Source organism: Chiloscyllium plagiosum, unplaced genomic scaffold, assembly GCF_037043375.1.
Source record: "Chiloscyllium plagiosum isolate Xiang-an unplaced genomic scaffold, Cpla_swu_hap1 HiC_scaffold_13, whole genome shotgun sequence".
Taxonomy (NCBI): domain Eukaryota; kingdom Metazoa; phylum Chordata; class Chondrichthyes; order Orectolobiformes; family Hemiscylliidae; genus Chiloscyllium; species Chiloscyllium plagiosum.
In genome coordinates, this window is record NW_028270151.1 from 9,933,745 (window position 1) to 10,077,923 (window position 144,179).

Sequence of the window (144,179 nt, forward strand, 5' to 3'; positions counted from 1 at the left end):
ATAGTCCAACAGGTTTAATTGGAAGCACACTAGCTTTCGGAGCGACGCTCCTTAATCACCTGATGAAGGAGCATCGCTCCGAAAGCTAGTGTGCTTCCAATTAAACCTGTTGGACTATAACCTGGTGTTGTGTGATTTTTAACTTTGTACACCCCAGTCCAACACCGGCATCTCCGAATCATGACTAACTAGCCAAAGTCATTACAATGGAGAAACATCATGTTTAGCATAATTCAGAAGTGCAAGACTTGAACTTATACCTTTTGTTTGCACAGAATAGCTTCCAATGGATGAATATACATCATTTCTCATAAGCATAAATAAGCAATATTGTGAGCTTGACTGATTATGAAGATGAAAGAAATTTGCATATCCCTAGGCCACATGCAGTGCAGAACATGAAATAGATTAGTAATACTGCAACTAATTTGCTTAATCTAATTCTGTATGAATGCTAACTCTTTCCTGTCTAACCTTAACCTAAGGTCAGAACCTGAGAATAAGAGGTGGAACGTTTAAGACAGAGCTGAGGAGAATTTCTTGGGGACTGAATTTATGGAATTCTTTACAACAGAAGGCTGCTGAGGTTGGGTTGTTAAGTACATTCAAGTCGCAGGTAGACAGATTTTTAATCAATGAAGGAATCAAGGGTTATAGGGTTTCCTTGGAAACACAGACAATAGGTGCAGGAGTAGGCCATTCGGCCCTTCAACCCCGCACTACCATTCAATACGATCATGGCTGATCATGCAATCTCAGTATCCTACTTCCACTTTCTCTCCATACCCCTTGATCCCTTTAGTTGTAATTGTAATGTCCAGCTCCCTCTGGAATCTATCTAATGAACTGGCCCCATCAACTTCCTGTGGGAGAGAATTCCACAGGTTCGTGAGGCTGAGTGAAGGAATGCTTCCTCATCTCAGTCCTGAATGGCTTACCGCTCATTCCTAGACTGTGACCCCCTAGTTCTCGACTTCCCCAACATCAGGAATATTCTTCCTGTATTTAGCCTGTCCAGTCTCATCTGGATTTTATATATTTCTATGGGATTGCCCTCTCATTCTTCCAAGTTCCGATGAGTATAAGCCCAGTCGATCCAGTATTTCCTCATATGTCAGTCCTGCCATCCCGGGAATCAGTCTGTTGAACCTTCCCTGGACTCCCTCAGTAGCAAAAATGTCCTTCTTCAGACTAGGAGACTAAAACTGCACACAGTACTCAAGGTGTGGCTGCACCAAGGCCCTGTATAACTGCAACAAGATGTCCTCACTCTGATACACAATTCCTCTCGCTATGAAGGCCAGCATGCCATTAGCTTTCCTCACTGCCTGCTGCACTTACAAACCAACCTTCAGTGTCCGTTCCACCATCACACCCAGGTGTCACCTTTTCCTAAGCTGCCACCATTCAGATATGGCCGACTCCTGCACCTATTGTCTGTGTTTCCAAGGAAACCCTGTAACCCTTGATTCTTTCATTGATTAAAAATCTGTCTACCTGCGACTTGAATGTACTTAACAACCCAACCTCAGCAGCCTTCTGTTGTAAAGAATTCCGTAGGTTCAGTCCCCAAGAAATTCTCCTCAGCTCTGTCTTAAACGTGCAGCCCCTTATTCTCAGGTTCTGACCTGAGGTTAAGGTTAGACAGGAGAGAGTTGGCATTTGTAAAGAATTAGATACTACATATGAAAGAACTGAAACTGACATGTTCATTCCAAAAGATGAGAGACTTAACAAACAATCCAGGTCATTTTCAATATATAATTTCAGTTACTCACCCTGTAAACTTTTGCGATAAATTCTGTGTCTTACAATCTTATTCTCCACAATCACCTGATGAAGGAGCAGTGCTCCGAAAGCTAGTGCTTCCAATTAAACCTGTTGGATGAAAACCTGGTGTTGTGTGATTTTTATCTTTGTACACCCCAGTCCAACACCGACATCTCCAATTCATGGCTACCTTTCAGATCATAATCTACCTTCCTGTTTTGGCAACTGAAGTGAATTACCCCACATTTATCCACATTATACTGCCAAGTACTTGCCCACTCAGCCAGTTTGCCCAAGTCACCCTGCAGCCTCTTACCATCCTCCTCACAGCACGCACAGCCACCCCAGCTTGGTGTCATCTGCAAATTTGGACATATTGCATTCAATTCCTTCGTCCAAACCGTTAATGTATATTGGAAAGGTAGCAAAGATCTCATTGAAATGCAGAGCTGACTCAAATGGCTTTATGGCCTCCTTCTGCTCTTGCATGTTATTGTCTTAACTTCCAGGAATTAAAATTAAAGACTTTTCAGTTTGATATAATATGATTTTTAAAGTTTAGTTCATTTAGCGTTAATGGTAGAACTTGGAAAAACAACGTATCCAAATTACCTGAAAGTAATTAGGATGTGATAGTCTTCTTGTGCACTAATGAAGCTGATGAGTGGCATTAGTGAATCAGCTGATCAGAATTGACTTTGAGATACAATACACTATCATTGAGCTTGAGCACTCAGGGAAAGGTCAATTCCCTTATCCGAAAGCATTACATATATCCGGTGCATTAAATAGCTCACTCGCATTGACTGGGATGAAAAAATGAATCAGTTGCTTCATCAACATTACAAATATCACTTACTCATAACTGCTTATGAGCTGGTGGTTAAATGAGTGACTTTACACAGATGGTGTTTCCAATGGCCAGCCCTGTGGTGAATGCAGGTTAATGAAGATGAGTATGAGGTATTGTATGATGTATGAAACAGTGAGGAGAGAAAGCAGCAATTTGTACTAATGAGAGATTTTCTTATAGAGAATAGTATGAACTGGAATAGTGTAAAAAAACACAAGTTTATAGAAAACTTCCACAGTTGGACAGCGGTCATTCCTAAGGAAGGGCATACTATAACAAAAGACATACGGCCAAGAGGAGATGGGATAAAGGTCTGTCCAACTGCTTCAAAAGCTTGCGATTTAAAATAGACCTGTTGGACTATAACCTGGTGTTGTGTGACTCTGACTTTATCCACCCCAGTCCCACACTGGCACCTCCACGTCGTATCCAATGTCCAGAATAGAACTTTGAGCTACGGATCTCGTGACAATGCAAATCCGTGATTGCCTCCTTTTCTACCTCTTTCTCCTATCATCTGTCATCTGTAAATGGAACACATTCATCGTTAGCTACATTTTACCTTTCTCAGCCACTTTTTGGATTCGTTACCAGATGAATCTCCTCTCTGATTTCACATGTCGACAATTAATTACGACAGAATGATGTGCAAATGCTTTGAAACTGAATTTTGAAATGACTTTAAATGCCAGCATGCAATAGCACGATATTGCTACCATGGAATCACAATGTGGGTTGGAGTTCCTCAATACAGTCAACTCTACATTTTATTTTTATTCACTCATGGGATGTGTAGGATTAGTGGACTCTCTGTTTATAGGTAACTTCCAATAATGTGATAGTGTTTATTTAAATTCACTTGTGGGATGTGGATGCTGACCAGCATTGATTCCCTGTCCCTCGTTGCCCTGGAGAAGGTGGTAGTGGGCTGCTTTCTTGAATCCCTGCAGTGAAGGAGTGAGAATATCTTGGAGGTAATTATCATTCCTCAACCCGCACTGACCCCGTTGTTTCTCCATTGGAATACAGAGACAAGTCAAGCTCAAGCCTATTCCTGAAATAAAACACTAAGGCTTTTGCAATAGTTAAAGATTGATGCTGAATTTGAGTGTAATACTCACTGAGAAGGATAAAAGCATGGCTCATCTGAGAGAAAATCATAATGCTAAAGTTCTGGTTTAAAAGCAGTCGTAACAAGTTAATTGTGGGGGTGACGTCAATACCTAAGGTGGGACATCCAATTCCCATTGGCACTGGGATCTGGAGCTGCCAATAAGCCTGTCTTGGAGATTTCCGAGCGCCAATGGCTACCCTATAACTTCTATCATCCTCTGTCTGTGAGCTCCTCAGGAGTGTAACCTCACCCCGAGGTTATCTTGTCAACTTTTGGGACAACAAAGACATCATGCAATACTTCAACCACTTACTACTAGTGGTTCCTCTCAGGTCATTCATAGGATGGAGGCTTTGCTCGCTGGGTCAGCATTTATTGCCAATCCCTAATTGCCCAGAGGGCAGTTAAGAGTCAACCACATTGCTGTGAGTCTGGAGTCACATGTAGGCCAGACCAGGTAAGGATGGCAGATTCATTCCCCAAAGAACATTGGTGAACCGCGTGAGTGTTTCCCCCAACGATCAACAATGATTTCATAGTCACCATGAGACTCTTAATTCAAATTTGGGATTCAAATCTAGGTGCCCAGAACATTGCCCAGGACTCTGGATTCACAGTCCAGACGCAACACCACCAGGTCATTGCCAACTTTTGTAGGTGGGCCATCGAGAGCATTCCGTCTGGATGTATCACTACCTGGTACGGTAACTGTACCATTCAAGATCGGAGACGGTTACAGAGAGTGGTGAACTCAGCCTGGACAATCACAAAGACCACCCTCCCGTCTACCAGGCCCCCTGTCAAGGAAAGGCCGCCAGTATTCTCAAAGATCCATCCCACCTGGCAATGCTTTTTTACAACCTCTACCGTCGGGGAGAAGGTACAGAAACCTGAGCACACGCATTAGGCGGTTTCGAAACAGTTTCTACCCAACTCTTGTTAGAATACTGAATGGACTCACAAACTCTTAACATTTGCCTGTACCTGCGTTTTTTGTTTTTGCCGCTGGCACCTCGCTTATCTGAATATCAATTAACCGAATATTGGATTATCAGGAGTTCTCGAGGTCCCGGTAGAAACATTACATCAATGAGGTGTTTCCAACACTGATCGCGTCTTTTGTTTACGGTGATTAAAAATGAACTCGGCTTATTGAACTGCTGCCGAGAACAGTCCTGGACATCGATGGGAGCCCAGGCACCGTCTCCAAATGACTGACCTCCAGCCCTCTCTCTCTCCCCACACTTCCCCTGGAGTTCTACACAGGGGAAACCCACCCCTTCCCCAGATAATCTCTCCAACATTGTCCTGTACAGGGTGAAGTTGGAACGTGAGAATAAGTTGCAGTAAAAAGGTATGTCCGTGTGTGTGTGTATGTGTATGTGCAAGCGAGTGTGCGTATGTGTGTATGTGTGTGTGTCTGTGTCTCTGTATGTGTGTCTGTGTTTGTGTGTGTCTGTGTCTGTGTGTGTGTGTCTGTGTCTGTTTGTGTGTGTGTTGTGTGTGTGTCTGTGTTCGTGCGTAACTGTGTGTCTGTGTCTGTGTGTCTGTGTCTGAGTGTTTGTGTCTGTGTGTGTGTCTGTGTCTGTATGTCTGTGTCTGAGCGTGTGTGTCTGTGTGTGTGCCTGTGTCTGTGTGTGTGTGTCTGTGTGTGTGCCTGTGCCTGTGTGTGTGTCTGTGTGCGTGTGTCTGTGTGTGTGCCTGTGTCTGTGTGTGTGTGTGTGTGTCTGTGTGTGTGTGTTGTGTGTGTGTCTGTGTGCGTGCGTAACTGTGTGTCTGTGTCTGTGTGTCTGTGTCTGAGTGTTTGTGTCTGTGTGTTTGTGTCTGCGTATGTGTGTGTGTCTGTGTGCGTGTGTCTGTGTGCATGTCTGTGTGTGTGTATGTGTGTGTCTGTGTGTGTGTCTGTGTGCGTGTGTCTGTGTGCATGTCTGTGTGTGTGTATGTGTGTGTCTGTGTGTGTGTCTGTGTGTGTCTGTGTGCGTCTGTGTGTCTGTGCGTGTGTGTGTGCGTGCTTCTGTGCCTGTGTGTGTGTCTGTGTGTGTATCTGTGTCTGTGTGTGTGTGTGTGTGTCTGTATGTGTGTGTGTGTGTGTCTGTATGTGTGTGTGTGTGTCTGTGTGTGTGTCGGTGTGTGTCTGTGTGTGCCTGTGCCTGTGTGTGTCTGTGTCTGTGTGTGTGTGCCTGTGTGTGTGTCTGTGTCTGTGTGTGTGTGCCTGTGTGTGTGTGACTGTGTGTGTGTCTGTGTGTGTGTCTGCGTCTGTGTGTGTGTATGTCTGTGTGTGTGTCTGTGTCTGTGTGTGTGTATGTCTGTGTGTGTGTGTCTGTGTGTATGTCTGTGTGTGTGTGTGACTGTGTGTGTGTCTGTGTGCGTGTCTGTGCCTGTGTGTCTGTGTCAGTGTCTGTGTGTGTGTGCCTGTGTGTGTGTGACTGTGTGTGTGTCTGTGTGCGTGTCTGTGTGTGTGTATCTGCGTCTGTGTGTGTGTGACTGTGTGTATGTCTGTGTGTGTGTGACTGTGTGTGTGTCTGTGTGCGTGTCTGTGTCTGTGTGTGTGTATCTGCGTCTGTGTGTGTGTGTATGTCTGTGTGTGTGTGACTGTGTGTGTGTCTGTGTGCGTGTCTGTGCCTGTGTGTCTCTGTCTGTGTGTGTGTGCCTGTGTGTGTGTCTGTGTGCGTGTCTGTGTCTGTGTGTGTGTATCTGCGTCTGTGTGTGTGTGTATGTCTGTGTGTGTCAGTGTCTGTGTGTGTGTCTGCATCTGTGTGTGTGTGTCTGTGACTGTCTGTGTGTGTGTATGTGTCTGTGTGTGTGTCTGTGTGTATGTCTGTGTCTGTGTGTGCCTGTGTCTGTCTGTGTGTCTTTGTCTGTGTGTGTGTATGTGTGTGTGTGTACGTGTCTGTGTCTGTGTGTTTCTGTGTGTGTGTCTGTGCGTGTGTGTGTCTGTTCGTGTGCGTGCGTGTGTGTCTGTGCGTGTGCGTGCATGTGCATGTGTGCGTGTGTGTGTCTGTGCGTGTGTGTGTATGTGCGTGTGTGTGTCTGTGTGTTTCTGTGTGTGTGTGTCTGTGCGTGTGCGTGCCTCCGTGTGTGTATGTGTCTGTGTGTTTCTGGGTGTGTGTGTGTGTGTGTGTCTGTGCATGTGCTTGCGTGTGCGTGCATGTGTGTGTGTGTGTGTATTGGAGACTCACTCCCCAAAAGCAGCAGCAGTCTTACTGTTGGTATCCGGTCTGGCTGCCCCAGGGTGGGGAAGCGGGGGAAGGACAGGGGGGCAGACTCTCGGGGGGTGCGGATAGTGTGTGGGGTTAGGGGTAGAGGCGGAGGGGGCAGCGTAGTTGGACAGGGTTAGGGGTGGACAGAGTTGGGGTGGGGTCGGACGGGGGAAGGGGAGACGGAGTTAAGGGTGCTCACGGTGGGGGGTGCAGGGAGGGTGGAAGTTGGGGCTCACGGTAGGGGGGGGGGGGGGGGTGGTGAGGGGGCGGGGGCTTGTGTGCAGTGTGCTGCTGCCTAGTCTCCTGAACAGGGAGCAGACTTTAGCAAGTGATGACTGTGCAAATCCCGTTGAACTGATTGGGGTTTGAGGGGTGGGGACAGGAGGCTTCAGCAATGCTGCAGGCCTCTTACACACATGTGTGTGTCTGCTCAGAAACAAATCCTGAGACAGAGAGAGGGAGCAAGGCAGGCAGAGCGAGGAAAAAGAAAACTTCAGAAAACTCCAAGCCCCAGAGAGGCATTGAATCAATTAACCGAATAATCAATTATCTGAACGAAATAGTGCCCACCCATTTTGTTCGGATAATCGAGGTTCCTCTGTATTTGCTTATCTATGCTACTTAACTCTGTGATCTGTCTGTATTGCTCGCAAGACAAAGCTTTTAACTGTGCCTCAGTACACATGACAATAAATTCAATTCAAATTCGAATTCTCAGTTAAGTTCTAAGCTCTGAATGTACATAGAAAATCAGTCCGTGTTAAGTTCACTAAGTACATGAAAATCGTAGTTCCTCACTATCCTTTGCAGCTTTATTATGTGCTTAATTATAAGCGATGACAATGGACTGTGGACAAACATTATCTCCCCTTTCTTCCCTCAAAGAAACCGATGGAAATGTTTCCCTGCACTGCTTTTCCCTTCCCTTCAGTAGAATGGCGCGATGTCAAATGCAAGTAAAAGTGCTGTTAAAAAAAATGGGCAATTGAAATATTCACACAATATTATAACTGGAGTTAATGCAATAGTTTTGGAATTTTTGCAGATCAACCTTTCCTGAACTATTGTATTAAGTTCATACTGAAAACGTTCAGACTGCACGTAGAACAGTGCAAGTTGGACGCTCCTCAATCAGAAAAATGTCCCTTAACTGGAAAATGGTTGACTGGAAAATTGTATGCGAGAAAAAAAAAGAGAATTAGGTATTTAACAAATGGCATGCGCCGTTACTGCTGGAGAACATGTGACTAGATCAAGTCAGCATGTAGCAGAGATGAAATCTTAACTGATTTCATTAGAATGTCATTTCTCGTTCCAAAATAACAGAACACCGACTCAAAAAAAATCACATTGCTGACGATGCCCTTCACTGGAATCAATTCAAATAATAGTACATTTGGTGTGTGTGTCCTTTAATGAACACATCAGTTCTGAAATAAAAATTCATTTACTTTCATGGCTAAAGAATGCCCTGACCACTTCGATAGCACCTTTTATGATGCTGCCTGAACTGCTGTGCTCCTCCAGCACCACTAACACAGAATCTGGTTTCCAGCATCTGCAGGCATTGTTTGTACCTTTTATTTATTACTCCAAGTAAAATCAAACGGATGTATCTCACAGTGGAAATCAATGTTGACGTCATAAAAGCAGATATTTAACCAATATCCCTCATGGTTACATTGTTGGATATTCTGAGGATATTGCAGGAGAATGCCATCCTTTGTTACACAACTTAATCGTTTATGAATGAACGGCTTTGCTCCATCTCCTCCATTAGATAAACCTTAACCTTTATAATTTTGTTTTAATGTATTCCACTCTATTCCCAGGATATTTCAAAAAGGAATAATTCTATCAGTGGCTTCTAATGTGTCCCAGTGTGATAATCTGTAATGGGTGTTTAACAGCACTGTTTGGGAGTCAGAGTCAAGAAAAATAGATTGCTTTCATCAAGTGTGAATACTCGAGAGTGAAATTTCACCGTGTTCTTATACAGTGAGAGTGGCATGAGGCACTGGGAAACTGTTGTCACTGTCAAAATCACTGAGGTTGTTCAGCCACTTGAGTGTCACCCAAAGCTTTGTGCTCACTCCTGCTTTCAGAGTGGGAATCTGCTGTCAGTGACAGTGAAACACTGAAGGGCATTCGAGGAGAGGTGATGGCGGCATAGCGATAATATCACTGGGCTAGTCATCCTGAGACCCAGGCTAGTGAGGTGGGGAGACAAATCCTAATACCTGCCTGTGGCAGCTTATGAAAGTCAGTTAGGAAAGCATTGATCATTGTTTAAAAATCCACTTGGCTTAGTTTAGCTGAAAGACTTCTGCCATCCTTCCCTGGTGTGGCCTACATTTTTGTGTCTTTTTCATTCCCCCATGGGAAGTGGGTGTCACTGGCTGGGCCAGCATTTAGTGCCCATCCATAGCTGTCCCCCAGAAGGTGGGGGCGAGCTGCCTTCTTGAACCGCTGCAGTCCATGTGCTGGGAGTTGACCTACCATGCCTGAGGAAGGGAATTCCAGGATTTTGACCCAGCGACAGTGAAGGATCGACGACAGACTTCAAAATCAGTATGGTGAGTGGCTTGGAGTGGAACTTGTAGGGGGTGGTGTTCCCATGTATCTGTTGCCCCTCTCCTTCTAGATGGAAGTGGTGATGGGTTTGGAAGGTGCTGTCAAAGGATCTTTCATGAACTTCTGCAGTGCATCTTGTGGATAGTACACACTGCTGCTACTGAGTATTGGTGATGAATTCGCTATGTGTTACTAATCAAACAGGCTGCTTTGCCCTGGATGGTGTCAAGATTCATGAGTGTTGTTGGAGCTGTACCCATCCAGGCAAGTAGGGAGTATTCCAGCACACTCCTGACTTGTGCCTTGTAGATGGTAAACAGGTTTTGGAGAGTCAAGAGGTGAGTTAGTTCCTGCAGGACCCCTAGCTTCATATAAGATCTGCTGTTGTAGCCACGGTGTTTATGTGGTGAGTCCAGCTGTGTTTCAGGTTCATGGTAAACCTCAGAATATTAATAGTTGGGGACTCAGTGATGTTTACACCATTGAATGTCAAGGGGTGGTGGTTAGATTGTCTGTTAATGGAGAAGGTCATTACATTGAACCTGTTCCACCATTCAATAAGATCACATCTGAGCTGAAAATGTGTTGCTGGAACAGCGAAGCAGGTCAGGCAGCATCCAGGGAACAGGAGAATCGACCTTTCGGGCATAAGCCCTTCTTCAGGGCTTATGCCCGAAACGTCGATTCTCCCTGTTCCCTGGATGCTGCCTGACCTGCTGCGTTGTTCCAGCAACACATTTTCAGCTCTGATCTCCAGCATCTGCAGACCTCACTTTCCCCAATAAGATCACATCCACTTCCCTGCAATATCTTCATAATCCTCGATCCATCTATCTCACCCTTAACCATAAACATGGACCCTGTCCTCCCAACTCTCTGGGGCAAGGACTTACAGAGACTCACAACCCTCTGAGAGAAGAAATTCCTCCTTAGCTCGGTCTCAAATTGGTACCGAAACTGTGGCCTCTGGTCTTAGACTCTCCCATGAGGGAAACATCCTCTCAGCACTTATCTTGTCAAACCCCTGAAGAGAACTGTGTTTGTAATGAGATCACCACTCATTCTTCAAAACTTGTGAACAAAGCTGACTATCCAGAGGTACTTTCTTCCAGAGAACAGGGAAAATGGTACAAACAGAATTTCTGTCAGCATTCTGACTTAGGCAGCACCTTCCAAAACTGTCACCACTACCATCTAGACGGACAAGGGCAACAGATGCATAGGAACCCCACCATCTACACATTCCCCTCTGAGTCACGGATTGTTCGGACATTGAGTCATAGAGTCATGCAGCGTGGAAATAGACTCTTCCATCCAATTAGTCCACGTTGACTAAACTAAACTGGCCTGTGTTTGGCCCATAACCCGTCAAACATTTCCTGTTCATTTACTTATCCGAAAGCTTTTTAAATGTTGTAACTGTACCTGCACCCATCACTTTCTCTGGCAGCTCATTCCACACACAAGTCACTCTGTATAAAATAGTTGCCCCTCATGTCCTTTTTAAAACTTTCTCCTCTCACCTTAAGAATATGCCTCACCCTGGGGAAAAGACTCTTATCATTCACCTCATCTATGCCCTTCATGATATTACAAACCTTTAAAAGGTCAACCCTCAACCTTCTATGCTCCAGTGAAAGAAGCCCCGGCCTATCCAGTCTCTCCCCATAACTTAAACCTTCCATTGCTGGCAACATCCTGATAAATCTTTTCCGAACTTTCTCCAGTTGTACACTATCCTTCCCAAAGCAGGCCAACCAGAGCTGCACACAGCACGCCAGAAGAAGCTTTGTACAAACTTAACATGATGTCCCAACTCCGACAATCAAAGGTCTGAACAATGAAGACAGGCATGCCAAACTCCTTCTTAACCAACCTGTCTAATTGTGATGCAAATTTCAACGAATTATGTACCTGAGCCCCTAGGTCTCTCTGTTCTACAACATTATCCAGCACCCTATCATTAACAGTAAAAGTTCTATCCTTGTTTGTTTTACCAAAATTCAATACCTCACATTTATCCAAATTAAACTTCATCAGCCCATTTACTCAATTGATTAAGATTTCTTTGTAAACCTTAGGTAACCTTCTCCACTGTTAGGCTGATTCCTGATTAAGGGCTTTTGCCCGAAACGTCGACTCTCCTGCTCCTCGGATGCTGCCTGACCTGCTGTGCTTTTCCAGCACCACACTCTCGACTCTAACCTTCTTCACTGTCCACTATGCCACTACTGTTGGTGTCATCTGTAAACTACAAGCCACGCTCCTATATTCTCATCCAAATCGTTTCTAGAAATGGCAAACAAAAGCGGGCCAAGTCTTGATCTCTGTGGAACACCGCTGGTCACAGGCCTCCAGGCGGAAACAACCCTCCACCACCAGCCTCTTGGAAATGGATTCTTGTTCCTTTGCTGCCAGTGGGTCAATCCTGGAATCCTGTCACTAATGGCACTGTCAGTGTAGCTATCCCCAAAGACTGCAGTGGATCTAAAAGGCGGGTCACCTGGACATCAGGATTAGGGAGTAAATGCTAGCCAGACCAGCAAAGACCACAATCCCCTGAATGAGAAAGCAAAAACCTGAAAATTAAGAGAATGGATACACTGAAAGGTAAAAGCCTTTTGGGGACAAACATTTGATTAAGATTTCTTTGTGCCGCCCACAAAACATTTGTGGGCGGCACGGTAGCACAGTGGTTAGCACTATTGCCTCGCAGCGCCAGAGACCCGGGTTCAATTCCCGCCTCAGGCAACTGTCTGTGTGGAGTTTGCACGTTCTCCCCGTGTCTGCGTGGGTTTCCTCCGGGTGCTCCGGTTTCCTCCCACAGTCCAAAGATGTGCAGGTTGGGTGAATTGGCCATGCTAAATTGTCCGTAGTGTTAGGTAAGGGGTAAATGTAGGGGTAGCAGTGGGTTACGCTTCGGCGGGTCGGTGTGGACTTGTTGGGCCGAAGGGCCTGTTTCCACACTGTAAAGTAATCTAATCTAATCTAATTTACTTCAGCTTAGTTGAAAAGTTGCATGCAATTCCAAACAAAAGGGGAAGAAGGAATGTCTAGCAAAGATAACTGAAAGCATGTCCAATGGTTGAGTTGTTTTGTATTCAGTCACAGTGTGAAGGCATCTCTGGCTGGGCCCATTCCGAGGACAGTGAGGACAGCATGGCTATGGGGCTGGAGTCACATGTAGTTCAGGGCAGATGAAGATGCCAATTTCCTTCCCAAAATAACATTAGTGATTCAGATGGATTTTCCCGCCAATTGGAAATGGATTCATGGTCATCATTAGACTCTTATCTGGAAAGTAACTACTAGGGCTAGTTATATAACAGTGTAGAATGCAACAGTTAGTTTGTGAGGTGGATAGACAGGCAATTTGAAATGCTGGCAGCAGAGAGGATGACTCACTTTGGTATATGTTGCCCAATCTAAACATACTCCCCAAAGGTATTGTAATTCATAAAGTATAAAGTTCATTTTATTTGGATTGTGGCTTTTCATGGGCAGCCATTACTCCATTTGAACTATTCTCCCTCTACTGCAGCCCTTGTACATCAGCAATCATTTGCAACCATTCTCATCACAGAAGAGAATCTTTTGAAAATGCAGCTTTGGGGTTCCAGAGTGATTTGAGACAACCTCAGTGAATATTTTTCCATCAAAAGCAATGAATCATTGCTCTAACTATCACTTTAACACTGACAAAACCTAATGTGTATCAGGGATAGAACGTGCTTGGATGCTGAAGGAAAGAATGAGTATTTTCCTTTTGCTTTAATCTTTCATGGGATGTGGGTCTTTCTGGCAACCCCAGCATTTATTGTCCATTCCTGAACTCGAACCGAGTGGCTTGCTGGGCAATATCAAACAGACAGTCAAAGGTTAACCACATTCTTCTCAGCTTGGAGTCACATTCCTGGCCCCTGCAGTGGTCCCCAGGATCACAGATACCAGTCTTCAGCCAATTTGAAATCACTCCACATTTTTGTATCATTGGAATCTCTTTTGGGGTAGAAGTGACCTGTACAAGAAGGAAGGACTGCACTTAAATTGGAAGGGGACTAATATACTGGCTGGGAGATTTGCGAGAACATTTAAACTAGCAAGGTGGGGGTGGGGGGGCGGTGGGACCCAGGGACATAGTGAGGAAAGAGATCAACCTGAGACTGGTACAGATGAAAACAGAAGCAAGTCAAACAGTCAGGACAAGCAGGGACAAGGTGGGACTAATAAATTAAACTGCATTTATGTCAATGCAAGGGGCCTAACAGGGAAAGCAGATGAACTCAGGGCATGGTTAGGAACACGGGACTGGGATATCATAGCAATTACCAAAACATGGCTTAAGGATGGGCAGGACTGGCAGCTTAATGTTCCAGGATACAAATGCTACAGGAAGGGACAGAGAGGGAGGCAAGAGAGAAGTGGGAGTGGCATTTTTGATTAGGGATAGCATTCCAGCTGTGCTGAGGGAGGATATTCCCAGAAATACATCCAGAGAAGTTATTTGGGCGGAACTGAGAAATAAGAAAGGGATGATCACCTTATTGGGATTGTATTTTAAACCCCTCCAATAGTCCGAGGGAAATTGAGAAACAAACTTGTAAGGAGATCTCAGCTGTCTGTAAGAATAATAGGGTGATTATGGTAGGGGAGTTTAACTTCCAAATATCGACTGGGACTGCCATAGTGTTAAAGGTTTAGATGGAGAGGAATTTGTTAAGTGTACACAAGAAAATTTTCTGATTCAATACGTGGACATACTTACCAGAGAAGGTGCAAAACGTAATCTACTCTTGGGAAATTAGGCAGGGCAGATGACTGAGATGTCAGTGAGGGAGCATTTTGGGGCCAGCGACCATAATTATATTAGATTTAAAATCGTGATGGAAAAGGATAGACCAGATCTAAAAGTTGAAGTTCTAAATTGGAGAAAGGCCAATTTTGATGGTATTAGGCAAGAACTTTCAAAAACTGATTGGAGGCAGATGTTCACAGGTAAAGGGACGGCTGGAAAATGGGAAGCCTTCAGAAATGAGACAACAAGAGTCCAGAGAAAGTATATTTCTGTCAGGGTGAAAGGGAAGGCTGGTAAGTACAGGGAATGCTGGATGACTAAAGAAATTGAGGGTTTGGTTAAGAAAAAGAAGGAAGCATTATGTAAGGTATAGACAGGATAGATTGAGTTAAACCTTAGAAGAGTATAAAGAAAGTAGGAGCATACTTAAGAGGGAAATCAGGAGGGCAAAATGGGGGACACGAGATAGCTTTGGCAAATAGAATTAAGGAGAATCCAAAGGGTTTTTACAAATACATTAAGGACAAAAGGGTAACTAGGGAGAGAATAGGGCCCCTCAAAGATCAGCAAGGTGGCCTTTGTGTGGAGCCGTAGAAAATGGGGGAGAAACTAAATGAGTTATTTTGCATCAGTATTTACTGTGGAAAAGGATATGGAAGATATAGACTGTAGGGAAATAGATGGTGACATCTTGAAAAATGTCCATATTACAAAGGAGGAAGTGCTGGATGCCTTGAAACGCGTAAAGGTGGATAAATCCCCAGGACCTGATCAGGTGTACCCGAGAACTCTGTGGGAAGCTAGGGAAGTGATTGCTGGGCCTCTTGCTGAGATATTTGTATCATCGATAGTCACAGGTGAAGTGCCAGAAGACTGGAAGTTGGCAAATGTGGTGCCATTGTTTAGGAAAGGTGGTAAGGACAAGCCAGGGAACTATAGACCAGTGAGCCTGACCTCGGTGGTGGGCAAGTTGTTGGAGGGAATCCTGAGGGACAGGATGTACATGTATTTGGAAAGGCAGGGACTGATTAGGGATATTCAACATGGCTTTGTGCATGGGAAATCATGTCTCACAAACTTGATTGAATTTTTTGAAGAAGTAACAAAGAGGATTGATGAGGGCAGAGCAGTAGATGTGATCTACATGGACTTCAGTAAGGCGTTCGACAAGGTTCCCCATGGGAGACTGGTTAGCAAGGTTAGATCTCATGGAATACAGGAAGAACTAGCCATTTGGATACAGAACTGGCTCAAAGATAGAAGACAGAGGGTGGTGTTGGTGGAGGGTTGCTTTTCAGAATGGAGGCCTGTGACCAGTGGATTGCCACAAGGATCGGTGCTGCGTCCTCTACTTTTTGTCATTTATATAAATGATTTGGATGCGAGTATAAGAGGTATAGTTAGTAAGTTTGCAGATGACACCAAAATTGGAGGTGTAATGGACAGCGAAGAGGGTTACCTCAGATTACAACAGATGGGCCAATGGGCTGAGAAGTGGCAGATGGAATTCAATTCAGATAAATGTGAGGTGCTGCATTTTGGGAAAGCAAATCTTAGCAGGACTTATACACTTAATAGTAATGTCCTAGGGAGTGTTGCTGAGCAAAGAGACCTTGGAGTGCAGGTTCATAGCTCCTTGAAAGTGGAGTCGCAGGTAGATAGGATAGTGAAGAAGGCATTTAGTATGCTCCCACACCCCAGGGAAAAGACTTTGTCTATTTACCCTATCCATGCCCCTCATGATTTTGTAAACCTCTATAAGGTCACCCCTCAGCCTCCAATGATCCAGGGAAAACAGCCTCAGCCTGTTCAGCCTCTCCCTATAGCTCAAATCTCCAACCTTGGCAATATCCTTGTAAATCTTTTCTGAACCATTTCAAGTTTCACAGCATCTTTCCGATAGGAAGGAGACCAGAATTGCATGCAATATTCCAACAGTGGCCTAACCAATGTCCTGTACAGCTGCAACATGACCTCCCAACTCCTGTATTCAATACTCTGACCAATAAAGGAAAGCATTCCAAACGCCTTCTTCACTTTCCTATCTCCCCAGGACTTCGCTTTCAAGGAGCTATGAACCTGCACTCCAAGGTCTCTTTGTTCAGCAACACTCCCTAGGAGCTTACCATTAAGTGTATAAGTTCTGCTAAGATTTGCTTTCCCAAAATGCAGCATCTCACATTTATCTGAATTAAACTCCATCTGCCACTTCCCAGCCCATTGGCCCATCTGGTCCAGATCCCGTTGTAGTTTGAGGTAACCTTTTTCGCTGTCTACTACACCTCCAATTTTAGTTTCATCTGCAACCATACCACTTATGCTCGCTCCAAATCATTTATATAAATGACAAAAAGTGGAGGACCCAGCACCGATCCTTGTGACACTCCACTGGTCACAGGCCTCCAGTCTGAAAAACAATCCAGTCTGGGAAAACAACCACTCATAAATTCAGTGGAAGTAGATGATAATCTTTACAGGGTTAATGGTTACAGAGTAAATGGGTACAGGGTTAATGGGTACAGGATGGATGGGTACAGGGTTAATGGGTACAGTGTTAATGATTACAGAATGGATGGGAGCAGAGTTAATGGGTACAGAGTGGATGGTACAGGGTTAATGAGTACAGAGTAGATGGGTGCAGAGTTAATGGGTACAGAGTAGATGGGTACAGAGTGGATGGGTACAGGGTTAATGGGTACAGAGTGGGTGGATGCAGGGTTAATGGGTACAGAATGGATGAGTACAGAGTTATTGGGTACAGAATGGATGGGTACAGGGTTAATTGGTACAGAATGGATGGGTACAGAGTTAATGGATACAGAGTCGATGGGTACAGAGTGGATGTGTACATAGTTAATGGGTACAAGGTTAATGGGTCCAATGTGGATGGGTACGGAGTGGATGGGTACGTGGTGAATGGGTAGGATACAGATTGGATGGGTACCTGGTGAATGGGAAGTGTACAGAGTGGGTGGGTACATGGTGAATGGGATGGGTACAGAGTGGATGGGTACGTGGTGAATGGGAAGTGTACAGAGTGGATGGGTATGTGGTGAATGGGATTGGGTACAGAGTAGATGGATAAGTGGTGAATGGGATGGGTACAGAGTAGATGGGTACGTGGTGAATGGGATGGGTACAGAGTGAATGGGTACGTGGTGAATGGGATGGGTACAGAGTGAATGGGTATGTGGTGAATGGGATGGGTACAGAGTGGATGGGTACGTGGTGAATGGGATGGGTACAGAGTGAATGGGTACGTGGTGAATGGGATGGGTACAGAGTGAATGGGTAAGTGGTGAATGGGATGGGTACAGAGTGGATGGGTACGTGGTGAATGGGATGGGTACAGAGTGAATGCGTACGTGGTGAATGGGATGGGTACAGAGTGAATGGGTACGTGGTGAATGGGATGGGTACAGAGTAGATGGGTACGTGGTGAATGGGATGGGTACAGAGTGAATGGGTACGTGGTGAATGGGATGGGTACAGAGTGAATGGGTATGTGGTGAATGGGATGGGTACAGAGTGGATGGGTACGTGGTGAATGGGATGGGTACAGAGTGAATGGGTACGTGGTGAATGGGATGGGTACAGAGTGAATGGGTAAGTGGTGAATGGGATGGGTACAGAGTGGATGGGTACGTGGTGAATGGGATGGGTACAGAGTGAATGCGTACGTGGTGAATGGGATGGGTACAGAGTGAATGGGTACGTGGTGAATGGGATGGGTACAGAGTGGATGGGTACGTGGTGAATGGGATGGGTACAGAGTGAATGGGTACGTGGTGAATGGGATGGGTACAGAGTGAATGGGTACGTGGTGAATGGGATGGGTACAGAGTGGATGGGTACGTGGTGAATGGGATGGGTACAGAGTGGATGGGTACGTGGTGAATGGGATGGGTACAGAGTGAATGGGTACGTGGTGAATGGGATGGGTACAGAGTGAATGGGTACGTGGTGAATGGGATGGGTACAGAGTGGATGGGTACGTGGTGAATGGGATGGGTACAGAGTGGATGGGTACGTGGTGAATGGGATGGGTACAGAGTGAATGGGTATATGGTGAATGGGATGGGTACAAAGTAGATGAGTACGTGGTGAATGGGATGGGTACAGAGTGGATGGGTACGTGGTGAATGGGATGGGTACAGAGTGAATGGGTATATGGTGAATGGGATGGGTACAAAGTAGATGAGTACGTGGTGAATGGGATGGGTACAGAGTGGATGGGTACGTGGTGAATGGGATGGGTACAGAGTGAATGGGTATATGGTGAATGGGATGGGTACAAAGTAGATGAGTATGTGGTGAATGGGATGGGTACAGAGTAGATGGGTACATGGTGAATGGGATGGTTACGTGGTGAATGGGTGGTGTACAGAATAGATGGGTACAGAATAGATGGGTACAGAATAGATGGGTACGTGGTGAATGGGAAGGAGGTAATGCCTGGAGCAATGTTTTGAAGCTGCCAGCAATCATTGGGCCATCTGCTTTTCCAGTTGTTTAATCTACTTCAGACATTATGGCTGCTAACTCAGATTTTTTATGTTGAGTTCATTGCAACTGTTAGGCACGATCAGCCAAGTAGAAAATCAGCAATTAAACCAATAAAGAAGGGGCAGAGGAAGCTAAAAAGGCCCAGAAATTGTTTTGCGATACAACTTTGGAATGCTAAACATGTTCTATTTTGGAGCTCTGACTGGGATGTTGAGTAGCTATGCTTCCCATCAGGTCTGCTGCAGGCAGTGCATGGGAATTAACGTGGTCTGATTTATAAAATTATTATAATTCATTGCTAATGACTGTGAGGCAATCAGGACCAGGTTGTGGATTACTGTGATGCAATCAGCAGAGAGCTACAGACTTTTAAACAATAGACACAATGTCAAGACTGAGATCAACAGATTTTTTTAGGGGAGTTTGGAAAAAGTTGCTCCTTTTTAAATCTTTCTCCTCTCATGTTAATAATATGCCCCCTAGTTTTGAATTCCCCCAACTTAGGGAAAAGACTCTTGTCATTCACTTTATCTATATCTCTCAGCCTCCAATGCTCCAGTGAAAAAAATTCCAGTCTATTTTAGTATCTCAAACTCTCCAGAACTGGTAACATCCTAGTAAATCTTTTCTGAACCCTCCATTTAATAATATCCTTTTAAAAGCTGGTCAACACAATACTCCAGAAGAGGTCTCAGCAAAATCTGTACAACCTCAACTTGACATCCCAACTCCTATAAGATTAGATTAGATTCCCTATAGCCACTAGCATGGTGGCTCAGTGGATGGGCGGCACGGTGGCTCAGTGGTTAGCACTGCTGCATCACAGCGCCAGGGACCCGCTTTCAATTCCCGCCTCAGGCAACTGACTGTGTGGAGTTTGCACGTTCTCCCCGTGTCTGCGTGGGTTTCCTCCGGGTGCTCCGGTTTCCTCCCACAGTCCAAAGATGTGCAGGTTAGGTGAATTGGCCATGCTAAATTGCCCGTAGTGTTAGGTGCATTAGTCAGAGGAAAATGGGTCTGGGTGGGTTACTCTTTGGAGGGTCGGTGTGGACTTGTTGGGCAGAAGGGCCTGTTTCCACACTGTAGACAACATTAGATTAGATTACTTACAGTGTAACCCCGCCGAAGTGCAACCCACCCATACCCCTGCATTTATCCCCTTACCTAACACTACGGGCAATTTAGCATGGCCAATTCACCTGACCCTGCACATCTTTTGGACTGTGGGAGGAAACCGGAGCACCCGGAGGAAACCCACGCAGACACGGGGAGAACGTGCAAACTCCACACAGTCAGTCGCCTGAGGCGGGAATTGAACCCGGGTCTCAGGCGCTGTGAGGCAGCAGTGCTAACCACTGTGCCACCGTGCCGCCCATTGTAGGGAATCTAATCTATACTCAAAGGTATAGAATCTAATCTATACTTAACAGAAGGGTTCACCGTCATGTCGTAACAGTTTGGGGGTTCGAGTCTGTGATTAGGACAGGTTCAGACAGATCCGGCCTGGGATTTGAACAGATTTAGGGTACGAAAGATCCCAGCAGATTTAAACACTTGTTGATTAGTATCATAGATCTTTAAATAAAATGCAGGTGAGACAATTTGTTTAATTTCGGTTACTTGTGGTTGGTTAAATTAAAAATGAGAGCAATGGCTCTGAAGATTGCTAAATAGGTTCTGGGGATTGAAGATGATTTCCAAATTTGCCAAGAAAGTTTAGAAAGATAGAAAAAGACCACACTTTTAGAATGAGCAAAGAGGTTAGAATTAGGTCTAACTAGGAACAAAAGTAAAGCTGAAATTGTAAGGGAGTTAGTCAAGCATTTAGGTGAGTCAGAAAAACAGACAAGTGCAGTAGAGTTAGAGCAACTTAAATTACAGTCGAGGAAAATGGAGATAGAAGATAAAGAAAGGGAGGGTGAAAGAGAAAGTGAGAGCGAAGAAAGAGAGAGAAAGGGGAAAACAAAGAGAGAAAAAGTTCTTAGCTGAGCAAAGAGAGAGTGAAGAATGAGAAAGGGAGAGAGAATTTGAACTTCAGAAGTTATGAATTAGTCAGGAAAGTTGGGTTAACAGAATGGAGATGAAGAGAGAAAGTAGTGATATATACAAATATGTTAAAACTCGTCCGCATTTTGATGAGAAGGATGTAAAAGCCTTCTTTATTTCATTTGAAAAATTGGCTAAGCCAATGAAGTGGTCAGAGAACTTATGGGTAATGCTAGTTCAGACCAAGCTGGTAGACAGAGCTAGTGAGGTATTTGCAGAGCTGTCAGATGAGGTACCAAGCGATTATGAAGAGGTTAAACAGGCTATTTTAAGTGCTTATGAATTGGTACCAGACACATATAGACAGTGGTTCAGAAACATAAAGAAGGAACCAGGTCAGGCTTATGTTGTGTTCAAAAGAATTAAACATAGTAATTTTGATAGATGGGCACAGGCCTTAAAAATAGATAAGACCTATGAGGCTCTAAGAGAGATTATTCTGCTGGACGAGTTTAAAAGCTCATTACCAGAGATGATAAGAATTCACGTGGATGAACGGAAAGTTCAAGAAGAGAGGAGAGCAGCACAGATGGCAGATGAATATGTATTGGTGCTTCAGGCAAAGTTTAGCTTCTGGAAAGAATTTCATCCTGTAAGGGATAGAAATTGGGAGGAGGGGAGATCCTACACTACAAAACAAAGAGTAGAGCGCACTGGTAAGAACTTACCACAGGTTAAAAAAAGAAGCCCAAGAGGGTGAAAGGGAGGTAAAAGTCCTCAGGTGTTTCCACTGTAATGGAGTGGGACACGGAAAATTACAGTGCTGGTGGTTTCAGTAAGGGACTGGGAAAAGGTGTTTTCACTGCCAGAAAGTGGGACATATAAAGTCACAGTGCTGGTCATTCTAGAATGGCACTGTGGGAAAACATGTGGTAAAAGAAGCTAAGCCAGTGACATTAGTGAAGGTAGTAAAGGAGACCCCAAGAAAAGTCAAGGAGCTGCAGGAGAGTGCATAGTATTGGCAGGGGCTGGGTATGGAGTTAATGCCTGATCTCTACAAAGACTTTGCCTCTGTTGGTAAAGTTTACTCAGAAAGAACAGGGTTAGAAGGGAAAGAAGTTATAATTTTGAGAGATACAGGGTCTAACCAGTCTCTAATAGCAAGAGATGAATGTATTTGCACTCATTCCGAAATGTTATGCGAGAGAGTGGTAATTTGTGGGATAGATGGACAGGAATTTAGCATTCCCTTATGTAAGATTAGGTTGGAGTGCCAACTCAAGACTGAGGAAGTTACAGTGTGAGTGAGTGTCAATTCTAGGAATACATTTTGTTCTTGGGAGCGATTTAGCAGGGTCCAAGGTGGGAGTGACATCCCTTGTTGTGGAGAAGACCAGGGAACTGAGGAGTTAAAGGAAAAATACCCTGGAATTTTCCCAGACTGTAGTAACAAGATCCCAATAACATAAATATGAAGCAACACCTAAAAAGAAAGATGAAGGAGTTGAGATTCAGTTAGCGGATACCCTGTTTGGTGTAATTAGATTAGATTTTTAGATTAGATTACATTACAGTGTAGAAACAGGCCCTTCGGCCCAACAAGTCCACACCGACCCGCCGAAGCCAAACCCACCCATACCCCTACATTTACCCCTTACCTAACACTACGGGCAATTTAGCATGGCCAATTCACCTGACCCTGCACATCTTTTGGACTGTGGGAGGAAACCGGAGCACCCGGAGGAAACCCACGCAGACACGGGGAGAACGTGCAAACTCCACACAGTCAGTCGCCTGAGGCGGGAATTGAACCCGGGTCTCAGGCGCTGTGAGGCAGCAGCAGGAAAAACCTGAACAGGCAGAGGGTCAGACTGAAGTGTGTAGTCGTGAAAGATTGTTGGACTTACACAGAAAAGACAAGACAATAAAAGATATATCTATCTATATATATATATATATATAGATGCCTACTCAGAAAAGGAGTCAGAATATATTCCGGAGGGTTATTATCTAAAAGATAGAATCCTAAGATGGAAATGGAGACCATGGCAAGTTAGTGCAGAGGAGAAATGGACCAAAGTGCACCAGATTGTGTTGCTGGTACCATACAGACAGGAGGTGTTATGGGTAGTACATGAAATACCTGTAGGAGGTCACCTCGGGGAAGGAAAGACTCAGGCCAAGGTACAAAAGTATTTCTATCCACCTGGAATGCACAAGGTTGTGGTTAGATTTTGCCGTACGTGTCATACATGCCAAATGGTAGGGAAGCCACCGGCGGTAATAAAGCCAGCAGCTTCGTTGCTAACTCCCACATTTGAAGGACCTTTCACGCAGGTTATGATTGATTGTGTAGGTTCCTCCCGAAAACTAGAAGTGGGAACCAGTACTTGTTAACCATGATGGATGTGTCTCCCAGATTTCCGTGGGCAACTCCATTACGGAGTGTTAGGGCCAAAAGGGTAGGAGAGGAGTTAGTAGCTCTCTCTACGTGGTATGGGCTACCTCAAGAGACTCAATCAGACCAAGGGTCAAACTTAACTGCTGGCTGTTTAAGAAAGTCATGGATAGCTTAGGCATAGAGCACGTTAACTGAAGTAAGTATCATTCTGAATCCCAGGAACCACTGGAAAGGTGACATCAGACCCTGAAGACCATGTTCAGAGAGTACTGTCAGGATTACCCGAATGATTGGGGTAAAGGTATCCTATTCGTATTGTTATCCATTGGAGATGCCCCAAACAAATCTACTCAGCTCACTCCCTTTGAGTTAATATTCGGGCATGACGTGAGAGAACCTTTGAAATTAATTGAAGAAAAATTGACGGGACTGAAGAGATCTCACACTTGGGTAATGTATCTGAAGTGAAGGAGAGGCTAAATCGGGTAGGTGAGTTAGCTAAACAGCACCTCTAGAGGGCACAGCATAGAATGAAGCAGGTGGCAGATAAAGAACACTAAAATTCATATGTTTTCCCATGGGGGTGACGTTTTAGTACTGTTACCAGTGGTAGGACATCCCTTCAAAGCCAGATTTAGTGGCCTCTATAAAATTGAGAAAAAGTTGAGTCAGTAAACTATCTGGTAAAGATGCTGGATAGATTATAAACCTGTATCATTTATGTCATGTGAATACGTGGAAACCTTATTATAATAGAGAGAAGGAACTAGAGAAACAGATGTTAGTTACTCCCCCACGGAGTGAGGAATCAAATCCAGATGTTGTGGAATTTGATGTGCCTCAAAATACATCAGCAATGAGGATGTCGTTGAGGAGTAGGTTAGATTAGTGAACTATCTGTCTCAGGAGCAAAGAATGCAGTTGAAAGGTTTGTTACAGCAGTATGAGGACATATGCAGAAATAATTTGAGGAGGACTAATGCTATTATGCATGAGGTTGAAGTAGGGAATGCTGTTCCAATAAAACAACACCCCTCCAGACTTAATCTTTACAAAGCCACGCAGGGCCAGAAGGAAATGGATGCGATGCTAAATGAAGATATCATGGAACCGAGTCAGAGCGAGTGGAGTTCACCAAACCCGATGGGATCCAATGATTTTGTGTGGCCTATTGTAAGGTCAATACCGTAACAAAATCAGACTCATACCCAATACCAAGGTTGGAGGACTGTATATAGAAAGTTGGATAAGCTAGTTACATCACCAAGTTGGACTTACTGCATGGTTATTGGCAGAAGTTTCTGCGTTGGTAATCCCAAATGGGCTATATCAAGTCAACGTGATGCCCTTTGGAATGAAGAATGCACCCAACCACATTCCAAAGACTCTTGAACAAAGTTGTAGCTGGGTTAACAAACTGTGCAGTCTATCTGGATGGATGTAGTGGTCTTTAGTGAATCATGGAAAGATCACATGATACAGTTTGCAGAGCTCTTTGAACGATTAAAAGAAGCAAAATTGGTAATAAACGTAACAAAAACAGAATTCGCAAAGGCAGAGGTGGCGTTCTTGGCACATAACATCGGTCATGGAAGGTTGACCCCAAGGAACATAAAGACAAAAGTCATCGAGGAATTGTCACGACCTTCCTTCGAGGTGCTTTGCTTTTTGGGACGAAACAGATACTACCGGAAGTTGTTCCAAATTGAAGCAGTGTAGTGCACTGCTATCGGGTTTACTGAAAAAGAACACAAACTTGCAGTGAACAGAACAATGCCAGGAGGGATTTGACAATTTAAAAGCAGTATTAACCATCCCACCAGTTTTAGCAACATCAAATCTTTTGAAACCCTTCAAAGTTCAATCGTTGCTGGTGATGTAGGAGTGGGAGCTGTACTGCTACAGGAAGATGATGATGGAATTGAACGGCCAATTGGCTACTTTTCAAAGAAGCTCAACACCCACCAGAGAAAAGACTCTTTCATTGAAAAGGAATTATTGAGTTTGGTACTGGCCTTACAACATTTTAACATTTATGTGATGAACAATGCATTGGAGACAGTCGTGTACAAGGATCACAATCCTCTTACATTCTTGGAATGATTTAAAGACAAGAATATGGGACTATTTCGTTGGAGTCTCATGTTACAAACTTTTAATATACAAATTGTATATGTTGTGGGTTGTAAAAATGTAATAGCAGATCTGTATCGCAGATTTAAAGGATAAAATATAGATAAGATTGAATCAATACTAATGTTTTATATATACGTGTGCAGAAATTAATATGAACTTAAATTAATTCTAATTTATTTCATTGTAATGGGGTTAAGAGTTAGAAAAAAAAGAAACCATCTTTTCATTTTGATTGCTCATTTTGTTCCAAAGGGGGGGAGATGTTATGAAGTTGAACATGTGTACTGTACCTTTAAGAGAGATGACCCAGGAAGATCTTCAGCCAGAGGGGGACAGACACTGATGACACCAGCCGCTGTGAAAATAAAGTTGATGCAGTTTTAATGTGGGTTTTTATGGCATCAGTATATCGTTACAGAGTGGGAGGGAGATAACAAGCGTTTTAGAGAAAGGAGGATTAGAGTTGTAAATAGTTGTTGTACATTGTTCACTTTAGGAGTTAAAGAATAAATTGATATTTTTTCTTTAAATAATGGAATTTAGGAGTTCTCTGTCACTCATTCTTTAACAGATTAAGAGGCAAGGTGAGCTTTTCAGGGGGTTTGAGTTAATTAACAGAAGGGTTCACCCACGTGTCGTAACAAGACAGACACTCTCTCTCACATACACAACACACATACACAAACACACAAATACACACACTCTCTCACACACACACTCTCTCACATACACACAAATACACACACACTCTCTCACATACACAAACACATACACACTCTCACACATACACAAACACACAAATACACACACTCTCACACACACACTCTCTCTCACATACACAACACACATACACAAACACACAAATACACACACTCTCTCACACACACACTCTCTCACATACACACAAATACACACACTCTCTCACATATACAAACACATACACACTCTCTCACACATACACAAACACACACTCTCTCTCACACACACTCTCTCACACATACACAAACACACATACACACTCTCTCACACACACACGTACTCTCTCTCACACATACACAAACACACACTCTCTCACACGCACACACTCTCTCACACACACAAACACACACTCACACACACACTGTCTCTCTCATACACAACACACATACACAAACACACAAATACACACACTCTCTCACAAATACACTCTCTCTCTCGCATACACAACACACTTACACAAACACACAAATACACACACTCTCATACACGCACACACTCTCTCTGTCTCTCACATACATAACACACATACACAAACACAAATACACACACACTCTCTCTCACACACACACACTCTCTCTCACATACACAACACACATACACAAACACACAAATACACACACTCTCACACACACACTCTCTCTCACATACACAACACACATACACAAACACACAAATACACACACTCTCTCACACACACACTCTCTCACATACACAAACACACATACACACTCTCACACATACACAAATACACACACTCTCTCTCACACACACACTCTTTCTCTCACACACACTCTCTCTCAAACATACACAAACACACATACACACTCTCTCACATACACAAACACACAAATACACACACTCTCTCACACACACACGTACTCTCTCTCTCACACATACACAAACACACTCACTCTCACATACACTCTCACACACACACTCTCTCACACACACACTCACTCTCTGTCACGCACACACACACACTCTCACACATACACAAACACACACACTCTCTCTCATACATACTCTCTCTCTCATATACACTCTCTCACTCATACACACTCTCTCACACATACACAAACACACAAATACACACACTCTCTCACACACACACGCACTCTCTCTCTCACATACACAAACACACACTATCTCTCACACACACTCTCTCTCACACACACACACACTCTCTGTCACGCACATACACACTCTCTCACTCACACATGCACACACACTCTCATACACACTCTCTCTCATATACACTCTCTCACTCATACACACTCACACATACACAAACACACACACTCTCTCTCACACACGCACACACACTCTCTCTCATATACACACTCTCTCTCATACACACTCTCTCACTCACACACACTCTCTCTCACACACGCACACACTCTCTCTCATATACACACTTTCTCTCATACACACTCTCTCACACACACACACACTCACTCACACACACACTCTCTCACACACACACACACACACTCTCACTCACACACACACTCTCTCTCACACACACACACACACAGACTATAAAATAAAGGAAAGAACTGTGGATGCTAAAGATCTGAAGCAAAAACAGAAAGTTCTGGAAAAACTCAGCAAGTCTGACAGCAACTGTGGAGAGAAAAAGCAGAGTTAATGCTTCGTGCCTTGTGACCCTTGATCGAAAACATTCAGCAAAATGTCAACTTGGATTCCTCGCAACAGATACTGCCAGACCTTCTGTTTTTGTAAAATTGCAAATATTTTGGAAATGGACCTCAGTCCTGCGAACAGTAAAACTCACTTGACCTTTGTTGATTACAATCTCCATATGATTTTTAATTTGAATTTCAGAAGTAGGCTTGACATTTGACAGTCCTTCAAAGATGTGGTCCGTCAGAAATTATTCTGATGTTTCTTTGAAAGTGTTTGGCTCTCCTTTTACTCATAAAGCACTGTGAATTATATTAGCATTTCCTGAGGACCTGATAGCATTTTGGGATAAAGCAGAGATCTTGCTAAATCTCACACCTTTTCACATGTTTTGGGTGAAAATGTAATAGTTTGTTATTTGTCTCACAGTGAAATAAACTCACACACTTACTTGGGCTTGCAATTTCTCTCAAGTATTTGCAATAAAACACTGATCCTGCTAATTGCCACACTAATGTTAAACCCTGTCAGGATCTCTCCACCTCAGGAACGACTCACTGGAATTCAAAATGCAGAACCCACAGATGCTTGCAGAAATGATACGCTATTAATTTATTTCTGTTTTTAACCAAGCATCTAGAGGAATAACTCAAGGTTAGTGATGATGCACAGATGAGGCAACGTCTTGTTCCAGAGTTATCTTCTAAAGTGATCTGCAAAGGAAGCAAGGGAGACGTTAGGCCGCACTTTCATACATGGGTTGTTGTCAGGGTATGGAATACACCGTTTGGAAATGGGGTGGAGACAGGTTCAGTAGAGGCATTCAAGAGGACACAAAAATAACGTGCAAGAAGATGGCGGGATAAAGCAGGAGAGTGCCACGAGGGAATGATGATCATTTAACAAGCCTGTGCAGGTGCAATGAGCCCAATGGTCTTTGACGTGCCTTAGCAATTCTGTAATTTGCTGATTCTGAGATAATTGCCACACATAACATTCCAGGAGTGAGTTGGGTGCTCGCTGGATGAGTGGAAAGCAAAATCGCATATTGACAAGCCAACTGGCCTGTTTCAATATTTTAAATTTCGGACATTCCACTGTGGAATGTGCAGAGAAAAAAGTCCCTCCAGATACCCGATGAGGAGGAATGGCTACTGGCATTGAGTCAAAGTCCAATATTTAATATCTGTGGTACAGCATTTTAATGTGGCCGGCATGCTCCTTTACTGTTTGTAATAAAATGGAGTTTAATCTAAGACTGTGATAACACCATCTCCTGTTCTAGTATATCGCACAATCACCAATCTTTCCATGGATTTCCACCTGCGGTGGAGGTGGTTAAGAGTTCCATTAATCCCGGGACCACTGCCATCAGGAGTTCTCATCTCCTGACAGAGTTGCCCGTGATGGTAAGGTCAGAGGGGTGGAACCAGACAAAACACAATTCAAAACAACAACTCAATGGTGACAGAAGATATTCAGGTGATATTGAGAGCCGGGACAGCGGATGAAGGCTGGAGCTATCGGGTGTTCCCCAGTTGTTGGGACTTCCTTGCACTGGAACTGGACCTACATTCTGTCAAGGCATTCCCACACTAAGAGACGCCTCACACAAGGCTCTGAAACTTGGACGACATATGGATGCCACCAGAAGACCTTAGAGATGTACCATCAGCATTGTTTGAGATGGATTCTCCAATGTGATCTGAGAGGGCATGCATTCTAACACAGTGTCCTTTATTGCAGCCAATAGCACCAGCATTGACGTCATGATCTGAAAACCATCCTGCTGGGCCAGCTATGTGGTTAGGATGCCTGAATTCCAACCACCTCAGCAAATTACCTTCCCCCAGCTCAGGGAAGGTACTTCAACCAGAACAGTACAAAGGAAGTGGTTCAATGACTCCCCAAATGCCCCCTGTTCAATCCTACACTGCAATTTAAGAGGTGGAGAGGAAAAGGGTGTTCATGGACACCAACATCAGATCTGACACCTAGCTCATGGTTTACAGAGCGGTGGTGGTTCCTGTCCTCCTATATAGCTCTGACATGTGGTCTGTCTACAGCAGACATCTCAAGGTGCTGGAGCAGTACCTACAAATGCTGCCTGCACAAGATCCTGCAAATCTTGTCAACTTTAAGGGCATTTAAATGCTCATTGGATAAACATATGGATGAGAATGGAATAGTGTAAGATAGATGGGTTTCAGATTGGTTCACAGATTGGCGCAGCGTCGAGGGCCTCAGGGCCTGTACAGTGCTGTTATGTTCTATGCATTAAATCCTCTGGGAAGACAGACACACCAACCCCAGCGTCCTCAACCAGGCCAACATCCTCAGCGTCGAGGCATTGACCCCCCCCGCTTGATTGGCTACAATGGGCCGGGCACATTGTCCCTATGACCGACGTGAAACTCCCCCAGCAGGTGCTCTTCTCCCAGCTCCGAAACGGCAGGCGAGCCTCAGGTGGACAGAGGGAGCGTTTCATGGATACCCTCAAGGTCTCACTGATGAGGTGCAGCATTCCCACAGACACCTGGGAACCACTAGGCCCAAGACCGTCCAAAGTAGAGGAGGACCTGGAAGGTGTAGAGCGCCTTGAGACTTTCTGTCAGGTAAAAAGCCGGAGCTGGGCGGAAACAACGATTGGAGGGCGCTACCACACCAACGCCCCGCCCACTCCCTTCCTGTGATAACCACCTGCCCCAAGTGTAACAAAGCCTGGGTTTCCGCATCGGTCTGTACAGCTGCCTACAGACTCACCCTGAGAGTGGGAGAGAGTCATCCTCATCTTTGAGGGACAGTTGATGATGATGTAACCATAAATGTATATTTCTCAACTAGGAAATTGAGGCCAATTCTTAATGAGAGTATAGCTGTAACTTTGTATGTATAAGTTGAAAAATAGGAGGTCAACTGTGTGGTGAGTAAATGCCCAACTATGCAATCTGGTACCAAAATTTTGAAATTGCCTTATATGTTGGATTGAAATATACCATACAATCTCGAACTGTCATGATAATTCTGTAATTTGATCACAATGTGATAAAGCTGGAGAAACTCAGGCAGGTTGTGAGGAAGAGTCGTGCTGCAATATAATAAAATGTTAACTCTGTTTCTCTCTCCACCGATGTTGTCAGACCTGCTGTGTTTCTCCAGCATTTCCTGTTCTTATTTCAGACTTCCAGCATCCTGAGTATATTGTTTTTATTAAATGTAATAAAGCTGCAAATCTTACACCATGAGTTGGATATATCTCACAGTCTTAGCTGCCTTATGAAAACTGTACATTGTGAAAGTGACACCATTTTCAGTACCGTGGTATTTAAGAGGAAAAGATGTATTGTTGCGTAACATGGAGGTTGCTCTGAATTTATTAATTTAATCTTGTAGTTTAAATGAAGGACATAAATCTGGCATGTGAAATAAATGGAATCCTTCAGTTGGTTTTCTGTCCCTTTTTTTATTTGTGGAAGGATTATGCAATATTTCAAAGCAAGATGACTTTACCACCTCAGAAAAGCAATAAATTAGAAATGGTTTGTACATTGCCTTAAATTATAAATATCCAAATCTAGCTAATACAGTACAAGCCAGCAAAAACTCAATTGCTTTATTTTGATCTGTCCAAAACGACCTGGGACAGATTGTCACTGTGATGACACACGTCAACTCTGATCTCCACATGGTTACAAGCAAGCTGAAATGTGCCTCTTCTTTTATCGTGTCGAGATCAGATCAGACTTGTGGTACTGCAGCGATTTCAAACATTAACACTTGACCTCCCCTTTGCTGCTGACTTCATTGAGGACTCCAGCGACTGTCTGCAAAGAGATTCTGCAAGTGCATTGCTGACAGCTAGGTTGCTAAGCAGCTGTGCTGGCTAGTTACCAGCAGCAATGACGAATGCTTAAACCAAATTACAAAGGTACCACGACCATCGGGGACTTTGATTTAAACACTGCCTTTGATGTAGTAAAGAAAAATAACCAAACAAAAATGTCGATACTGAGTCACAAAAGAAGGTATTAGGAGAGTACATGGGGGGGCAGCGAAATTAGGGTCAAGGTGCTGAAGACAGGGCCATCTGTAACTCTTTATACCGATGGAAGAAGTGATGCTTAAGAGGCCAAAATTGAACCACACAGAGCTGACTTTTGAACTGAATTCTCATAGTGCCTTTTACAACCTTAGGACATCATAAAGCAACTCACGGCAAAGGCAGTGCTTTTGAAGGGGAGTGGATTTAAAGCAGTTTGCCAATTTAGATTAGATTCCCTACAGTGTGGAAACAGGCCCTTCAGCCCAACAAGTCCACACCGACCCTCCGAAGATCAACACACCCAGACCCATTCCCCTCTATTTACCCCTGACTAATACACCTAACACTGCGGGCAATTTAGCATGGCCAATTCACCTGACCTGCACATCGTTAGACTGTGGGAGGAAAACGGATCACCCGGAGGAAACCCACACAGACATGGGGGGGATGTGCAAATTGCGCACAGACAGTTGCCCGAGGTTGGAATCGAACCTGGGACTCTGGTGCTGTGAGCCACCGTGCATACAGTGTCAAAATCACCCCCCATCATCATTCCACAGAACCCCCTTCATTATTTAGTACAGAGAGAAAAAAAATCTTAAGAATGAACAAGCAGGAGTAGGCCATTCAGCCCCTCGAGCATGTTCTACCATGATTGTAGATCATGGTTCATCTCATTTTGGCCTTGACTCCACTTCCCTGCCCATTGTCCAGAACCTTTCAACCCATTACTAATTAAACATCCGTCTACCTCCTCCTTAAATTTATTCAAGTTCCCAACATCTACTGTATTCTGGGGTCATCAATCCTGCAGCCTTTCATCCCTCAGAAATAATTCCTGCTCATATCTTCAGCTAAAACTATGGCCTTTTGTTCTAGATTGTCCCACAAGGAGAAATATTTGCTTTACATCTACTTTATTAATTTACTCTTAAATACCTCAATTAGATCTCCTCTCATTCTTCTAAATTCTGAACATTATAGACGTAAACTGCTGAATCTGTCCTCATAAGACACGCAGGTGGCTGAATTGGATGATTTTAAATGGGAGATACGTATTTGTGCACCAGTTCAATGTTGTGATCTTTAGTTCTCTGTTGACAACACGTCGAGTTTCTGATTCCTCTTGCGTCATTGGCCAAGGGTAAAAACCAGAACCTGGTGTTCCTGTGCAGGTCGACATCGATTCCCTTACACCAAATACTCCCCCTAGTTCCCTCAGCAGATGCTTATCCAGTGATAGGCCTGAGAACAGATCACTGCCAGGCTCTTGATTATGACAGGTACCAGGAAAGACCTTGTGGGAGGACCATGTCTCGAACTTAAAATTGGGGTTGGATTCCCCTGTGGGCTTCAAGACACCAAAGCCAGGGACCAAATAATGGTGGCAGGCAGTCTCTCAATGATATCAGACCAAATAGAGTTAAAAATCGCACAACACCAGGTGATAGTCCAACAGGTTTAATTGGAAGCACTAGCTTTCGGAGCGACGCTCCTTCAACAGGTGATTGTGAATCAAGACCAAATAGGGAACCCATAGGGTGGAATCGTGGCTCAGTGATTAACACTGCTGCCTCACAGTGTCAGGCCGGCTTCGATTCCACCCTCAGGCGACTGTCTGGGTGGAGTTTGCACATTCTCCCCGTGTCTGTGTAGGTTTCCTCCGGGTGATCTGGTTTCCTCCCACAGTCCAAAGATGTGCAGGTTAGATGGATTGGCCATGCTAAATTGCCCGTAGTGTCCTCCCTATATGCAGGCTGGGTGGGTGAGCCATGGGAAACACAGGGTTATAGGGATAGGGGGTGGGTCTGGCCGGGTGCTCTTCAGAGCGTTGGTGCAGACTTGATGGGCTGAATGGTCTCTATCTGCACTGTAGAGATTCTATGATTTCTATAACCCTGAAGCCTTGGATGTCTCTTTGGGAGAGTTGGACAGTGAGGGTTGTTTAAAAGGAAGAACTCACAGAACTATACCTTTCATTTCAAAGTAAGAAGCTACTGGGTTTCTCAGAGTGAGTGGTTTTGGGGAGCAGCCAGTATTTCCCTCATTAGGTAGTGGGGAGTCCAGTTACTATGGCTACTGTAGGAGGGCCACCCTTAGTGATCTGGTAGTTACCACATTTGGAGGGGGGAGGGAGTGTGGAAGGGGGTAATGGAGGAGGGGGGGGGGGTTGCTTTGCTCCTTGATTGACAAAATGTCAGCTTTGCAGCGCTGTGTTACGCTGTGAAGCACTGTTAGGAGCCCAGATCCTGTCAGACTGCCCACCTCTCCTTCCCAGGCACCCCAGAAAGAGTCCCAGCATTTTTAAGATATGAGGAGAAAGGTATAGAGGGGAAGTCAGTGGAAGGTTCTTTACGCAGAGAGTTGTGAACGCTTGGAATGCATGGCCAGTGGTGGTGATGGAAGCAGTGTCATTAAGGACATTTAAGCGACTGCTGGACATGCAGTGAGTTGAGGGATGTGTCGGCTAAGTTATTTTATTTTACATTTGGATTAATCCTTGGCACAGCATCATGGACCAAAGGGCCTGTTATGTGTTGTACTTTTCTATGTTCTATGAGACCCAGGAGTCAATTTGACATAGGGTGCTATTTTCCTGGACACCCCACTTGCAAGCCCACTACCAGAAAGATTGAGAGCAATTCAGCTCCACTGCCTCCCAACCTTTGGGAATATTTCTGGCTTGTTTCAGGCAGAAACAAAATTGGGTCAAAACCGCGTCCCCAACCTCTCTCTTCAGTCACAAAGACAGACATGGCTGGAGAAACTCAGCAGGTCTGGCAGCGACTGTGGGAAGAAAGCAGAATTAGTGTTTCGAATTTATGCTGAAGCCAAAGTTAGGAGTAGTGGAGGTGGTGCAGGGAAGAGGAGAGATGAGTGAATAAGTGGAAATGGAGCCCAAAGACAGAGAGATATGAATGGAGGAGGTGAACAAGGAGATTATGGACAGCAAGGCAGGACAGAGGAAACAAAGAGACAAAATAAACTGCAGTTGCTGGAATCCAAAGAAGACAAGCAAGAGGCTGGAAGAACACAGCAAGCAAGGCAGCATCAGGAGGTGGAGAAATCAACGTTTTGGGTATAACCCTTCTTCAGGATTAGCCCTGAAAAAGGGTTATACCCAAAACATTGACTTCTTCAGGACAGAAGAGAAACTGATTAAGTGATGATAAGAGCAAAGGGGTGGGGGTGGGGGTGGGGTGTGCACTACACTGAATGCAATAATGTAATTGTGATAACAGGCATGGGGATAGGGGAGAATGGGTGATAGTGCTAAAAGCAGCCATGTCATAACAGGACTGGGTGTGTTAGCAATCATGGAAGAATGGAATCAGGCCCTAAAGTTATTGAACACAAAGTTGAGTCCCAGAGGCTGCAGGCTCACCAAATGGAAAATGAGATGTTGTTCCTTGAGATTACTCTGAGGCTCACTGGAGCATATGGGCAGGCCCAAGACAGAGCAGCCTGTGTGATAACAAGGCCTGGTGTGTGGGGGTTGGGGTAACGACATTGGAAGAAGATGCCTCAAACCCTAAAATGATTCACCTCGATATTCAGTTCAGAAAGCTGCAGGGTCTCCAAGTGGAAAATGAGGTGCTGTTCTTCCAGCCTGCACTGAGCTTCACTGGAGCCCTGCAGCAAGCCTGAGATGGAGATGTTGGCCAGGGAACAGGGTGGGGGGGGGGGGAGGGGTTAAAGTGACTGGAAGCTCAGGGTCATTTTTGGGGACAGAATGTAACACTCAGCAAAGCGGCCACCAAGTCAGCATTTCGTCTCCCTGGTGTGGAGTAGGCCACACTGTGAGCAGCAAGTCCAGTTAGGCCCAATTGAGTGAAATAGAGGTAAATCACTGCTTTACCTGGAAGGTGTGTCTTTATTCAATCAGTCGCTTTCAACGATGTTATCTGTTAAATGGTCAGAGATTCTTAACTGGAGAGCAGCTTGTCACTGCTCCTCGTTTGATTCCGACCACAAATATAGGAATGCGGAAATGTAAGTCTTAAGTTTACAATCTTTCTGGACCTGGCCATGACTTGCTTGTTCTCTGAAGACGTTAAGGATGGGAGTAGAAAAGATGAACAATTATTTCCTTCAGAATGCCCTTATAATGCAATCAGTGTTAAGCAAATTAATGGTAAAGTGATTGGCAGAATCAATGTATTAATCCAATCAAGGTTGGGTGGGGTGGGGGAGGGTTCCAAGGCTGTTACGTACCCTTCAAGCTTAGCTCTTGTACCTTATTATCTCATTAGAACCCCAAGATGCAATCATTTCTTGATTTCTCCAAGAAGTACTTCCATTAGTCCGTCTATCTGTTTATCTATCTATCTATCCCTCCCTCTATCCATCCATCTTTCTTTCTAAGCAGCCATTTCATGTATAATATAATGCAACATAATGCAGTTAGTTCTTTTTTTCCTAATGAAAAGCAGGACACTTCGCAGCAGTTTGCAATCAGGCACCTTGTAGCCTGATTGTGAGATCTGCAGGGGCTCAGAAATGTCAGGCTGCCTGATTTTCTAGTTCAGAAATTGATCATATGAGTGATTAAACCAGTCTAACTCCAAAAGGAATTTAGCAGTGGAGGATTTGGCAAGCCAATTGGAAAAATTATTACAGGGTCTGAGAAAAGGAGATAACCACGTCGAACACAGCGTGTGTGATCATTACAGGACTTTAAAGTACTAACTCTACGGTCCTTATTCATTTTAGATTAATTTCCTTGAAAGTGGGGCAATAATATTAAACACCATCAGGCCTCAGTTTTAGCCCAGAACAAAAATGTCGCAAAACATTTTAAACTTTGAATTATCTTTGCACTTTATTGAATGTTAGTCAAAGTGAGGGCATAGGTAGCAGCCGCTCCCTTTTGCATGACTTTGATTGAATTAATGCCTGACAAGGCAAACATGAAACAAAATCACAAACAACATTACAATGGTCAAGCTCGCTTTCATCACTGTTTACTCAGCAGCCCTTTTACGAGTACATCTGCCTTCTCAAACAAATATATTTTAAAAAGTCAGACTGTCTGTCAGCACCTGCCCGAAAACCAGGCAGGATGAAGTCACTGAAGGAGGCTTCTCAGGGCCCAGCAGAAAGCTATCGCAACAGACTTCTTTTCTCAACAGTTCAAAGGGTCCATTTCCCATCTGTGCTTGGTGAAGGGTGCAGAAACCATGGGGCCATCTGCAAATTCGGCTTCATCACTAACACTTGCAATAACAAAGGTGTTATTTTTCAAAGCTGTTCTGTCCCTCCCTCCCACCCCTCCTGCGGTGGCTGTGTGGATATGGTTCAGGGAAGGTGGGAAACTTCTAAGCAGCGAGTTTAGCTCCAGGACTTTGCCTCCATCAGGGAGTTCTTTGAGGATGTCATGAATGTGGCCTATACAACATGGGTTACTGCCAACAGAGACCCGGCATTCTTGATGAGGCATGGAAAAAAAACAATTCTCTTCATCGTTTTCTTCGGAAAGCTGCTGTGAGATGAGGGCACAGAAGCAATAAAAGCCTCATGCAGTTTAAAGTCAAGTGTGTAGGTGGCACTGTGGGTCTATATATATTTCAGCGGATGAGTACAGTTGCTGGTTGCTGAACTAACTGTAAGTAAACTGCTGCTATCATCTTCCATCAGGCGTTAGTGTCTTCCCCCATGTTGCTCTCCACTCATTGCCATTTTTATCATTGACTTCAACTTGCTCAGGTCAGGTCAGCCATTGTTGTGAACTTGTCCAATTCTGGATCAATTGCCTTGAAATGCTGCTAACCTAACTGATGGAACTGCCACCGTTCTCAAGGCGGCCTGTTGCTCTTTCCTGATATCGCTGGAAATGTGGTGGAGGAAGCTCCAGTATCGGAAGGATTCATGCGTTTTACGCATTGACGAGTTCATTCAGAATTGGGCAGACTGCTGCCATTTCGCTCCCTCACAAGCAGCAGTTAAACCCTGTGCTTCACAAAATCTTGAAACCACACATTGGGATTCCAGGGTCTGATGTTTACAATATTTTATTCATTGATGGATGGAAAATCACAGGAAAGATTTACAAACTGTGGAATTCATCGCAAGCTTATGCTGGTGTTTTTTTTCATTTTAGCCCACATTACATATACTACAAAGAGGCAGGTTCTTGTAGAGACAGATATCTTGTCATTTATGAACAGCACTATTATGACTGACTTTCATACATAGTCTTACTGCACGTTGCACACATATTGCTGAGTGGCTCAAGACACGCCATGGACTATATTGGGCACAGAGAGTCTGACATTCATTCAGATGCCTTTATCACTTGTCAATCTTAAAGGCCGAGAGTGTGGTGCTGGAAAAGCACAGCAGGTCAGGCAGCATCCGAGGAGCAGGAGAATCGACATTTCGGGCAAGAGCTCTTCATCAAGAGAGGCTTCTCCTTGGACCTCTTCGACTCTCCTGCTCCACGGATGCCGCCTGACCTGCTGTGCTTTTCCAGCACCACTCTCTCGACTTTGATCTCCAGCATCTGCAGCCCTCACTTTCTCCCAATCTTAAAGGCCGTTCCAGTCTGGATTCTATAGCATGATACAACTGACCATCTATTCATAGATATGAAATAAAGGATCCAATTATAAAGAGGTTGCTGGAGCAGAAGGAGGTGGAGATAAATATGCATATATCAGTGAGTATGTCAGTGTAGATTGGGAAAAGGGGTCATGAAAACATGTAGGAACTTAGGCTTTATTAGTAGGAGCATGGAGTACCAAAGTAAGAAAGTTATGATGAAATTTTGTGCATGGTTTAGCCTCAGCCATATTCACTTGAGGTCCTGTTCAGGTTTAGCCACATCACCAATGTTGGTACAACCTCAGCATCATGTCCCAACTCCCATATTCAAAGGTCTGAGCAATGAAGGCAGGTACACTAAATGCCTTCTTAACCATCTTAGCTACATGTGGTGTAAACGTCAAAGAATTATGTACCTGAACCTCAAGGTCTACAACACTGGCCAAAGCCCTACTTTTAATTGTATAGATATTGTCTTTGTTTGTTTTATCAAAATGCAATACCTTGTATTTATCCAAATTAAACTCCATTTGCCACACTTCAGCCAATTGACCCAATTGATCAGCATCTCTTTGCAATATTAGATACCCTTCTTCACTGTCCACTATACCACCAAGCTTAATTGCTCAGGCAAGTGTATTGTGACCACCTGAAAGATATAAGGAATCTTTTTGCACTATCTCACCATTTTCCGGATTTTTGTGGCACTGATTTGAATCACAACGCCAGAAATAGCTGGCAAAACTCAGTAGGTATGGTAGCATTGATGGGGAGAAAACGGAGTTTCGGTTTCGGGGTTGTTTTTCAGAACTTGATGTCCGATGAAGAGTCATCAGACACAAAACATGAACTTTGCTCTCTTCCCACAGATGCTGCCAGACCTATTGAGTTTTTCCAGCAATTTCTGCCTTTGTTTCCGATCTCCAGCATTTGTAGTTCGTTGTTTTGTTATTCTGGATCACAAGTGGGGCAAGTCATTATTTTGATTGATTTTTTTCCACTCAAAATCGATGCACCCAACTTCCCGTTCAGGCTTCTTCATGATAACTGTGGTGAGTGAAACAAGGTCAGGCAGATGTACCTCAGAGAATATTAGTTCCCTGATTGGGACTGTTAATCTCGACCAATGAGGGAGACTTGGCTAACTGATATAACCAGGAGTGTACCCCGGGCAGGTACCGGGGCGGGCTGCCCCAGAGGTGGTTGAAAGGTGCTGAGGGTGGTTAGTGAAGCCGTAAGGTGGGTAGGCCGTCCTGACTGCTGTCACCCTGGGCGGGTACCGGGGCGGGCTGACCTAGAGGTGGTCGAAAGGTGTGTCAGGGCGGACCGAGAACTGGAAGGGGCATGGGGTGGACCGAGAACCGGAAGGTGGGTAGGGGCGGGTTGCCTTAGAGCGGTCGGAAGGTGGGAGGGGCGGGGGCTTGCTGGGTCTGTATTGTCTGCACTTTTGTATGTAACGGTATTGTCTAATGTACAAATGTCATTGTCACTGTCTTGTCATATGTGGAACTGGGATTTGAGGTTTGTCCTCCTCTCCCTGTAAAATGGTTGAACGGTAGGGTTCGGGGCCTAGCTTTGCTGCTCCTCTCCCTTGTAAAATTGCTGTCTTTTGTGTACAGCTGTCAAAGTTTTTTTGTAAACTGTTTTGTAATTTGTTTAATAAAATAAAAAAAAAAAAAAAATAACCAGGAGTGTACCCCGGGCAGGTACCGGGGCGGGCTGCCCCAGAGGTGGTTGAAAGGTGCTGAGGGTGGTTAGTGAAGCCGTAAGGTGGGTAGGCCGTCCTGACTGCTGTCACCCTGGGCGGGTACCGGGGCGGGCTGACCTAGAGGTGGTCGAAAGGTGTGTCAGGGCGGACTGAGAACTGGAAGGGGCATGGGGTGGACCGAGAACCGGAAGGTGGGTAGGGGCGGGCTGCCTTAGAGTTGTCGGAAGGTGGGAGGGATGGGGGCTTGCTGGGTCTGCATTGTCTGCACTTTTGTATGTAACAGTACTGTCTAATGTACAACTGTCACTGCTGTTGTCTCCTTATATCTTTGTGAAACTGGGATTTGAGGTTTGTCCTCATGTCCCTGTAAACTGTTTGAATGGTAGGGTTTGGGGCCTGGCTTTGCTGCTCCTCTCCCTTGTAAAATTGCTGTCTCTTGTATGTAGCTGTAAATGTAACTGTTTGTTGTAAACTGTTTTTGTAATTTGTTTAACAAAATAAAAAAAAATTAAAAAAAAATAACCAGGAGTGTACCCCGGGCAGGTACTGGGGCGGGCTGCCCCAGAGGTGGTCGAAAGGTGCTGAGGGTGGTTAGTGAAGCCTGACCGCTGTCACCCTGGGCGGGTACCGGGACAGGCTGTCCTAGAGATGGTCAAAAGGTGTGTCAGGGTGGACCAAGAGCCGGAAGGTGGGTAGGGGCGGGCTGCCTTAGAGTGGTCGGAAGGTGGGAGGGGTGGGGGCTTGCTGGGTCTGTATTGTCTGCACTTTTGTATGTAACAGTATTGTCTCATGTACAAATATCATTGTCACTGTCATGTCATATGTGGAACTGGGATTTGAGGTTTGTCCCCATCTCCCTGTAAAATGGTTGAACGGTAGGGTTTGGGGCCTAGCTTTGCTGCTCCTCTCCCTTGTAAAATTGCTGTCTCTTGTGTACAGCTGTAAATGTTTTTTGTAAACTGTTTTGTAATTTGATTAATAAAATACAATAACCAGGAGTGTGGAGGGCAGGCCTGAAGACCTCCTCGTGGGTCTGCTTCTGGGCCTGGCCAAACTGGCCATAAACAGGTCCAGGCAGCGGGCCATGGAGGGGGTCGTTAGGGCCGACTGCCTGCCCTCTTCCGCGGTTACGTTAGGGCCCGGGTGTCCTTGGAGAAGGAGCACGCGGTCTCCACCAACACCCTGGAGTTGTTCAGGGAGAGGTGGGCGCCGCAGGGAGTGGAGTGCATTATTTCCCGCTCCAACTCTATTTTGATTTAATCCCTACCCTCCCCCTCACTGTTTGATCGCACAGCATTGCCCTTTGTGAAGGGCACTGCTTGTCACTGGCCACTCGGGTGTTTTCCTATCTTCCTGGTGGTGGAAATTGAATAAAGATTCATATACCTTGTGTCCCTCACTGTGTCCCACACTTGCACACACACAACATGGGTGCTGGGGAAAAGAAAAAAAAAGTAACCAGGAGTGTTTCATTGTGTCCGACACCTGCACACAAAAGAAAACTAACAGAAAGAAAAGCAGTATTGGACATCCTGTTCATTCTGAGAGCTGGCTCTGAGGGAGCTGGATCAGTGTAAGTGAAAGACTCTTCACTTTTCTGTATAGGAGAGAGGAGAGGAACTTTTGAACAGCCTGGAACCACCCAGTCAGTGTATCTTATTTACTGCTATAAAAAACACACCAGGAGCGCCCGGGATTCTGTTTAAACTAGGAGCTGGCTCTAAGCTAGCTGGGTCAGTGTAATGCACTAAGCGCACATAATGATGTGGAGGTGCTGGTGTTGGACTGGAGTGGACAAAGTTAGAAGTCAACACCAGGTTGTAGTCCAACAGCAGGTTGGACAATCACAAGCAAATGATGAAGGAGCAGTGCTCCAAAAGCTTGTGATTTCAAATAAACCTTTTGGACTATAACCTGGTGTTGTGTGACTTCTGACTTTATGCACATGTAGATAAAGGGTGACTTAGTGAGGGGAGACTGGACTTGGTGGAGTTATTTCATAGTTTCATAGTAATAGACGCAGGAGTAGGCCATTTGGCCCGTCTACCCAGTCCCCCCATTCACCAAGATCATGGCTGATCTATCCATCGTCTCAGCTCCTCCTGCCTGCATTATCCCCATAACCCTTACTTCCCCGACCATGCACAAACCCATCCAACTGTGTCTTGAATAGATTTAATGAAGTTGCCTCTCCTGTTACCTTGGGCAGAAAATTACATCGATTCACTACTTTCTAGGAAAAGCAGTTCCTCCTCATCCCTGTCCTAAATCTATTCCCCCAATCACCTGTTAACACTCGAATGAGGGGAAATGGAGTTGGTGCAGCAAAGTCCAACAAAATCCAAAAAGCTGGCCACAAAAAGACACGACCCTCTCTCCCTCGTAGCCCTACACACGGATGAAAGAAACCACCAATTCGACTGGGACAACACATCTATCCTGGGACAGGCTAAGCAAAGACATGCCAGAGAATTCCTAGAGGTCTGGCACTCCAACCACAACACCATAAACAAACACATAGATCTAGATACCACCTATCAAACCCTCAGAAAACGAATAGGAAATGACGTCACCACAAACCCCAGGAACCCCATCCAGAAGAAAGATATAAATAGAAAGCAGGAGACAACAGCTTCGCTTCACTTGGAAGTTGCCACTGATGAGGTTACCTAGCCAGGTAATGAATCGTCTGGATATCAAACCTACAGCTCAGCGAGCAATACTACACCCTAAAATCCAACAAGTCATGCTTTGGCTGTATCAGGAAAGGAGAAACTGTATCAGGAAAGACAGACATTAAGAAATTTGATGTCTCTGATAGCCAGTAATAACTGAGTCTAGCAGAAACAGCAGCTGATTACTGGAACTAATGAAGAGGTTTTGAAGTTGATTTTGGCATTTGATGTAGACATTGTGGGGCCTGTATTTGACTGCTCTTTTTGCACCCTCTGACAATGAGAACTTCTAAAGATATGATTCCCAATGAACATTCTTTGATTTGCCATTTTATAACAAAGATAAAAATCACACAACACCAGGTTATAGTCCAACAGGTTTAGTTGAAAGCACTAGCTTTCGGAGCGCTGCTCCTTCATCAGGTGGTTGTGGAGAATAAGACCATAAGACACAGAATTTATAGCAAAAGTTTACAGTGTGATGTAACTGAAATTATATATTGAAAAAGACCTGGATTGTTTGTTAAGTCTCTCATCTTTTAGAATTACCATGTTGGTTTCAGTTCTTTCATATGTAAATCGCAAAACGTTTTTTCAGAAAAAGTTACATTCTCAAGTGAACTTTAACAATTGGAGTCATGTCGGCCCAGATAATGTATTGGAGGTGTCAGCCCACTGTGAGGTTGTGTGTGCCACAATGGTCAGACTGATTCTAATCTAAAAAAAGGATTTACAGAATCTAGATTAGAGTCAGCCTGACCATTGTGGCACAGACAGCCTCACACAGGGAAGCTGACACCTTCAATACATTATCTGAGCCTACATGACACCAATTGTTAAAGTTCACTTGAAAATATGATTTTTAAAAAATGTTTTGCGATTTACATATGGAAGAACTGAAACCAACATGATCATTCGAAAAGCTGAGAGACTTAACAAACAATCCAGGTCTTTTTCAACATATGATTTCAGTTACATCATCCTGTAAACTTTGGCTATAATTTCTGTGTCTTACAATCTTATTCTCCACAACCACCTGATGAAGGAACAGTGCTCTGAAAGCTAGTGCTTCCAAATAAACCTGTTAACTATAACCTAGTGTTGTGTGATTTTTAGCTTTGTACACCCCAGTCCAACATCGGTACCTCCTCATTATTATAACAGAGAGGCAGCCAAACAAAGCAGTAAAAAGGGAAAGAGACAAGATACAAAAAAACTGCAGATGCTGGAATCCACAGTAGACAGACAGGAGGCTGGAAGGACACAGCAAGCCAGGCAGCACCAGGAGGTGGACAAGTCAATGTTTTGGGTATTAACCCCTCTTCAGGACTGGAGGAGGGTTAATACCCAAAACGTTGACTTCTCCACCTTCTAATGCTGTCTGGCTTGCTGTGTTCTTCCAGCCTCCTGTCTGTTTACAATAAAAAGGCAAGGTGTGTGCTTTAGCCTCAGACAATTTAAAGGTCATGTAAATTCTGGAATGACCTTAGTGAGGAGCTCTAAGTTTCAAGAATACGTCCCACCCAAGGAAGCCCGATACAAAACGCTATATAATGATCTTCTTTATCGTCATCTTCTTTCACAGCCCACCTGGGTGATCTCACCTAGTTTGTAATCCAGGGGTGTATTTATCAGAAGACTGGCTTACCTTTCCTGATACTGTACATTTCCTCAAACTTCACAGCCTCGGTTTTTCATCCGTTCTGGTCACCACATTACAACAAGGATGTGGAGGCTTTGGAGGGGGTGCAGATGAGGTTTACCAGGAAGCTGCCTGGATCAGAGGGTATGAGCTACAAGGAGAGGCTAGAAATCCTCTGGTTGTTTTCCCTGGAGTGGCAGAGGCTGAGGGGAGACTTGATCAAAGCATATCAAATGATGAGATGCACAGGTAGGGTTGACGGTCAGAATCTTTTTCCCAGAGTTTAAGTGTCTAAAATCAGGGGGCGTGCATTTAAGATAGGGGAGAATGTGAGAGATAAGTTTTTTACACACAGAGTGGTAGGTGTCTGGAACGTGCAGCCAGGGATAATGGTGGAGGCAGATATGATAGGGATGTTTAAGGCACTTTTAGATAAGCACATGGATATGCAAGGAATGGAGGGATATGGACCAAGGGCAGGCAGAAGGGATTAGTGTAATTTGGCATCATGCTGGGCATAACATCATAGGCTGAAGGGCCTGTTCCTGTGCTGTACCGTTCTATGGTCTATGTTCTATGTTTTCTTCACCGTCTCTCCCTACAGGGTCATGGGGCTCAAAACAGTTGTGAGGCAAATAGAAGGTTGATTCCTGATGAAGGGCTCCTGACTGAAACGTCCATTCTCCTGCTCCTCAGATGCTGTCTGACCTGCTGTGCTTTTCCAGCGCCACTCTAATCTTGACTCTAATCTTCAGCATCTGCAGTACCCACTTCCGCCTAAAGGAGAAGGTTGAGGCGAGTGCAGAAGTTAAAGAGAGCAAGTTAAATAGACCAGATGTGCGAGCAGAACAGGGAATGAGGGAAGACTGCTGAACTAAATGGCATTTATTTCAAAGCAAGAGGTCTGACAGATGCAGCAGATGAACTCAGGGCATGGATGGAAACATGGGACTGGGATATCATAGCTATTGCTGAGGGAGGGTCAGGACTGGCAGCTCCATGTTCCAGGGTGGAGAAGCTATAGGAAGGATAGCAGTGGAGGCAAGAGAGGAGGAGGAGTGATATTTTTGATCAGGGAAAACATCATGGAAATACTTAGAAAGGATATTCCTAAGGGATCACCAGTGAGACGTTATTGGTGGAACTAAGAAGGGGTGATCACTCTGATGGCATTATAGAAAAGGCTGCCCAATAGTCAGTGGGTAATTGAGGAGCAAATATGTAGGGAAATTGCAAACAGCTTTAAGAATAATGGGGTTGTAATAGAAGGAGATTTTAATTTTCTAAACATAGGCTGGGACTACTATAGTCTTCAGCTTAGATGGGGAGGAATTTGATCGATTCAGTGGAATTTGTTAAGTGTGTTCAGGAAAACCTTCTCAGTCAATATGTAGATGGCCCTAGTAATGAAGGGACAAAACTCAACCTCTTCTTGGGAAATAAAGCAGGGCATTGACAGAGGTGTTAGTGGGGGAGAGCTTTAGGATCAATGACCATAGTTCCACTCGTTTTAATGCAGCTATGGAAATGGGTAGGTCCTGTCCACAAGTTAAAGAGGTGAAAGTGAGGACTGCAGATGCTGGAGATCAGAGTTAAGACTAGAGTGGTGCTGGAAAAGCTCAGCAGGTCAGGCAGCGTCCGAGGAGCAGGAAAATCGTGTTTCGGGCATAAGCCCTTCATCAGGGCTGATGAAGGGCTTTTTGCCCGAAACGTCGATTTCCCTGCTTCTCGGACACTGCCTGACCTGCTGTGCTTTTCCAGCACCACTCTAGTCTTGACCCTGTCCCCAAGTTAAAGTTCTAACTTTGGGCAAGGCCAATTTTGATGTTATCAGACAGGGACTTTGAAACGTTGATTGTTGTTTGCAGATAAAGGGCAAGTGGGAGGATTTCAAAAATGAGATAACGATAGTTCAAGGCCAGCAGGTTCCTATTAGTGAGAAAGGCAAGACTGGTAGGAATACAGAACACTGGTTGATGGCACGGTGGCCCAGTGGTTAGCACTGCTACATTACAGCATCAGGGACCAGTGTTTGATTCCACCCTCCGGTGACTGTCTGTATGGAGTTTGCACATTCTCCCTGTGTCTGTGCGGCGTTCCTCTGGGTGCTCTGGTTTCCTCCCACAGTCCAATGATGTGCAGGTTAGGTGGATTGGCCATGCTAAATTGCGCATAGTATCCAGGGATGTGCAGACTAGATGAGTTAGCCATGGGAAAGGCAGGGTAATGGTGATAGAGTAAGGGGTTGGGTCTGGGTGGGATGCTCTGTGACAGGTTGGTGCAGACTTGATAGGCCAAGGGTGTGCTTTTGCAATGTAGAGATTCTATTCTATGACGAGAGATATTAGACTCTTGTCAAAAAAAAAGGAAAGACATATCACATTGTAGGCAGCTAGGATCAAAGAATCCATTGAGGTGTATAGGAGTGTCGGAGTACTCTCCAGAGGAAAATTGGGATGGTGAAAAAGAGACATGAGTTGGCCATGGCAGATAAGTTAAAGGAGAATCCAAAGCAATTCTGAAAGTACATTAAGGGCAAAACAGTAACTAAGGAGAGAATAGGGCCCCTTAAAGATTGATGAGGCCACATATGTATGGAACCACAGGAATTGGCTGAGATCCTAATTTTGTGTCAGTGTTACCTGTGGAGAAAGGCTTGGAAGCTAGGGAACTCTGGGAAATAAACAGTGGTGTCTTGAAAGCAGTCCACATTACAGGAAAGGAAGTGTTGGAGGTCTTAAAATGCATAAAGGAGAAAGTGAGGTCTGCAGATGCTTGAGATCAGAGCCGGAAATGTGTTGCTGGAAAAGCGCAGCAGGTCAGGCAGCATCCAGGGAACAGGAGAATCGACGTTTCGGGCATAAGCCTGAAGAAGGGCTTATGCCCGAAACGTCGATTCTCCTGTTCCCTGGATGCTGCCTGACCTGCTGCGCTTTTCCAACAACACATTTCCGGCTTAAAATGCATAAAGGTAGATAAATCCCTGGGACCTGACCAAGAATAGACCAGGACATTGTGGAAAGCTAGGCAAGAAATTGCAAGGCCTCAGGGGAGATATTTATGTCATCCACAGCCACAGGTGAGGTGCTGGAAGACTGAAGGATGGTGAATGTTGTCCCAGTATTTCAGAAAGGTTGCAAGGAAAAGCCAGAGAACAGACTGGTGAGCCTAATGTCAGTGGTGGCTGAAATGCTGGAAAGGATTCTGAAAGTCTAGATGTATTTGGAGAGGCAAGGACTGATTACAGATAGTCACTATGGCTTTGTACATGGGAAATCATATCTCAAACATTTGATTGAGTTCTTTGAAGAAGTGACCAAGAAAATAGTGGAAGACAGAGGGATAGACATTGTCTATCTGGACTTTAGCAAGACCTTTGGCAAGGTTTCCCATTGTAGACTGGTTAGTGAAGTTAAATCACATGGGAATCTGGTTAGATCTAGTTAATTGCATACAAAATTGACTTGACGCTAGGAGACAGAGGATGGTGGTAAAGGGTTGCTGTTTAGATTGGGTGCCTATGACCAGCAGTGTGCTGCAAGGATTAGCGTTGAGTCCACAGTTGTTCAGCATTTATATAAATGATTTGGATGAGAATATAGGAAGCAACATAGAATCATAGAGTCACTACAATGTGAAAGCAAGCCATTTGGCCCACTGAGTCCACACTGACACTCTGAAGAGCGTCACAGTCAAACCCACTGCCTTAACCTATCCCCACATGCTTAGTAAATTTACAGATAACACCAAAATTGATGCTGTAGTGGACAATGAAGAAGGTTAACTAAGAGTACAGTAGAATATTATCTATGAACTCTATTGATCCAGTGGGCCAAGGATTAGCAGATGGCGTTTAATGCAGATAAACGTGAGGTGTTTCAAACCAGAGCAGCTCTTACACAGTTAATGGTAGGGCTCTGGGGAGAGCTGTCAAACAGAGAGACATAGCAGCACAATGCATGGTTCCTTGAAGGTAGACAGGGTGGTGAAGAAGGCTTTTGGCACACTTGCCTTCATCTGTCAGAGAATTGAGGACAGGGGTTGGGACACCATGTTGCAGCTGTATAATACATTGGTAAGGCCATTTTTGGAGCACTGCATACAATTTGGGTTGCCCTGCTAGAGGAGGAATGTTATTAAACTAGGAAGGGTACAAAAAAGATTTATAAGGACGTTACTGGGACTGGAAGGTTTGAGTTTTATAAGGAAAAGCTGGGCAGTCTGGGACCTTTCTCCCTGGAGCAAAGGAGTTTGTGGGAGGACCTTATAGAGGTTTTTAAAATCATGAGGGGCACAGATATTTTTCCCTAGGGTAGGGGCGTTCAAAACTCGAGGCCATAGGTTTAAGGTGAGAGGGGGAAGGTTTTAAAAGGGACCGTGCGGGCAATTTATTCACACAGAGGGTGTTGCGTGTATGGAATGAGGAAGTGGTAGAGACGAATGCAATGCGAATATTTAAAAGACATTTGGACAGGTACATGGGTGGGAAAGGTTTCGAGCGATATGGGCCAAACGCAGGCAAATAGAATTGGTTCAGTTCAGGAATCCTGGTCAGCATGGACGAGTTGGGCCAAAGGGCCTGTTTCTGTGCTGTTGACTCGGTTATGTGTTGTTTACTTTGGTCACAGTATCGAGGACCATTTCACACCCTGATTGACATTCCCTCTTCTCTTTCTCCACCATTAACAAGGCCTTTGTCTTTTGCACCGGGTCTCTGTATTTAAAAAAACATTTTCCCACACATTTCAGTTCTAAGAAACAGTCACACTGGACCCGAATCATTGAAAACCAAAAGAAATGTGGATGCTGTAAATCAGAAACAGAAGCAGAAATTGCTGGAAAAGCTCAGCAGGTCTGGCAGCATCTGTGGAGAGAAATCAGAAAACAATGTTTCCCCGAAACATTAACTCTGTTTCTCTCTGCACAGATGCTGCCAGGCCTGCTGAGTTTCTCCAGCATTCTCTGTGTTTGGTTCAGATTCCCAGCATCCGCATTACTTTGCAACTTTCCCTGAGGATTTGATTGGCTGGAAGATTCAACGCTGCCCTGATACTTAAATTATTTGAAAAGGTGGCTTGTGGGACATGATAGAAAATAAACATAATGGAAGGTGTGAGGACTGCAGCCGAGCGAAAAGAGAAGAGGGTACACACCTCTCCCAGTGAAGTCATTAAGAGAAATAGGGTTATGCAGTGGGGAATCAGAGGCTCTATACTACACAGGTTGTCGCTTGACTATGTCCCGTGTGATCTTGCCACCCAAACAGGGTCTGAAGGGAGGGCTGATTTCAGCCTCATTGAAGGAAGAATGCAAATGGAAGGAAATTATGACGCTGACTGTTCGAGTAAGCTCCGATGGTTGTTATGCAGATTTCCAAATACAGCTTAATATGGAATTCTCACTTCTGTTGTACCAAGTTTGCCATCGCCAAAATGTCTATCCTCATTTTCAAATAAATGTTTCTTTTTAAAACAACACTGTTTGGAACTTATGACCATGCAATTCTTCATCATTTGACTGAATAATCCAGCGTGTAATCAGTATGCTCTTTCCTGTGTGATAAACTCCGTGTGACACGGGACTGAGTTGCATCAGGCCTCTGGGGTCAGGCTGAGAGAATGGGGATCCCAACAGGGGAAGGCAGGTGAAATAAATCTACAAAGGCTGGTAGCCCATCAACAAGTCACCTTTTCTTTCCATGTGCATAGTACAAGACATTGACCCCACTAGCAGAAAGCTGGCTACTAGAGTGAGCCGAACACCTGACACTTGCACATCCACCAATATCATTTATTGTATCCGTTGCTCCCGTTGCGGTCTCCTCTACATTGGGGAGACTAAACGCCTCCTAGCAGAGCGCATTAGGGAACATCTCTGGGACACCCGCACTAACCAACCCCACTGCCCTGTGACATAATTTTTCAACTCCCCCTCCCACTCTGCTGAGAACAAGCAGGTTCTAGGCCTCCTCCACCGCCGCTCCCTCACCACCCGACGCCTGGAGGAAGAATGCCTCATCTTCCACCTCGGAACACTTCAACCCCAGGACATCAATGTGGACTTCACCAGTTTCCTCATTTCCCCTCCCCCCACCTTACCCCAGTTCCAACCTTCCAGCTCAGCACTGTCCTCAGGACCTGTCCTACCTGCCAACCTCCCTTCCCACCGATCCACTCCACCCTCCTCTCTGACCTATCACCTCCAATCCCACCCCTTCACCTATTGTACTCTTTGCTACCTTCCCCCATCCTCCCCTCTGACCTATCACTTTCATCCCAACCCCCATTCACCCATTGTACTCTTTTCTACCTTCCCCCACCCTCCTCTCTGACCTATCACCTCCATCCCCACCCCCATTCACCTATTGTACTCTATGCTATCTTCTCCCCAGCCCCCCTCCACCCCCCCATTCATCTCTCCACCCTGGAGGCTTCCTGCCTCTATTCCTGATGAAGGGCTTTTGCCCAAAATGTCGATTTTCCTGTTCCCTGGAAGCTGCCTGACCTGCTGTGCTTTTCCAGCACCACTCTGATCTAAACTCCTGTTTGTATCTGTCAGCCAGGGCTCCCTGACTGGACTAGATCGACAGCCCCAGTCAGGGAACTCATATTCTATGCAATCCACTTGGCTGACCTCATTCCAATCTCTATGAGGGGGCAGAGCTACAAATTGAGGGGTGATCGATTTAAGACAGATGTCAGAGACAGATTCTTTACTCAGAGAGTGATAAGGGCGTGGAATGCCCTACCTGCTAATGTTGTTAACTCAGCCACATTAGGGGCATTTAAACAGTCCTTGGATAAGCATATAGATGATGATGGGATAGTGTAAGGTGATGGGCTTAGGTTAGTTCACAGGTTGGCGCAACATTGAGAGCCAAAGGATCTGTTCTGCGCTGTATTGTTCTATGTTCTACAGCAGGTAATGGGATTTCGATCACCTTCCCACTGCCGTGGAGTTTTACTAACGGTGGGTTGGAAGGTGGAGGAGGAGGGGCTGTGCTATGACTGGTCCCGGTTTGTGAGCCATTTCTCGGGGGCATCACTGAATCAACTGTGACAAAAACACATTCGCCGTTTATACGGTCCACACCAAAGTCGCCACGGTCTGTCCTCACAGCCAGGGGAGCGATAGTCTGTGCTTCTGAGCTACTGATTGTTTCTGAGTGAATACACTGCAGCAGATGCCAATGAATCTGTCACAAACTCCTTTGATATCTTTGTTTCGAACGTTTTCCAGGGATTTGGGCTCAGCCAGCATCTATTGCCTGCATCATTTCCTATAATGAAAACTGAGCTTTTGGAAATTGATAGATCCCAGACGAAAAATAAAACTTCACCGGTAGTACTTGAGGTGCACAGTACAGGTTCTGGATCCTGCAATTCCAACTCATGGACAGTCTTAGCCCTCAAATGGATTAAATGAATGGGAAAAAAATTAGTCATTTGTTATTCACAAAGTTTATTCACTTGTACTTAAAACAGATAAAACTGGGTTCTTTACTAACCATGGGAAAAAGGAGAGCATTCAGCCCATCGAATCCTCTCTGCTGTCATAGGGCATCACCTACCCCAACCCCATTTCTCCTGATATCCTTTATCCCTTGATGTCATTAATATCCAGAAATCTATCCATTTCAGGCTTAAGGGTATACAGTGTGAGGTTCTATTGTCTTGAAGGGTAAAAACTTCTAAAGATTCATTACTCACTTAGAGACAAAATTCTCCATCCCAAATGGCTTGCTGTCTTGTGAACCCAAGGTTGGGAGCGTCACTAATTTAACCTGGAATCCCCCAAACTTGAGAAACATCATTTCCGTACCTATACGGACTGGCCTTTGAAGAATTTAGTAAGTTTTAATGAGGTCACCTCTCAAATGATGCACTAGCCTTCCTTGCAAAGGATTTTCTTTTGTCATTTATTCAATTGTGGGCATCGCTGGCTGGGCCCAGTATTTATTGCCCATCTTTAGTTGTCCCTTAAGAAGGTGGGGGTGAGTTGCCTTCTTGAACTGCTGCAGTCCACCTGCTGTGGGAAGACCCACAATGCCCTTAGGGTGGGAATTCCAGGAATTTGACCCAGCGACACTGAAGGAACGGCGATATGTTTCGAAGTCAGGATGGTGTGTGGCTTAGAGGGGAACTTGTAGGGGGGAGAGTTCCCATATATCTGCTGCCTCATCCTTCTAGATGGAAGTGGTGGTTGGTTTGGATGCTGCTGTCTGAGGATCTTTGGTGAATTTCTGCAGTGTATCTTGTAGATAGTCCACACTGCTGCTACTGAGCATCGGTGGTGGAGGGAGTGGATGTTTGTGGATGTGGTGCTGAATCAAGTGGGGGCTGCTTTGTTCTGGATGGTGCCAAGTTTCATGAGTGTTGTTGGAGCTGCACCCTTCCAGGCAAGTGGGGAGTATTCCATCACACTCCTGACCTGTGTCTTGAAAATGGTGGACAAGTCTTGAGGAATTAGGAGGTGTGTTAGTTGCCACAGTGTTCCTGGCTTCTGCCCTGCTCTTGTAGCCATTGCGTTTATGTGGTGAGTCCAGTTGAGTTTCTGATCAATTAAAAAACCCAGGATGTTGATCGTGGGGGATTCAATGATGGTAACACCATTGCATATCAAAAGGCAGTGGACAGATTGTCTCTCATTGGTGCTGGTCATGGCTTGGCATTTGTGTGGCGTGAATGTTACTAGCCAATTGTCAGCCCAAGCCTGGATATTGTCTAGATCTTGATGGATTTAGATTTTGAGTTTAGAAATAAGAATAGAGAGAGGGAAAATAAATGGAGTAGGTCATTCAGCCTTTAGAGCCCACTCTGATAGGGCTGATCATCCAACTCAGTCCCCCGTTCTCACATTCCCCCCACACCCTTTGATGCCTTTAACCAGACAATGACATCTAATTCCTTCTTGAAAACATTCAATACTTTAGCCCCAACTGCTTTCTGTGGTAGAGAATTTCACAGGCTCTTCACTCTCTGGGTGAAGACATTTCTCTTCATCCCAGTCCTAAATAGAATATAGAACAATACAGTGCAGAACAGGCCCTTCGGCCCTTGCACTGACCTGTGAACTAATCTAAGCCTATCCCCCTACACTATCCCATTATCATCCATGTGCTTATCTAAGGATTGTTTAGGTCTCCCTAATGTGGCTGAGTTAATTACATTGGCAGGCAGGGCATTCCATGTCCTTACCACTCTCTGAATAAAGAACCTGCCCCTGACATCTGTCTTAAATCTATCACCCCTCAATTTGTAGTTATGCCCCCTTGTACAAGCTGACATCATCATCCTAGGAAAAAGACTCTCACTGTCTACCCTACCTAATCCTCTGATCATCTTGTATGTCTCTATCAAATCCTCTCTTAGCCTTCTTCTTTCCAATGGGAACAGGTCCACATCTCTCAGCCTTTCCTCAAAGCACCTTCTCTCCGGACCAGGCAACATCCTGGTAAATCACCTCTGCACCTTTTCCAATGCTTCCACATCCTTCCTGTAATGGGGTGACCAGAATTGGACACAATATTCTAAGTGTGGCCGCACCAGCGTTTTGTATAGTTGCAGCATGATATTGCGGCTCTGGAATCAATCCCTCTACCAATGAAACCTAACACACCGTATGCTCTCTTAACAGCACTATCAACCTGGGTGGCAACTTTCAGGGATCTATGTACATGGACACCAAGATCCCTCTGCACATCCACACTATGAGGAATGTTTCCATTGACCCAGTACTCTGCCTTCCTGTTATTCTCCTCAAAGTGAATCACTTCACATTTAGCTGCTTTGAACTCCATTTTCCATCTTTCAGCCCAATTCTGCGGTTTATCCAAGTCCCCCTTTGCAACCTGCAACATTCTTCCACACTGTCCACCACTTCACCGACGTTAGTGTCATCTGTAAACTTACTGACCCATCCACCTATGCCTGTCTCTAAGTCATTTATAAAAAATGACAAACAGCAGTGGTCCTAAGACAGATCCTTGTGGCACACCATGAGTAACCGGACTCCAGGCTGAATATTTTCCATCAACCACCACTGTCTGCCTTCTTTCAGAAAGCCAGTTTCTAATCCAAGTTGCTAAATCACCCTCAATTCCATGCCTCTACATTTTCTCCAACAGCCTACCATGTGGGACCTTATCAAAGGCTTTACTGAAGTCCATGTACATCACATAAACTGTCCTACCCTCATCTACATGCTTGGTCACCTTCTCAAAAAACTCAATGAGGTTTGTGAGACACGACCTGTCCTTGATGAAACCATGTTAACTATCTGAAATCAAATTGTTGCTAGATGCTTATAAATCTTATCTCTTATAATTCTTTCCAAAAATTTTTCTACAACAGCCGTAAGGCTCACTGGTCTATAATTACCTGGGTCATCTCTACTGTCCTTCTTAAACAAGGGCACAACATTTGCAATCTTCCAGTCCTCTGGTACTAAACCTGTAGACAATGACGACTCAAAGATCAAAGCCAAAGACCCGAACATCTCCCTAGCTTCCCAGAGAATCCTCGGATAAATCCCATCCATCCCAGGGGACTTGTCTACTTTCACTCCTTCTAGAATTGATAACACCTCTTCCTTACTAACCTTGATCCTTTCCAGTCTAATATCTTGTACCTCATTCTTCTTCTCTACAACATTCTCCTTTTCCTGAGTGAAAACTGATGAGAAATATTCATTTAGCACCTCTCTGATCTCCACAGGGTCCACACACAGAACTTCCCACTTCTGACTTTGACTGGCCCTATTCCTACCCTAGTCATTCTTTTATTCCTCACATACCTATAGAAAGCTTTGGGGTTCTCCTTTATTCTATTTGCTAAAGACTTCTCATGTCCTCTCTTTGCTCTTCTGAACTCTCTCTTTAAATCCTTCCTAGCAAATCTGTAACTTTCCATCGCCTCATCTGAACAATCTCGTCTCATTGTCACATAAGCCTCCTTCTTCCGGTTAACAAGAGATGCAATTTCTGTAGTAAACCATGGTTCCCTTACCTTATCACTTCCTCTTATGCCCGAAACATCGATTCGCCTGTTCCCTGGATGCTGCCTGACCTGCTGCGCTTTTCCAGTAACACATTTTCAGCTCTTATCACTTCCGCCCTCCCTGACAGGGACATACCTATCAAGGACACGCAATATCTGTTCCTGAAACCAGCTCCACATTTTGATTGCCCCCATCCCCTGCATTTTGCTACCCCATTCTATGCATCCTAAGTCTTGCCTAATTGCATTATAATTGTCTTTCCCCCATCGATAACTCTTGTCCTGTGGCATGTACTTATCCCTTTCCATCACAAAACTAAACATAACCAAATTATGTTCACTTTCTCCAAAGTTCTCACCAATGACTAAATCAAACACCTGGCCTGGCTCATTACCAAGCACTAGATCCAGTGTGGCCTCCCCTCTTGTCGCCCCTTCGACATACTGTGTCAGGGAACCCTCCTGCACACGTTGGACAAAATCCGATCCATCCAATGTACTAGAGTTATAGCATTTCAAGTCAATGTTGGGGAAGTTAAAGTCCCCCATAATGACCACCTTGTTCCCTTTACTCCAACCCAGAATTGTTTTGCTGATCCTCTCCTCCACATACCTGGAATTCTGGGAGGCCTATATAATATGGTCGACCCATCTCTTTAAACTGTTACCCTTGGTTCTGGACTCCCCATTGCATGGGAACATACTTTCTGTGCTCAGCCTGCCTCGACACATGTAGGCCAGATTCGCAGTTACCTTACCTCAATGACATTGATGGACCTGATGGATTTTATGACAACTAGTAGTGGTTTCATGGTCATCATTAGAGTTTTGAGTCCAGATTTCTATTGCATACACTCAGACCCCAATAAGATTCCACTTAAAGTAGCAGGCAAGACACATTTTGTGTGAACCATAAGTTACACATGGATTAAGAAATACAACAGAGACTATCTCATTAGCCTAGTGGGCAATCTATTTTGGCTTTTCCAGCCACGTGGTTCATACAAACAAAGTTCCAGTTCTTTTCTTTCAAGGATACTGTTGATTGTCCACAGACACTAGCAACGACATAAACATGATTCTCCTCATGCAATCTTTCACATATACTGCACTTCCTTCCTCAATCTTCTCAATTCTTGTCAGCTATTCTCTTGATTTTACTTCTCTAGGTGTTTGTCTCACACACAGTCATAGAGATGTACAGCACGGAAACATTACCCTTTGGCCCAACCCGTCCATGCCGACCAGATATCCCAACCCAATCTAGTCCCACCTGCCAGCACCCGGCCCATATCCCTCCAAACCCTTCCTATTCAAATACCCACCCAGATGCCTTTTAAATATTTGGTTTCCATATTTTAACCTCCTGTTGGTACAGCTTCCAGGGCAAAGGTTGCTATGTCACAGGTTATCAATAGTTCTAAAAATGACAATTGATCCCTGAGCAGGTGATCTGAAAATACTTTTTCAAATCTTTTAGCATCAGTTACAGTTTTGCCAAATATTTGACAGCATTTACAATTTATCTTTATGGTTGTTATGTCTAATGAATTGTAATGAATTGACTTGGGTATAAATATTGTTAAGATTTTTACTTTTGACATGGGATGGATATGTGCTTAAACTGGAGTGAGATTTTGTTGAGTTACAAATCCAAAAGCATTTTGCCTCTATGCATTGGTTTTGAGTTCTTGACTTAGACATGAACCCATTGTCCATCTGTAAGTATTCCATCACAATGAACAATGTCATCTCCTTGAAGTATCTATTGTCAATCAGTTACACAAATTCCTTGTCAAGTGGGGAAGGTCCTTTGGAAATTAGGGCATAACCTTTAAAAAACCCATAAGTAATGGGTTTTGCCTATTACTTAATCAGAAAAGACAGAAAATTTACTGGTTATAGTTAATAGGTGAAAAACACCACAGGTGATGTGGTGATGCAACAAAGTTCAGTTGTGTGTAAGACCACATCAGGATATTTAAAAAATAAATGTATAAGGCTGATGTGATGCAGTGGTAGTGAGTCCATTTCTGAGCCAGGAGGCCTGGGTTTAAGTCTCATCTTCTTCAGAGGTATGTAGCCACATTTATTGAGTCAGAATCATAGAGATATACAGCACGGAAACAGACCCTTCGGTCCAACCCGCCCATGCCGACCATATATCCCAACCCAATTTAGTACCACCTGCCAGCACCCGGCCCATATCCCTCCAAACCCTTCCTATTTATATACCCATCCAGATGCCTTTTAAATGTTGCAATTGTACCAGTCTACACCACTCCCTCTGGCAGCTCATTCCACACACGTACCACCCTCTGAGTGAAAAAAGTTGCCTCTTAGGTCTCTATTATATCTTTCACTTCTCACTTTAAACTGATGCTTTCTAGTTCTGGACTCCCCCACCCCAGGGAAAAAACTTTGTCTATTTATCCTATCCATGCTCCTCATGATTTTATAAACCTCTATAAGGTCACCCCCTCAGCCTCTGACACTTCAGGGAAAACAGCCCCAGCCTATTCAGCCTCTCCCTATAGCTCAAATCCTCCAACCCTGGCAACATCTTAGCAGGACTTATACACTTAATAGTAATGTCCTAGGGAGTGTTGCTGAACAAAGAGACCTTGGAGTGCAGGTTCATAGCTCCTTGAAAGTGGAGTCGCAGGTAGATAGGATAGTGAAGAAGGTGTTTGGTATGCTCCCACACCCCAGGGAAAATACTTTGTCTATTTACCCTATCCATGCCCCTCATGATTTTGTAAACCTCTATAAGGTCACCCCTCAGCCTCCAATGCTCCAGGGAAAACAGCCTCAGCCTGTTCAGCCTCTCCCTATAGCTCAAATCTCCAACCTTGGCAATATCCTTGTAAATCTTTTCTGAAACCTTTCAAGTTTCACAGCATCTTTCTGATAGGAAGGAGACCAGAATTGCATGCAATATTCCAACAGTGGCCTAACCAATGTCCTGTACAGCCGCAACATGACCTCCCAACTCCTGTACTCAATACTCTGACCAATAAAGGAAAGCATACCAAACGCCTTCTTCACTATCCTATCTACCTGTCACTCCAATTTCAAGGAGCTATGAACCTGCACTCCAAGGTGCCTTTGTTCAGCAACACTCCCTAGGGCCTTACCATTAAGTGTATAAGTCCTGCTAAGATTTGCTTTCCCAAAATGCAGCACCTCACATTTATCTGAATTAAACTCCATCTGCCACTTCTCAGCCCGTTGGCCCATCTGATCAAGATCCTGTTGTAATCTGAGGTAACCCTTTTCGCTGTCAACTTCACCTCCAATTTTGGTGTCATTGGCAAACTCACTAACTGTACCTCTTGTGCTCACATTTATACGAGTTGATTAGGGAAACAAAAACAGAAAGCCATAATTAGTTTAGGCTTGTAACATAGATAGAAACATATCTGATTCAATGAGTTAATTGAGCTGAAAATGTGTTACTGGAAAAGCGCAGCAGGTCAGGCAGCATCCAAGGAGCAGGAGAATCGACGTTTCGGGCATGAGCCCTTCTTCAGGAATTCCTGAAGAAGGGCTCATGCCCGAAACGTCGATTCTCCTGCTCCTTGGATGCTGCCTGACCTGCTGCGTTTTTCCAGCAGCACATTTTCAGCTCTGATCTCCAGCATCTACAGTCCTCACTTTTTCCTCAATGAGTTAATTGTCAGACATCCATGTTTAATACCTCACATGAAATTGTGCCAGTCTTTCACTGGGAGGAGAATGCAGAGTACTGCAAGGATGCAGAACACAACAGCACAAAAAAAAGAGGAATAAACCTTTTCACACCAAAAGAGAGAAACCTGCCACGTGCCCATGGGAAGAAATCACAGAATTGTAAAACATTACAACACAGGTGGAGGCTGCTTGCTTGTGATATAGCTCTGGTGATTTTCGCTTCCACTGGTTCCAAATCAGCAGCAATATGCTAGGTGCTGAATTAACAACAGTCCTTTTAGACTTTTGGAGGAAGATGGGAGTGGGTGGCAGTGGCAACCAAACCGCCCCGTGGCCCAACATTTCAACTCCCCCTCCCACTCTGCCGAAGACATGGAGGTCCTGGGCCTCCTTCACCGCTGCTCCATCACCACCAGACACCTGGAGGAAGAACGCCTCATCTTCCGCCTCGGAACACTTCAACCCCGGGGCATCAATGTGGACTTCTACAGTTTCCTCATTTCCCCTTTCCCCACCTCACCCTAGTTCCAAACTTCCAGCTCAGCACTGTCCCCATGACTTGTCCTTTTCCACCTATCCACTCCACCCTCTCCTCCCTGACCTATCACCTTCATCCCCTCCCCCACTCACCCACTGTACTCTATGCTACTTTCTCCCCACCCCCACCCTCCTCTAGCTTATCTCTCCACGCTCCACGCTCACTGCCTTTATTCCTGATGAAGGGCTTTTGCCCGAAGCGTCGATTTTCCTGCTCCTTGGATGCTGCCTGAACTGCTGTGCTCTTCCAGCACCACTAATCCAGAATCTGGTTTCCAGCACCTGCAGTCATTGTTTTTACCGTGTCACTGGATTAGCAGAGCCTAGGTTTAATGTCCTCAGGGAGATGGGTGCATATCGAACAATGGAAGATGTTGAAATGTGAATTTAATTAAGGAAACACCTGGAGATAAGACAGTGACTGTGTGACCTTTATTAATTGACTGGCCTACCCGTGACTCCAGACTGCAGGATAATACGGTTGACTCTCTGAAATGGGTTAGAGAACCAATCAGACCAACAAAATTTACAAGATTCCATGCAAAGACTGTATGAAACACTAAATAGGGCAAACAGGCAGACAACTAGCAATCCGCATCCATGAACACCAACTAACCACTAATGCCATGACTAGCTGTCCTGAGTAGTTGGACACACAGATGACAGGGACCACAAATTTGACTGGGACAAAACAATGACCACAGGACAAGCGAAACAGAGTACAGCCAGAGAATTTCGAGAAGCATGGCACTCATTCGCAGACTCCATCAACAAGCACATAAACCTGGACCCAATATACCGGCCACTACAATGAACAACAGGAACTGGCAACTGGTGCCAAATAAATTCCAGAAGTCACAGTGTGGCAGCACTACACAGGAGGCTCCAAAGCACTGAAGATGTCACCTCGACAGGGGACGAAACATTTGCAAACCAACTTCCCAGCTCGGCGAACATACCCACAACCACGGCAATCATTCAGATACTTCCTCCACTTGTCTAGCCAGATCCGTGATGCCCAAATCCTGGACAAGAATAAAGGCTATTGCAGGGAGTCAAGCTTTTCCTTCATTGATGTCAGGGTCTGGTAAATGTCGACAGTGTCATAGGAGACATTCATTCCAGTAAACACCTTCCAGCAACACCTAAACCAGGCGATGGTCAGACTGACTGAGGAAGGAATCAGAACGCTCATTGAGTTTTCACATAGCTCCATTATTGAGGCTCTCCCTGTCAACCTTTTGGGGAGACATCTGACCAAAGACCAAATGGAATCAGTAATGTCAAGTCCATTAGGGTAGAATATCCTTTATTGTCACTCATACTCAAGTACAAAGTGCAGGGGTACAGTGAAAAGTTTACAATGTCACCACACAAGGTGAAGATGCCAGTGACGGACTGAGGTGGACAAAGTTCAAAATCACACAACACCAGATTACAGTCCAACAGGTTTATTTGGAAGCACTAGCTTTCTGAGCGCTGCTCCTTCATCAAGTGGTTGTGGAGTATAAGGTTGTAAGATACAGAATTTATCGCAAAAGTTTACAGGGTGAGTAACTGAAATTATATATTGATAAAGACCTGGATTGTTTGTTAAGTCTCTCATCTTTTGGAATGAACATGTCAGTTTCAGTTCTTTCATATGTAATATCTAGTTCTGTACAAATGCCAACTCTCTCCTGCCTAACCTTAACCTCAGGTCAGAACCTGAGAATAAGGGGCTGCACATTTAAGACAGAGCTGAGGAGAATTTCTTGGGGACTGAACCTATGGAATTCTTTACCACAGAAGGCTACTGAGGTTGGGTTGTTAAGTACATTCAAGTCGCAGGTAGACAGATTTTTAATCAATGAAAGAATCAAGGGTTACAGGGTTTCCTTGGAAACACAGACAATAGGTGCAGGAGTCAGCCATATCTGAATGGTGGCAGCTTAGGAAAAGGTGGGGCAGGATCATTGGACACAGAATTTATAGTAATCATGCGATGTATTGAACAAACTTAGATGGCTGTTGAGTTTTTAATCACTTAGAATGGAGTTGCAGATTTGATTTTAAACTTTGACCACACAGGGGCCATCTGAGGTGCGAAGTACCTGGATATAGATCTTAGGCACTAAACAGATTAGGTACAAAACCAGAAAAACAAAGTACTGCAGTACAGGTTCTTCATTGAATAAGGTAGAAAGGAAAAGAAAACAAAGTTAAAAAAATACATGTTACAATCCTTCCATAAGCTGCATTCTGTCTGTGTTGTGGACTTTCCAGGTCTCTGACCAGGCCCCAGTCTGACAGCCGCACTGGCCCAAGATCACTGACTATCTCACTCCACTCCGGCCCACTGACCATCCCTCTCCACTCCGGCCCACTGACCATCCCACTCCACATCAGCCCACTGACCATCCCTCTCCACTCCGGCCCACTGACCATCCCATTCCACTCCAGCCCACTGACCATCCCACTCCATTCCAGCCCACTGACCATCCCACTCCACTCCGGCCCACTGACCGGCCCACTCCACAGCAGCTGACTGACCATCCCTCTCCACTCCGGCCCACTGACCATCCCACTCCACTCCGGCCCACTGACCATCCCCCTCCACTCCGGCCCACTGACCATCCCTCTCTACTCCAGCCCACTGACCATCCCAGTCCACTCCGGCCCACTGACTATCCCACTCCACTCTAGCCATCTGACCATCCCACTCCACTCCGGCCCACTGACCATCCCACTCCACTCCGGCCCACTGACCAACCCACTCCACTCCAGCCCACTAACCATCCCACTCCACTCCAGCCCACTGACCATCCCACTCCACATCAGCCTACTGACCATGCCTCTCCACTCCAGCCCACTGACCATCCCACTCCACTCCAGCTCACCGATCATTCAACTCCAATGAGGCCCACTGACCATTCCTCTCCACTCCGGCCCACTGACCAACCCACTCCACTCCAGCCCACTGACCATCCCACTCCACTCCAGCTCACTGACCATCCAACTCCATTCCAGCCCACTGACCATCCCACTCCACTCCAGCCCACTAACCATCCCACTCCACTCCAGCTCACTGACTATCCCACTCCACTTCAGCCCACTGACCATCCCACTCCACATCAGCCCACTGACCATGCCTCTCCACTCCAGCCCACTGACCATCCCACTCCACTGCAGCCAACTGACCAACCCACTCCAATGAGGCCCACTGACCATCCCTCTCCACTCCGGCCCACTGAACAACCCACTCCACTCCGGCTCACTGAACAACCCGCTCCACAGCAGCCGACTGACCATCCCACTCCACTCCGGCCCACTGACCATCCCACTCCACTCCGGTCCACTGACCATCCCACTCCACATCAGCCCACTGACCATCCCTCTCCACTCCAGCCCACTGACCATCCCACTCCACACCAGCTCACTGACCATCCCACTCCACTCCGGCCCACTGACCATCCCTCTCCACTCCAGCCCACTGACCATCCCTCTCCACTCCAGCCCACTGACCATCCCACTCCACACCAGCTCACTGACCATCCCACTCCACTCCGGCCCACTGACCATCCCTCTCCACTCCAGCCCACTGACCATCCCTCTCCACTCCGGCCCACTGACTATCCCACTCCACTCCAGCCCACTGACCAACCCACTCAACTCCAGCCCACTGACCAACCCTCTCCACTCCGGCCCACTGACCATCACTCTCCACTCCAGCCCACTGACCATCCCACTCCACTCCGGCCCACTGACCATCCCACTCCACAGCAGCCTACTGACTATCCAACTCCATCTGGCCCACTGACCATCCCACTACACAGCAGCCTACTGACCATCCAACTCCATTCCGGCCCACTGACCAACCCACTCCACTCCAGCCCACTGACCATCCCACTCCATTCCGGTCCACTGACCAACCCACTCCACTCCAGCCCACTAACCATCCCACTCCACTTCAGCCCACTGACCATCCCACTCCACATCAGCCCACTGACCATGCCTCTCCACTCCGGCCCACTGACCATCCCACTCCACACCAGCTCACTGACCATCCCACTCCACTCCGGTCCACTGACCATCCCACTCCACATCAGCCCACTGACCATCCCACTCCACTCCAGCCCACTGAACAACCCACTCCACTCCGGCCCACTGAACAACCCGCTCCACAGCAGCCGACTGACCATCCCATTCCACTCCGGCCCACTGACCATCCCACTCCACTCAGGCCCACTGACCATCCCACTCCACTCCAGCCCACTGACCATCCCACTCCACACCAGCTCACTGACTATCCCACTCCACTCCGGTCCACTGACCATCCCACTCCACATCAGCCCACTGACCATCCCTCTCCACTCCAGCCCACTGACCATCCCACTCCACACCAGCGCACTGACCATCCCACTCCACTCCGGCCCACTGACCATCCCTCTCCACTCCAGCCCACTGACCATCCCTCTCCACTCCGGCCCACTGACCATCCCTCTCCACTCCAGCCCACTGACCATCCCTCTCCACTCCGGCCCACTGACTATCCCACTCCACTCCAGCCCACTGACCATCCCACTCCACTCCAGCCCACTGACCATCCCACTCCACTCCAGCCCACTTACCATCCCACTCCACTCCGGCCCACTGACCATCCCTCTCCACTCCGGCCCACTGACTATCCCACTCCACTCCAGCCCACTGACCATCTCACTCCACTCCGGCCCACTGACCAACCCACTCCACAGCAGCCGACTGACAATCCCACTCCACTCCGGCCCACTGACCAACCCACTCAACTCCAGCCCACTGACCATCCCTCTCCACTCCGGCCCACTGACCATCACTCTCCACTCCAGTCCACTAACCATCCCACTCCACAGCAGCCTACTGACTATCCAACTCCATTCTGGCCCACTGACCATCCCACTCCACAGCAGCCTACTGACCATCCAACTGCATTCCGGCCCACTGACCAACCCACTCCACTCCAGCCCACTGACCATCCCACTCCATTCCGGTCCACTGACCAACCAACTCCACTCCAGCCCACTGACCATCCCACTCCATCCAGCCCACTGACCATCCCACTCCACTCCGGTCAACTCACCATCCAATTCCACTCTGGCCCACTGACCATCCCTCTCCACTCCGGCCCACTGACCATTCCATCCCACTCCAGCCAACTTACCATCCCATTCCACTCCTGCCCACTGACCATCCCACTCCACTCTGACCCACTGACCATCCCACTCCACAGCAGCCGACTGACCATCCCACTCCACACTGGCCCACTGACCATCCCACTCCACTCCTGCCCACTGACCATCCCACTCCACTCCGACCCACTGACCATCCCACTCCACAGCAGCCGACTGACCATCCCACTCCACACTGGCCCACTAACCATCCCACTCCACTCCAGCTCACTGGCCAACCCACTCCACTCCGGCCCACTGACCAATGCACTCCACTCCAGCCCACTGGCCAATCCACTCCACTCCGGTCCACTGACCAACCAGCTCCACTCCAGCCCACTGACCATCTCACTCCATCCAGCTCACTGACCAACCCACTCCACTCCAGCCCACAGACCATCCCACTCCATTCCGGTCCACTGACCATCTCACTCCATTCCGGTCCACTGACCAACCAACTCCACTCCAGCCCACAGACCATCCCACTCCATCCAGCTCACTGACCATCCCATTCCACTCCGGTCCACTCACCATCCAATTCCACTCCGGCCCACTGACCATCTCTCTCCACTCCAGCCCACTGACCATTCCATCCCACTCCAGCCAACTTACCATCCCATTCCACTCCTGCCCACTGACCAACTCAGTCCACTCCGGTTCACTGACCATCCCACTCCACCCCAGTCCACTGATCAACCGACTCCACTCCAGCTCACTGACCATCCCATTCCACTCCAGCCAACTGACCAACCCACTCCATTCCAGCCCACTGACCATCCCAATCCACTCCAGCCAACTGACCATCCCACCCCACTCCGGCCCACTGACAATCCCACTCCACTCCGGCCCACTGACCAACCCACTCCACTCCAGCCCACTGACCATCCCACTCCACTCCAGCCAAGTGACCAACCCACTCCACTGGCCCACTGACCATCCCTCTTCACTCCAGCCAACTGATCATCCCTATTCACTCCGGCCCACTGACCATCCCTCTCCACTTTGGTCCACTGACCATACCACTCCATTCCAACCTACTGACCAACCAACTCCACTCCGGCCCAATGACCAACCCACTCCACTCTGGCCCACTGACACTTGCTCTCCACTCCGGTCCACTGACCAGCCCACACCAATCTGACACACTAATCGCTGACCATCCTGCTCCGATCTGATGTACTGACCACTGACGATCCCACTCCGACATGACGCACTGACCGCTGACCATCTCACTTAACTCTGACTGCTGACCATCCAGCTCTAACTGACACACCGACCACTGAACATCCTACCCAAATCTGATGCACTGACCACTGACCATCCTGCTCCACCCTGATGCACTAACCGCTGAATATCTCGTTCCGATCTGGTGCACTGACCGTTGACCATCCCGCTCTGATCTGACACACTGACCCTGACCAGCCCATTCCAATCTGACACACTGACCGCTGACCATCCTGCTCCACTCTGATGCACTGATCGTTGACCATCCCACACCGATCTGACACACTGACCGCTGACTATCTGGCTCTGATCTGATGCACTGACCACTGACCATCCCACTCTGATCTGACACACTGACCGTTGACCATCCTGCTTCAATCTGACACACTGACCGCTGACCATCCCACTCCAATCTAACACATTGACCACTGACCATCCTGCTCTACTCTGATGCTCTGACCGCTAACCATCCGCCTCCGATCTGATTTACAGACCAATGACAATCCCGCTCTGATCTAACACACTGATCGCTGACCATCCTGCGCCGATCTGGTGCACTGACCGCTGACCATCCCGCTCCACTTTGACACAGTGACCCTTGACCATCCCACTCCGATCTGACACACTGACCACTGACCATCGCCCTCTGGTCTGATGCACTGACCACTGACCATCGCACTTCGATCTGACACACTGACCCTTGACCATCCTGCTCCACTCTGACACACTGACCATCGCACTCCAATCTGACACACTGACAACTGACCATCATACTCCACTCTGATGCACTGACCATCCTGCTCTGATCTGACACACTGACCACTGACCATCCTGCTCCACTCTGATGCACTGACTGCTGACTATCCTGCTCTGATCTGACACACTGACCATCCCACTCTGGTCTGATGCACTGACCACTGACCATCGCACTCTGATCTGACAAACTGACCACTGACCATCGTACTCCACTCTGATGCACTGACCACTGACCATTGCACTCTGATCTGACACACTGGCCACTGACCATTGTACTCCATTCTGATGCACTGAGCACTGACCATCCTGCTCTGATCTGACACACTGACCACTGACCATCCTGCTTTGATCTGATGCACTGACCAGTACCATCCCATTCCGGTCTGATGCACTGATCACTGACCATCCCACTCCGATCTGACACACTGACCGCTGACCATCCAGCTCTGAACTGACACACTGACCGCTGACTATTTCACACCGATCTAATGCACTGACCGATGACCATCCTGCTCTACTCTGACCACTGACCATGCCACTCCGATCTGACACACTGACTGCTGACCATCCTGCTCCAATTTGACACACTGACCACTGACAATCTCGGTCCAATCTTTTGCACTGACCACTGACCAGCCCGGTCTGAACTGTCGCACTGACCCCGACCATCCTGCACTGAACTGTCTCACTGACCACTGACCATCTCAGACCGATCTTACGCACTGACTGCTGACCATCCCCCTCCACTCTGATACACTGACTGCTGACCATGCTGTCTCGATCTGACTCACTGACCGCTGACCATCCCGCTCCAATCTGACGCACAAAACGCTGACCATCCCGCTCCGAATGGAAACACTGACCGCTGACCTTCCTACTCCACTCTGATGCACTGACCACTGGCCATCCCACTCCAAGCTGCAGCACCGACCGCTGACCATCCCGCGCCGATCTGGTGCACTGACCACTGACCATCCCACTCCACTCTGACACACTGACCCTTGACCAGTCCACTCTGATCTGACACACTGACCACTGACCATCGCAGTCTGGTCTGATGCACTGACCACTGACCATCACACTCCGATCTGACACACTGACCCTTGACCATCCTGCTCCAATCTGGCGCACTGACCGCTGACCATCCCGCTCAGATCTGATGCACTGACCACTGACCATCCCACTCCGGTCTGAATCACTGACCGCTGTCCAACCTGCTCCAAACTGGCTCACTCACCACTGACCATCCCGCTAGACTCTGACGCACTGATCGCTCACCATTCCGCTCTGACCTGATGCACTGACTACTGACCATTCCACTTTGATTTGGCACACTGACCGCTGACCATCCTGCTCCAATCTGGCGCACTGACCGCTGACCATCCTGCTCCACTCTGACGCACTGACCGCTGACCATCCGACTCCGATCTGACACACTGACTGCTGTACATCCCACTCGGTCCAGCACACAGACTGTTGACCATCCCACTCCGATCTGATGCACTGACCACTGACCATCCCGCTCCACTCTGACACACTGACCCTTGACCATCCCACTCCAATTTGACGCACTGAACGCTGACCATCCTGCTCCAAACGTATGCAGTGACCGCTGACCATCCAACTCCTATTTTTTGGACCAATCGCTGACCATCCCACTCCGATCTGACACACTGACCGCTGTACATCCCACTCGGACCTAACACACTGACCGTTGACCATCCCGCTCCCATCTGATGCACTGACCACTACTATCCCACACCGGTCTGATGCACTGACCCTTGACCATCCCACTCCAATCTGACACACTCACCCTTGACCATCTTGCTCCAATCTGACACACTGATAGCTGACCATCCCAATCCAAGCTGAAGCACTGACCGCTGACCATCCCGTGCCAATCTGGTGCACTGACCGCTGACCATCCCGCTCCACTCTGACACACTGACCCTTGATCATCCCACTTTGATCTGACACACTGACCACTGACCATCGCACTCTGGTCTGATGCACTGACTCTTGACCACTCCACTCCACTCTGACACACTGACCACTAACCATTGCACTCTGATCTGACAAACTGACCACTGACCATCACACTCCACTCTGATGCACTGACCGCTGACCATCCCACTCCGATCTGACACACTGACCCTTGACCATCCCGCTCCAATCTGACACACTGACCGCTGACCATCCAGCTCTGATCTGACACACTGACCGCTGACCATCCCACACCGATCTAATGCACTGACCGATGACTATCCTGCTCTACTCTGACCACTGACCATGCCACTCCGATCTGACACACTGACTGCTGACCATCCTGCTCCAATTTGACACACTGGCCACTGACAATCTTGATTCAATCTGATGGACTGACCACTGACCAGCCCGGTCTGAAATGATGCACTGATCACTGACCATCCCGCTCCGATCTGACACACTGACCACTGACCATCCCACTCCGATCTGATGCACTGACCGCTGACCATCACACTCTGATCTGACACACTGACCCTTAACCAGCCCGCTCCAATCTGGCGCACTGACCGCTGACCATCCTGCTCCAACCTGATGCACTGACCGCTGACCATCCCGCTCCGATCTGATGCACTGACCACTGACCATCCCACTCAGGTCTGAATCACCGACCACTGACCATCCCGCTAGGCTCTGACGCACTGATCGCTCACCATCCCGCTCTGACCTGATGCACTGACTACTGACCATCCCACTTTGATTTGGCACACTGACCGCTGACCATCCTGCTCCACTCTGATGCACTGACCGCTGACCATCCCGCTCTGAACTGATACACTGACCGCTGACCATCCCACTCTGACCTGATACACTGACTACTGACCATCCCACTTTGATTTGGCACACTGACCACAGACCATCCCACTCGAATATGTCACACTGACCGCTGACCAACTCACTCTGATCTGACACAATGACCGCTGACCATCCCACGCCACTTTGACACACTCACCCATGATCATCCTGCTCTAAACTAATGCACTGACCACTGACCATCCCACTCCTATTTGCTGGACTAATCGCCGACCATCCCTCTCCGATTTGACACACTGACCGCTGTACATCCTACTCGGACCTAACACACTGACCATTGACCATCCCAATCCGATCTGACACACTGACCGCTGTACATCCCACTCGGACCTAACACACTGACCATTGACCATCCCGCTCTGATCTGACACACTGACCGCTGTACATCCCACTTGGACATAACACACTGACCGTTGACCAGCCCACTCCAATCTGATACACTGACCACTGACCATCCCGCTCTGATCTGATTCACTGACCACTGACCAGCCTGCTCCACTCTGATGCACTGACCACTGACCATCCAACTTCGATCTGACGCACTGACCACTGACCAGCCTGCTCCACTCTGACACACTGACCACTGACCATCACACTCTGATCTCAGACATTGACCTCTAACCATCCCACTCAGGTCTGATGCACTGACAGTCTACCATCCCACTCCGATCTGACACACTGACCACTGGCCATCCCACTCCGATCTGAAACACTGACTGCTGTCCATCCCGCGCCGATCTGATGCACCGACCACTGACCATCCTGCTCCAATCTGACACACTGACCCTTGACCATCCCACTCCTATCTGATACACTGACCGCTGACCATCCTGCTCCAATCTGACACACTGACCGCTGACTATTCCGCTCTGATCTGACGCACTGACCATCTTGCTCCATTGTGACGCACTGACCACTGACCATCCTGCTCCGATCTAACACACTGACCACTGTGACGCACTGTCCGTTGACCCTCTCACAAAGATCTGACACATTCACCAATGACCATCCTGCTGCGTTCTGACACAATGACCGCTGACTATCCCGCTCCAATCTGATGCATTGACCGCTGACCATTCCACTCCAATCTGACAAACTGACTACTGACCATCCCACTCCCACCTGACACACTGACCGCTGACCATCCTGCTCCGATCTGACACACTGACCGCTGACCATCCCACTCCAAACTGATGCACTGACTACTGACCATCACGCTGTGATTTGACGCACTGACCGCTGACCATCCTGTGCCATTTTGACACACTCACCCATGACCATCCCGCTCCAATCTTACACACTGACCGCTGACCATCCCGCTCCGATCTGACGCACTGACCACTGACCATCCTGCTCCAAATGTATGCACTTACTGCTGACCATCCCACTCCCACCTGACACACTGACTACTGACCATCACGCTCTGATTTGACACACTGACCGCTGACCATCCTGTGCCACTTTGACACACTCACCCATGACCATCCTACTCCAATCTGACACACTGACCGCTGACCATCCCGCTCTGATCTGACGCACTGACCACTGACCATCCCGCTCCGATCTGACTCACTGTTCCCTGACCATCCCGCTACGATCTCACACACTGTTCCTTGACCATCCCGCTCGGCTCTGATGCACTGACCATTGACCAACCCACTCTGACCTGCTCCAAATGTATGCAGTGACCGCTGACCATCCTGTTCCTAATTGCTGGACTAATCGCTCACCACTCTGCTCCGATCTGACACATTGACCACTGTACATCCCACTCAGACCTAACACACTGACCGTTGACCATACCACTCCAATCGGATGCACGACCACTGACCATCCTGCTCCAATCTAACGCACTGACCGCTGACTATCCCGCACCACTCTGGTGCACTGAACGCTGACCATCCCACTCTGATCTGACACACTGACCACTGACCATCCCGCTCCGATCTGACTCACTGTTCCTTGACCATCCCGCTCGGCTTTGATGCACTGACCAGTGACCAACCCACTCTGACCTAATGCACTGACCACTGACCATCCCGCTATACTCAGACATAGTGACCGCTGACCATCCCGCTCCATTGTGACACACTGACCATTGACCATTCCACAAAAGATCTGACACATTCACCGCTGACCATCCTGCTGCGATCTGACACAATGATCGCTGACAATCCCACTCTGAAGTGACGCACTGTCTGCTGCCCCTGTGACAGTGTGTCAGATCAGAGCGGGATGGTCAGTGGTCTGTGCGTCATATTGTCGTGAGATGGTTATCAGTCCGTGCATCAGATCAGAGCAGGATGGTCAGCGGTCAGTGTGTCAGATCAGAGTGGGATGGTCAGGGAACAGTGAGTCAGATCGTAGTGGGATGGTCAGCGGTAAGTGTGTCAGGTTGGAGTGGGATGTACAGCAGTCAGTGTGTCAGATCGGAGTGGGATGGTCAGTGGTCAGTGTGTCAGATCGGAGTGGGATGGCCTGTGGTCAATGCATCAGATCTGAGTGGGATGGTCAGTGGTCAGTGCGTCAGATCGGAGTGGAATGGTCAGCAATCAGTGTGACAGTTTGGAGCAGGATGGTCAGCGGTCAGTGCGTCACAATGGAGCAGGATGGTCAGCGGTCAGTGTGTCAGATCAGAGTAGGATGGTCAGCGGTCAGGGTGTCAGATCGGAGTGCGATGGTCAGTGGCCAGTTTGTCAGATAGGAGTGGGATGGTCAGCGGTCAGTGTGCCAGATCGGAGCGGGATGGTCAGCGGTCAGTGCATCAGATCAGAGTGGGATGGTCAGTGGTCAGTGCGTCACCATGGGATGGGATGGTCAGCAGTCAGTGTGCCAGATCAGAGCAGGATGGTCAATGGTCAGTGCAGCAGAGTGGACCGGGATGGTCAGCGGTCAGTGTGTCAGATCAGAGTGGGATGTTCGGCTGTCAGTGCATCAGATTGGAGCAGGATGGTCAGCGGTCAGTGCATCAGGTCCGAGTGGGATAGTCAGCGGTCAGTGCATCAGATCGGAGTGGGATGGTCAGCGGTCAGTGCGTCAGATTAGAGTGGGATGGTCAGCGGTCAGTGCGTCAACATGGGATGGGATGATCAGCAGTCAGTGTGCCAGATCAGAGCGGGATGGTCAACAGTCAGTGCAGCAGAGTGGACCGGGATGGTCAGCGGTCAGTGCGTCAGATCAGAGTGGGGTGGTCAGTAGTCAGTGCATCAGATCGGAGTGGGATGGTCAGCGGTCAGTGCGTCACCATGGGAGCGGGATGGTCAGCGGTCAGTGCGTCACCATGGGAGCAGGATGGTCAGCGGTCAGTGCGTCAGATCGGAGCGGGACGGTCAGTGGTCAGTGCGTCAGATCAGAGCGGGATGTTTAGCGGTCAGTGCATCAGATTGGAGCAGGATGGTCAGTGGTCAGTGCATCAGGTCCAAATGGGATGGTCAGTAGTCAGTGCATCAGATCGGAGTGGGATGGTCAGCGGTCAGTGCGTCACCATGGGATGGGATGGTCAGTGTGCCACATCAGAGCGGGATGGTCAACGATCAGTGCAGCAGAGTGGACCGGGATGGTCAGCGGTCAGTGTGTCAGATCAGAGTGGGATGTTCGGCGGTCAGTGCATCAGATTGGAGCAGGATGGTCAGTGCATCAGGTCCGAGTGGGATGGTCAGCGGTCAGTGCATCAGATCGGAGTGGGGTGGTCAGTGGTCAGAGTGTCAGTTCGGAGCGGAATGGTCAGTGGTCAGTGCGTCACCATGGGATGGGATGGTCAGCGGTCAGTGTGTCAGAGTGGAGTGGGATGGTCAGTGGTCAGTGGGTCAGATTAGAGTGGGAAAGTCAGTGATCAATGCGTCACCATGGGAGGGGATGGTCAGCGGTCAGTGTGTCAGATCAGAGCGGGATGGTCAGCGGTCAGTGTCAGAGATTAGAATGGGATCAGCATGGATTGAGATGGTCAGGGGTCAGTGCGTCCGATCGGGCGGGATGGTCAGTGGTCAGTGCGTCAGAGTGGAGTGGGATGGTCAGCGGTCAGTGCATCAGAGTGGAACAGGTTTGTTAGCGGTCAATGCGTCACAATGAAGCGGGATGGTCAATGGTCAGTGTGTCGGATCGGAGTGGGTTGGTCAGTGGTCAGTGTGACTGATCGGAGCAGGATGGTCAGTGGTCAGTGTGTCAGATCAGAGTGGGATGGTCAGCGATTAGTGCGTCTGATTGGAGTGGGATGGTCAGTGGTCAGTGTGTCAGATTAGAGTCGGATGGTCAGCGGAGGGTGTGTTACATTGGAGCGGGATGGTCAGTGGTCAATGTGTCAGATTGGAGCAGGATGGTCAGTGATCAGTGTGTCAGATCGGAGTGGGATGGCCAGTGGTCCGTGCGTCATAATGTCGTGAGATGGTTATCAGTCAGTGCATTAGGTCAGAGCGGGTTGGTCAATGTCAGTGCATCAAAGCCTAGCGGGATGGATAGGGAACAGTGAGTCAGCTCAGAGCGGGATGGTCAATGGTCAGTGTGTCAGGTTGGAGCAGATTGGTCAGCGTCCAGTGTATCAGATCGTAGTGGGATGGTCAAGGGTCAGTATGTCAGATTGGATTAGGATGGTCAGTGGTCTGTGCGTCAGATGAGAGCAGGATGGACAGCGGTCAGTGTTTCAGGTGGAAGTGGGATAGTCAGTGGTCAGTGCGTCAGATTGGGGTGGAATGGTCAGTGGTCAATGCGTTACATCGGAGTGGGATGGTTAGCGGTCAGTGCATCAAACCAGAATGTGATGGTCAGTATTCAGTGCATCAGTTTGGAGTGGGATGGTCATCGGTCAGTGTGTCAGATCAGAGCAGGATGGTCAGTGGTCAGTGTGTCAGGTAGGAGTGGGATGGCCTGCATCAATGCATCAGATCCGAGTGGGATGGTCAGTGGTCAGTGTGTCAGATCGGAGTGGACTGGTCAGCAGTCAGTGTGTCAGATTGGAGCAGGATGGTCAGTGGTCAGTGTGTCACAATGGAGTGGGATGGTCAGCGGTCATTGTGTCAGAACAGAGCAGGATGGTCAGCGGTCAGTGTGTCAGATCGGAGTGGAATGGTCAGCGGTCAGGGTGTCAGATTGGAGCAGGATGGTCAGTGGTCAGTGTGTCAGATCAGAGTGGGATGGTCAGCAGTCACTGCGTCAGATCAGAGCGGGGATGGTCAGTGGTCAGTGCGTCACCATGGGATGGAATGGCCAGTGATCAGTGTGTCAGATCGGAGCGGGATGGTCAGTGGTCTGTGCGTCAGATCGGAGTGGGATGGTCAATGGTCAGTGTGTCACCATGGGATGGGATAGTCAGCGGTCAGTGTGTCAGATTAGAGTGGGATGGTCAGCGCTCAGTGTGTCAGATCAGAGTGGGATGGTCAGTGGTCAGTGCATCAGATCAGAGCGGGATAGTCAGCGCTCAGTGTGTCAGATCAGAGTGGGATGGTCAGTGGTCAGTGCGTCAGATCGGAGTGGGATGGTCAGTGGTCAGTGCGTCATCATGGGACAGGATGGTCAGCGGTCAGTGCATCAGATCGGAGCGGGATGGTCAGTGGTCAGTGCGTCACCATGGGATGGGATGGTCAGCGGTCAGTGCATCAGAGTGGAGTTGGATGGTCAGTGGTCAGTGCGTCAGATTAGAGTGGGAAAGTCAGCGATCAATTCGTCAATATGGGACAGAATGCTCAGCGGTCAGTGTGTCAGATCTTTGTGGATGGTCAGTGGTCAGTGTGTCAGAGTGGAGTGGGATGTTCAGCGGTCAGTGCGTCAGATTGGAGCAGGATGGTCAGCGGTCAGTGCATCAGAGTGGAGCAGGATGGTCAGCGGTCAGTGCATCAGATCAGACCAGGATGTTTGGCGGTCAGTGAGTCAAATTGGAGCGGGTTGATCAGCGGTCAGTGTGTCAGAGTGGAGTGGGATGGTCAGCGGTCAGTGCGTCAGATCAGAGCAGGATGTTCGGCGGTCAGTGTGTCCAATTGGAGCAGGATGGTCAGCGGTCAGTGCGTCACAGTGGAGTGGGATGGTCAGCGGTCAGTGTGTCAGAGTGGAGTAGGATGGTCAGCGGTCAGTGTGTCAGAGTGGAGTGGGATGGTCAGCGGTCAGTGCATCAGATCAGAGCAGAATGTTTGGCAGTCAGTGCGTCAAATTGCAGCGGGATGGTCAGCTGTCAGTGCATCAGGTCCGAGTGGGATGATCAGCGGTCAGTGTGTCAGTCGAAGTGGGATGGTCAGTGGCCAGTGCATCAGATCAGAGTGGAATGGTCAGTGGTCAGTGCATCACCATGGGATGGGATGGTCAGCGGTCAGTGCATCAGGTCCGAGTGGGATGGTCAGCGGTCAGTGTGTCAGTCGAAGTGGGATGGTCAGTGGCCAGTGCATCAGATCAGAGTGGGATGGTCAGTGGTCAGTGTGTCAGATTAGAGTGGGATAGTCAGCGATCAATGCGTCACCATGGGACGGGATGGTCAGCGTTCAGTGTGTCAGATCAGAGCGGGATGGTCAGCGGTCAGTGCATCAGATCAGAGCAGGATGGTCATGGGTGACTGTGTCAATTGGCACGGGATGGTCAGCAGTCAGTGCGTCAGATCGGAGTGGGATGGTCAGCGGTCAGTGTGAAACATTGGAGCCGAATGATCAGTGGTCAGTATGTCAGATCGGAGCGGGATGGTCAGCAGTCAGTGCATCAGGTCAGAGCAGGATGGTCAGTGGTCAGTGCGTCAGATCAGAATTGGATGGTCAGCGGTCAGTGCGTCACAATGGAGCAGGATGGTCAGCGGTCAGTGCGTCAGATCAGAGAGGGATGGTCAGTGGTCAGTGCGTCAGATCAGAATGGGATGATCAGCGGTCAGTGCGTCAGATCAGAATGGGATGGTCAGTGGTCAGTGCGTCACAATGGAGCAGGATGGTCAGCGGTCAGTGCATCAGATCATAGAGGGATGGTCAGTGGTCAGTGCTTCAGCATGGAGTGGGATGGTCAGTGGTCAGTGCATCAGATCACAGCAGGATGGTCAGCGGTCAATGCATCAGGTCTAGAGTAGGATGGTCAGTGGTCAGTGCATCAGATTGGAATGGGATGGTCAGCGGTCAGTGTGTCAGATCGCAGCAGAATGGTCAGTGGTGTATGTGTCAGATCTTTGTGGGATGGTGAATGGTCAGTGCGTCAGATTGGAGTGGGATGGTCAGCCGTCATTGCGTCAGATCGCAGCAGGGTGGTCAGTGGTGAATGTGTCAGACCTTTGTGGGATGGTGAATGGTCAGTGCGTCAGATTGGAGCAGGATGGTCAGCGGTCAGTGTGCCTGATCAGAGTTGAATGGTCAGTGGTCAGTGTGTCAAGGTGGAGCAGGATGGTCAGCAGTCAATGTGTCACAATAGAGCGGGATGGTCAGTGGTCAGTGCTCAGATTGGAGCAGGATGGACAGCGGTCAGTGTGTCTGATCGGAGTGGGATGGTCAACGGTCAGTGTGTCAGGTGAGAGTGAGACGGTCAGTGGTCAGTGTGTCAGATTGGAGTGGAGTGGTCAGTGATCAATGCATCACATTGGAGTGGGATGGCCAGCGGTCAGTGCATCAGTTTGGAGTGGGATGGTCAGCGGTCAGTGTGTCAGATCGGAGTGGGATGGTCAGCGGTCAGTGCATCAGAGTGGAGCGGGATGACACACTGACCACTGACCATCCCACTCTGATCTGACACACTGAGCACTGACCATCCTGCTCTGATCTGATGCACTGACCACTGACCATCCCGCTCCAGTCTGATGCACTGACCGCTGACCATCCCACTTTACTCCGACACACTGACCGCTGGCCATCCCATTCCGATCTGATGCACTGACCTTTGACTATCCCGCTCCATGCTGAAGCACTGACCACTGACCCATCTGTCTCTGATCTGAAGCAATGACTGCTGCCCATCCCACTCCTCTCTGACACACTGACCGCTGGCCATTCCATTCCGATCTGACGCAGTGACTACTGACCATTCTGCTCCATGCTGATGCACTGACCGCTGACCACCCCATTCCGATCTGATGCACTGACCACTGACCATCCCACTCCACGATGTCACACTGACCGCTGGCCATCCCATTCCGATCTGATGCACTGACCACTGACCATTCCACTCCACTCTGACACACTGACCGCTGGCCATCCCATTCCGATCTGACGCAGTGACTACTGACCATTCTGCTCTATGCTGATGCACTGACCGCTGACCACCCCATTCCGATCTGATGCACTGACCACTGACCATCCCACTCCACGATGTCACACTGACCGCTGCGCATCCCGCTCCGATCAGACACACTGACCGCTGACCATCCCACTCCAATCAGACACACTGACCACTGACCTTCCTGCTCCACACTGACGCACTGACTGCTGACCATCCCATTCCGATCTGATGCACTGACCACTGACCATCCCATTCCGATCTGATGCACTGACCACTGACCATCCCACTCCACGCTGACGCACTGGCCACTGACCATCCCACTCCCACCTGACACACTGACTGCTGACCATCCCACTCCAAACTGATGCACTGACCGCTGGCCATCCCATTCCGATCTGACGCAGTGACTACTGACCATTCTGCTCTATGCTGATGCACTGACCGCTGACCACCCCATTCCGATCTGATGCACTGACCACTGACCATCCCACTCCACGATGTCACACTGACCGCTGCGCATCCCGCTCCGATCAGACACACTGACCGCTGACCATCCCACTCCAATCAGACACACTGACCACTGACCTTCCTGCTCCACACTGACGCACTGACTGCTGACCATCCCATTCCGATCTGATGCACTGACCACTGACCATCCCATTCCGATCTGATGCACTGACCACTGACCATCCCACTCCACGCTGACGCACTGGCCACTGACCATCCCACTCCCACCTGACACACTGACTGCTGACCATCCCACTCCAAACTGATGCACTGACTACTGACCATCCTGCTCAGATCTGACGCATTTACAACTGACCAACACTCCGAACAGATGCACTGACCGCTGGCCATCCTACTCTGACCTGACGCACTGACCGCTTACCATCCTGCTCCAATCTGATGCACTGACCACTGACCATCCTACTCTAGATCTGATGCACTGACCATTGACCATCCTGCTGTGATCTGATGCAATGACTGCTGCACATCCCACTCTGATCTGATGCACTGACCGCTGACCATTCCACTCTGATCTGATGCACTGACCGCTGACCATCCCACTCCAACCTGATGGACGGAACGCTGATCGTCCCGCTCCACTCTGACGCACAGACCGCTGACCATCCTGCTCTGATCTCAAACACTGACCACTGACCATCCTGCTCCGAGCTGATTCACTGACCACTGACCATCCCACTCCTATTTGCCGGACTAACTGCTGACCATCCCACTCTGATCTGATGCAATGACCGCTGCCCATCCCATTCCGATCTGATGCACTGACCTTTGACCATCCCGCTCCATGCTGACGCACTGACCACTGACCATCTGTCTCTGATCTGAAGCAATGACCGCTGCCCATCCCACTCCACTCTGACACACTGACCGCTGGCCATCCCATTCCGATCTGACGCAGTGACTACTGACCATTCTGCTCCATGCTGATGCACTGACGGCTGACCACCCCATTCCGATCTGATGCACTGACCACTGACCATCCCACTCCACGCTGACACACTGACCGCTGCCCATCCCGCTCCAATTATACACACTGACCACTGACCTTACTGCTCCACACTGACGCACTGACCACTGACCATCATGCTCCAAATGTATGCACTGACCGCTGACCATCCCGCTCCGATCTGACACACTGAATGCTGACCTTCCCACTCCAAACTGATGCACTGACTGCTGACCATCCCACTCCTATCTGACACACTGACCGTTGACCATCCTGCTCCAATCTGATGCACTGACCACTGACCATCCTGCACCAATCTGACACACTGACCACTGACCATCCCACTCCGATCTGACGCACTGAACGCTGACCATCCTGCTCTGATCTGACGTACTGACCGCTGACCAACCCACTCCTATTCGACGGACAAACTGCTGACCATCCTGCTCCGATTGGACGCACTAACCACTGACCATTCCATTCTGATCTGACGCACTGACCGTTGACCATCCTGCTCCATTGTGACGCACTGACCACTGACCATCCTGCTTCATTTTGATGCACTGACCGCTGACCATCCCGCTCCACACTGACGCACTGATCACTGACCATCCTGCTCCAAATGTATGCACTGACCACTGACCATCCCACTCCTATTTGCTGGACCAACCACTGACCATCTTGCTCCCATCTGTCACACTGACCACTGACCATCCCGCTCTGATCTGACGCACTGACCACTGACCATCCCGCTCCGATCTGACACACTGACCACTGACCATCCTGCTCCGATCTGACACATTGAATGCTGACCTTCCCGCTCCAAACCGATGCACTAACCGCTGACCATCCCACTCCGATCTGGCACACTGACCGCTGTACATCCCATTCAGATCTAACACACTGACTGTTGACCATCCTGCTCCAATCTGATGCACTGACCACTGACCATCCCACTCCGATCTGACGCACTGACCGCTGACCATCCCGCTCTCATTGGATGCACTGACCACTGACCACTCCATTCCGATCTGACACACTGACCGTTGACCATCCTGCTCCATTGTGACGCACTGACTGCTGACCATCCTGCTCCACGCTGACGCACTGACCACTGACCATCCCGCTCTGATCCGACGCACTGACCGCTGACCATCCCACTCTGATCTGACGCACTGACAGCTGACCATCCCACTCCACGCTCACACATTGACCGCTGACCATCCTGCTCTGATCTGCCACACTGACCGCTGACCATCCTGATCCACTCTGACACACTGACCACTGGTCATTCCGTTCTGATCTCAGACACTGACCGCTGACCATCCCACTCCGAACTGAAGCACTGACCGCTGCCCATCCCACTCCAAAATGAAGCACTGACTGCTCCTACTCCAACCTGATGGACTGACCGCTGACCATCCTGTTCTGATCTGACCACTGACTATCCCGCTTCAACCTGACGCACTGACCACTGACCATCCCGCTCCAATCTGATGCACTGACCACTGACCATACGGCTCTGATCTGACGTATTGACCACTGACTGTCCTGTTCCACCTGGGCACACTGACCGCTGGCCATTCAACTCTGATCTGACGCACTGACCACTGACCATCCTGCTCCGATCTGATGCAATGACTGTTGACCATCCCGCTCCATTGTGATGCATTGACCGCTGACCATCCCATTCCACTCTGATGCACTGACCGCTGACCATCCTGCTCCATTATGATGCACTGACCACTGACCATCCTGCTCCAATCTGACGCACTGACCGCTGACCATCCTGCTCTGATCTGACGCACTGACCACTGACCATCCTGATCTGATCTGATGCACTGACCGCTGACCATCACCTTCTACTCTGATGACTGACAGCTGACCATCCCACTCGAAATGATGCACAAACCTCTGGCAATCCTTCTCCAACCTGATGCACTGACCACTGACCATCCCGTCCTAATCTGATGCACTGACAGCTGACCATCCTGTGCAAGATAGGGGACTCTGCGACCCCCCCCATCAGGCACTCTGCTTCCCTTCCCAAGAACAAAGACACGGAGGAGTTCGTCCAAAACTATTTATTCAATTCTGCAGAACCGGGTGTTACCTCAATGGCTTCCCACGAGGCACACACACAGATTGTAATCCCCGCACGTTATATACATGTAGGAGTGGGCGGGGCCTTCTACTGTCTCAGCCAATCAGTGTTAAAGTTCCCCACTGTCCTCCTGATGGATGAGATTATTTGGTTATTCACCCAGCCAATCAGTGTTCGAGTTCCCCGCTTCTCCCTTATATGGATGATGACGTACAGCCGTGGTTGTGGGCGGTCCCTCAGCCACGAGGAAAGCTGTTTCCATTGTTCCATTCATGAAAATCTGGGGGAGTGTCTGCTCGTGCTTACTACAAGGTAGAGAAGACTAAAATGGTGACTTTGTACTTACTATGTGCTTACTACAGCAGTTAATGATTTAAAAATTACACCACCCCCTACAATCCCACTCCAACATGATGGACTGACCACTGACCATCCCACTCTGATCTGATGCACTGACCGCTGACCATCCCACTCCAACCTGATGGATTGACCGCTGACTATTCCGCTCCACTCTGATGCACAGACCGCTGACCATCCTGCTCTGATCTCAAACACTGACCACTGACCATCCTGCTCCGAGCTGATTCACTGACCACTGACCATTCCGTTCCACTCTGGCGCACTGACCACTGACCAATATCTCTGATCTGATGCACTGACCACTGACCATCCCGCTCTGATCTGATGCACTTTCCACTGACCATTCCGCTCTGATCTCAAACACTGACCACTGACCATCCAGCTCCGATCTGATGCACTGACCGCTGACCATCCCGCTCTGATCTCAACCACTGATCACTGACCACCCCACTCTGATCTCAAACACTGACCACTGACCATCTCACTCTGGTCTCAAACACTGACCATCCCGCTCTGATCTGATGCACTGATCACTGACCATCCCACAAAGATCTGACACACTGACCGCTGGCCAACCCCCTCTGGTGTCAAACACTGACCATCCCGCTCTGATCTGATACACTGACCACTGACTGTCCCGCTCTGATCTGACGTGCTGACCACTGACCATTCCACTCTGATCGGACACTCTGGCCGCTGTACATCCCACTCAGACCTAACATACTGACTTCTGACAATCCCACTCCGATCTGATGCACTGACCACTGACCACTCGGCTCCGATCTAATGCACTGACAGCTGACGAACCCGCTCTGATCTCAAACACTGACCATCCCGCTCTGATCTCAAACACTACCACTGGCCATCCCACTCCGATCTGACACACTGACCACTGACCATCCCATTCCACTCTGATGCACTGACCACTGACCATCCCACTCCGATCTGACACACTGACCACTGACCATCCCATTCCACTCTGATGCACTGACCACTGACCATCCCGCTCCCGATCTGACACACTGACCCCTGACCATCCCACTTCATTCTGACACTCTAACAGCTAACAATCCCACTCCGAAATGATGCACTGACCATCCCACTCCACTCTGATGCACTGACCGCTGACCATCCCACTCCACTCTGATGCACTGACCGCTGACCATCCCGCCCCGATCTGACACACTAACCCCTGACCATCCCAATCCACGCTGATGCATTTACTGCTCACCATCCTGCTCTGATCTCCGACACTGACCACTGACCATCCTGCTCTGATCTGATGCACTGACCATTGCGCCCTGCTCTGACTCACTGACCACCGACCATCCCATTCAGAAACGATGCACTGACTGCTGAACATCCCACTCTGATCTCCAACAGTGACCACTGACAATCCTCCTCCACTCTGACACACTGACCACTGACCATCTTGCTCTGATCTGACACACTGACCACTGACCATCCCACCCCACTCTGATGCACTGACAGCTGACCTTCCCGCTCTGATTTCAAATGCTGAACACTGACCATCTTGCTCTGATCTGACACACAGACCGCTGACCATCCCGCTCCAATGTGACGCACTGACCACTGACCATCCTGCTCCGATCAGACGCTCTGACCGCTGACCATCCTGCTGCGATCTGACACACTGACCACTAACCATCCCTCTCTGATCTGGCACACTGACTGCTGACCATCCCGCTCTGATCTGACACACTGACTGCTGACCATCCCACTCCAACATGATGGACTGACCACTGATCATCCTGCTCCGATCTGACGCACTGACCGCTGACCATCCCCCTTCACTCTGATGGACTGACCACTGACCATCCCGCTCTGATCTAACGCATTGACCACTGACCATCCCGCACCACTCTCAAGCACAGACTGCAGACCATCCCACTCTGATCTTAAACACTGACCACTGACCATCCCGCTCTGATCTAACGCATTGACCACTAACCATCCGCAACACTCTCAAGCACAGACTGCAGACCATCCCACTCTGATCTCAAACACTGACCACTGACTATCCTGCTCTGAGCAGATGCACTGACCACTGACCACTGACCATTCCGCTCCACTCTGACACACTAACCGCTGACCATTATCTCTGATCTGACGCACTGACCACTCACCATCCCGCTCTGATCTGATGCACTGACCGCTCACCATCCCGCAAAGATCTGATACACTGACTGCTGACCATCCCGCTCTGATCTGATGCATTGACCACTGACCATTCCGCTCCACTCTGATACACTAACCGCTGACCATTATCTCTGATCTGATACACTGATCACTGACCATCCCGCAAAGATCTGATGCACTGACCACTGACCATCCAGCTCCGATCTAATGCACTGACCACTGACCATCCCACTCTGATCTCAAACACTACCACTGACCATCCCGCTCTGACCTGACGCACTGACCACTGACCATCCCGCTCTGATCTGACGCACTGACCGCTGACTATCCCGCTCCGATCTGACGCGCTGACCACTGACCATCCCGCTCTGATCTGACGCACTGACTGCTGACCATCCCCCTCCATTCTGATGGTCTGACCGCTGACCATCCCGCACCACTCTGATGGTCTGACCGCTGACCATCCCTTTCTGATCTGACGCACTGACTGCTGACCATCCCCCTCCACTCTGATGCACTGACCATCCCGCTCCACTCTGATGCACTGGCTGCTGACCATCCAGCTCTGATCTCAAATACTACCACTGACCATCCCGCTCTGATCAGATGCTCTGACCGCTGACCATCCTGCTCTGATCTAATGCATTGACTGCTGACCATCCTGATTCACTCTGATGCACTGACCGCTGACCAGCCTGCACCAATCGGACGCACTGTCCACTGACCATCCCGCTCTGATCTGACGCACTGACTGCTGACCATCCCCCTTGACTCTGATGCACTAACTGCTGACCATCCCACTCGATTCTGATGCACTGACCACTGACCATTCCATTCCAATCTGACGCACTGACCGCTGACCATCCCACTTAACTCTGACACACTGACAGCTGACCATCCAACTCCGAAATGATGCACTGACCACTGACCATCCCGCTCTGATCTGACGCACTGACAGCTGACCATCCCACTCCAGCCTGATGGACAACCGCTGATCGTCCCGCTCCGATCTGAACGCTGGCCACTGACCATCCTGCTCTGATCTAACGCACTGACCGCTGACCAACCCGCTCCACTCTGATCTGACGCACTGACCGCTGACCATCCCGCTCTGATTGGATGCACTGACCACTGACCACTCCATTCCGATCTGACACACTGACTGTTGACCATCCTGCTCCATTGTGACGCACTGACTGCTGACCATCCTGCTCCACGCTGACGCACTGACCACTGACCATCCCGCTCTGATCCGACGCACTGACCGCTGACCATCCCACTCTGATCTGACGCACTGACAGCTGACCATCCCACTCCACGCTCACACACTGACCGCTGACCATCCTGCTCTGATCTGCCACACTGACCGCTGACCATCCTGATCCACTCTGACACACTGACCACTGGTCATTCCGTTCTGATCTCAGACACTGACCGCTGACCATCCCACTCCGAACTGAAGCACTGACCGCTGCCCATCCCACTCCAAAATGAAGCACTGACTGCTCCTACTCCAACCTGATGGACTGACCGCTGACCATCCTGTTCTGATCTGACCACTGACTATCCCGCTTCAACCTGATGGACTGACCGCTGACCATCCCGCTCCACTTTGACGCACTGACCGCAACCCATCTCGCTCTGATCTCAAACACTGACCACTGACCATCCTGCTCCGAGCTGATGCACTGGCCACTGACCATTCTGCTTCCATCTGACACACTGACCACTGACCATCCCGCTCCAATCTGATGCACTGACCACTGACCATACGGCTCTGATCTGACGTATTGACCACTGACTGTCCTGTTCCACCTGGGCACACTGACCGCTGGCCATTCAACTCTGATCTGACGCACTGACCGCTGACCATCCTGCTCCGATCTGATGCACTGACTGTTGACCATTCCGCTCCATTGTGATGCATTGACCGCTGACCATCCCATTCCACTCTGATGCACTGACCGCTGACCATCCTGCTCCATTATGATGCACTGACCACTGACCATCCTGCTCCAATCTGACGCACTGACCGCTGACCATCCTGCTCTGATCTGACGCACTGACCACTGACCATCCTGATCTGATCTGATGCACTGACCGCTGACCATCACCTTCTACTCTGATGACTGACAGCTGACCATCCCACTCGAAATGATGCACAAACCTCTGGCAATCCTTCTCCAACCTGACGCACTGACCACTGACCATCCCGTCCTAATCTGATGCACTGACAGCTGACCATCCCACTCCAACATGATGGACTGACCACTGACCATCCCACTCTGATCTGATGCACTGACCGCTGACCATCCCACTCCAACCTGATGGATTGACCGCTGACCATCCCGCTCCACTCTGACGCACAGACCGCTGACCATCCTGCTCTGATCTCAAACACTGACCACTGACCATCCTGCTCCGAGCTGATTCACTGACCACTGACCATTCCGTTCCAATCTGGCACACTGACCACTGACCAATATCTCTGATCTGATGCACTGACCACTGACCATCCCGCTCTGATCTGATGCACTGTCCACTGACCATCCCGCTCTGATCTCAAACACTGACCACTGACCATCCAGCTCCGATCTGATGCACTGACCGCTGACCATCCCGCTCTGATCTCAACCACTGATCACTGACCACCCCACTCTGATCTCAAACACTGACCACTGACCATCTCACTCTGGTCTCAAACACTGACCATCCCGCTCTGATCTGATGCACTGATCACTGACCATCCCACAAAGATCTGATGCACTGACCGCTGACCATCCCGCTCTGATCTCAACCACTGATCACTGACCACCCCACTCTGATCTCAAACACTGACCACTGACCATCTCACTCTGGTCTCAAACACTGACCATCCCGCTCTGATCTGATGCACTGATCACTGACCATCCCACAAAGATCTGATGCACTGACCGCTGACCATCCCGCTCTGATCTCAACCACTGATCACTGACCACCCCACTCTGATCTCAAACACTGACCACTGACCATCTCACTCTGGTCTCAAACACTGACCATCCCGCTCTGATCTGATACACTGACCACTGACTGTCCCGCTCTGATCTGACGTGCTGACCACTGACCATTCCACTCTGATCGGACACTCTGGCCGCTGTACATCCCACTCAGACCTAACATACTGACTTCTGACAATCCCACTCCGATCTGATGCACTGACCACTGACCACTCGGCTCCGATCTAATGCACTGACAGCTGACGAACCCGCTCTGATCTCAAACACTGACCATCCCGCTCTGATCTCAAACACTACCACTGGCCATCCCACTCCGATCTGACACTCTGACCACTGACCATCCCATTCCACTCTGATGCACTGACCACTGACCATCCCACTCCGATCTGACACACTGACCACTGACCATCCCATTCCACTCTGATGCACTGACAGCTGACCATCCCGCTCCCGATCTGACACACTGACCCCTGACCATCCCACTTCATTCTGACACTCTAACAGCTAACAATCCCACTCCGAAATGATGCACTGACCATCCCACTCCACTCTGATGCACTGACCGCTGACCATCCCACTCCACTCTGATGCACTGTCCGCTGACCATCCCGCCCCGATCTGACACACTAACCCCTGACCATCCCAATCCACGCTGATGCATTTACTGCTCACCATCCTGCTCTGATCTCCGACACTGACCACTGACCATCCTGCTCTGATCTGATGCACTGACCATTGCGCCCTGCTCTGACTCACTGACCACCGACCATCCCATTCAGAAACGATGCACTGACTGCTGAACATCCCACTCTGATCTCCAACAGTGACCACTGACAATCCTCCTCCACTCTGACACACTGACCACTGACCATCTTGCTCTGATCTGACACACTGACCACTGACCATCCCACCCCACTCTGATGCACTGACAGCTGACCTTCCCGCTCTGATTTCAAATGCTGAACACTGACCATCTTGCTCTGATCTGACACACAGACCGCTGACCATCCCGCTCCAATGTGACGCACTGACCACTGACCATCCTGCTCCGATCAGACGCTCTGACCGCTGACCATCCTGCTGCGATCTGACACACTGACCACTAACCATCCCTCTCTGATCTGGCACACTGACCGCTGACCATCCCGCTCTGATCTGACACACTGACTGCTGACCATCCCACTCCAACATGATGGACTGACCACTGATCATCCTGCTCCGATCTGACGCACTGACCGCTGACCATCCCCCTTCACTCTGATGGACTGACCACTGACCATCCCGCTCTGATCTAACGCATTGACCACTGACCATCCCGCACCACTCTCAAGCACAGACTGCAGACCATCCCACTCTGATCTTAAACACTGACCACTGACCATCCCGCTCTGATCTAACGCATTGACCACTAACCATCCGCAACACTCTCAAGCACAGACTGCAGACCATCCCACTCTGATCTCAAACACTGACCACTGACTATCCTGCTCTGAGCAGATGCACTGACCACAGACCACTGACCATTCCGCTCCACTCTGACACACTAACCGCTGACCATTATCTCTGATCTGACGCACTGACCACTCACCATCCCGCTCTGATCTGATGCACTGACCGCTCACCATCCCGCAAAGATCTGATACACTGACTGCTGACCATCCCGCTCTGATCTGATGCATTGACCACTGACCATTCCGCTCCACTCTGATACACTAACCGCTGACCATTATCTCTGATCTGATACACTGATCACTGACCATCCCGCAAAGATCTGATGCACTGACCACTGACCATCCAGCTCCGATCTAATGCACTGACCACTGACCATCCCACTCTGATCTCAAACACTACCACTGACCATCCCGCTCTGACCTGACGCACTGACCACTGACCATCCCGCTCTGATCTGACGCACTGACCGCTGACTATCCCGCTCCGATCTGACGCGCTGACCACTGACCATCCCGCTCTGATCTGACGCACTGACTGCTGACCATCCCCCTCCATTCTGATGGTCTGACCGCTGACCATCCCGCACCACTCTGATGGTCTGACCGCTGACCATCCCGTTCTGATCTGACGCACTGACTGCTGACCATCCCCCTCCACTCTGATGCACTGACCATCCCGCTCCACTCTGATGCACTGACTGCTGACCATCCAGCTCTGATCTCAAATACTACCACTGACCATCCTGCTCTGATCAGATGCTCTGACCGCTGACCATCCTGCTCTGATCTAATGCATTGACTGCTGACCATCCTGATTCACTCTGATGCACTGACCGCTGACCAGCCTGCACCAATCGGACGCACTGTCCACTGACCATCCCGCTCTGATCTGACGCACTGACTGCTGACCATCCCCCTTGACTCTGATGCACTAACTGCTGACCATCCCACTCGATTCTGATGCACTGACCACTGACCATTCCATTCCAATCTGACGCACTGACCGCTGACCATCCCACTTAACTCTGACACACTGACAGCTGACCATCCAACTCCGAAATGATGCACTGACCACTGACCATCCCGCTCTGATCTGACGCACTGACAGCTGACCATCCCACTCCAGCCTGATGGACAACCGCTGATCGTCCCGCTCCGATCTGAACGCTGGCCACTGACCATCCTGCTCTGATCTAACGCACTGACCGCTGACCAACCCGCTCCACTCTGATCTGACGCACTGACCGCTGACCATCCCGCTCTGATTGGATGCACTGACCACTGACCACTCCATTCCGATCTGACACACTGACTGTTGACCATCCTGCTCCATTGTGACGCACTGACTGCTGACCATCCTGCTCCACGCTGACGCACTGACCACTGACCATCCCGCTCTGATCCGACGCACTGACCGCTGACCATCCCACTCTGATCTGACGCACTGACAGCTGACCATCCCACTCCACGCTCACACACTGACCGCTGACCATCCTGCTCTGATCTGCCACACTGACCGCTGACCATCCTGATCCACTCTGACACACTGACCACTGGTCATTCCGTTCTGATCTCAGACACTGACCGCTGACCATCCCACTCTGAACTGAAGCACTGACCGCTGCCCATCCCACTCCAAAATGAAGCACTGACTGCTCCTACTCCAACCTGATGGACTGACCGCTGACCATCCTGTTCTGATCTGACCACTGACTATCCCGCTTCAACCTGATGGACTGACCGCTGACCATCCCGCTCCACTTTGACGCACTGACCGCAACCCATCTCGCTCTGATCTCAAACACTGACCACTGACCATCCTGCTCCGAGCTGATGCACTGGCCACTGACCATTCTGCTTCCATCTGACACACTGACCACTGACCATCCCGCTCCAATCTGATGCACTGACCACTGACCATACGGCTCTGATCTGACGTATTGACCACTGACTGTCCTGTTCCACCTGGGCACACTGACCGCTGGCCATTCAACTCTGATCTGACGCACTGACCGCTGACCATCCTGCTCCGATCTGATGCACTGACTGTTGACCATTCCGCTCCATTGTGATGCATTGACCGCTGACCATCCCATTCCACTCTGATGCACTGACCGCTGACCATCCTGCTCCATTATGATGCACTGACCACTGACCATCCTGCTCCAATCTGACGCACTGACCGCTGACCATCCTGCTCTGATCTGACGCACTGACCACTGACCATCCTGATCTGATCTGATGCACTGACCGCTGACCATCACCTTCTACTCTGATGACTGACAGCTGACCATCCCACTCGAAATGATGCACAAACCTCTGGCAATCCTTCTCCAACCTGACGCACTGACCACTGACCATCCCGTCCTAATCTGATGCACTGACAGCTGACCATCCCACTCCAACATGATGGACTGACCACTGACCATCCCACTCTGATCTGATGCACTGACCGCTGACCATCCCACTCCAACCTGATGGATTGACCGCTGACCATCCCGCTCCACTCTGACGCACAGACCGCTGACCATCCTGCTCTGATCTCAAACACTGACCACTGACCATCCTGCTCCGAGCTGATTCACTGACCACTGACCATTCCGTTCCAATCTGGCACACTGACCACTGACCAATATCTCTGATCTGATGCACTGACCACTGACCATCCCGCTCTGATCTGATGCACTGTCCACTGACCATCCCGCTCTGATCTCAAACACTGACCACTGACCATCCAGCTCCGATCTGATGCACTGACCGCTGACCATCCCGCTCTGATCTCAACCACTGATCACTGACCACCCCACTCTGATCTCAAACACTGACCACTGACCATCTCACTCTGGTCTCAAACACTGACCATCCCGCTCTGATCTGATGCACTGATCACTGACCATCCCACAAAGATCTGATGCACTGACCGCTGACCATCCCGCTCTGATCTCAACCACTGATCACTGACCACCCCACTCTGATCTCAAACACTGACCACTGACCATCTCACTCTGGTCTCAAACACTGACCATCCCGCTCTGATCTGATACACTGACCACTGACTGTCCCGCTCTGATCTGACGTGCTGACCACTGACCATTCCACTCTGATCGGACACTCTGGCCGCTGTACATCCCACTCAGACCTAACATACTGACTTCTGACAATCCCACTCCGATCTGATGCACTGACCACTGACCACTCGGCTCCGATCTAATGCACTGACAGCTGACGAACCCGCTCTGATCTCAAACACTGACCATCCCGCTCTGATCTCAAACACTACCACTGGCCATCCCACTCCGATCTGACACACTGACCACTGACCATCCCATTCCACTCTGATGCACTGACCACTGACCATCCCGCTCCGATCTGACACACTGACCCCTGACCATCCCACTTCATTCTGACACTCTAACAGCTAACAATCCCACTCCGAAATGATGCACTGACCATCCCACTCCACTCTGATGCACTGACCGCTGACCTACCCGCCCCGATCTGACGCACTGACCCCTGACCATCCCAATCCACGCTGATGCATTTACTGCTCACCATCCTGCTCTGATCTCCGACACTGACCACTGACCATCCTGCTCTGATCTGATGCACTGACCATTGCGCCCTGCTCTGACTCACTGACCACCGGCCATCCCATTCAGAAACGATGCACTGACTGCTGAACATCCCACTCTGATCTCCAACAGTAACCACTGACAATCCTCCTCCACTCTGACACACTGACCACTGACCATCCCGCTCTGATCTGACACACTGACCACTGACCATCCCACCCCACTCTGATGCACTGACAGCTGACCTTCCCGCTCTGATCTCAAATGCTGAACACTGACCATCTTGCTCTCATCTGACACACAGACCGCTGACCATCCCGCTCCAATGTGACGCACTGACCACTGACCATCCTGCTCCGATCAGACGCTCTGACCGCTGACCATCCTGCTGCGATCTGACACACTGACCACTAATCATCCCTCTCTGATCTGGCACACTGACCGCTGACCATCCTGCTCTGATCTGACGCACTGACTGCTGACCATCCCACTCCAACATGATGGACTGACCACTGATCATCCTGCTCCGATCTGACGCACTGACCGCTGACCATCCCCCTTCACTCTGATGGACTGACCACTGACCATCCTGCTCTGATCTAACGCATTGACCACTGACCCATCCCGCACCACTCTCAAGCACAGACTGCAGACCATCCCACTCTGATCTCAAACACTGACCACTGACTATCCTGCTCTGAGCAGATGCACTGACCACAGACCACTGACCATTCCGCTCCACTCTGACACACTAACCGCTGACCATTATCTCTGATCTGACGCACTGACCACTCACCATCCCGCTCTGATCTGATGCACTGACCGCTCACCATCCCGCAAAGATCTGATACACTGACTGCTGACCATCCCGCTCTGATCTGATGCATTGACCACTGACCATTCCGCTCCACTCTGATACACTAACCGCTGACCATTATCTCTGATCTGATACACTGATCACTGACCATCCCGCAAAGATCTGATGCACTGACCACTGACCATCCAGCTCCGATCTAATGCACTGACCACTGACCATCCCACTCTGATCTCAAACACTACCACTGACCATCCCGCTCTGACCTGACGCACTGACCACTGACCATCCCGCTCTGATCTGACGCACTGACCGCTGACTATCCCGCTCCAATCTGACGCGCTGACCACTGACCATCCCGCTCTGATCTGACGCACTGATTGCTGACCATCCCCCTCCATTCTGATGGTCTGACCGCTGACCATCCCGCACCACTCTGATGATCATCCCGTTCTGATCTGACGCACTGACTGCTGACCATCCCCCTCCACTCTGATGGTCTGACCGCTGACCATCCCGTTCTGATCTGATGCACTGACTGCTGACTATCCCCCTCCATTCTGATGGTCTGACCGCTGACCATCCCGTTCTGATCTGACGCACTGACTGCTGACCATCCCTCTCCACTCTGATGGTCTGACCGCTGACCATCCCGTTCTGATCTGATGCACTGACCGCTGACCATCCCGCTCCACTCTGATGCACTGGCTGCTGACCATCCAGCTCTGATCTCAAATACTACCACTGACCATCCCGCTCTGATCAGATGCTCTGACCGCTGACCATCCTGCTCTGATCTAATGCATTGACTGCTGACCATCCTGATCCACTCTGATGCACTGACCGCTGACCAGCCTGCGCCAATCAGACGCACTGTCCACTGACCATCCCGCTCTGATCTGACGCACTGACTGCTGACCATCCCCCTTGACTCTGATGCACTAACTGCTGACCATCCCACTCCAATCTGATGCACTGACCGCTGACCATTCCATTCCAATCTGACGCACTGACCGCTGACCATCCCACTTAACTCTGACACACTGACAGCTGACCATCCAACTCCGAAATGATGCACTGACCACTGACCATCCTGCTCCGATCTGACGCACTGACCGCTGACCATCCCCCTACACTCTGATGGACTGACCACTGACCATCCCGCTCTGATCTAACGCATTGACCACTGACCATCCCGCACCACTCTCAAGCACAGACCGCTGATCATCCCACTCTGATCTTAAACACTGACCACTGACCATCCCGCTCTGATCTAACGCATTGACCACTGACCATCCCGCACCACTCTCAAGCACAGACTGCAGACCATCCCACTCTGATCTCAAACACTGACCACTGACTATCCTGCTCTGAGCAGATGCACTGACCACAGACCACTGACCATTCCGCTCCACTCTGACACACTAACCGCTGACCATTATCTCTGATCTGACGCACTGACCACTCACCATCCCGCTCTGATCTGATGCACTGACCGCTCACCATCCCGCAAAGATCTGATACACTGACTGCTGACCATCCCGCTCTGATCTGATGCATTGACCACTGACCATTCCGCTCCACTCTGATACACTAACCGCTGACCATTATCTCTGATCTGATACACTGATCACTGACCATCCCGCAAAGATCTGATGCACTGACCACTGACCATCCAGCTCCGATCTAATGCACTGACCACTGACCATCCCACTCTGATCTCAAACACTACCACTGACCATCCCGCTCTGACCTGACGCACTGACCACTGACCATCCCGCTCTGATCTGACGCACTGACTGCTGACCATCCCCCTCCATTCTGATGGTCTGACCGCTGATCATCCCGCACCACTCTGATGGTCTGACCGCTGACCATCCCGTTCAGATCTGACGCACTGACTGCTGACCATCCCCCTCCACTCTGATGGTCTGACCGCTGACCATCCCGTTCTGATCTGACGCACTGACTGCTGACCATCCCCCTCCACTCTGATGCACTGACCATCCCGCTCCACTCTGATGCACTGGCTGCTGACCATCCAGCTCTGATCTCAAATACTACCACTGACCATCCCGCTCTGATCAGATGCTCTGACCGCTGACCATCCTGCTCTGATCTAATGCATTGACTGCTGACCATCCTGATCCACTCTGATGCACTGACCGCTGACCAGCCTGCGCCAATCGGACGCACTGTCCACTGACCATCCCGCTCTGATCTGACGCACTGACTGCTGACCATCCCCCTTGACTCTGATGCACTAACTGCTGACCATCCCACTCCAATCTGATGCACTGACCGCTGACCATTCCATTCCAATCTGACGCACTGACCGCTGACCATCCCACTTAACTCTGACACACTGACAGCTGACCATCCAACTCCGAAATGATGCACTGACCACTGACCATCCCGCTCTGATCTGACGCACTGACAGCTGACCATCCCATTCCAGCCTGATGGACAACCGCTGATCGTCCCGCTCCGATCTGAACGCTGGCCACTGACCATCCTGCTCTGATCTAACGCACTGACCGCTGACCATCCCGCTCCACTCTGATGGACTGACCACTGACCATCCTGCTCCGATCTGACGCACTGACCGCTGACCATCCCGGTCCACTCTGTCGCACTGACCGCTGACCATCCTGCACTGACTTCTGACCAACCCACTCTGATCTGACGCACTGACCACTTACCATCCAATCCACGCTGATGCACTGACCGCTGACCATCCCGCTGCGATCTGATGTACTGACTGCTGACCATCCCCCTCCACTCTGATGCACTGACCATCCCGCTCCACTCTGATGCACTGGCTGCTGACCATCCAGCTCTGATCTCAAATACTACCACTGACCATCCTGCTCTGATCAGATGCTCTGACCGCTGACCATCCTGCTCTGATCTAATGCATTGACTGCTGACCATCCTGATTCACTCTGATGCACTGACCGCTGACCAGCCTGCACCAATCGGACGCACTGTCCACTGACCATCCCGCTCTGATCTGACGCACTGACTGCTGACCATCCCCCTTGACTCTGATGCACTAACTGCTGACCATCCCACTCGATTCTGATGCACTGACCACTGACCATTCCATTCCAATCTGACGCACTGACCGCTGACCATCCCACTTAACTCTGACACACTGACAGCTGACCATCCAACTCCGAAATGATGCACTGACCACTGACCATCCCGCTCTGATCTGACGCACTGACAGCTGACCATCCCACTCCAGCCTGATGGACAACCGCTGATCGTCCCGCTCCGATCTGAACGCTGGCCACTGACCATCCTGCTCTGATCTAACGCACTGACCGCTGACCAACCCGCTCCACTCTGATCTGACGCACTGACCGCTGACCATCCCGCTCTGATTGGATGCACTGACCACTGACCACTCCATTCCGATCTGACACACTGACTGTTGACCATCCTGCTCCATTGTGACGCACTGACTGCTGACCATCCTGCTCCACGCTGACGCACTGACCACTGACCATCCCGCTCTGATCCGACGCACTGACCGCTGACCATCCCACTCTGATCTGACGCACTGACAGCTGACCATCCCACTCCACGCTCACACACTGACCGCTGACCATCCTGCTCTGATCTGCCACACTGACCGCTGACCATCCTGATCCACTCTGACACACTGACCACTGGTCATTCCGTTCTGATCTCAGACACTGACCGCTGACCATCCCACTCTGAACTGAAGCACTGACCGCTGCCCATCCCACTCCAAAATGAAGCACTGACTGCTCCTACTCCAACCTGATGGACTGACCGCTGACCATCCTGTTCTGATCTGACCACTGACTATCCCGCTTCAACCTGATGGACTGACCGCTGACCATCCCGCTCCACTTTGACGCACTGACCGCAACCCATCTCGCTCTGATCTCAAACACTGACCACTGACCATCCTGCTCCGAGCTGATGCACTGGCCACTGACCATTCTGCTTCCATCTGACACACTGACCACTGACCATCCCGCTCCAATCTGATGCACTGACCACTGACCATACGGCTCTGATCTGACGTATTGACCACTGACTGTCCTGTTCCACCTGGGCACACTGACCGCTGGCCATTCAACTCTGATCTGACGCACTGACCGCTGACCATCCTGCTCCGATCTGATGCACTGACTGTTGACCATTCCGCTCCATTGTGATGCATTGACCGCTGACCATCCCATTCCACTCTGATGCACTGACCGCTGACCATCCTGCTCCATTATGATGCACTGACCACTGACCATCCTGCTCCAATCTGACGCACTGACCGCTGACCATCCTGCTCTGATCTGACGCACTGACCACTGACCATCCTGATCTGATCTGATGCACTGACCGCTGACCATCACCTTCTACTCTGATGACTGACAGCTGACCATCCCACTCGAAATGATGCACAAACCTCTGGCAATCCTTCTCCAACCTGACGCACTGACCACTGACCATCCCGTCCTAATCTGATGCACTGACAGCTGACCATCCCACTCCAACATGCTGGACTGACCACTGACCATCCCACTCTGATCTGATGCACTGACCGCTGACCATCCCACTCCAACCTGATGGATTGACCGCTGACCATCCCGCTCCACTCTGACGCACAGACCGCTGACCATCCTGCTCTGATCTCAAACACTGACCACTGACCATCCTGCTCCGAGCTGATTCACTGACCACTGACCATTCCGTTCCAATCTGGCACACTGACCACTGACCAATATCTCTGATCTGATGCACTGACCACTGACCATCCCGCTCTGATCTGATGCACTGTCCACTGACCATCCCGCTCTGATCTCAAACACTGACCACTGACCATCCAGCTCCGATCTGATGCACTGACCGCTGACCATCCCGCTCTGATCTCAACCACTGATCACTGACCACCCCACTCTGATCTCAAACACTGACCACTGACCATCTCACTCTGGTCTCAAACACTGACCATCCCGCTCTGATCTGATGCACTGATCACTGACCATCCCACAAAGATCTGATGCACTGACCGCTGACCATCCCGCTCTGATCTCAACCACTGATCACTGACCACCCCACTCTGATCTCAAACACTGACCACTGACCATCTCACTCTGGTCTCAAACACTGACCATCCCGCTCTGATCTGATACACTGACCACTGACTGTCCCGCTCTGATCTGACGTGCTGACCACTGACCATTCCACTCTGATCGGACACTCTGGCCGCTGTACATCCCACTCAGACCTAACATACTGACTTCTGACAATCCCACTCCGATCTGATGCACTGACCACTGACCACTCGGCTCCGATCTAATGCACTGACAGCTGACGAACCCGCTCTGATCTCAAACACTGACCATCCCGCTCTGATCTCAAACACTACCACTGGCCATCCCACTCCGATCTGACACACTGACCACTGACCATCCCATTCCACTCTGATGCACTGACCACTGACCATCCCGCTCCGATCTGACACACTGACCCCTGACCATCCCACTTCATTCTGACACTCTAACAGCTAACAATCCCACTCCGAAATGATGCACTGACCATCCCACTCCACTCTGATGCACTGACCGCTGACCTACCCGCCCCGATCTGACGCACTGACCCCTGACCATCCCAATCCACGCTGATGCATTTACTGCTCACCATCCTGCTCTGATCTCCGACACTGACCACTGACCATCCTGCTCTGATCTGATGCACTGACCATTGCGCCCTGCTCTGACTCACTGACCACCGGCCATCCCATTCAGAAACGATGCACTGACTGCTGAACATCCCACTCTGATCTCCAACAGTAACCACTGACAATCCTCCTCCACTCTGACACACTGACCACTGACCATCCCGCTCTGATCTGACACACTGACCACTGACCATCCCACCCCACTCTGATGCACTGACAGCTGACCTTCCCGCTCTGATCTCAAATGCTGAACACTGACCATCTTGCTCTGATCTGACACACAGACCGCTGACCATCCCGCTCCAATGTGACGCACTGACCACTGACCATCCTGCTCCGATCAGACGCTCTGACCGCTGACCATCCTGCTGCGATCTGACACACTGACCACTAATCATCCCTCTCTGATCTGGCACACTGACCGCTGACCATCCTGCTCTGATCTGACGCACTGACTGCTGACCATCCCACTCCAACATGATGGACTGACCACTGATCATCCTGCTCCGATCTGACGCACTGACCGCTGACCATCCCCCTTCACTCTGATGGACTGACCACTGACCATCCTGCTCTGATCTAACGCATTGACCACTGACCCATCCCGCACCACTCTCAAGCACAGACTGCAGACCATCCCACTCTGATCTCAAACACTGACCACTGACTATCCTGCTCTGAGCAGATGCACTGACCACAGACCACTGACCATTCCGCTCCACTCTGACACACTAACCGCTGACCATTATCTCTGATCTGACGCACTGACCACTCACCATCCCGCTCTGATCTGATGCACTGACCGCTCACCATCCCGCAAAGATCTGATACACTGACTGCTGACCATCCCGCTCTGATCTGATGCATTGACCACTGACCATTCCGCTCCACTCTGATACACTAACCGCTGACCATTATCTCTGATCTGATACACTGATCACTGACCATCCCGCAAAGATCTGATGCACTGACCACTGACCATCCAGCTCCGATCTAATGCACTGACCACTGACCATCCCACTCTGATCTCAAACACTACCACTGACCATCCCGCTCTGACCTGACGCACTGACCACTGACCATCCCGCTCTGATCTGACGCACTGACCGCTGACTATCCCGCTCCAATCTGACGCGCTGACCACTGACCATCCCGCTCTGATCTGACGCACTGATTGCTGACCATCCCCCTCCATTCTGATGGTCTGACCGCTGACCATCCCGCACCACTCTGATGATCATCCCGTTCTGATCTGACGCACTGACTGCTGACCATCCCCCTCCACTCTGATGGTCTGACCGCTGACCATCCCGTTCTGATCTGATGCACTGACTGCTGACTATCCCCCTCCATTCTGATGGTCTGACCGCTGACCATCCCGTTCTGATCTGACGCACTGACTGCTGACCATCCCTCTCCACTCTGATGGTCTGACCGCTGACCATCCCGTTCTGATCTGATGCACTGACCGCTGACCATCCCGCTCCACTCTGATGCACTGGCTGCTGACCATCCAGCTCTGATCTCAAATACTACCACTGACCATCCCGCTCTGATCAGATGCTCTGACCGCTGACCATCCTGCTCTGATCTAATGCATTGACTGCTGACCATCCTGATCCACTCTGATGCACTGACCGCTGACCAGCCTGCGCCAATCAGACGCACTGTCCACTGACCATCCCGCTCTGATCTGACGCACTGACTGCTGACCATCCCCCTTGACTCTGATGCACTAACTGCTGACCATCCCACTCCAATCTGATGCACTGACCGCTGACCATTCCATTCCAATCTGACGCACTGACCGCTGACCATCCCACTTAACTCTGACACACTGACAGCTGACCATCCAACTCTGAAATGATGCACTGACCACTGACCATCCTGCTCCGATCTGACGCACTGACCGCTGACCATCCCCCTACACTCTGATGGACTGACCACTGACCATCCCGCTCTGATCTAACGCATTGACCACTGACCATCCCGCACCACTCTCAAGCACAGACCGCTGATCATCCCACTCTGATCTTAAACACTGACCACTGACCATCCCGCTCTGATCTAACGCATTGACCACTGACCATCCCGCACCACTCTCAAGCACAGACTGCAGACCATCCCACTCTGATCTCAAACACTGACCACTGACTATCCTGCTCTGAGCAGATGCACTGACCACTGACCATTCCGCTCCACTCTGACACACTAACCGCTGACCATTATCTCTGATCTGACGCACTGACCACTCACCATCCCGCTCTGATCTGATGCACTGACCGCTCACCATCCCGCAAAGATCTGATACACTGACTGCTGACCATCCCGCTCTGATCTGATGCATTGACCACTGACCATTCCGCTCCACTCTGATACACTAACCGCTGACCATTATCTCTGATCTGATACACTGATCACTGACCATCCCGCAAAGATCTGATGCACTGACCACTGACCATCCAGCTCCGATCTAATGCACTGACCACTGACCATCCCACTCTGATCTCAAACACTACCACTGACCATCCCGCTCTGACCTGACGCACTGACCACTGACCATCCCGCTCTGATCTGACGCACTGACTGCTGACCATCCCCCTCCATTCTGATGGTCTGACCGCTGATCATCCCGCACCACTCTGATGGTCTGACCGCTGACCATCCCGTTCAGATCTGACGCACTGACTGCTGACCATCCCCCTCCACTCTGATGGTCTGACCGCTGACCATCCCGTTCTGATCTGACGCACTGACTGCTGACCATCCCCCTCCACTCTGATGCACTGACCATCCCGCTCCACTCTGATGCACTGGCTGCTGACCATCCAGCTCTGATCTCAAATACTACCACTGACCATCCCGCTCTGATCAGATGCTCTGACCGCTGACCATCCTGCTCTGATCTAATGCATTGACTGCTGACCATCCTGATCCACTCTGATGCACTGACCGCTGACCAGCCTGCGCCAATCGGACGCACTGTCCACTGACCATCCCGCTCTGATCTGACGCACTGACTGCTGACCATCCCCCTTGACTCTGATGCACTAACTGCTGACCATCCCACTCCAATCTGATGCACTGACCGCTGACCATTCCATTCCAATCTGACGCACTGACCGCTGACCATCCCACTTAACTCTGACACACTGACAGCTGACCATCCAACTCCGAAATGATGCACTGACCACTGACCATCCCGCTCTGATCTGACGCACTGACAGCTGACCATCCCATTCCAGCCTGATGGACAACCGCTGATCGTCCCGCTCCGATCTGAACGCTGGCCACTGACCATCCTGCTCTGATCTAACGCACTGACCGCTGACCATCCCGCTCCACTCTGATGGACTGACCACTGACCATCCTGCTCCGATCTGACGCACTGACCGCTGACCATCCCGGTCCACTCTGTCGCACTGACCGCTGACCATCCTGCACTGACTTCTGACCAACCCACTCTGATCTGACGCACTGACCACTTACCATCCAATCCACGCTGATGCACTGACCGCTGACCATCCCGCTGCGATCTGATGTACTGACTGCTGACCATCCCGCCCCGATCTAACGCACTGACCGCTGACCATCCCAATCCATGCTGACACACTGACCGCTGACCATCCCGATGCAATCTGATGCACTGCCCACTGATGATTCCACTCCGATGTCAAACACTGACCACTGACCATCCCACTCCATCTGATGCACTGACCACTGACCATCCTGCTCCACTCTGACACACTGATCGCTGACCATCCCGCTCTGATCTCAAACACTGACCACTGACCATCCGGCTGTGTCACACTGACCATAGAGTCAGTGTGGATAGAGCTGAGAAATACTAAGGGTAATAAAACCCTCTTGGGAGTCATCTACAGGCCCCCAAGCAGTAGTCTGGATGTCGGATGTAAGTTAAATCAGGAGCTGAAATTGGCCTGTCGCAAAGATATCACTACAGTTGTTATGGGGGATTTCAACATGCAGGTAGACTGGGAGAATCAGGATGGTATTGGACCTCAAGAACGAGACTTTGTGGAGTGCCTCCGAGATGGATTCTTAGAACAGCTGGTGCTGGACCCTATCAGGGAGAAGGCAATTCTGGATCTGGTATTGTGCAACGAACCAGAATTGGTCAGGGACCTCAAAGTGAAGGAGCCATTGGGAAGTAGTGACCATAATACAATAAGCTTCAATCTGCAATTTGAGAGGGAGAGGGTACAATCGGAAGTGACAATATTTCTGTTGAATAAAGGGAACTATGGAGCTATGAGGGAGGAGCTGGCCAAAGTTCAATGGTGCAGTACCTTAGCAGGGATGACAGTGGAGGAACAATGGCAGATATTTCTCGGTATAATGCAGAAGATGCAGGATCAGTTCATTCCAAAAAGGAAGAAAGATCCCAGGAGGAGGCATGGGCGGCTGTGGCTGACGAGGGAAGTTAAGAAACATATAAAGTTAAAAGAGAAAAAGTATAACATAGCAAAGAGAAGTGGGAAAATGGAGGACTGGGAAGCTTTTAAAGAAGAATTGAGGATTACTAAGAAGGAAATACGTAGAGAAAAAATGAGGTATGAAGGTAAACTGGCCAATAATATAAAGGAGGATAGTAAAAGTTTTTTTAGGTATGAGGCAAAAAAGTGGTTAAAACTAAAATTGGGCCCTTGAAGACAGAAACAGGGGAATATATTATGGGAACAAAGAAATGGCAGATGAATTGAATAGGTACTTCAGATCTGTGTTCACTGGGGAAGACACAAGCAATCTCCCTGAGGTAACAGTGGCTGAAGGACCTGAACAGAAGGGAATTTATATTTGCCAGGAATTGGTGTTGGAGAGACTGTTAGGTCTGAAGGTTGATAAGTCTCCGGGGCCTGATGGTCTACATCCCAGGGTACTGAAGGAGGTGGCTCGGGAAATCATGGATGCGTTGGTGATTATTTTCCAGAGTTCGATAGATTCGGGATCAGTTCCTGTGGATTGGCGGGTGGCTAATGTTGTACCACTTTTTAAGAAAGGTGGGAGAGCGAAAACAGGAAATTATAGACCAGTTAGTCTGACCTCAGTGGTGGGAAAGATACTGGAGTCTATTATAAAGGATGAAATTACAGCACATCTGGATAGTAGTAACAGGATAGGTCAGAGTCAGCATGGATTTATGAAGGGGAAATCATGCTTGACTAATCTTCTGGAATTTTTTGAGGATGTAACTCTGAAGATGGACGAGGGAGATCCAGTAGATGTTGTGTACCTGGACTTTCAGAAAGTCTTTGATAAAGTCCCACATAGGAGGTTAGTGAGCAAAATTAGGGTGCATGGTATTGGGGGCAAAGTACTAACTTGGATTGAAAATTGGTTGGCTGACAGGAAACAAAGGGTAGTGATAAACGGCTCCATTTCAGGATGGCAGGCAGTTACCAGTGGGGTACCGCAGGGATCAATGCTGGGACCGCAGCTTTTTACAATATATATTAATGATATAGAAGATGGTATTAGTAATAACATTAGCAAATTTGCTGATGATACTAAGCTGGGTGGCAGGGTGAAATGTGATGAGGATGTTAGGAGATTACAGGGTGACCTGGACAGGCTAGGTGAGTGGGCAGATGCATGGCAGATGCAGTTTAATGTGGATAAATGTATGGTTATCCACTTTGGTGGCAAGAACAGGAAGGCAGATTACTACCTCAATGGAATCAATTTAGGTAAAGGGGCAGTACAGAGAGATCTGGGTGTTCTTGTACACCAGTCCATGAAGGTAAGCATGCAGGTACAGCAGGTAGTGAAGAAGGCTAATAGCATGCTGGCCTTCATAACAAGAGGGATTGGGTATAGAAGCAAAGAGGTTCTTCTGCAGCTGTACAGGGCCCTGGTGAGACCACACCTGGAGTACTGTGTGCAGTTCTGGTCTCCAAATTTGAGGAAAGGCATTCTGGCTATTGAGGGAGTGCAGCGTAGGTTCACGAGGTCAATGCCTGGAATGGCGGGACTACCTTATGCTGAAAGACTGAAGCGACTGGGCTTGTATACCCTTGAGTTTAGAAGACTGAGAGGGGATCTGATTGAGACATATAAGATTATGAAAGGATTGGACACTCTGGCAGCAGGAAACATGTTTCCGCTGATTGGTGAGTGCCGAACCAGAGGACACAGCTTAAAAATACGGGGTAGACCATTTAGGACAGAGATGAGGAGAAACTTCTTCACCCAGAGAGTGGTGGCTGTGTGGAATGCTCTGCCACAAAGGGCAGTGGAGGCCCAGTCTCTGGATTCATTTAAGAAAGAGTTAGATAGAGCTCTCAAGGATAGTGGAATCAAGGGTTATGGAGATAAGGCAGGAACAGGATACTGATTAACGATGATCAGCCATGATCATATTGAATGGTGGTGCAGGCTCGAAGGGCAGAATGGCCTACTCCTGCACCAATTGTCTATTGTCTTGACCATCCTGCTCTGATCTCAAATACTGACCATCCCGCTCTGATCTGATGCACTGACCACTGACCATCCTGCTCCAACCTGATGCACTGACCGCTGACCATCCCGCTCTGATCTCAAACACTGACCACTGACTATCCCGCTCTGATCTCAAATACTGACCATCCCGCTCTGATCTGATGCACTGACCGCTGACCATCCCACCCCAATATGATGCACTGACCGCTGACCATCCTGCTCTGATCTCAGACATTGACTGCTGACCATCCTGCTCCATTCTGATGCACTGACCGCTGACCATCCTGCTCTGATTTCAGACACTGACCGCTGACCATCCCGCTCCGATCTCAGACACTGACCACTGACCATCCGACTCTGATCTCAAACACTGACCACTGACCATCCCGCTCCGATTTGATGCACGGACCACTGACCATCCCACTCCAACCTGATTTACTCACCACTGGCCATCCCACTCTGATCTCAAACACTGACTGCTGACCATTCTGCCCCGATATGATGCACTGACTGCTGACCATCCCAATCCACATTGTTGCACTGACCGCTGACCATCCCACTCCACTCTAACACACTGACCGCTGACCATCCCACTCTGATGTCAAACACTGACCGCTGACCATCCCACTCTGATCTCAAACACTGAACACTGACCATTCCATTCTGATCTCAAACACAGACCATTCCACTCTGATCTCAGACACTGACCACTGACCATCCCCCTCCATTCTGACACACTGACTGCTGACCATCCTACTCTGATCTCCAACACTGACCACTGACCATTCTGCTCTGATCTGATGCACTTTCTGCTGACCCTCCTGCTCTGTTCTGATACACTGACCGCTGACCATCCCGGTCTGATCTGACACACTGAGCATTGACCATCCTGTTCTGATGTCAAACACTGACCGCTGACCATCCCGCTCTGATCTCAAACACTGACTATCCCGCTCCGATCTGATGCACTGACCGCTGACCACCCTGTTCTGATCTCAAACACTGACCACTGACCATCCGGCACCAACCTGACGCACTCAACGCTGACTATCCTGCTTTGGTCTGACGCACTGACCGCTGACCATCCCACTCTGATCTCAAACACTCCCACTGACTATCCTGCTTTGGTCTGACGCACTGACTGCTGACAACCCCACCCCAATATGATGCACTGACCGCTGACCATCCTGCTCTGATCTCAGATATTGACCGCTGACCATCCTGCTCCATTCTGATGCACTGACCACTGACCATCCCATCCCATTATCATGCACTGACCGCTGACCATCCAACTCTGATCTGATGCACTGATGGCTGACTATCCCAATCCACGTTGATGCACTGACCGCTGACCATCCTGCTCCAACCTGATGCACTCACCGCTGACCATCTTGCTCTGATCTCAAACACTGACTGCTGACCATCCCGCCCCGATATGATGCACTGACCGCTGTCCATCGCAATTCACGCTGATGCACTGACCGCTGACCATCCTGCTCTGATCTCAGACACTGACCACTGACTATCCCACTCTGATCTCAAATACTGACCATCCCGATCTGATCTGATGCACTGACCGCTGACTATTCCACTCTGATGTCAAACACTACGACTGACTTTTCTGCTCCAATCTGACGCATTGACCGCTGACCATCCCACTCTGATCTCCAATGCTGACCACTGACCATCCTGCTCTGAGCTGACGCACTGACTGCTGACCACTGACCGCTGACCAACCCGCTCCACTCTGACGCACTGACCGCTGACCATCCTGGTCCACTCTGTTGCACTGACCGCTGACCATCCTACCCAGATCTGATGCGCTGACCGCTAACCATCCCAATCTACACTGAAGCACTGACGGCTGACCATCCCACTCTGATCTCCACCACTGACGGCTGACCATCCCGCTCCAATCTGACGCACTGACCACTGACCATCCCGCTCTTATCTCAAACACTGACCACTGACCATTCTGCCCTGAGCTGACGCACTGACCGCTGACCATCCCGCCCCAATATGATGCACTGACCGCTGACCATCCCGCTCCACTCTGATGCACTGGCTGCTGACCATCCAGCTCTGATCTCAAACACTACCACTGACCATCTCGCTCTGATGAGATGCTCTGACCGCTGACCATCCTGCTCTGATCTAATGCATTGACTGCTGACCATCCCCCTCTACTCTGATACACTGACCGCTGACCAGCCTGCACCAATCGGATGCACTGTCCACTGACCATCCCGCTCTGATCTGATGCACTAACTGCTGACCATCCCCCTTGACTCTGATGCACTTACTGCTGACCATCCCACTCCAATCTGATGCACTGACCGCTGACCATCCTACTTAACTCTGACACACTGACAGCTGACCATCCAACTCCAAAATGATGCACTGACCACTGACCATCCCGCTCTGATCTGACGCACTGACAGCTGACCATCCCACTCCAGCCTGATGGACAACCGCTGATCGTCCCGCTCCGATCTGAACGCTGGCCACTGACCATCCTGCTCTGATCTAACGCACTGACCGCTGACCAACCCGCTCCACTCTGATCTGACGCACTGACCGCTGACCATCCTGGTCCACTCTGTTTCACTGACCGCTGACCATCCTGCACTGACTTCTGACCAACCCACTCTGATCTGACGCACTGACCACTCACCATCCAATCCACGCTGATGCACTGACCGCTGACCATCCCGCTGCGATCTGATGTACTGACTGCTGACCATCCTGCCCCGATCTAAGGCACTGACCGCTGACCATCCCAATCCATGCTGACACACTGACCGCTGACCATCCCGATGCAATCTGATGCACTGACCACTGACGATTCCACTCTGATGTCAAACACTGACCACTGACCATCCCACTCCATTCTGATGCACTGACCACTGACCATCCTGCTCCACTCTGACACACTGACCGCTGACCATCCCGCTCTGATCTCAAACACTGACCACTGACCATCCGGCTGCAAGCTGACGCACTCACCGATGACTATCCCGCTTTGGTCTGACCCACTGACCGCTGACCATCCCGCCCCAATATGATGCATTGACCGCTGACCATCCCACTCCGATATGGGGCACTGACCCCTGACCATCCCACTCCAACCTGACGCACTGACCGTCCCGCTCTGATCTCAAACACTGACCACTGAGCTTGAGGCTCTTTTGGAAATTGGCAGATACGATATTGTGGGGATAACTGAGACGTGGCTTCAAGTGGACAGGGCCTGGGAAATGAATATTCAAGGATACACGTGCTATCGTAAGGACAGACTGACGGGCAGAGGGGGTGGGGTGGCCTTGTTAGTAAGGGATGATATTCTGTCCCTTGCGCGGGGGGACCTAGAATCAGGGGATGTAGAGTCAGTGTGGATAGAGCTGAGAAATACTAAGGGTAAAAAAACCCTCTTAGGAGTCATCTATCGGCCCCCAAACAGTAGTCTGGATGTCGGATGTAAGTTAAATCAGGAGCTGAAATTGGCCTGTCGCAAAGATGTCACTACAGTTGTTATGGGGGATTTCAACATGCAGGTAGACTGGGAGAATCAGGATGGTATTGGACCTCAAGAAAGAGACTTTGTGGAGTGCCTCAGAGATGGATTCTTAGAGCAGCTGGTGCTGGACCCTATCAGGGAGAAGGCAATTCTGGATCTGGTATTGTGCAACGAACCAGAATTGGTCAGGGACCTCGAAGTGAAGGAGCCATTGGGAAGTAGTGACCATAATACAATAAGCTTCAATCTGCAATTTGAGAGGGAGAGGGTACAATCAGAAGTGACAATATTTCTGTTGAATAAAGGGAACGATGGAGCTATGAGGGAGGAGCTGGCCAAAGTTCAATGGTGCAGTACCTTAGCAGGGATGACAGTGGAGGAACAATGGCAGATATTTCTCGGTATAATGCAGAAGATGCAGGATCAGTTCATTCCAAAAAGGAAGAAAGATCCCAGGAGGAGGCATGGGCGGCTGTGGCTGATGAGGGAAGTTAAGAAACATATAAAGTTAAAAGAGAAAAAGTATAACATAGCAAAGATAAGTGGGAAAACGGAGGACTGGGAAGCTTTTAAAGAAGAATTGAGGATTACTAAGAAGGAAATACGTAGAGAAAAAATGAGGTATGAAGGTAAACTGGCCAATAATATAAAGGAGGATAGTAAAAGTTTTTTTAGGTATGAGGCAAAAAAATGGTTAAAACTAAAATTGGGCCCTTGACGACAGAAACAGGGGAATATATTATGGGAACAAAGAAATGGCAGATGAATTGAATAGGTACTTCAGATCTGTGTTCACTGGGGAAGACACAAGCAATCTCCCTGAGGTAACAGTGGCTGAAGGACCTGAACTTAAGGGAATTTATATTTGCCAGGAATTGGTGTTGGAGAGACTGTTAGGTCTGAAGGTTGATAAGTCTCCGGGGCCTGATGGTCTACATCCCAGGGTACTGAAGGAGGTGGCTCGAGAAATCATGGATGCATTGGTGATTATTTTCCAGAGTTCGATAGATTCGGGATCAGTTCCTGCGGATTGGCGGGTGGCTAATGTTGTACCACTTTTTAAGAAAGGTGGGAGAGCGAAAACAGGAAATTATAGACCAGTTAGTCTGACCTCAGTGGTGGGAAAGATGCTGGAGTCTATTATAAAGGATGAAATTACAGCACATCTGGATAGTAGTAACAGGATAGGACAGAGTCAGCATGGTTTTATGAAGGGGAAATCATGCTTGACTAATCTTCTGGAATTTTTTGAGGATGTAACTCTGAAGATGGACGAGGGAGATCCAGTAGACGTTGTGTACCTGGACTTTCAGAAAGTCTTTGATAAAGTCCCACATAGGAGGTTAGTGAGCAAAATTAGGGCGCATGGTATTGGGGAGAAAGTGAGGTCTGCAGATGCTGGAGATCAAAGTTGAAACTTTATTGCTGGAACAGCACAGCAGGTCAGGCAGCATCCAGGGAACAGGAGATTCGACGTTTCGAGCACAGGCCCTTCTTCAGGAATGGTATTGGGGGCAAAGTACTAACTTGGATTGAAAATTGGTTGGCTGACAGGAAACAAAGGGTAGTGATAAACGGCTCCATTTTGGAATGGCAGGCAGTGACCAGTGGGGTACCGCAGGGATCAATGCTGGGACCGCAGCTTTTTACAATATATATTAATGATATAGAAGATGGTATTAGTAATAACATTAGCAAATTTGCTGATGATACTAAGCTGGGTGGCAGGGTGAAATGTGAGGAGGATGTTAGGAGATTTCAGCGTGACCTGGACAGGCTAGGTGAGTGGGCAGATGCATGGCAGATGCAGTTTAATGTGGATAAATGTATGGTTATCCACTTTGGTGGCAAGAACAGGAAGGCAGATTACTACCTCAATGGAATCAATTTAGGTAAAGGGGCAGTACAGAGAGATCTGGGTGTTCTTGTACACCAGTCCATGAAGGTAAGCATGCAGGTACAGCAGATAGTGAAGAAGGCTAATAGCATGCTGGCCTTCATAACAAGAGGGATTGAGTATAGAAGCAAAGAGGTTCTTCTGCAGCTGTACAGGGCCCTGGTGAGACCACACCTGGAGTACTGTGTGCAGTTCTGGTCTCCAAATTTGAGGAAAGATATTCTGGCTATTGAGGGAGTGCAGCGTAGGTTCACGAGGTCAATTCCTGGAATGGCGGGACTACCTTATGCTGAAAGACTGGAGCAACTGGGCTTGTATACCCTTGAGTTTAGAAGACTGAAAGGGGATCTGATTGAGACATGTAAGATTATGAAAGGATTGGACACTCTGGCAGCAGGAAACATGTTTCCGCTGATGGGTGAGTGCCGAACCGGAGGACACAGCTTAAAAATACGGGGTAGACCCTTTAGGACAGAGATGAGGAGAAACTTCTTCACCCAGAGAGTGGTGGCTGTGTGGAATGCTCTGCCCCAGAGGGCAGTGGAGGCCCAGTCTCTGGATTCATTTAAGAGTTAGATAGAGCTCTCAAGGATAGTGGAATCAAGGATTATGGGGATAAGGCAGGAACAGGATACTGACTAACGATGATCAGCCATGATCATATTGAATGGTGGTGCAGGCTCGAAGGGCAGAATGGCCTACTCCTGCACCAATTGTCTATTGTCTATTGTCTTGACCATCCCACTCTGATCTCAAATACTGACCATCCCGCTCTGATCTGATGCACTGACCACTGACCATCCTGCTCCAACCTGATGCACTGACCACTGACCATCCCGCTCTGATCTCAAACACTGACCACTGACCATGCCGCTCCGATTTGATGCACTGACCGCTGACCATCCCGCTCTGATCTCAAACACTGACCACTGACTATCCCGCTCTGATCTCAAATACTGACCATCCCGCTCTGATCTGATGCACTGACCGCTGACCATCCCACCCCAATATGATGCACTGACCGCTGACCATCCTGCTCTGATCTCAGACATTGACCGCTGACCATCCTGCTCCATTCTGATGCACTGACCGCTGACCATCCCGCTCTGATTTCAGACACTGACCACTGACCATCCCGCTCCGATCTCAGACACTGACCACTGACCATCCGACTCTGATCTCAAACACTGACCACTGACCATCCCGCTCCGATTTGATGCACTGACCACTGACCATCCCACTCCAACCTGATTTACTCACCACTGGCCATCCCACTCTGATCTCAAACACTGACTGCTGACCATCCTGCCCCGATATGATGCACTGACTGCTGACCATCCCAATCCATGTTGATGCACTGACCACTGACCATCCCACTCCACTCTAACACACTGACCGCTGACCATCCCACTCTGATGTCAAACACTGACCGCTGACCATCCCACTCTGATCTCAAACACTGACCACTGACCATTCCGTTCTGATCTCAAACACGGACCATTCCACTCTGATCTCAGACACTGACCACTGACCATCCCCCTCCATTCTGACACACTGACTGCTGACCATCCTACTCTGATCTCCAACACTGACCACTGACCATTCTGCTCTGATCTGATGCACTTTCTGCTGACCCTCCTGCTCTGTTCTGATGCACTGACCGCTGACCATCCCGCTCTGATCTGACGCACTGATCACTGACCATCCCGGTCTGATCTGACACACTGAGCGTTGACCATCCTGCTCTGATGTCAAACACTGACCGCTGACCATCCCGCTCTGATCTCAAACACTGACTATCCCACTCCGATCTGATGCACTGACCGCTGACCACCCCGCTCTGATCTCAAACACTGACCACTGACCATCCGGCACCAACCTGACGCACTCAACGCTGACTATCCCGCTTTGGTCTGACACACTGACCGCTGACCATCCCACTCTGATCTCAAACACTCCCACTGACTATCCCGCTTTGGTCTGACGCACTGACTGCTGACAATCCCACCCCAATATGATGCACTGACCGCTGACCATCCTGCTCTGATCTCAGACATTGACTGCTGACCATCCTGCTCCATCTGATGCACTGACCATCCCATCCCACTATCATGCACTGACCGCTGACCATCCAACTCTGATCTGATGCACTGATGGCTGACTATCCCAATCCACGTTGATGCACTGACCGCTGACCATCCCGCTCCGATCTCAGACACTGACCACTGACCATCCCACCCCTATATGATGCACTGACTGCTGACCATCCTGCTCCAACCTGATGCACTCACCGCTGACCATCCCGCTCTGATCTCAAACACTGACTGCTGACCATCCCGCCCCGATATGATGCACTGACCGCTGACCATCGCAATTCACGCTGATGCACTGACCGCTGACCATCCCGCTCTGATCTCAAACACTGACTGCTGACCATCCCGCCCCGATATGATGCACTGACCGCTGACCATCGCAATTCACGCTGATGCACTGACCGCTGACCATCCCGCTCTGATCTCAGACACTGACCACTGACTATCCCGCTCTGATCTCAAATACTGACCATCCCGATCTGATCTGATGCACTGACCGCTGACAATTTTCCACTCTGATGTCAAACACTACAACTGACTTTTCTGCTCCAATCTGACGCATTGACCGCTGACCATCCCACTCTGATCTCCAATGCTGACCACTGACCATCCTGCTCTGAGCTGACGCACTGACTGCTGACCATCCCACTCCGATATGGTGCACTGACCCCTGACCATCCCGCTCCAATCTGATGCACTGACCGCTGACCATCCCACTCCTCTCTGCTGCACTGACTGCTGACCATCCCGCCCAGATCTGATGCAGTGATAGCTGACCATCCCAATCGACGCTGATGCACTGACCGCTGACCATCCTGCTCTGATCTCAGACACTGACCACAGACCATCCTGCTCCAATCTGACGCTTTGACAGCTGACCATCCCGCTCTGATCTCAAAACTGACCATCCCGCTCTGATCTGATGCACTGATCACTGACCATTCTGCTCTGAACAGCAACACTGTCCACTGACAACTCCCCTCCACTCTGACACACTGACCGCTGACTATCCCACTCCACTCTGATGCACTGACCACTGACCATCCCACTCTGGTCTCCAACAATGACCACTGACCATCCTGCTCTGATCTGATGCACTGACCGCTGACCATCCCGATCTGATCTGATACATTGACCGCTGACCATTCCACTCTGATGTCAAACACTATGACTGACTATCCTGCTCCAATCTGACGTACTGACCGCTGACTATCCCATTCCTCTCTGCTGCACTGACCGCTGACTATCCCGCCCAGATCTGACGCACTGGTGGCTGAACATTCCAATCGACGCTGATGCACTGACCGCTGACCATCATGCTCTGATCTCAGACACTGACCACTGACCATCCCACCCCAATCTGACGCACTGATGGCTGACCATTCCAATCCATGCTGATGCACTGACCGCTGACCATCCCGCTCTCATCTCAGACACTGACCGCTGACCATCCTGCTGTGTTCTGATGCACTGACCACTGACCATCACGCTCCACTCTGATTCACTGACCACTGACCATCCCATTCAGAACGGATGCACTGACCGCTGAACATCGCACTCTGATCTCAGACACTGACCGCTGACCATCCTGCTCTGTTCTAATGCACTGACCGCTGACCATCGCGCTCCACTCTGACTGACTGACCACCGACCATCCCATTCAGAAGAGACGCACTGACTGCTAAACATCGCACTCTGATCTCAAACACTGACCACTGACCATCCCGCTCCGATCTGATGCACTAACCGCTGACCATCCCGCTCTGATCTCAGACACTGACCGCAGACCATCCTGTTCCAATCTGATGCATTGACAGCTGACCATCCCGCTCTGATCTCAAAACTGACCATCCCGCTCTGATCTCAAACACTGACGGCTGACCATCCCACTCTTTTCTGATGCATTGACCACTGACCATCCCGCTCCGAACAGCAACACTGTCCACTGACCACTCCCCTCCACTATGACACACTGACCGCTGACCATCACACTCCACTCTGACGCACTGACCGCTGACCATCCACTCTGATCTCCAACAATGACCACTGACTATCCTGCTCCAATCTGACACACTGACCGCTGACCATCCTGCTCCAATATGATGCACTGACCGCTGACCATCCCATTCCTCTCTGCTGCACTGACCGCTGACTATCCCATCCCGATCTGACGCACTGATGGCTGACCATTCCAATCCACGCTGATGCACTGACCGCTGACCATCCCGCTCTTATCTCAGACACTGACCGCTGACCATCCTGCTGTGTTCTGATGCACTGACCGCTGACCATCGCGCTCCACTCTGACTCACTGACCACCGACCATCCCATTCAGAACGGATGCACTGACCGCTGACCATCGCGCTCCACTCTGACTCACTGACCACCGACCATCCCATTCAGAACGGACGCACTGACCGCTGAACATCGCACTCTGATCTCAAACACTGACCACTGACCATCCGGCTCCGATCTGATGCACTGACCGCAGACCATCCCACTCTGATCTCAAACACTGACCACTGACCATCCCGCTCTGTTCTGATGCACTGACCGCTGACCATCCTGATCTGATCTGATGCACTGACCGCTGACTATTCCACTCTGATCTCCAACGCTGACCACTGACCATCCTGCTCTGAGCTGATGCACTGACTACTGACCATCCCGCTCCAAATTGCAACACTGACCACTGACCATTCCCCTCCATTCTGACACACTGACCGCTGACCATTCCGCTCCACTCTGACGCACTGACCGCTGACCATCCCACTCTGATCTCCAACACTGACCACTGACCATCCTGCTCTGATCTCAGACACTGACCGCTGACCATCCCGATCTGATCTGATGCACTGACCGCTGACCATCCCGCTCTGATCTCAGACACTGACCGCTGACCATCCTGCTCCAATCTGATGCATTGACAGCTGACCATCCCGCTCTGATCTCAAACACTGACCATCCCGCTCTGATCTGATGCACTGATCACTGACCATCCCGCTCCGAACTGCAACACTGTCCACTGACCACTCCCTTCCACTTTGACACACTGACCGCTGATCATCCCACTCCACTCTGATGCACTGACCGCTGACCATCTCACTCTGATCTCCAACACTGACCACTGACCATCCCGCTCTGATCTGATGCACTGACCGCTGACAATTCCACTCAGATGTCAAACAATATGACTGACTAACCTGCTTCAATCTGACGCACTGACCGCTGACCATCCTATTCCTTTCTGCTGCACTGGCTGCTGACCATCCCACCCAGATCTGATGCACTGACCATCTCACTCCGATCTCAAACACTGACCACTGACCATCCTGCTCCGATCTGACACACTGACCGCTGACCATCCTGCTCCACTCTGACGCACTGACCACTGACCATCCCGCTCTTATCTCAAACACTGACCACTGACCATTCTGCCCTGAGCTGACGCACTGACCGCTGACCATCCCGCCCCAATATGATGCACTGACCGCTGACCATCCCACTCTGATCTGACGCACTGATGGCTGACTATCCCAATCCACGTTGATGCACTGACCACTGACCATCCTGCTCCACCCTGATGTACTCACTGCTGACCATCCTGCCCCAATATGACGCACTGACCGCTGACCAACCTAATCCACGCTGATGCATTGACTACTGACCATCTTGCTCTGATCTCAGACACTGATCGCTGACCATCCCACTCTGACCTCAAACACTGACCACTGACCATCCTGCTTTAATCTGACGCACTGACTGCTGACCATCCAGGTCCGTTCTGATGCGCTGACCGCTGACCATCCCGCTCCAATCTGACGCATTGACAGCTGACCATCCCGCTCCAATCTGATGCACTGATTGCTGACCATCCCACTCTGATCTCAAACATTGACCATCCCGCTCTGATCTGATGCACTGAGTGTTGACCATCCTGCTCTGTTCTGATGCACTGACCGCTGACCATCCCGCTCTCATCTCAGACACTGATCGCTGACCATCCTGCTGTGTTCTGACTCACTGACCACCGACCATCCCATTCAGAATGGACGCACTGACCGGTGACCATCCCACTCTGATCTCAAACACTGACCACTGACCATCCCACTCTGATCTGATGCACTGACCACTGACCATTCCCCTCCACTCTGACGCACTGACTGCTGACCATCCCACTCCACTCTGACGCACTGACCGCTGACCATCCCACTCTGATGTCAAACAATGACCATCCTGCTCTGATCTGACGCACTGAGCATTGACCATCCTGCACTGATGTCAAACACTCACCACTGACCATCCTGCTCTGATCTCAAACACTGACAATCCTGCTCCGATCTGATGCACTGACCACTGACCACTCCGCTCTGATCTCAAACCCTGACCACTGACCATCCGGCTCCAACCTTACGCACTCACCGCTGACTATCCTGCTTTGGGCTGATGCACTGACCGCTGACCATCCCACTCTCATCTTAAATACTACCACTGACCATCCCACTCTGAGCTGATGTACTGACCGCTGACCATCCCTCCCCAATATGATGCACTGACCGCTGACCATCCTGCTCCGATATGGCGCACTGACCCCTGACCATCCCGCTCCAACCTGATGCACTGACCGCTGACCATCCCGCTCTGATCTCAAACACTGACCACAGACCATCCCACTCCGATCTCAAATGCTGACCATCCTGCTCTGATCTCCAACACTGAGTACTGACCATGCTGCTCTGATCTGATGCACTGACCGCTGACCATCCCGATCTGATCTGATGCACTGACCGCTGACCATCCTGCTCTGATCTCAGACACTGACCGCTGACCATCCGGCTCCAATCTGACGCAGTGACAGCTGACCATCCCGCTCTGATCTCAGACACTGACCGCTGACCATCCCGCTCTGATCTGATGCACTGATCACTGACCATCCCGCTCTGATCTCAAACACTGACCATCCCGCTCCGATCTGATGCACTGATTACTGACCATCCCGCTCCGAACTGCAACACTGTCCACTGACCACTCCCTTCCACTTTGACACACTGACCGCTGATCATCCCACTCCACTCTGACGCACTGACCACTGACCATCTCACTCTGATTTCCAACACTGATCACTGACCATCCCGCTCTGATCTAATGCACTGACCGCTGACAATTCCACTCAGATGTCAAACACTATGACTGACTAACCTGCTTCAATCTGACGCACTGACCGCTGACCATCCCATTCCTCTCTGCTGCACTGACCGCTGACCATCCCACCCAGATCTGATGCACTGACCATCTCACCCCGATCTCAAACACTGACCGCTGACCATCCTGCTCCGATCTGACACACTGACCACTGACCATCCCGCCCCAATATGATGCACTGACCGCTGACCATCCCACTCTGATCTGACGCACTGATGGCTGACTATCCCAATCCACGTTGATGCACTGACCGCTGACCATCCCGCTCCGATCTCAGACACTGACCGCTGACCATCCTGCTCCACTCTGACTCACTGACTGCTGACCATCCCGATCTGATGTCAAACACTGACCGCGGACCATCCCGCTCTGACCTCAAACACTGACCGCTGACCATCCAGCTCTGTTCTGATGCGCTGACCGCTGACCATCCCACTCCAATCTGACGCATTGACAGCTGACCATCCCGCTCTGATCTCAAACACTGACCATCCCGCTCTGATCAGATGCATTGACCGCTGACCATCCCAATCTGATGTCAAACACTGACCACTGACCATCCCGCTCTGATCTCAAACACTGACCATCCCACTCTGATCTGACGCACTAAGCATTGACCATCCTGCTCTGATCTCAATCACTGACCACGGACCATCCCGCTCTGATCTCAAGCACTGACCGCTGACCATCCTGCTCTGATCTCAAACACTGACCACTGTCCATCCGACTCCAACCTTATGCACTGACCGCTGACTATCCCGCTTTGGTCTGACGCACTGACCGCTGACCATCCTACTCTGATCTCAAACACTGACCACTGACCATCCCGCTCTGAGCTGACGCACTGACTGCTGACCATCCCTCCCCAATATGATGCACTGATCGCTGACCATCCTGCTCCGATATGGCGCACTGACCCCTGACCATCCCGCTCTGATCTCAAACACTGACCACTGACCATCCCGCTCCGATCTCAAATACTGACCATCCTGCTCTGATCTGATGCACTGACCGCTGACCATCCCACCCCAATATGATGCACTGACCGCTGACCATCCTGCTCTGATCTCAGACATTGATCGCTGACGATCCTGCTCCATTCTGATGCACTGACCGCTGACCATCCCACTCTGATCTGACGCACTGATGGCTGACTATCCCAATCCATGTTGATGCACTGCCCGCTGACCATCCCGCTCTGATTTCAGACACTGACCGCTGACCATCCCACTCCGATCTCAGACACTGACCGCTGACCATCCGACTCTGATCTCGAACACTGACCACTGACCAGCCCGCCCCGATATGATGCACTGACTGCTGACCATCCCGCCCCAACCTGATGTACTCACCGCTGACCATCCCGCTTTGATCTGACGCACTGACCACTGACCATCCCTCTCTGATCTCAAACACTGACTGCTGACCATCCCAACCCGAAATGACGCACTGAGCGCTGACCATCCCAATCCATGCTGATGCACTGACCGCTGACCATCCCACTCTGATCTCAGACACTGACCACTGACCATCCCACTCCACTCTAACACACCGACCACTGACCATCCCACTCTGATCTCAAACACTGACCACTGATCATCCCGCTCTGATCTAATGCACTGACCGCTGACCATCCAGCTCCAATCTGATGCAGTGACAGCTGACCATCCCGCTCTGATCTCAAACATTGACCATCCTGCTCTGATCTGATGCACTGACCACTGACCATCCCGCTCCGATATGGCGCACTGACCCCTGACCATCCCGCTCCAACCTGATGCAATGACCGCTGACCATCCCACTCCAATCTGACGCATTGACCGCTGACCATCCCACTCTGCTCTCCAACACTGACCACTGACCATCCCGCCCCAATATGATGCACTGACCGCTGACCATTCAACTCTGATGTCAAACACTATGACTGATTATCCTGCTCCAATCTGACGCACTGACCACTGACCATCCTGCTCCAATATGATGCACTGATCGCGGACCATCCCATTCCTCTCTGCTGCACTGACTGCTGACCATCCTGCCCAGATCTGACACACTGATGGCTGACCATCCCATTCGACGCTGATGCACTGAGCGCTGACCATCCCGCTCTGATCTCAAACACTGACCACTGACCATCCTGCTCTGATATGACACACTGACTGCTGACCATCCCGCTCTGATCTGGTGCACTGACCACTGACCATCCCACTCTTATCTCAAACACTGACCACTGACCATTCTGCCCTGAGCTGACACACTGACCACTAACCATCCTGCTCTGATCTCAGACATTGACCACTGACCATCCTGCTCCAATCTGACGCACTGACCGCTGACCATCCCGCTCCAATCTCAGACACTGACCACTGACCATCCCGCTCCGATCTAACGCACTGACCGCTGACCATCCCACTCCACTCTGATGCACAGACTGCTGACCATCCCGCCCGGTCTGACGCACTGACCCCTGACCATCCCAATCCACGCTGATGCACTGACCGCTGACCATCCCGCTCTGATCTCAAACACTGACTGCTGACCATCCCGCCCCAATATGACGCACTGACCGCTGACCATCCTAATCCACGCTGATGCACTGACTGCTGACCATCTTGCTCTGATCTCAGACACTGATCGCTGACCAACCCACTCCACTCTAACGCACTGACCACTGACCATCCCACTCTGATCTCAAACACTGACCACTGACCATCCCGCTCCAATCTGACGCATTGACAGCTGACCATCCCACTCTGATCTCAAACATTGACCATCCCGCTCTGATCTGATGCACTGACCACTGACCATCCCGCTCCACTCTGATGCACTGAGGGAGTTGTTGAGGGAGGTGTTGAGGGAGGTTTTGAGGGAAGGGTTGATGGAAGTGTTGTGTGAGGGTTGGAGGGCGGGGTTGAGGGAGGGGTTGATAGAGGTGTTGTGGGTGGGGTTGAGGGAGGTGTTGTCGGGGGTGTTGAAGGAGTTGTTGAGGGAGGGGTTGAGGATGGTGTTGAGGGAGGTGTTGAGGGATGTGTTAAGGGAGGTGTTGTCAGAGGTGTTGAGGGAGGGGTTGAGGGAGGGGTTGAGGGAGGTGTTGTCAGAGGTGTTGAGGGAGTTGTTGGAGGGTTTGAGGGAGGCATTGATGGCGGTGTTGAGGGAGAGGTTGAGGGAGGGTTTGAGGGATGTATTGATGAAGATGTTGAGGGAAGTGTTGAGGGAGGATTTGAGCGAAGGGTTGATGGAGGTTTTGTGTGAGGGTTTGAGGGAGGCGTTGACGGAGATGTGGAGGGAGAGGTTGAGGGAGGGTTGAGGGAGGGGTTGATGGAAGTGTTGAGGGAAGGTTGACAGAGGTGTTGAGGGAGGGGTTGAGGGAGGGGTTGACGGAAGTGTTGAGGGAGGGATTGAGGGAGGGGTTGACGGAGGGGTTGAGGGAGGGGTTGACAGATGTGTTGAGGGAGGTGTTGATGGAGGTGTTGAGGGGGTGTTGAGGGACGGGTTGAGAGAGTTGTTGATGGAGGTTTTGAGGGAGAGTTTGATGGAGGTGTTGAGAGGTTATTGGGGGGGGGGTTGAGGGAGGTGTTGGCAGAGGTGTTGAGGGAGGAGTTGAGGGAGGGCCCAGCGTCCTCTACGCTGCTCTGAGTGAAGCTGCCAAGGGGTCAGTGTGTGGTTCCTCCTGTGATGGGATACTCCCTGACTCCTCTCTGTGTCTTTGTGAGGAGGGGCCTCATAGATTGGGGTCAAGGGTCGCCATGCCTCTGTCGCTATGCCCTCGGTCCTGGTGACCAATGGAGACCAGGTGTGGGCACCTCTCCAGTTTACTCTGAGGGTACTGGGCCTGCCTCTCCATGGCAACTGCCAACTGTTCATGGAGGCAGCCAGACAGTTAGATGATCTGTCACACTGATGCAGCCTCTGGGTAATGAAGGCCTTTGTGTCCCACATCCTAGTCTGCTGCTCCTGTCACACCCTGTGGGTTTGGGTGAAAGCCCTGATTGCTGACACCACGGGGTCCACTGCAGCCTGGGGCTGCGCTCTGAGTGGCCATCTCGGTTTCTTCCTCAGCCAGCTGTGGGGCTGTTGCTGTGAGAGACTCAGCAGACTGTGCTGCCACACCCTCCCTGTCTCCGGTTCCCTCCTCGGATGTGCCAGGAGCTGATCTGGGAGACCCTGGTGCAGGGACCGGCCTGGTGCTTGAAGCTACCCTTGAAATCTTGGTTTGCTCGTCCTCAGAGAGTGTGGAAGGGACTTCTGATGGTGCTGAGTGTTCTGACATGGAGGGTAAGGGCATGCTAGAGGAGCCTGCAAGGGGCCGAGGAGAGAGAAGACATGTCAGCCAATGGTTAGCAATGGTATCGGGGTCAGTGGGAGATGGTAGTGACATGATGAGTAGCACTGACTTGTTTAATGGGGGTTTGGATCTTTCTGTACCCGCACAGGAGTAGTCCCGATCATCTCCCACCAGGGCCAGGAACTTCCAAAGGGGGATTGTTCTTTGGAAGTTCTCTCCTGAAAGGGGGCAAGGAGGATGATGTCAGAGCTTTCTGCACTTGCCCAGCCTTGCTCTGCCCTTCTGTAGCCTGCTGCCTCCTGTAACAGGGAAACGTGAGGAGAGGGGAAAGACTGAGGTGACAGGAAGGTGGCATGGCTGCTGGTGCTGGTGTGTGTGTGTGAGAGTAAGGTGGCACCGATGTGCTGCAGATATACCATGTGGGGTTGCTAGTGTGAGTCGATGAGGTGGGAAGGCCAAGTGAGGGAAGATGTTGAGGCGATAGAGAGAGCAATCCCACATGAGTGCTGGAGGGAGGTGGATGAAGTGGCAGACAGGAGTGTCACGCGCTGGTGAAATGGAGGTGGGCATTTGACCTTTATTTGTGTCACTGCTGGCCAATCTTTACCACCTCATAGACGGCACTTCCCCGATTGGTCACCCCCAGACCAGGCGGCAGGGTTTGCTGGTGTGGCATCCTCTGGCAGATTTCTGGGCCCTCCTCTGCACCACCACATTCACCATGGCTTGCCGATCACTGTCAGAGAATTGCGGTGCCATCTTCTCTGAACTCTTATGCACAGATCCAACAACAAACAGAGCACTCACGGGATGCAAGTGATGACTTAAGGGATGTTAGTCTTTGAGTGGGCGTCTGCCCAGAGGCGTGTTGTTCCAGAAGACAGCGTGATAAGATGGAGCAGAAACCAGGCATGAGGGATATCCAGGAGCAGGATAGGCAATTCCCAAGGTAAATAACAAAATCAGAAATTGCTGAAAAAACTCAGCGGGTCTGGCATGCGTCTGTGGAGAGAAAGCAGAGTTCATTTTTTGGGATCACCAGACGTGAAACATTACCTCCGTTTTTCTCTCCACAGGTGCTTCCAGACCTGTTGAGCTTTTCCAGCAATTTCTGATTTTGGTTCTGATAAAATTCCAGCATCTGTAGTTCTTTGCGTATGTTTTAATTAATGAGATGAGTTTGGTAAGACACGATGAGAATACTCATTCGCTCTCGCTGCGATAAAGCCTCCAAACAAAAAACACAACCAGGACTTGACCAAAAGGAAAATGAGATTTGGCTTTTATGTTTAATTTGGATTGATTAGCTGTGTTAAAGAAAAAGCTAGAAATCTTGTTGATAATCTTGCCATTTGTGGGTCACTTCGTAAAATTTCTTCCTTTGGTTTCTGGGTCCTCGTGGGTATCATAAAAATATTGGAACACAGTGTCGTTTTGGGATTGGTCTTTAGTTAGCAGATTGATGAATTGGCATATTTGTGGGTGGACAAGAATTGCTTCCTTAACTATTGATGACTGTGGAATCCTTAAAGAACAACAGGGCTTTGCTTCAGATTTAAGTGGTAAATTAGAATTTTAATTTATAATTTACGCTGGCAAGTCCATTGGGATAGAAAACAGAGCACAATAAATTGTAAATGATAAGTGTTATCTGAATCCTCGTACAGACAGATTTTCAGGTATGCTTTTGCCTCATTAGGATGTACCAATCTCTAGCCCTTCCCCAGTAGATTTGCTGTTCAAATTGTTAAATTGTTTTATAGACGTCCTGGGGTGACAGGCATGAATTACCATAGAACATGGGTAATCTAATTGCTGTGTGAATGCTGCTTCAGACTAAAAATTGGAATAGACATTTTGAGCCTTCCATTTTATCAGAAGTACAGTAATCCCTTGATTAAACTAGCTGCTGGTTTACATTACAAATGGTTTAGAGAGGATTGTTTTTCCCAGAATATTCAATTGAATCTCTCGAATTACAGCGTTCACTTGGACACTTTGTAACGCAGGAGGGCAGTGTATAATTAAAAGAACCTTATTTTAATTCATTTGCTTGTTAGCCTACTGTTCACTTATTCATCTGTAGGGTACTTTGAAGAAATAGCATATTTCACGTTGCAATTTTCTCTTGCATAGATCTAAGGCATCTGGCCTGGCTGATCCACATCAGCTCCGATAGCGAAATTATCATCAGCGTCTGAATAAATTCAATTTCATTTAATTGCATGGGATTCCAGGATTTTGACAAGCATTTGAGTCACGTTCCTTATTTCTATCCATTTAGATTGATGATGTCAATCTATGTGACACGAGATCAGAGGGGTATTTGGACTGTGATGGGGGAAAATTGAACTTGCAGCATCAGATCTGCTGCCTTTTGAACTGCCTGATCGATTGTGTATATCCCAAAAGGACAAATTAGCCCCTGTGAGCAATTACCATTCCTAAATATGGGATTTTCCAGGGTTTTTGGGCAGTGTTTTAAAGGCTTACATATCTATTTCCCTGGAAGCATCAATTCAATGACATCACCTGTCACTAACTGACCAATTGACCATTTGGAAAACACCAGAAGGTGTTTTTAAAGGTCATTTTAAATAAACTTCAGAGAGAAAATGATATGTTGCACTGATACATTTTAGGCACTAGCAACAATTTTCATAAAGCAATCAACTGTTGATTATCATTCACCAAACTCCCATTCTTGTTATGAATCAGTCAGTGTGAATGATACGCTGTGGTAGCAGAGCACAGGAGCTGCTACTATTCACCATGATGTGGAGATGCTGGTGTTGGGCAAAGTTAAAAATCACGCAACATCAGGTTACAGTCCAACAGGTTTATTTGGAAGCACTAGCTTTCGAAGATCTGCTTCTTCAATAACCTGATGAAGGGGCAGCGCTTCAAAAGCTAGTGCTTCCAATAAACCTGTTGGTCTATAACCTGGTGTTGTGTGATTTTTAACTATTTATCAGGAGACTGCAAATGACAAGACCACCGAGCTGACCCTGAATTCCTCACAGTCCATTAGATACAGTAATATAAGCCCTGGAGTGACTAGGTGACTGTAATTTCATTTTGGATAATAGTTTTACGCTGTTGAATCACTGCTTCACGGTTTTTCAGATTATCAGCAGGATGGAAGTGGAAATGTGTGAATAGATCCCTCTTAACAGGATAAATGTTTTTTCTTTTTGTTCATGCCTTAGGAGTCTGATGGGAAGAGTCCACTAGAAGCAAAGCTATGTGATTCCAGAAGCTGTCGCAAATATATAAAGGACCATTTGAATCACTAAGGTTGCTGATTTAAAATCCGAAAGAACTACGGATGCTGTAAATCAGAAACGAAAACCGAAATTGCTGGAAAAGCTCGGCAGGTCTGGCAGCATCTGTGGAGACAAATCAGAGTTCATGTTTCAGGTCAAGTGACCCTTCCTCAGAACCTCCAGAAAGTTGTGAATTTGCTTGATCTTTGCTGTTATCTCAGACAAGACAGGCTCACACCAGGTTCTATCAGTAAATAAGAAAACATGAGCTCATTTTATGCTGAATGTTAACTCTAGGGTTTTCATAGCTGGCAATTCAGTGACAGGAATGCCATTGAATGTTAAGGAACAAGGGCTAGATTCTTTTTTCTTGGAGAGAATCTTTGCCTTGCACTGTATGACACTAAAGTTACTTGGCACCTGTCAGCTTAAGCATGGTGTTCTCCAGGTGTTGTTTGAACAGAGTCTACTTCATTATGTATGGAGTCATGAATGGTGCAGAGCTTTGCAATTTCAGGCCCACTTCTGACCTTATGAATGAGGGTAGGTCATTGCGTGAAGCAGCTGACAATGGTTCCCCTGAGGACCTCCTGCAGAGATGTCTGGGAGCTGTGGGTGACTGACCACCAAAAGCCACAGCCATTTACCTTTGTGCCAGGTATGACTCCAACCAGCAGGGAGAATTCCCCCTGACTGACATTGACGCCGGTTTAACTGGGACGCCCTTGATGCCACACTCAACCTAACAGGGCATTGAGGTCGTGGGCAGTCACTCACCTTGCCGCTGAGTGTTCAGCTCTTTTGTCCATTTTTGAACCAAGACTATAATGACCCCAGGAGCCAAGTGACTGTGGCAGAGCCCAAACTGAATGGTAGATCAATACTTTGCAAGTGCCAACTCATGGGATTGCCAATGACCATTTCAATCATTTTGCTGACGGGATGGCGAGTAGACAGATGAGACAGTCATTGGCCTGGTTGGATTCATCCTCCTTTTCATGCAAAGGATGTAGCTGCTCCATGATCCCTAAAGGATCCTTCCACATCCAGCAGGGATTTTGCTGCATATCCAAACACCTCATCTACTCTGTCCATTCTCTCAATATGGTCTCCTCTACACAGGGGGAGACAGGACACCAACTCGCAGAATACTTCAGGAACATCTCTGGCACACAGGCATCAAACAACCCCACCACCCTGTGGCCAACCACTTCAACTCCCCCTCCCACTCCCTGGGATGCCAGTCCTGGGCCTCCTCCACCGCCAAATCCAAGCCACCCAAGCCTGGAGGAAGAACGCCTCATCTTCCACCGTGGGACCTTCCAATCACACAGCAAAAATGTCCACTTTGCCAGTTTCCTCATCTCTCCTCCCCAGCCTCATCCCAGATCAATCCTCCAACTCAGCACCTCCCTCTTGATCTGTCTTACCTGTCCATCTTCCTTCCCACCTATCCACTCCATTCACCCCACCAACCTAACGCCATCACCCCCACCTTCATCTATCACTTTCCCAGCTACCCTCCCCTCAGCCCCAACCCCACCCTCCAAGGTATCTCTCAGCCTCCTTCTCTGGCTATTTTGTTGTCCACCATTATCCATGACTGGATGTGCCAGGACTGCAGAGTATAGCTCACATCTCTGTTTTTATTCATTCACGGGATGAGAGCATTATTGGCTCAGGCAGCATTTATTGCCCATCCCTAATTACCCAGAGGACAGTTAAAAGTTGCTGTGGGTCTGGAGTCACATGTAGGCCAGACCAGGTAAAGATGGCAGTTTTCTTCCCTAAAAGACATTAGTGAACCTGATTAGTTTTCCAACAATCGACTCACAGACCAGGTTAGCCTCTTAATTCCACTTTATTTTCTGAACTGAATTCAAACGCCACCATCTGCCATGGCAGGATTCAAGCCTGGATCCCCAGGACATTATCTGTATCTCTGGATTAACAGCCCAGGGATGCTTCCATTAGACCATCACCTCCCCACTAATTGCATTTTCAATTGCATTTGAACTGAGGAAAGTGAGGTATATATCATCTCCGCCAGCTAGAGCATATCACAGCCCAGTGCAGAGAAAGGCTTTCTCTGTTCTTCCACAGTGTACTGAAGACCATTTATAAAAGCTGCAGGCTGCTTCAATGGACTAAAGTTCTAGTTTCCACACCACTCATTCTGCTTATGGAGAGGTTGCCAGTATTTTGTGCCCTTGTCCATTCTCAACCAAATTTCACAGAGAAGCTCCAACAGGTAGCAGACAGCTGAGCCGTTTTGTTTAAGGTTTGTTGTATTGGGACCCATTTCCAAATGTGAAAGGGATGGCTCCCTTTCAAACAATATAAGGAAAAGGCCGGTCTGTAATTGAAATATATAAAATAGGAGTTGGAGTAATCATAGAGTCATACAACATGGAAAGAGACCTTTCGGTCCAACTCGTCCATGTTGACCAGGTTTCCTAATCTGATCTAGTCCCATTTGTCAGCATTTGGTCCATATCCCTCTCAACCCTTCCTATTCATGTACCAATTATATTTTCTTGTTTGTTAAGATTATCCAGTTGGTAACATAACTGAGACTGAGGAAGAATTTCTTCCCCTGAGCCAATGGAATTCTGTTTTCAGGCCAAGACATTGAATGTTTTCAAAAAGGAGTTGTATTTACCTCTGAGGGTTAAAGGGATCGAAGGCTATGGGGAGAATGCGATATCAAGGTAATGGTTTGGATGATGTAATTTTTAATTTAAATGCTGTAATTCTACCAGCCTCCACCACTCCGTCTGGCAGTTCATTCCATACATGCATCTCTCCCTGTGTGAAAAGGTTATCCCTTAAGCCCACCAGTGGCTCAGTGGTCAGCACTGCTACCTCACACTGCTAAGGTCCCAGGTTTAATTCCAGCCTCAGGCAACTGTTTGGGTAGAGTTTGTATGTTCTCCCTGTTTTGGCGTGGGTTTCCTCCCACATTCTAAAGATGTGCAGGTGAGTTGGCTGTGGTGTTAGGTGCATCATTCAGAGGGAAATGGGCCTGGGTGGGTTACACTTTGGAAGGTCAGTGTGGGCTTATTGGGCTGAAGGGCCTGTTTCCACACTGTAGGGGATCTAATAAAATCTTTCCCCTCTCACCTTAAACCTATGCCCTCTAGTTTTGAACTCTCCTACCCTGGTAAAAAGACCTTGATTATTTACCCTATCCATGCCCCTCGTGATTTTATAACCCTCTATAAGGTCACCCCTCAGCCTCCGATGTTCCAGGGAAAACAACCCCAGCCTGTTCAGCCTCTCCCTGTAGCTCAAACCCTCCAGTCCCAGTGACATCCTTGTAAAACATTTCTGCTCCTTTTCAAATTTAACCCCAACATCTTTCCTGTAGCAGGGAGACAGGAATAGTACATAATACTCAAATAGTCCATTCGGCCCTTCAAGCCTGCTCAACCACTCATTGTGATCATGACTAATCATCCAAACCATTACCTTGATATCACTTTCTCCCCATACCCTTTGATCCCTTTAACCCTCAGATGTAAATCTAATTCCTTTTTTGAAAACATTCAATGTCTTGGTCTCAAAACAGAATTCCATTGGCTCCGGGGAAGAAATTCTTCCTCAATCTCAGTTATGTTACCAGCTGGATAATCATAACAAACAGGAAAGTATAGTTGGCAAACACAGATAGGAACACATCACTCGAGCCCTGCATTTACTGCTGATGGCATCATCGCAATGATTCCACTTTTTATACCTTACGAGCAGCTTCCTATTATCATTTGAATATTACACATATAGCAAAGGGAATGCATTTCAAAAATGGTTCAAGAACAGGAGCTGTTTTAAGTAGCGCAGCACTTTCACTGGGACGTGTCAGCACCAGGTCTGCAGCCTTTAAAGTCATTTTGTTTTCTTTGTCAAATCATCTCATCATCTGCTTTCAAGCCAAGAATCAGCCTTTAAATCAAACTGCATACCCTACTGTGGCACTTGCGTGTTGCTGATGTGCTGTCTACTGAAACGGCCCATTGGAAAATAAGGCGAGCTGAGGATCTGAACACTTAAACCATCCAGCTGCCTGCACCTGTTTTTTTTTCCTTCAGGGAGTTAACAGCTCGCCCTGATGATAACTGCAGATCATTACACTGGGCACCAAACGGTTTTATGAGGTCTACAGCTCAAAGCTGAAAGGCAAATGTAGGAGGACCACTGCTCATCAAAGGCAAAGCTGAAAAGGTAAGTGCTTATCTTTTTGAACCGATACTCTCTTCATTTGAGCAGATTATAAAACGGGAATTAGGAACTTCCTCAAGTCATCTCAGCGTACAACAGTACTTGTACATTGCTGTAATAAAGTTATTACATGCTAAATAGATGGACAATAATAATAGACATGTTCAGGGTCTAATCTTTTTAACTGATTCTTAGAGATTCCAGATAATAGCATTTACTTTTACCATTATTCTAGGATTATTTACAGTCAAATAAAATTGGAAGTTTGAAAACACTGATGTTATTTGTAGATGTTATGGAGTGGCTGGATTCAGGATAATGCTGCTGGTTTCTGATATGATGTGATTTTCACTCCATTCTGATGCTGAATGCTGACGCTCTGATGTTGTTAATTCCATAACAGAAAAGTGTGGTCTTTAGCTGTTCAGTAGCAGTTGATAAAATGAGGTTATATCACAATCGAAATAGTGCATTGCTTTGAAGGCAAGCAAATGGTGCATGGCACAGAGAAGGAGAGATTGTAGGACTTAGAAAAAAAGATAATTGCATATCACAGTCTTATACCAATGCTTAAGGAAAATGGGCAAAATTGTAAAATGCTCACATGGAAGTTTGGCAACTGTCCCAGGAACGAAATTTGATCTCAAATTCAATGATGCCAGTTGATAAGTTACAGTAATATTCTGCTGGGATCTTACTGTGCCACCAGCAATGGACTGGGTCAGTGGTTAGCACTGCAAGCTCACAGTACCAGGGACCTGGGTTCAATTCCACTTTTTGGGGCCTGTCTGTGTGGAGTTTGCACCTTCCCTCTGTGTCTGTGTGGGGTTCCTGCGGGTGCTCTGGTTTCCTCCCACAGTCCAAAGATGTGCAGGTTAGGTGGACCAGCCTGGGAAATGCAGGGTTGCACTGGTGGGGGGGTGGGTCTGGGTGGGATGCTCTTCACAGGGTCGTTTGTTTGGATTTGATGGGCTGAATGGCCAGCTTTCACACTATGTGACTCTTTGAGAAAACTGGTGGAACTGTCGTGGACAGCTCCCAATGCAGTCCTGTGGTTGGGATAGTTTTCCAGTTGCTGGCTGTGTGCCTAAGAGAGCACTTGGCAAATGCAGGTGGGCAGCTCAGCACCGCCTTCCTAACCCGCAAACATCTTCCTGACCTCTCCGCCCCCACCCCACTCCGGCCTATCACCCTCACCTTGACCTCCCTCCACCTATCGCATTTCCAAAGCCCCTCCCCCAAATCCCTCCTCCCTACCTTTTATCTTAGTCTGCTGGACACACTTTTCTCATTCCTGAAGAAGGGCTTATGCCCGAAACGTCGATTCTCCTGTTCCTTGGATGCTGCCTGACCTGCTGCGCTTTTCCAGCAACACATTTTCAGGGCAGCCACTTTGACCAATTATAAACCAAATTGATTTTTCCAGCATCCTGACGTCCTCCCAGTGGCACAGTGGGGTGGCCGTCCATCGTATGGTTAGGAGCTCCCAGGGTGGGTTGACAGCAATGGGGATTGAGGGATACAGTGTCAGAGCTGGAGGGGTCTCCCCTACAATAATGGGGCCTACCACCTTGAGGCAGCAGATCATTACAATTCAACTCACCTTATGTAAGGAACCACTATATTGAGGTGCTTTCTTATTCTCCATTTTGCTGTGCCCATCTCTCTCAGTGATGTCACCGAAGCTCAAGAGCTGCCTATTCTAATTGGGGTTTGAGCTGAGTCAAGGCTGAGACAGATCAATTTTTAATCAGTAAAGGAGTTGAGGGTTATGGGGATAAGGCAGGATGGTGGAGTTGATGTCTATTAGATTAACCATGAATCTCACTGAATGGTGAAGCAGATTCGATGGACCGAGTGGCCTACTTTTGCTGCTCCGTCTTATGGCTGGTGATCCCAGCTGTAATTAATTACGAAGCCACATTTGAAAAGGATGTCAGTGCAGTCCAGTTACCAATCCACATGCGTTCAAAGACACATGTTGCCAAAATTGGGACTTGCTCCTTCTGGGAAAATCCCAGTTTAGGAGCACATATACTGAGTGCTAGACAATTTTGCATTCCCATGCTAAAGATACTGAGAGATTGAACTCAGAGACAGAGTTTTTAAAACCTCCAATGAAAATCACTGACTTTCAGACTGCTCAAGTATTTTGGACCAAGTACAGCAATTTTGACTAATGCCATGCAATGCCATTTTGACAGACACGGATAAGTTGAGTTTCAAACAGGCTGAGCTGCTGCCCTTGGGTACAGTCAGTGTAAATTTGGTCGGTTTTTTTTGTGGAACGGGTGAATGGCATCCAGGGAACTTGGTAGCAGCAAATTAACTTTCCCACACTCAACCTACATATGCTATTGCTGGGCAAGTGAACAGCCAAATGAAGATCAAGTTGGGGTTTGCCTGCTCTCCCTGTGTCAATGTGGGTTTCCTCCGGGTGCTCCGGTTTCCTCGCACAATCCAAAGATGTGCGGGTGACGTGGATTGGCTGTGCAAAGTGTCCAGGGATCAATCATGGGAAATGCGAGATGACAGGGGTAGGGTAGTGGTCATAGAGTCATAGGGATGTACAGCACTGTACAGACCCTTCGGTCCAACTCGTCCATGCCGACCAGATATCCCAACCCAATCTAGTCTCACCCGCCAGATCCTTTGTCATCAATTTATCCAATTTTTATTTTTATATTTTAACCATTTTGTGGTAATTGTGGCTTTGTATGAAAATGGCTGGTAGCGAGTCAACATTGGCTGGTCGATTAGAAGTTGGGAGGGACGATAAATGGGCTATCAATTTCCTACACGCAAATAAAAGCAAAGTGCTTCATATACTGGAGACCTGCTTTAAAAAGAAGAAAATGCTGTAGAAACTCATCAGGTCTGGCAGTATCTGTGGAGAGAGACAGAGACGCAGAGTCAATGTCTTTGTAACTGAGAGGAAAACATAAAGTCAGTATAGTTCTGCTTTCTCATTAGAGGGAAAATCAGTGACCGCTTAAGCTCAGGGTCACCCCAGGATCGGGTGAGGAAATAGTTTGTAAAGGAGTGGCCTTCATAATAAACGACTTTTGCCCGAAACATCAATTCTCCTGCTCCTCAGATGCTGCCTGACCTGCAGTGCTTTTCCAGCACCACACTGTCAACTCTAATCCCCAGCCCTCACTTTCACCTTCGCAATAACACCAGACAGCACAGGAATTGAACCCACACTGTTTTGCTACATTGATATTACAAACCTACTATCCAACCAACTGAGCTAACCAACACCCATTATAGCTGCAGGGGAGCTAGAAAACAATATTTTATGATGTTGATAAAGTAGCCGGTGAGGCATCTGGAACAAATCATAAAGTTCCCCATTGCAAAAGACTAAGGGACTTTTCCACCTCTCTCTTGCCAATAACATAAAAAACCCATCATTTTCAAATGCTTTCAATTCCAAGGAGAAGTCAGAAAAGTCACTGTGGTTTAAAATGGTAATTTTGTTTCTCTTTGCAGAGATGCTGGTGATGCTACTGAGGTTATCCAGTAATTGCTGTTTTGTTGTCAATTTGCTACACTGATTTACAGTGATATAAAAGTCAGAATGACCATTGTCTCTAAATCTTGTACTGGTGAAGGAATCTAAAGTACATTTTTATGGTTAATGCATGAGATGAGGGCGTTGCAGGCTGGGCCAGCCTTTATTGCCTGTCCCTAGTTGCCCTTGAGAAGGTGGGGTGAGCTGCCTTCTTGAACCACCGCAGTCCATGTGCTGGATGTTGGACCACGAGGGAGGGAGTTCCAGGATTTTGACCCAGCGACACTGAAGGGACAGTGATACATCTCCAAGTCAGGATGGTGAGTGACTTGGAGGGGAACCTGAAGGTGTTCCCATGTGTCTACTGCCTTTGTCCTTCTAGATAGAAGATGTTTGGAAAGTGCTATTTTGTGACCAAATTAAAAGTTAAAAATCATACGACACCAGTTATAGACCAACAGATTTATTTGGAAGCACTAGCTTTCGGAGTGCTGCTTCTTCCTGATGACAGAGCAGTGCTCTGAAAACTAGTGTCTCCAAATATACCTGCTGGACTATAACCTGGTGTTGTGTGATTTTTAACTTTGTCCACCCAAGTCCAACACCAGCATATCCAAGTCAAAATTAAAAGTGGATAGCAATCACATGTCTTTCAAAAGTATCACTGAAAACATGACCTGGAACTATGCAATCTCCTGAACTTCAACAAGAGACCACTGGACATCTGATCGAACTGGGATATTAATGGCCATTGACAACAGAGGTAGAGAGGCTTCACCAATCTCCTGCTGAGTTTATGATAGAATATTTGGAGAATCGTCACAAAACGTTATGGTCCAGCATGTTAACATATTCAAAACCTTTGCATACAAACCTTTCATTTTATTGCCAATTGATTTTATTCTCCGCTTCCAGTGTGGAGGAGGGCATCATGCATTTAGCAACAACAATATTCCACAAGGTAGACTAATTAGTAAAATTAGGTCACAGGGGAATCAGGGTGAACTTGCCAATTGTATGCATAATTGGTTTAATGGCAGGAGACAGAGAGTGGGTGTTGGAGGGGTTGCTGTTTGAACGGGAGGGCTGTGACTGTCAGTGTTCCACAGGGATCAGTCTGGGTCCTCTCTTGTTTGTCATATATGCAAATGATTTGGATGAGAACATAGAAGGCATGGTACAGATGACACCAGAATTGGCGGCATAATGGACAGTGAAGAAGGTTTTCTAAGATTACAACGAGATCTTGATCAAACGGGTCAATGGGTTGAAAATGGCAGATGGATTTCAATCTGGATAAATGGGAAGGATTGCATTTTGGTACAACAAACCAGGGTAGGACTTATATAATTAATGGTAGGGCCTTGGGTAGTGTTATAGAACAAAGAGACCCCTAGGGTCATAATTCTTTGAAGATTGCATCACATCGAGACAGAATGTTTGAAAAGCATTTGGCAAGCTTGCCTTCATTGCTCAGTCCTTTGACTATAGGAATGGGAAGTCATATTGAGATGGTACATTAGTGAGACCTATCTGGAGCACTGCATCCAATTCTCGTCACCCTGCTATAGGAAGGATACTATTAAACTGGGGAGGGTTCAGAAGGGATTTACCAGGATTGTGATGGGTATGGAAGGTTTGAGTTATAAAGAAATAGGCTGGGACTTTTTTTGCCAAAGCGTAGGACATTGAGAAGCAACCTGATAGAAGTTTATAAAATAATGAAGGGTATAGATAGAGTTAATGGCAATTGTCTTCTTCCTTGGATGTGGGATTTCAAGACTAGGGGACACATTTTACTGTATCGGCGCTACCTCGTGCTCCCACAAGGAGGTTGAACAGTTCCTCCACTTTACCAACACCTTCCACCCCGACCTCAAATTTAACTGGACCATCTCAGACTCCTCCCTCCCTTTCCTAGACCTCTCCATTTCTATCTCGGGCGACCGACTCAACACGGACATTTACTATAAACCGACTGACTCCCACAGCTACCTAGATTACACCTCCTCCCACCCTGCCCCCTGTAAAAACGCCATCCCATATTCCCAATTCCTTCGCCTTCGCCGCTTTCTGCTCCCAGGAGGACCAATTCCAATGAGGAGAAAGTGAGGTCTGCAGATGCTGGAGATAAGCCCTTCTTCAGGACCAATTCCAATACCAAACAACCCAGATGGCCTCCTTCTTCAAAGACCGCAATTTCCCCTCAGACGTAGTTGACGATGCTCTCCAATGCATCTCCTCCACTTCCCACTCATCCGTCCTTGAACCCCACCCCTCCAATCGCCACTAGAACAGAATCCCACTGGTCCTCACCTACCACCCCACCAACCACCATATACATCGTATCATCCTTCGTCATTTCCGGTACCTCCAAACGGACCCCACCACCAAGGATATATTTCCCTCCCCTCCCCTATCAGCATTCCGGAAAGACCACTCCCTCCACGACTCCCTCATCAGGTCCACACCCCCCACCAACCCAACCTCCACTCCCGGCACCTTCCCCTGCAACCGCTAGTATTGTAAAACATGCACCCACACCTCCCCCCTCACTTCCCTCCAAGGCCCCAAGGGATCCTTCCATATCCATCACAAATTCACCTGCACCTCCACACACATCATTTACTGCATCTGCTGCACCCGATGTGGCCTCCTATACATTGGGGAGACAGGCCGCCTACTTGCGGAACGTTTCAGAGAACACCTCTGGAACACCCACACCAACCAACCCAACTGCCCCGTGGCTGAACACTTTAACTCCCCCTCCCACTCCACCAAGCACATGCAGGTCCTTGGCCTCCTCCATCGCCAGACCATAGCAACACGACGCCTGGAGGAAGAGCGCCTCATCTTCCGCCTAGGAACCCTCCAACCACAAGGGATGAATGCAGATTTCTCCAGCTTCCTCATTTCCCCTCCCCCCACTTTTCTCAGTCCCAACCCTCGGACTCAGCACCACCTTCTTGACCTGCAATCTTCTTCCCGACCTCTCCGCCCCCACCCTATCTCAGGTCTATCACCCTCACCTTCACCTCCTTCCACCTATCGCATTCTCAATGCCCCTCCCCCAAGTCCCTCCTCCCTACCTTTTATCTTAGCCTGCTTGGCGCACCTTCCTCATTCCTGAAGAAGGGCTTATGCCCGATTCTCCTGCTCCTTGGATGCTGCCTGACCTGTTGCGCTTTTCCAGCAACACATTTTTCAGCTCTGATCCCCAGCATCTGCAGTCCTCACTTTCTCCTAGACACATTTTAAAAGTAAGACGAGAGAAATTTTAAAAAGATATGAAGGTAAAGTTTTTTACACAGGGCTTGGATTGTGTGTGGAATGAACTTCCTGAGGAAGTGGTGGATGTGGATACAATCACAATGTTTAAAAGACATTTGGATGAGTACATGAATAGGAAAGGTTTGGAGGGATGTGGGCCAGGAGCAGGCAGCTGGGACTAGTTTCGTTTGGGATCATGTTCAGCATGGACTGGTTGGACCGGAAGGTCTGTTTCCATGCATTGTGACTCTATAATTCTAAATGAAGAATGTTGTCTAAAGTTTAAAACCACTGAATAATGAAACATTAGTAAGGAATCTATTCCTGGGTATATTTTAGAAAATGTGTTGTGAATTATTAAGGTAGAAACCTACTTTAAATGGAACTATATCTCTCTTGAGTGACGTCCGCATTTCCCTTGTGCATTCTCTTGTGTACAAGTGTCAATTTTTTGGGAAAATTTCCTTTTCAATATTCGCAACATCTTGAACATTTTGAGATAAAGTATGTTGTTTCTGCTTTTGGCACTTTTTCAAATCTTTGTGTATAGATCTCTCCACAAGGAATACTCTGCCTCTTTAAAGCTGCATTGTTTATCAATGACAGCTGAAGAGCTTTAATAAAAAAAATAAACAGCATACAATGGGGTATTATACCTACAATGTGTGATTGCCTCATAACCTCAGAATCCAATGCTTTGAAAACATCAGATCGGTCACACAAAGCTCTGATACGGCTTCTCGACTCAAAACCTGTGCAGCAGAATGGGAGGTGGGTGGGATATTCTGTTAAACTCACCAAACTCCTCCTGATCCTGGTTGGAGTTGTTGACAGCATGTCAGCACAACCCAGGTGATGAGGAAATTTGGAGCCATTCTGAACTTGAAATGCACAAGACAGGAAAATATCCCCATACTGCAGAAGAAAAATCTAAGGCCTATCCGTGTCATGTCATATCTCGGCTGTGCTGTGTTTTCCTCATTGTACTTTTGGTAAAATGACTGGAGTCTGATTTGATTTGATTTATTGTAGTCACGTGTACCTAAGTACAGTGAAATGTTTTGTTTTACAAGCAGGACAGGCAGATCGTAACAAACAAGGTCACAGAGTTCATAGGGCACTTAGAGAGAGTGAGGCATGTAAGGTTATGCGTGTACAGGAGGTGCATAAAGCAAGATTAGACACAAACAAGTAAACACAGCAATTCAGACCAGTTTAAAATCATCCACCATTATTTCTTCCAAACCATCGTACGTTGCAAATTTGTATTCAAATGCGAGAAGATTTTCTGGTATTTTTTAATGAGATTCTAAATGTGTTCTTTTGACTTGGCTGGAAATACTGAAGTAAAGCTTCCTGTTTTTGTTTAGGATTTTAAGGAAAGAGATTTTGGCAAATTACTTGTTCCTACAAATGCTGTTCTCCCTTTCTGTCACTATACATATGCATTGTTAAAATGTTCCACTATTGTTGACGACCCAATGCATTCAGTTTTCTGTTGGCATGTTGCTTGATTTCTCTAATAGTCAGGGGCAGTGACTGGAATAGTAATTCTTTATTCTTTCATAAGCTGTGAGCCTCCTTAGAAAAGTTAGGAAGTTGTGTCCATCCCTGATACCCCTTGAACTTAATGCTTAATGATTCACATGACAACACAGAAGGAGGGCAGTCAGCCCATTGTGTCCACATTGATCAATAAAGATCTAGAGAGGGGTTTCTTCAGCCAGGGGGTGGTGAATCCATGAAACTCATTGCCACAAAGGGCTGTGGAAGCCAAGATATTGAGAACATTTTAAAACAGAGATACATAGGTTCTTGTTGAGTAAGGGGATCAAGCGTTACCGAGAGAAGGCTGGAGAATGGGTCTGAAAACATATCAGCCACAATCGAATGATGGAGCAGAGCTGAATATCCAAATTCTGCCCTAAATTTTATGTTCTTATGATGACACCAATCCCACTTTATATTCTTATGACTACACCAATCCCATTTTATGATCTTATCACTACACCAATCCTATTTATGATTTTATGACTGCACCAATCCCATTTTATGGACTTATAACTACACTAATCCCATTTTCCAGCTCTTGACTCATAGCCCTGAAGATTATGGCAATGCAAGTGAATATCTAAATGCTGCTTCAATGCTTTGAGAGTTTCTGACTCAATAATCCTTTCAGTCAGTGAGTTCTGGATTCCCATCACCTTCTGGGTGAAAATAATTTCCCTAGACTCCATTTCAGCTTCCTTCCTTTTACCTGAAATCTCTGCTCTCTTGGTTAATGACAACAATGCTTCTTCTTGAAGGCAAAAGGATAAAGTGTAAGATATCCTGAGGTCTGTTGGTCTGATTGGAGTGTGTGGATAAGTCAGTAATCAAGCACAGTTGTCTCTGAAGTCTTTCGGATACAGCTTGTTCAAGGAATACAGGCTTAAAGTGTTTTCTCAATCATTCTTTCAAAAGGACAAGTATATTTCAGCCTGGAGTGTTGTCGAGAATTTTCAGTTCAGAATGGAAGCTATCAGCTAGGCTGTTTGTTCTTAGCAAATTTTCCTCCCATGCAGTTTGCTCCGAGCTGGCTTCTCTCCAATTGAACCAAATACAGAGGAACATCGATTATCCAGTATTTGATTATCTAGATATTGGATTATCCAGCAAGATTGCAAGGTCTAATGCTTGGTTACACTATGTTATCTGGCATTCCATTATCTGGAATTCGATTACCTGAACAAAATACTCCCCATCTGTGTCCTTTGGACAATCAAGATTCCTCTGTAATGTCTCCAAAGCAATCATTATTCAAACTAGCCTCAGCAGGGATGATAACAAAGCAAGCTGTTATCACCAGGCAGCTGATTATTAGGAAACCTTCTTTTAAACAAAAATTTTCAATGTTCACAATAAAGTTTAATTTACTCTTTTTTTTAAAGAAACCACAGATTTGAAATTCATTTCATTTTCCACAATCCTTCAAAAGTGAACTCCTCTGATCAATATCAAATAGCCTTGGAAAATGTTAACATGGTTATCATCACGACATCTGGCTTTATATTCTAGACTTATTTATTGAATTTATATACTACCAGCAGTTATGGTAGGATTTGAACTCATATATTCAGAGCTTAATCCCAGACCGTTGGTCTTCAAGTTGAAAGATAATACCACTTAATGCTGAAATTCCTTCACATTGGCTGTTTCAGGAAATGTTATACTGGTCAGCAGCAATGCCACACTGTGCGTTATTAGCATCCAGAAAATCTCAAACTCAAAAATAGGTCATAGAACATTTCCAGTCGCTTCTGCTATGTCTTGACCAGTGCGTGCAGACTGGTGGGGGCTAGTGCCAGAGTGTTTGTATCACAGAAGGAGGCAGAATGGGGAATTCCTGAGGTCAATAACCTCTAACACCAATTTGATACATGACCTGCCATTTTGAACTTGCAAATCCCATACCATCTCACCTTAATCTCTTGGAGTTGATTGGGTAAAGTTGTTCCCACACATACAAGAAAACAAAGAATGAGAGTGCATAGGTTTAAAGTGACGTATAAAAGAAGCAAGGGTTTTGTGAGAAAAATAAATCTGCTTTTATTGCACTGCCTGGGAATGTGGTGGAGGCAGGTCCAATGGATGGTTATTTGGATTGAAATGGTGTGCAGGGAAAGGGGGAAAAGTCGGTGATTGGCACAAGGTAATGGAAACAATGCAGGCACAAAGGCCCAAAAAGCTTATTGTTGTGCTGTAACAATTCTATGATTCTTCAGGAGAAAGTGAGGACTGCAGATGCTGGAGATCAGAGTCAAAGAGTGTGGTGCTGGAAAATCACAGCCGGTCAGGCAGCATCTGAGGCGCAGGAGAGTCGACGTTTCAAGTATAAGCCCTTCATCAGGAATGAGGCTGGGAGCCCGCTGAAGGGCTAATGCTCGAAATTTTGACTCTCCTGCTCCTCAGATGCTGCCTGACCAGCTGTGCTTTTCCAGCGCCACACTCTTCGATTCGTCCGGCCAAACATGCTACTTGAAGGACAAACACTACACAACTGCCAAGTGAAGCGATTCTGCCACAAATCAAACAAAAATGCTGGAAATCTGAAACGAAAGCAGAAATCACTGGAGAAGCTCAGCAGGTCTGGCCTATCTTGTGCAGAAAGATACGAGATTAACATTTTGAGTCCAGTGACCCTTCCTCAGAACACTGGACCCGAAACATTAACTCTGACTGCCACTCACTTTACTGAAGTGGTGCTGGTTGAAGTGCTCTGTTTTACATCACCAAAAGGAGTTTTGCAAACTCTTGGATTTTGAAAGGATTGGCAATGAAGCATAGCAGACAATTCGTTGTAAAGTCTGCCAGCCTTCATTAGTGGGATTATACTGGCAGTTCCTTTTGCGCTGGATGATTAGTGGGAGACAGAGCAGAGGGGGAAAGCTGTGCACATGCAGAGATGAAGGACAGCACCGATAGGAGGCCCGATTCAATAAGGATCTTTATAGATGACTCCTCAGGCCAACACCTCATCTGGGATCTGTGTGTGTGGTGTCGGCATTTCACCAAGGAGATAATCACTGAACTGTACCTTCTCCTACCACTTGAGCTGCAGTCTTGTCATAAGTCAAGGTGGCACTGTCAATGGTCCTCAAGTTTACTTCAATTTGCAGCTTTAAAGAACTTTAGTTGGATCTCACTTGGAATATTGCATACAGTTGTGGTCACCACACTACCAGAAGGATATGGATGCTTTGGAGAGGGTACAGAGAAACTTTACCAGGATGTTGCCAGGTATGGGGCATTTTAGCAATGAAGAAAGGTTGGACAGACTGGGTTTGTTTTCACTGGAATGCAGGAGGTTTAGGGATGACCTGATAGACATTTATACAATTGTGAGTGGCATAGATAGAGTGAAAAGTATGAGGCTTTTTCTCAGGGTGGAAGGGTCAATTACTTGCAGACACAGGTTCAAGGTGTGGCATGGGGGAAGGGAGTGAATGGAGTTTAAAAGAGATGTACGAGACAAGTTTTTCACACAAAGGGTGATGAGTGCCTGGAATGTGCTGCCAATGGAGGTGGTGGAAGCAGACACAATAGCAGCATTCAAGAAGCACCTGGACAAATACATGAATAGGAAGGGAATAGAGGGATACAGATCCTGTAGGTGAAGACAGTTTAAGTGTGTGATCCTTAATGAGAATGGAGTACAATAGTCATAGAGTGGAAATGTTGATGGCTTTCCCAACTGGACTTAATTCCGATAGAGGCAGGAAGGTGATGTGGATTAGTTACATCACCACTGTGCCCAATAATGGCCCATCCCTAATTTACACTTGCAACTTCTGGAACAGATGATTCCATGAGCTATTTTGATAATGAATGGATATAATACCATAGTATGTTACCAACACCACTGCATGTATCCTTGTGCAATAGGTTATGCAGACTTAAACTGCACAGCAGACCCGTTCAGTATTTGAAAATTAAAAAGGGGAGGTAAAGTCTCCATTAGAGCTCTGATATCGAGTCCATTTGGAATGAAACTCAATCATGTACAAGTATCCTTCTTGGCCTGCAGTAGCCTCATCACCAATGCCATGAGACCTATTCACTGCAGCCAACATCTGATGACCAGCTCGATGAAGGCATCGTCCAGGTAACTGGTGTGTCTCATTACGTGGTGTCAGAGTGCAGCTAAGACAGAGTGTTGAAGATCAATACAGGAGCACAGCTACTAAAAGAAAAACAAAGGAGTGTTCCGAGCAGATGAACGCAACTAAAGTCCCCAGAATCCATAGGCTTAGCCATGGAGGTTATAATTGTAGAGATCTAAAACACAGAAAAAGGCCTTTCAGCCCATCAAGCCTGCACCAGTCAAAAACTACCAACTATTCTAATCCCATTTACCAGCACTAGGCCCATAGTCGTTTGTGGGAGACGGTGAGGTCTGCAGATGCTGGAGATCAGAGTTGAGAATGCGTTGCTAGAAAAGCACAGCAGGTCAGGCAGCATCCGAGGAGCAGGAAAATCAACGTTTTGAGCTGGAGCATTCCTGATGAAGGGCTTATGCCCGAAACATCGTTGTTCCTGCTCCTTGGATGCTGGCTGACCTGCTGTGCTTTTCCAGCAACACGCTCTCAACCATAGTCTTATGTGTCTAAGTTGACATCATGAGGTAAGGATCAATGGCTATACAATTTCTCCCTCTAAAGCTGGTCGCAATGGTCAATATGAAGCAGAACTGGCCATTCATCCAGTTTCAATGGTAAAACTACAAAATTGCAGCAGACTTAATTCACAAGCCAGAGCACTTACATTCAGGTAGCTACACCTCTATCACTCTAGCCAAGACGTTCTTACAAAGCAAATTGCACATTAAATCTCTCCCAAGACCAAAATAAAAATAGACTGCAGAAATTTTGAAAGCTTTGAAGGCATGCATTGAACCTAAAGTGATTGCAACATAGAACAATATGTGTTCAATAATAGAGTTTCAGGTGAAAAAAGTTAAAAATCACACAACGCCAGGTTATAGTCCAACAGGTTTAATTGGAAGCACTAGCTTTCGGAGCGATGCTCCTTCATCAGGTGATAGTGGAGGGCTCGATCGTAACACAGAATTTATAGCAAACATTTGCAGTGTGATGTAACTGAAATTATACATTGAAAAATTGATTGTCTGTTAAGCCTTTCATCTGTTAGAATACAGTGATAGTTATAACAGATGAAAGGCTTAACAGACAATCAATTTTTCAATGTATAATTTCAGTTACATCACACTGCAAATTTTTGCTATAAATTCTGTGTTACGATCGAGCCCTCCACTATCACCTGATGAAGGAGCGTCGCTCTGAAAGATGGTGCTTCCAATTAAACCTGTTGGACTATATCCTGGTGTTGTGTGATTTTTAACTTTGTACACCCCAGTCCAACACTGGCATTTCCAAATCAGGTGAAAAAAGAGCATGTTGATAGATATCAGACCAAAACAGCATAAGAAATGGAAACAAGAGTAGACAGCTTGTCTCCTCGAGATTGTTCCACCATTCATATTAACACAGAAAACAGGAGCAGGAGTAGGCCATTCGGCCCTTTGAGCCTGACCCACCATTCAATACGATCATGGCTGATCATGCAGTTTCAGTATCCCACTCTCACTTTCTCCCCAGACCCCTTGATCCCTTTAGCCACAAGGACCATGTCCAGCTCCCTTTCGAACATATCGAACTGACTGCTCCCACAAGCTTCCTGTGGGAGAGAATTCCACAGGTTCACAACTCTCTGAGTGAAGAAATTCTTCCGAACCTCTGCCCTGAATGACTTAGCCCCTCATTCTTAGACTGTGACCCCAGGTTCTGGACTTGCCCAACATTGGGATCATTCATTCCCCATCTAGCCTGTCCAGTCCCATCTGGATTTTATACGTTTTGGTGGCAATCCCCGTCTCGTTTTTCTAAATTCCAGCGAGTACAAGTCCACAATAGGACCATGGCCAAATCTGCTATTTCTCCCATAGTCACTTTCCTGTGTTTTCCCCATGGTGTTATTGCTTTAACACAGACAGAGAAACCTGTGACTCTGAGCATCTGAAAAGTGATATCATCAAAGAACGATCTTCGACACGAGAGATCCTCCAATGACAGTGCAACTGTTAAGTGAAGAGAATCTGACTCTCAAAAAAGTTGTAAAAGTCCTGAGCACGTAAACCAACAGCTGCAATACATGCATAGGGGAATGGACAGGTTTGCTAACAATGCGGAGAAACAGTTCAGATCTGGGCACAGCTTTGGGAAGTAGCTGAAAGACCATAAGTCGTAGAAGCAGAAGTAGGCCATTCACCCCATCAATTCTGCTCCTCCATTCTCAATGAGGTCATGGCTGGTCAGATAATCCTCAAGAGTCGAGATTGGGGTGCTGGGAAAACACAGCAGGTCAGGCTTGAGGCGTTCCTGATCAAGGGCTTTTGCCCAAAACGTCAATTTTCCTGCTCCTCAGATGCTACCTGACCTGCTGTGCTTTTCTAGCACCACACTTTCAAGTCTAATCTCCAGCATCTGCAGTAC